Below are 134351 nucleotides of genomic sequence, written 5' to 3'. Positions count from 1 at the left end.
AGATAGAGGAAATTATGACTTACTTTGGACTTGGCATAAAGAGCTTCCCTTAACCCCCTGCCCAAAGGGATACTGCAGTTATACTACATACCCATAGGCACCACAATGAAAATTGAAGCTTATACCTAATTAAGGTTTTATACACACCAGTTCCCCCAGTAAATGCAAATTTTAACAAAATTAGACATGTCATATGTTGAAAATGCTCATGGCAAACAATCATTTTGCATTCCTGCAAATAAAATTGTTTTATACTGTAAGCTGGAGGCGAGTGTAACTTATTTTTGTAATAAAGTTTTTATTTTTTTTATGTGTCATTAATATAAATGTGTGTTAGTACAGAGATCTTCTGGTTAAAAACTTAGAATCGCACACATTTCAGTATGTTTACTTGTATTTACATAATTTTTAGAATAGTGGTTGCCAATAGCCTGTATGTTTCACATTAATTGATTTTTTTTGTTATCTTAATAAACCATTTTAGTATGTTGTATGTCAATTACTGGGATAGCTGGGACATGAAGTGTAATTTAAAATTGTCAAGTATTCATTGGAATATGTAAATGTGCCTTGCCAGTTTTGAACTTTAAGACAAAGTAAGTGAATGATGGTGAAATGAGTAGTCAATGCGTAAGAGACATTTGCTACCATGGTTTCATATACTGCCCTTGCTAAAGAAAAGTAACTTTTTCCTCAAATTTGAGCATAAAAGTATACAGTTGCATTAGCTTCTGAATATTCAAATCTAGTGATAGAATATTAGGCTTATGGAAAGTGGGTTTGCTAATTGTAGCCTTAAGTATAATTTTGGATTTCAATGTAATCCTTGGTGCTGGCATTCCCAGTGCCAAGGAGTTTAAATGCTCCCTTCAAAGAGGTTGCCATGCCTACTGGCACTTTTACTGTCATATGGTTTTATAAGGAACACTGTCAAGATGTGGAAACCAATTTTGAACTTGCTATAAAATGAAAACTCTGGGGGCTGTAGGAGAGGGGAAGTCCTCAGATTTCTTAATCTTGAAATCTCTCCATTGCTGAAAATCTTCAAACACTTGTGGGATCACAAGTGCTAGTGACTAGTTCTTAGTCTGGAAATGTGTTGGGGCGGGGGGGGGGAGAATATGTTTATGGAATTGTAACAGTTGATGGAAGTGCATAAAAACATTGCTATTAAGGCACTACATGTGTTGAAATTGTGGACCATATCCTTAATTTCAGCTCTGATAAAAGCATGGGGGACTATTGTTTTAAAAAAAAAAGAAAAATTGACAGGAAAGTTTGTTTTTAATGGAATGCAAGCAATGGGGAGTGAGCAAACTCGAGATCTTGACAGTGTTCCCTCTAATTATGAACTCAAGCCATTATAACTTTTAAAATTAAATATGATTTGCACTGTTCTGATATTGGTGCAGTTTTTTAGCAAAATGATCAGAAAACTAAATTGCATGTGGTGATTAATATTGTGGAAAAAACTAAAATCAAAAAATGTTATTTTCAAAGCTTTAAATTTGATTGTGTAAAGAAAAACCATTATTAAGTGGAAATACTGGTGAGAATGGGCAAGTGCATATATACAACATCAGTTTGGTTGCACTTGGGTGTTGGTAAACTTGAAATGTTCTACAGCAATAATGCATCTCTTACGGGGTGCTTTGGCGACAAATGGACATAGAACACACGGTTCTTCTGGGCGTGTTGAAGGCAAGTGTTGACTTAATGTATTATGCTGCCTCTGTTTATTCTCATAGGAGGCTTTCTTTACTGAAACACCTGCAAAGGTTTGAATATAAGCTCGCATAGCTCCACATTGGTTTGTAATGTGTTCCTAAATTTGAACTCTAGTTGAATTTAATAAGAAATCAGAAGCTGCTGCTGCTGCTTAACACTTCTGGTTTATAAACACTCCAATACACAGCTTTTTAAATTATACTCTTGTTTTAATACTCATTTTTTGATTGAAGGGTTACATATAGAATTTCTTTATTTAGTTTTTGAAGAGGAGATATGACCCAGAACTTAAGTTTGTGGTTTTAGTGTTGGAGGAAGGCTGTTATTACAGATACTAAGACCAGTTTCTGAATTTCTGCGTTGTACAACTCTTACTTGAATACTGTCTTAAAATCTAAAATAAGGAATAATAACTCTGTTCTTGTTGGGAGTGAGGAGTATGACATAGTCTAAAATAAATTTGGCCTCCTTTGAAGGTAGGATTCCCAACTTAGTATTTTGGATAGAAATGTTATTTATGGCTGCAACTTTTTTCCCTTGTGCCTTTGATAGTTCTTCAGAGGCTTAACTTTTCTGTTCTGCCTAGCAGTTAGTTTGTTACTTCTGTACATCAGTGAGGGGAGACTTTTTTTTTAAAGAAATAAAACTAAAAGGCAACACAGACATAAACATATGTAACATTTTCTGAAAAGAGTGTGTTCCAATTAAGATACTCCCTCGATTTCATTAGTGAAAACTTTGTGAAAAATGTTAATTGTTTAAAATGGAATAGCAAGTTTTGGAAGTAGGCAATAAGGCAATAAACTCTACCACATAGCGTTCTGAGAACTGAAGTTGGTAAAGTTGGAGCTTGAGTTTGTGTTCATAGCCTGAAGCTTACAAATCCCAACTTTTATGACTGCCTCTGATGGATGTAAGTCTGTCTTTGCCGAGTGTGTTGCTGAATTAACTCCAGCACCAGCACGTGACACGTCTTGGCTGGAGCTAGCTAGTTGCATTAGTTGGGCAGAGGAAACACCAGATTGTACCTTGTCATTTGCTCTGTCAGGTAAAAATGGTGTGTGGCAACAGGAGAGGAAGTGTAGCTGACGGTTCCTTGATCCTTAATACAGGTAGTGGGGGGAGAAGGAATAAATTATTGTTACTTTACAGTCATCTAGTGCCAACAGACATAAATCTGCCTAGAAGCTCTCATGATAAACTTTTTTCTGGGAGACTGATTTTCACATAGTCATCTGGTCAACACTTTGCAAGTGTTTAATTAGACTTCCTTGAGTTATGAAATCCACAGGATGAGAGAGTGACTTTTCTTTGGTGCTCCTTCACCTTGACTGTTACAATAGATAGATCTGTTGAAAAGTGCCACTAGGACTAGCCTGTTAGTTTAGTTGGAATTTGGAGAGCGGGGCGATTGTCTCATGTAATGATACCTTTTTTTTTATTTGCCAATATATAATTGGTTACTAGTTTTTTCCACAAACATACATATTTATAAATGGCCAGCTCTCGAGTGGATGTTGCATGGCTGAGCTCATCTGGAAATGTTGGGTTACATTGATTATTAAAAGCTATCTTCATGAAAGCTGCTTTAGATGGTCAGACTTCCAGGTTACCTGGTAAAAGCTTTTTTAAAAACAGAAAAAAGAATCTGTGACAGTCATAGTATGTAGGTAAGAGGTCATTAAATACGGCTTGAATATTTAAAGTTTAAATCACAAGATACATTTCAGTTCCAAGAATTGTTTCATTCCTGAATGTTCACAAAATTTAGTGCCTACTCCAAAACCAACACTTATTTTCTGACAGTCATTTACGTAAAACTTGCAGTGTCAGAAATCTGGATTCCCTCTAGTCTGAGTGATACATTTGGCAGATTAATGGTGACAGGTCACTGTCTGTTTGCACAGTTAGTGTGACAATACAATTTTACTCGTTTTGGTCGCTAATGTAGAAAAAACATTGCATCTTGCCACTTAACTTTCTTTGCACTAAGGAAGTTACAAAAAGCATTCTTAGTTCTGCTACACAGCCAGTAGAATAGCCTATGCCATTTGACTGCACAGAAGATAATGGTAAGTAAAACCAGACATTCTAGTATTAAATGACTTGCAGTACCTAAAATCCAGCTTCAGTAGACTGACTCCTTAACTGCAGTTACTTAGGGAGGTTGTGGGTTTTAACTCTTCAATTTTAGTGTGTCCAATTCTAAGTGATTGTTGAGTGTAATCTGATAGTTTAACGTTAAATACTTTAAAAATCTCCAGAATGCTTCATAGATAATTCAGTATGTATTTTCAAACTGATGGGTCAGCAGTCATAGTAGTTCAAGGGATTTTCTATGAACAGTCAGTAATTGAAAGCAAGGAACTGAATATATCAGGTCCTGAGTTCCAGGTTCCAAGTGTAGCATTTCCAGTATTGTTCTGCCACCTAAAGTAACTTTTTTTCACATTATTCTGCCCCACCCCCTCCTTTAGTGGGATGAAGAATGCACCTAATTCTGTCACTAGTAGTGGTTATTTAAAAACTGTATTACTAAAGGTAGCTAATTTGGGATTAAAAAGCTTCCTCTGTGAGAATTCAACAAAGGTAATTCTATAGAAATTAGGGCTTTTCTTAAGGTGCAATTCCAGCACACTTAAGAAGGAAGCTCTGCATTACCAAAGACTGCTGAGAGCTAGCCTAAAATAAATTACAATTAATCTTTTCATAATGCAGATGTATCACAATTGGAAGGTGATCTTAATCTTTAATATTACAGCATTTGACATGACAGATAAAAATATCTAGTCCCTGCATCTGGAAAAGCTAAAGTGGCTATTAAAGGCTATTAAAGGGCTGTTCCTGTATTAGACTATGGTCAAAGGCTTCCTTTGAATAGTGCAGTGAAACCTTCTTTCTTCCAGTGCAAACAGTTGTTCTAACAAGCTAGCCTGTTTCCAATCCACAGTTTTCAACAGAATTTTTTAGTTTTGTAAGTATGCTTAAATTGATACTTGTAGCAGAAGACAAACCTCCGGTGACAATCACTGGTGTATATGTGAGTAGTAGTTTCACCAAGAAGTGACCAATGTGTAACTTTGGCATAAACTAGTGTAGTGAAAGTGTCCTTTATTAATATCACCTGCACTTTTACAGAAGTAGATTAGTTTACACTTGATTTTGAATTAGTGGGATGCTTAAAAGCTACTTTGAAGAAAACCATGGCATGTATGTTGTTAAAATCTGTCAGAATTTGCAAATGAAGAAATACGCTGCAGGTTTCATAGTAATAGGAGACAAGACTTGAATATAAAGGGGAAAGTTGAATATAATGTAACTTCTCTCACTGAAGTCCTGAAAGTCCCACAAGGTCTAGGTGGCTTTAAGCTTTAGCAGTGATTCATGTAGTTGAGTAATCTCTGCTGCGTTGCTCCACTATGTTGTCATAATGCTAACACAACCCCTCAGAACATTCTTTTTAAAAAATCCCCGTTCTGGGATTAATTCCAGTGATACTGATCTTCCAGTTAAAATTAAGGAGGATCTGGAAGGTTTTAAATCCATTGGATTTAAAGTAACTTCCTTGTGTATGTGTTGTTTGCAACAGTGGGAATGGTGTAATAAATGGCACTTTTTTTTTTAATGGTATACTAATCTGAAAAATACAGAGTTTGGTTTGAAGTTCTGAGCCATTCAGGTGGTCATGTTTCTATCCAAGAAAATGATCTTAATATTTGTATGGCATGAACTGATCAGTAAGTCTCACACCCAATAGTTGCATCTTTGAGGTTGTTGGTCTTTTCTTGGGTTAACTGTTGAAATTGGTACAGATTTCTAATAGGAAGTACAGAGTTTTGTTTTCTTAATAGCAGCACCTAAGCTTTCAGACTTTATCGCCCTCAGCGTAATGTTTCTAAAGAGCACTGCTTTCATTGAGTAATAAGTGGAGGAGTACACAAGATGAATGGTGAAAAAGCATTGCTGGTGAAGCTTTTGAAAAGTGAAGCCTCTCGGTTTGGGGTGCGTTACAGTGTACTCACCACATGGGTACAAATGGCATTGAGGTCAACCAGGTAGTACTGACATCTCAGCAAGGCTAGCTCAAACTACCATCAGTGATGGCCTATGCTAAAGCAGGTTATTTGGTACTGAAGTATGCTGAAATGCTTCTGTGGTTTTACTGTGGAGTTAGTAAAGGGCAGCTAGCATAGTAACTGCAGTACAGCAGTTGATGATCCAGTCCCATTTTGTAGTCTCTGGAAGAACAGGAGACAGTCATGTGTAATGTGTTTTAAGTGTGTCTTAAATTTCTAAGTAATTTTGAAGCAACCTTCTTCTACTTTAATGAATGAAGGTGAAAACACGTAAGGTTCCGATTCAGTTTAAAGATACAAGGACACGTTAACAGCAGTTCTGGTTTTAAGATCAGATGCCTGGGTATAGTTAGAGCCCGGTAATCGAGGCATGTATTTCAGAATCAGGGTAATGTTTTTTTACTTTGAAGAAATGCCCTGCTGTTAAACAGATATTCAGTCAATTCTAGAATCCCTGTATCTAGCAAAAATGCATATATTGGGGAAAAAACCCCAATACAAACACCCACCCCACCCCCCATCTCTGAAAGGAGAGAACTTGAATATGCAATGCTTTGTAACAGCATGCAGGTTAAATAGGTGATAGGTGTTGAATTCTTAGCTATGGGGCAAGTGAGATGAATGTGATAATCTTGGAACTTCTGCCTCTCAAGCACATGTTAAAAACGTAGAGAGATCTCAAGTTTCACAAGCTAAAATTGTGTTTAATATTCAGTTTAAAAAAGAACAGACGTGTCTTGACTCGGACGTCTTGAAGGGCAAAAACTGTCCCTGTGAAAAGAAAAACTTACAGGTCTTCTGTAAATACCTTTGTTTTTTCTTTCTAAAGCAGCGATGACAACCAGGGAAGTGCCTCAGAGGAATACAAAGGCGTATATTTGTCCTGTATTTAAAAGGTTGACTTAGTAGTGATAGAATCACAAACACTCCCCACTTGGGAAGGCTCTTAATAAAGCATGTTCTTGTTTGCTCCGTGAGAAAACATAAGGTGACAGAACAGTTGGGAAAAGAAATTGTCTACCTGTGGGCACAAGACAACCATTGAATGTGTCAGAACTACACTCCTGGCAAGTTTGTAGTCTGGGGTTAAAGGCAAAATAGCCAGGCAACAATCTGGCAAACCACAAGGTAGAACAACTTAATTTAGCTGTGTAGGATCTTCATGTAGCTTCGTAGGATCCTTCCTGCTATTAATCAGTCTGTCCTTTTCCTGTGAAAGGTAGGTACACTCTAAGCCAGGCACCATCTAGCAGCCACAATGCGATGTGAAGGGAATGTCAGGTGATGGATCTTGCCCAGATTCAAACATCAGGTCGAAAGGAGACACAAGGTCCATGGCTTACGTGTCAAAGGTAAGAAGAACCTGTCCTTGCTGCCGTAATTCTCAGGGATGTTTTATCTTGGTAGAAATCTCAGAACAAAATAGTCTGCCTGGAAGTATGCCTGTAAGGGAGGAGGTTTTGGACACAGCAAAACGTAAGAAGTGCTGAAAAACTCACCTCTGTTACAATGCCTAATGGTGCCATTTCAAATGTCCTGTTCTGAGAGGTGAGTGATATCCTAGAGCTGCTGCAGTTTGTAAAGCTGCTGATTTGAAGTGATGAACTAACCATCAGCCCCAGGGAACCAAGAGCCAGTCTTGAATATCTGACACACATGTTCCAAAGATGGACCTTTTTTTTTCTTTTTCAGTATAGGCAAAGTGTTCTTCCATCTCTTCTTATTGGTATAACGTGTTTGTCACTCACTCCCTTGATAATCCTTTAAAAAGTGGACAAAAGTAGAGTAATGAGAAAAACTTTTTAATAGGGCCTGGTGATGCCTCCTAACTGAGTGATGCTTGAGAGCAAAGCTTACATGCAGTCTTGATTTGAATGCAGGGGACGAAGTGAGAGTGGGCATTCCACTTGTAAAGTTGGGGTGAAACAATGCCAACTCAGCAGCCCCTTTGCAGATTTCAAATTCAGGATGGGCCCAAAGAGCTCCCAGGTTCACCAGCTTCTTGTACAGAATTGTGTTTTTTCTGGAAAAGCGTGCAATACAAGCTCAGCATCCTGAGAGAGAGAAGTTGCTGATTGTCTCTTGGGACCAGGCCGGGACTTTTTGTTAAAGACCTGGTGGTGCAGATAGCCCAAATAGGTGTCTTCTACACTGGAGGTGGTCTTCATGGGCTCAGAAATGAAGGTGCTTATGATGTGCTTTGAAACAGACCTCAAGCGAGAAGAAAGAGTTAAGAGCCAATATGAAGGCTGTTAAACTTTGTCTGAAGATGTTCAGTTTCCTCAAGTCTAGGCTAGAGCTGACGTGTCTTAATATAAGAAAATACACTTTCTTGATGAACAAAAGGAATTTTATTCTAAGGCTGTCAAATGCAAAAGCCTGTATCAGATCATGAGGTGGGAGAAGGCCGAAGGTGAAGTGTGGTAAGGTAGAATGCACTTGCCACATTTCAGTTTGCCAGGATGGTCTCTCCTTACTGAATTAAAAGAGGATCAAGTACGTAAGGCTTTGTATCTCATTCATCACCACTCAGGATATACAGCAGCATCTGTTTTCATAGGCAGCTTTCAGTAGGGAAAAGTTGTCGTTCTCTCTGCAGGTGAGCAGCATCTCTGAAGACTCAATGGGAGATGGGAATGTTCCCGACTGTAGAAGTAATGGGAAGTGAGCATCCAATGGAGATTGGTGCATGTTCTGAGTTCTTGGTGAAACTCAGGTGAGCAGCTTTGAACTAAGACGCCTTGGACTAAATGCGCTAACTCCATGTCTCCTCACTGTCAAAACTGCTCCTCCAGATAATCCACGATTTCAGTTTCTGTCCTTTGTTTTGCTGGCTTTTAACTATTGCCCTTGGGCTGCAGGGAAGAAGGGAGGGTCATTACTGTCGAGGTAGCTTGACTTCTCCTCCAGACCTAACGCACACCTGAAGGGGAAAATGGGAGCACAGCTCGTGGGTCCCCACCATTGTGGTCCAGGAGAACACCAGATATGTGGGCTTTTCAGAATTGAGACTGACTGGTATTCCAAGTTTGCTGACCGTACTATATCCTAGAAATACACCACAGTATGGTCATAGCTTAGTATTTGATCTACAGTTTTACCATATCCAAGCTGAATGGTGATTGGTGGAGAACTTACTACTTGTCCTAGATAAATAATGATTATGAGACCTCTACATGGGCTGCTAGGAACCTGGGTGATATTAGAGAATCCTTTCTCCATTTTGATATCTTCTGAAGCAAAATCTACTTTTCCAAGGAAAAAAAAAAAAAACTTCCCTCTTGCATCTGAACTGCACTGACCCCAACTTGAAGTCTATCTGAGGCTTCCTGTTTCTGTGTGTGGTGTTACGAGCTTACAAGCATCTGTTGAAATCCCAAAGACCTCAATCTTCACTTGTAACTCCTGAGGGAGGAGAAAAAATACTACAAACTGGACCTACAGAGAACACCCCAAATCCAAGATTAGACTGGAGGACTCACAGCTTCTTAAGGGGAAGAAAATGTTATTCCTTATAGTTTGATATGAAAGATAGCAAGCTGATTTTCATAGTAAACTGCCCTTTTATTAATATATACTTTATTTATCTGCTAAAGAGGAAAAACTTCATGCCTAGCATTTTAAACGGTTTCTTTTATACTTCTGTAGGACAACAAAGATAAGCCAGGTAGCTTACACAGTACCAAGTCATTCAGCCACAAATCAGAAATTGATTTAGGAAGTTTTAGAATATTGAGTGTTAATAATAGTCCCCCGTACAATCTCAAACCCTACTAGCTCCAATGCCTTTCCTAGCTAGAATATTAGTTACTTAAATAAAATAGAAAATAAAAAGCAAAGCAAAACTCTAGGTAATGGAGTTCCACAGAAATTAGCTACATCTTACAAATTGTCCTTGTTTCTTGATTTCACAATTTGTCCCTTTTCCAGACAGCTCAAAGCCCTCTTACCTGCCTAAACATGCACTCTCCCTCCCCAAAGGACACTTTAGGGAAAACCACCGTGCAACTGGCAAGTATGCACCATAACCAGGATCTGCATTTGCAGAACATCTGGAAGAATTGCAAGTAATTGTTGTTCACTGCTCCGGAAAAGACGTGGTGGCTTTTTGTCCTGCCAAGGTATGTCTGCTGGTAGGCCCTCGGAGGGATTGTCTGCTTCTACAGAAGCACCATTAATGCCAGTGCTAGAGGTGAAATAATAATACACCACTTTTCTATTAAAAATGCCAGCATTTGGGGGGGGGGGTTGGCATACCTTCAGGAACTTGGGCAGCTGTCTGATAAAGATAGCATTGATCAGCTATGAGCTGCAATGAAGCCTGGCCTTGTGGAGCTTGGTACTGAGCCCCACTTATTACATTCTCTCACTGAAATTATCATATTCCTCTTGTCATGGAGCTTTACTGTGGAGCTATAGGCTCAAGTTAACCACAAAATCAGTAATACAAGCAAGCTGCCAGTGTGCTTCAAAAAGTTGTTTTCAAAATGCCTCAAAATTCAACCTTGTATCTGAGGAGTCGTCGTCCTCTGTTCAGGTGCTCTCATACTATCATCTTGTGCATTCTGCCTGTTGGCATAAATCAGTTTTTTTTTTTTTTTTTGCTTTTGTCATATATTCCATATTCTTGCCAGGGAAACATAACATTTATGTCCTATTGCTTTTTATTTTCTCTTAACCATTCTGAAAATGCCTCAGTTTTTGCTGTACATCATTTAAATGGAGGAAATTGTTGAATTAATTGCATACATCCTCAGCCAACAAATGGTAAACAGAACAATATCCTGGTTATACAACTGGTTCTGCAACAATTCCTGTAAAGTGTTTAATGAAAGACTTAACTGAAGCACAAATAACTTTTTGAGGGTGATAACTACAGTTGTTTAACTCTCACCCTATACTGCTTTTACATACTTAATGTTGTCAGAGAAACTGGTTGCTCGAACTAAAAATATCTCTCTGGAATTCTGACCTGGCAGAAACACTCGAGGCATTTACTGCTCTATCCACAGAAGCTAAAGCAAAATGGGCTTCAGGATACCAGCTTGACAGTCACCAAAAAAAATCCCCCCAGATCTCATCACTACATTTGGGTTTATGTGATCATTATCGGCAGGTAGAGTGGACGTGTTAGTGTCAGTAGAAAGCTTTCTCTGATAGAAGCTGGCTTAAACAGCGACCTTTAGTTATAGCTAGGCTTTTTCCCCACTTTTAACAAGTTCATGTATTGATTAGAACTTCCTGAGTATGTGAAGACTTTAGGTCGGGAACTTTTTCACTGTCTTGCTCCTAAAATGGGGGGGGGGGGGAATCCATAAAAAAATAGTTATGTCTAAGTGAGGAAAAAAGATAAATCTTTATAGGCTAAAATAGTAAAAAAACACTAAAGTGAGGCAAAAAAATAGTTAAGGAACAATTTAAGAGGGCACAAGTTTGACTAATATTGAATGCTGTTTAGTTGAATGGTTTTGTTCCCCCACTGCAGCCTGTCCCTACTCCAGCACTACAAAACAGAGGAGAAAATAAAATTGAAAAAGGATAGGAAGGGCAACAAAGATGATAAAAGGTACAAAAGTGCTCTCATGAAGAATAATTCGCCAGAGCAGGAATCTTCATTTTAGAAAAGACAGTTTGCTCAGGTGGCCAAAGTGTTTTGATAAAATAAGCAGTAATTGTGCTGAGCAGGGAATGATTTGTTTCCACCATGTCTTTTTATAAAATACTAAATGAAGCACATGAATGTTTGGAGAGCTGTAGCTTGACTCACATGAGTGTGAATAAGTGGTGGATCTCCTTGCTGCATGATTTTTGTGGATGTTAAAGTTCATGGCTGTTCAAAAAGCAACTTGAAACTTAGGAAAAAAATTCTTTCTCGGGATACCCTCAAGATTGCAAATCGGAGTAAGAGAATGTTCCAGGAAAGAATTATTATCTTCTTGCTTTGCTTTTACAACTTTTTCCTGGGTATGTATTCCCTGACAGCCATTGTCACAAACAGGATGGTCACCTAGTTGAACCTTTGCTGTTCCAATACAGCTGTTCTACGAAGCCATCAAGTGTCTGTGATGAAAAACTTGAACTAGCTTTAAATTCTCCAGGTCTCATCATAGCCATGACGCATAGGTGCTGCAACACTTTGCAATGTTTTAACAGAAACACACATCATCTTAGAAGGATCTTTTTAATTCAGCTTAATCAAATAACATGGCTCAAATTCCTCCTCAAACTCCCTACTTGAACATTTTCCCCATTGACCTCAAAGTTGGTCAGTGGAAATTCCCTTCAGGACCTGACACAGCTATCTTCACAAAGTGTTTATCCAGGGCAGGGTTTTCTTTATCCCCATTGTAAGTAAACAGCTTAATTTTCATTTAGACTGAGCTCTTAAGTATATGCTATAGCATTGTTTTAACTATTTGCATCGGTACAGCTCATTTCTTTCACAAACTTTTTCTTACAAATTCTTAACATCCAGCTACCTCTTTTTTTTTTTTTCCCCTCTCCCCTATTCCTCCCTGATCAGCCTAGGTTTTTGGAAGGAATTATGTTTTCCAGATCTTCCCCCTGCGCATACCAATTCAGCTACTTCACTTAATACTAGATTAAGGTGCATATCCAGAGAGCTTATCTTTCAGGTGAACTAATATAAAATTTCCATAGACTGTACCTTTGTAAAACATTGCCACAAACCTAATACTCCTTTTGTTAAACAGTTTTCCAACATCTCCTGTATAGGTCTAGTGTCTCTCTTTATGCATATTCTTTAATGGTGTGGGGTTTGTTTTTGGTTTTTTAATTTAGCAGGCCTGTATTTCTTATTGTCTGTAGTCATCTTTGACACCCACCTTGCAACTTTCTGCTCTATATGCTTCTCCTTTAATGTCCCATAAACTGTAGTTTACTACAGGACAAATTATTGTCATCTCTAATATCTAAATTTTCTCCATTAGCTAGTCTGTAAAAGAATGTATACAGGAAAATCCTTTTCATGTAAACAAGTTGAAGACAAGCTCTGTATATATACTAGCGCTGCTCTGACCCTTTTAACTTTCTCCTTGAGAGTTACAAGTTCCTTCAAGACAGAACTGCCTTTAGCACATTGCTGCTTTTTTTTTTTTTTTCCCCATTTTCCCACATGGACCTTGCTTGTCCCAGTGAAATTCTAACATGTTCAGCACTCCTCAGCACCCCTCTGGTTTGCCCAGCATCATTGAGCATACTAAACAGACCCTCTGGAAACTGTCTCACTTGCCTTGGGCTCTTTTACTGGAATTTCCTTACCAGAACAGTCTCTATGTCTTTTTTTTTTTTTTCCCCTGCAAGTCTTTATTCTGCCTGGTGCCAGTCAGTGACTTCATGGTTTCAGTCCTAAACACAGCCTGGTAGGTATTTTCAGGTCTTCTAATTGAACTGTATTTTACAGTCTCTTAAAAACTAAAAGTAATGATGAATTTTGGGTGGCCTGTTATAATTGAAACCCCTTAGCCCCTCCCCTTCACCTTCAATCGCCTGCTGAATCTGTTTCTAAACAAAGTTTTTAAATCTGTGTAATGTCAGTTGGCACTTCGTTCCCCGCAATGGTGGAGAGCAGAGATCTTTTAGAATCATTTTGGTTGGAAAAGACCCTTAAGACCATCAAGTCCAACCGTTAACCTAACACTGCCAAGTCCACCACTAAACCATGTCCCTAAGCACCACATCTACACATCTTTTAAATACCTCCAGGGATGGTGACTCAACCACTTCCCTGGGCAGCCTGTTCCAATGATTGATAACCCTTTTGGTGAAGAAATTTTTCCTAATACCCAATCTAATCCAATCTTTTGAGAACTATATTACTCATCTTTTTAAAAAAAAAAAAAAACAAAAAAACAAAAAAACAAACAATTTCTCCCTTCCGCCTGCTGTTTTGCTCTTTACTCTTCTGGACCAGCTGAGCTTCCCCATTCTTCAAGAAGACAACTTGTGTTGGATTTTATCTAGGAATCCAAAGCCCCTGTGGCTGTACCCAGCAGGTACTTTTTGCCCCAGGTTATTGCTTCCTCATCCAGTTTGCTTTAATCTTACAATAGTGAGGGTCAACGTATGGTTCATAATGTGGCAGTCCAGGAAGCAGATTTTAAGAACCCGCACCAACCCTTGGCAGCTCCCATTCCCATACAGCTGACCAGCATGGGTCTGCGTGGGTGGTGCTGGGAACTGACTCCCAAATGCCATAAATCTGACCATTAGCAGTTTATTAACTCATTAACAGACAAATGTGACTGTATTTATAACAGTAAAGCTAATTTTGTTTACCAAGTGCTAATAATTATCATACTACCTAAATCAAACCAGAAATGTTTATCGAATGGTCAGCCCGTACTCTCCCCAAAAGTGAGCATTCCTTCAATACAGAAAGGCCAAGCAGCACTACTAAATGTCCACTTTCACCTTAGGGTTTTTGTATACAACCAAATTATCTGAACTCACAAATGAAACCAGTAACTGGTGATGGATGCCCTTTACATTTTGAACTTAGAGGTCAACTCTAAAGTGCCTACTAATGCTTAATCTTCTTGGGATCTTAGACACCAACTTCAGTTTCACTTTTTTATTTAAGCTTAGCTATTTGCTAAATATTTAAAATGAACTTTCTCTAAAGCTTTCTGCTAAAATAAGGTTAATATGCAGCCTTCAATTTAAACTTCTGGAAGGGGCCCACAAAAATGATCAGATAGTTGTGGGGAATAATTGATAAAGGAAAATTAATTCCTCGTTGGGTAAATATGAAGGATTACATTATGTAAGTTAGCCTGGACAACTGCATCCTTGAGAAAGATTAGTATGTAATGCTTTGAAAATATTATAGGCTGATTTTTTTTTAGATACTGGAGAGCAAAAACAGACTTGCAGAGAAAATTAAATGCAATCAGCTGGTGAGAATCTGTGTATTACAGTTTACTGCCTGGTTTATTAAAACAAGGGTTTTTTAAGCTAAAAAAGGCATTTTGGTAAATAGAATCTCAACAAATTAGTTTCATATTTTAAATTATGTTTAAAATCTACACTAATGTATTTTTTGAATACTAGAATATGCCATTTTCTGTAAGAAGATTTGTATGATCAGTGAAAGATCCTTTTACATTTTTAGTACTAAAATAAAATCTAGCTTTCCAGAATGAGCCAGTCTTGCCCGCGTTGTTTCAGAGCCCATCTCCAGATGCCCGTTTTCCCCTTCAGTTCTCCCGTAAACCAGACAATCTTCCTAAGAACTTATCTGAAGAAAGACTTGCTATTGCTGAGGAGTGAATAGTTCTTATTTCTCACATAAAATCAAGAGAATTTTGAAAAGCTTGGTATTGTCAGTATTTCACTTTTGCTCTTCCATACTTTATTTTGTTGGAAAACAAACCTCAGCTATGTCTTTCAGTGTAGCAGAACAATCTGAGTAGTCATAGGGGCCAGGGTTACAGAGGGTGATGGGCAATGCCAACGCTGCTGTCTCCGGCAGGGCAGGATGGGATAAAGCAGGTTGTTGTAGTGTCTGCCCAGCAGATGTAAAGTCTGCGAATTGAAGGAAATAGCACAGCCTCTCAGATGACAAGGTACAATGAGTGCCAAGCGTGAATGTGGCAATTTTACACTAAATAAACATAACCCTGAACAATGAAGAAACTTTACCCAGAGTAGACAACACAAAACCACTGCTGGTTTGCTGTGCAAGTCACTTCCTATGTTACAGGTTACATCTATGTTACATCTTCATGAAATATTTTAATAATTACAGATTTTTAAAAGTGATTCCTTATTAGAAACATTGTAAAATAAATTACTAAAAATCACAAGCAGTAAAGCTGAGGATAAAGTAAGCAGGTAGTGAAAAAAATGCATCTTCTGAGGAAAATTAATTTCCTCTGAATAGTCTGTATGGACATTTGCTGCGTGTACGCACCTTACTTGTTTGGGTTTTTTTCTAATAGAAAACGCGTGGACTGACATGAAATAATACTGTGCAGATGCTCTCAAAGAAATTCAAGCTGACCCTGGGCTTTTGCCAAGCTCTCTGAGAAAGGTCAACATTCTGAAGTCAAACTGCAGCATTTCACCTGCTCTAGAGGTCAAGGGAAGTGTTGCATAAAATGACAAAACATCTGAGCAAAGATTCTGAAAGCTATTTTCAGCTTTTGGTTTCTAGGTATTGACTCACCTTCCAAATACTGACTTTTCCTTAACAGTGTTGTGGGGTTTTCACTAAAGTTTTGTAAACACGACTCTTCTGAACAGAAATATTTCATATCACGTATCCTTTGCCCAAATATGCCTGTGTGGGGCTAGTCCAAATGAATATAAAAGGCAACAGCACTGTCTCAAAACACCTCATAAAAGCAAGCATTTCTCGTTGAGGACATCTTTCTCATCTTTGCAACTTGGAAGCCCCTCTATCAGTAAGATCTCCCAGGATAAGTTGTTTAAGCACTTTTATTCTGTCCATTGAACTAATCTTCCCATAACCAGCTGTGTTGCATTAACAAAACTTTGAGCTTCCTAAGACTGAATAACTACAGAGTTGCTGAAAGCGTTCAACCAGTTTGAAAGCTTGTGACTTACACCGTACCTGAAGGCAGTTATTCATGTGAAGTTGGCTTTAAATTGCTCTCACCAGCAATAAACTACATTCCAGAATCAGTGTATTTTCAATATCTTAACCTCGTATACTTACTGATGTTTAGGAAAGGTCTGTTACATGTCCTACCCTGGTCTTTTTTACAAGCAATTATGAAGTTTTGAGAGGTGTTTATACGGTTTTAGTGTCCCAGGCACTAAATGATTTACCTCAGTCATCATCTAAATATAGAGCATTTAATCAGATGCAGCAGGTTCTGGCTGCTCGGCGCCGGGAGCCCCTGTTGTCCATAACCTAAGTATTTATAACTAGGTAAGCTTTCTGTCATCAGAGATCTTCTATTTACAGGGCTTAGCACAGTATGTTACAGACCAGAGCTCGAAATGCCACCCGAGCGCGTCACCGGCGAGTTGCTGGGAAGATCTCTCCGGGAGCTTCCCCCAGATCCGACCAAGTTCGACCCGGCCAGGCAGCTCGCTCCACCTCCGCTCCCCCTCTCCCCTCGGAGAAGCGCAGGCCGCGGCCGGCCTTGCCGCCGCTTCTCTCCGCCAGCGATCGCCAATGCCCCGGGGCCAGCAGCCGCCGGGTCCGCCCCCTCCCCGCAGCAAGGCTGAGGCTCCCGCGGGCCTCGGGGCGCTCCGCCTTCAGCGAGGCTGAGGTTCGCCGCGGCCCAGGGCCGCCTGCCCCACTTCGCTCCGGCCCGGCCGCCTCAGCGCGGGCGGAGCGCGATGTCCGCCTCCCCTGAGCTGCAGCGCCGGGGTGGGAGCGGAAAGGAGGTGCGGGAGCGCCCGGCCCGGCAGCCGCACCGCGCTCTTAGCCCGCGGGGCCGGGGCGCCTCACCCACCTCCCACCGCCGCCGCCACGTCGGGCTGCCCCCCTCCAACAACATGGCGGCGGCCGACGGCCCGCCTGACGCCGGGGCCGCCGTCACGTGGCCGCCGTCACGTGCCGCCGGGACCGGAAGCGGCTCATCCCGGTGTGGCCCGGCTGCCGTGCCGGCCCCGCGCGGGGCAGCGGCGTCCATGGGCTGGCTGCGGGCGGCCGGGCAGCGGCTGCGGCAGCGGGCCCGGGGCGCCGAGGTGCTGCGGGAGACCTGCCGGCAGTACCCACTCTTCTGCTGCCTGCTCCTGGGGCTGGGCGCCGCCACCCTCCTCCTCAATCGGTAACCGGGCCCGGCAGGGAGGGCTGGGGCGGGGCGGGGGAGCCGGGCCGGGCCCGGTGCGGCGCTGGTAGCTTGTCAGGCAGTAATATTTCCTTCCTGTTTATTTCTAAGGTATCTTCACGTTTTAATGATCTTCTGGTCATTTGTGGCGGGTGTCGTCACCTTCTACTGTTCGTTGGGACCGGACTCCCTCTTGCCCAATATTCTTTTTACAATAAAATATAAACCCAAGGTAAATGTGTCTGTTAACGTTATTGTGCTTTCTTTAAATTTGGTAAGAATTTATATTGGGTAACAATCCTTGTGTAATTCCAGATGCTTTCAGGAGTACTACGCATCCTACACCTCATATTGCCCAGCTGAGAGGTGTTTGGTAGCAAATATACAGCGGTTAATACTTAGGGTTCTTCACGCATTTCTGCATAGTCCCTGTTGGGAGTGTTCGTGGATGTTGTTTTGGCTTCACTCATTTTTCACTTTTGGCATTTGAGTAGCAACTAGTTGAGAAATAATGTAGTTGTATTCTCTTTTGTTGAGGCTTTCTCTTTTCTAAAGATGTTCTTCCTTTGGCAAGCCGGTGCTAAGTCGTCTTTGCTGATTGTACTTAAATTCCTTTAAGTGGTACTGCATTTCAAAGAAAAAAAAATTGGTAAAGGAAATTTCTGTTTTCTAACTTAAAATGGTATATTGTAGAATTTCATAGGACTAAAAATGTTATAATAATTCATGGCTATGAATACAGCAAGTTTTGCAAAGAAACCAGCTGGTCTGTTATTAGACCAACTGATGTACGGGGAGATGACTGGAGATGTGAAAGGATATCTGTCTCCTCAAATTTTGTTTTAGTGGAAGTGATTTTTCTGTTTGGTTCAGTTGTTTTTCAGACCATGCCTTGTTATCTTGTTTTCCTGCTGGGTGTACATCTTTGTCTTTATGCTGTTTAGTCCTCTGTAACTTTATACTCTAAAAGGGAATTCACAAATATGTCAGTATATGAAGAAAGTCATCATTTTGAAGAATGTAAACTTGTCCAAATATCTTCTCTTAGCAATTAGAATTGCCGGAGCTATTTCCCCACGGTCACAGTTGTGCTGTATGTGGCAAGGTCAAATGCAAGCGGCACAGGTAAATTAAATACGTGGCACTGGTAAGCTTAGTATTTCTTACATTTTGCACATAACAGCAGGAAACTTGCAATTAAATATTGTTACATCAACTTTTCTGTGCTCTCCTACAGACCTACTTTGCTTCTGGAAAACTATCAGCCATGGCTGGATCTGAAAGTGCCTTCCAAGGTTGATGCATCACTCTCGGAGGTAATTGCTGCTTCATTTCTTTAGTACCTTGAAATTCAGTGAGTTTTTATTACATATCTCTTAGACCTATTACTTCTGGTTCAGTAGATAGTTCAGATGTACTTCTCATGTATATTAACTTGTTCCTGTAAAAGTCAAATCAAAATAACGTATGCCGGGAGCAGAGAGGTGAGATCACCTGCTTGTTACCACAATGTGACTGTTCCCATAGTAGCATGCCTAGAACATAGATATTTCTTCTATGTAAATTGGGAAGTATCTTGGAAGGAGCAGTTATAACTGAACATGTCCGTTTTTCAAAAAGTAAAGGATTTCAGTCTGCTTAGTTTGTTGGAGTGGAGGTTAAGAGATTATTTGTGCGCGCCCTCAGCAAGTTTGCTGACAACACCAAGCTGTGTGGTGTGGTCGACACGCTGGAAGGAAGGGATGCCATCCAGAGGGACCTTGACAGGCTGGAGAGGTGGGCCCGTGCGAACTGCATGAAGTTCAACAAGGCCACGTGCAAGGTCCTGCACGTGGGTTGGGGCAATCCCAAACGCAACTACAGGCTGGGAGGGGAATGGATTGACAACAGCCCTGAGGAGAAGGACTTGAGGGTGTTGGTGGATGAAAAGCTCAATGTGAGCCGGCAATGGGTGCTTGCAGCCTAGAAGACCAACCGTATCCTGCATTGAAAGAAGCATGACCAGCAGGTTGAGGGAGGTGATTCTGCCCCTCTGCTCCGCTCTTGAGACCCCACCTGGAGTACTGCATCCAGCCCTGGGGTCCCCAGTACAGGAGAGACATGGACTTGTTGGAACGAGTCCAGAGGAGGGCCATGAAGCTGGTCAGAGGGCTGGAGCACCTCTCCTATGAGGACAGGCTGAGAGAGTTGGGATTGTTCAGCCTGGAGAAAAGGCGGCTCCGGGGAGATCTAATTGCGGCTTACCAGTACCTGAAGGGGCCTACAGGAAAGCTGGTGAGGGACTGTTTATGAGGGAGTGTAGTGACAGGACAAGGGGTAATGGGTTTAAGCTGAAGGAGGGTCGATTTCGATTGGATGTTAGAAAGAAATTCTTTCCCGTGAGGGTGATGAGGCACTGGAACAGGTTGCCCAGAGAGGTTGTGGATGCCCCATCCCTGGAAGTGTTCAAGGCCAGGTTGGATGGGGCTTTGGGCAACGTGGTCTAGTGGAGGGTGTCCTTGCCTGTGGCAGGGGGGTTGGAACCAGATGGTCTTTAAGGTCCCTTCCAACCCAAACTATTCTATGATTCTCTGTCCAGCTACAAAATTTCTGTAACGAAGATGATAATGTGATGGTAGCTATTTAAAATCATCAGGTAAAGCTGTAACAAAATCTGTCTAAAAAAGAAATTAGTGAGTTTACTCGAAGAAGAATAGCATAAGTACCTGGTTATTTAATAAGACTGTAAATCAGTAATTTTGTTTTGTTCTTTTCTCTTTAAAAAGAGCTATCCAAAGAGCATTTTTCTTTGAGTTTGTTTTGGGCTTTGGTTTTTGGTTGGTTTTTTTTCTCTTTTTTTCTTTTTTTTTTCTCCCTTGATTGGCAATTGATGAAATATATTGACAGGTAAATAGATGATCTTTTGTCCTTTTTTAAAACTATGAGAATACGCAGAATAGTTTAATCTCCATTTATTTAGAATTCCAACTTTGGAGTTTTATGCTAGGAGGATGAACAATTGGCATGTCAGAAGTGAGAAGATTCTTGCATGTCAGCCTCACAATTAACAACATAGTGTACGAAGTCAAAGCTGTGTGCTTTTGCGGTATGAGCTAACACTTGCATTCAGCTGTGTGTGATGGTGTCCTGGGCACAGCCCACAGCAAGAGTACCAAAAGAATGAAAACCTTAAGGGAAGGGAGGGATGGACAGTTGAGGAATGTTTTTCAAAAGACACAGATAACAGCTTGTTGACTTCCTTTGGTTTAATGTAGTGACTTCCTCTGTAATTTCAGAAGCAAACATTTCTTGTTTTAGAATTACTTTATTTTTTTAAATAAGTTTGGGCTCAAGTGTATTAAAATAACAATATTGCTGAATATCATTTCAATAGGCTTATTTTTTTAAACCTCTGTTTTAATAATAGAATGTAAAATAAATGTTTTATGAATATTATATTTTTAGAATTTGGGGTAGCAAATAGCTGTGGCAGTTTATGAAAAGATGTGGTAAATGCTGAAGAACTCTAAGTTTTCCTGTTTAGCTTAAATAGGAATTTAATGCTAAAAAAGTTCTTTGTAGTATGTTATTCATAAAAGATACGAGTAGATATCATAATTATCTTCTAAGACTGATCTTTAAAATGTGTTGCTACACATTGGCATTTTGTGCTTAATTCCTGTTACTGTAGTTCTGTTTTTACCAAAGTGGTGTGGGCTGCTTTTTTTTTGATGACTTTTTTTTTTTTTTTTTTTTTTTTACTTCAGTGGCATGTCCTTGGCTCTGCTTTATTTAGCAGTGTAGACATGACTTTTGTATATGCCATGTTTCTCATTCCTTTTTTTTTGCTTCGGGTGGTTAACTAGAGGGAAGTGCCAGACCCAAGTTGGGTGCCTTCCTGGGACAGTGAGCCAGCGTAATCATCCCTGATGGACGCAAACAAGCCATCTGTTTGAGCTACCGTTTTCACCTGTGTGGGATACTATTTGGAATGAGAAATCTCGTTGCATTGTTCCCCATTGCAACTCTTCCATACTGGTTAAAAGGATAGCAGGGATTCTGCCCGCACCGTATTCCTCTTGATCATCTGCTCTGCGGATGCAGCATGTAATGCATGCCTGGAATTGGATAGCCTGCTTCGGGGTGGAAGGAGAGACTGGTCTTACTTTCTTTTGTGGGTTAGTCATATGTTAGAGGGAAGCTGATACAGTGAGAGCTGAATTAAGATTAATGAGATTTTAAAGGAGTGCAGAGTAAAGCCTGCTTCTGAAAAGCAGATTCTTCAAATACTTGGAGTAATTCTGGGATTATTTTTTTTTATTTTGGATTAGTTTTTTCTAGTTCTTCCTTTGCAGGTTGAAGAATTTCAGCGATGTTTTCGTTTCCAAATGTTTCTAATTTGAATCAATTGTATAGTCTTTAAGCCTGTGCTTTCAAGTCCTTACAGAATAATTTAATACCCACTTGAATCAGAAGAAATCCAAGTTTTTCTCACAAGTATGGATTTTTTTGTCTTTTTTTCAGCCTTATTTTGGTTATCTAGCTGCTGTACTTGGCTTAGAAAAGTAAGAAAAACCTGTGGTTGGATTTTCCTTCCCCCCTTCGTTTATGTTTATTATTATAGTTGAACTTTAAACTGCCTCAGCCATGCATCTATCAATATTTGGTAGTTTGGACTGTATCCTGTGCAAAAATAGTGCAGTGACCTAAGTATAATTTTGTTTCTAGTTTCTAATCCATTGTGCTTTATGTTAGTTTCCCCAATGTTTTCTTTCTTTTTGAATTAGGATATGATATCTGTTGGTCAGTTTTATGCTGTATATAATTTCAGGTGCTACAAATTGTATAAAGGAGAATTTAATTCTGTTATTTGGTTAATGAACTCAGTTCTTTCCCTACAATCTAATTTTTGCTATGTGAGGGATGCTTGCAAGTCAAATCTGCGAAAAGCTGCTCAGCTACTCTTGACGGGCATCGTGAAAGAAATGCCCTAGTGGATCAAGGTGCTGTCTGTTGATATCTCAAATTTTTCTTTAATTCTTAAATTCTCAGGTTCTTGACTTGATTATGGGACTAGAATTTTATATCTTTTTTTTTCTTTTCTAAAAGTAAGAAATGGATGAATGCATGACAAGAACTCAGTTATTGTCTGAACGTGCTCTTTGCCAGTCCTGAACTCTTGTAGCAGCACAGTGGCCTGCATGCTTTCTTATTGGGAATTGCTTGTTCTACCCTCAGGAAGTGGTCTCAGCTATCTCAATGTACCATCTTTTAAGCCTTTTAAAATTCTCTTTGTGGTTTACTCATCAAGTCCTTGATCCTTTCCAATCTAATTCAGCCTGGTAGTTCTGACCTGCTACTGAATCATTTCTCAGTCAGCTCTACTGTTCCTCCTCCTGACAACTTGGGTCTGTTCTGTGGCAGTCCACAGAAACCTTGTCTCAGCAGCAAAGACTGACTAGCTTGCAGTGTTCTAGTGCATACTGGAAAATAATTTATCTTTGTATTTTTCTTTAGCTGCTGCTTATGTTACTACCTGCTACATTTGACTTTACCCTAGTAATCTCTTTCCAATTCAAAACTGCTCACGCATAGGAGAACCAGTCATTTTGTAAAATGCTTGGAAAATAGGTAGGCTTTAAATGATGTGACTCATCATTTGTGTTTAAAACTGGAGAATAATACTTTACAGACAAGGAAATTGCTTAACATTAGCTGTCATTCTTTGAGATGTCCTATCTGCTCTGTTTCCTTGTGTGCATGGTGTGAGCAATTGAGCTTGAATAATATTGTTGATGTAGCTAGAATGGAAGTGGGTACACGTGTTCCGCTTCCCTAGCGCTTTATGAAAATGCAGTGGATGATGTGACAGATTTTTCTGTGACTTACAGAATCACACTGATACAGTCTGGAAGGCTCATAGGATCCATGGGAAAACTGTATGGACTGTATGCCTTGAACGATGAGGCTTTGGGCAACCTGGTCTAGTGGAGGGTGTCCCTGCCCATGGCAGGGGGGTTGGAACTAGATGATCTTTAAGGTCCCTTCCAACCCAAACCAGTCTATGATTCCATGATTCTAACTCCAGTTACTGGCAGTCAATTGCCTATTATTCCTTGAGTGCTTGTATTTTGCAGTATGGATTTCACACTGTAGCTCTCTTCTAGCTTCAGTACAGCACCTTGGTGTGATGGAGCATCATACATAACTGCCTCTGCCATGCCATGTGTTTAGTAAACGTGCAAATAGGGACTGCTTTCTGTGTGTCCAGGATCAAGGCGTTTTTTATTAAAGCCATATAGATAACTTGAGTTCTAGCAGAACATGTCTTTGCCTCTGATGTCAGGACCAGGGATATGTGGACTTCAAGTGCATTTTGAGTTAGTTGTCTGTATCTGTGCATGCTGCCTCTGGGTCTTTGGCTAGTGGGATTATCTGCGTGGCGTTGTCCTGTGGAAGCATTACCATAAAGCTCTTCATTGCAGTGTGGCTGTGGAAGCGGGAGGTAACAAGGGAAACAGGCAAATCTGTGAAACGGTTCAACTGGAAGCCAGTTACTACAAACATGGCATGAATCTCAAGATCTTATCCAGAGTGGGATGGGTCATTGGGTCTTGCATCTTTCCTCCTTTCCTTGCTGATTTTGTAACCACAGGAAGATGATTCTCAGAACCATATGTGTTTGGCTTAGCTAGCAGTAAGAACGAGATCTGTCACTGTTGGAAACCATTCTTCTAGTGGCTTTAGAAGCCTGTGGACTGTAGGCTAAGAGAGTGCCAACAAGTTATGTTAGCATCTGATGAACTGAAATTGCAGTGACACATGCACTGAAAGCCTGATGGACAGGCTTTCTGTTCCAAAGTAGCAGTCATGGATAAAGAAAGCTCTCTCAAGAGGAGTGCACTGTACTCCCTTTGAGTATGCTGCCTTGTGCTTGAAGGCTGCTCAGGTGTGCTTTCCACTCAAGTGGAAGATGGTTTGCTGTCGTTCTTGATGGGGAGGTGCGTAGCAAAAGTGGAGGAAGAAATAAAAGGGATCCTTTAATAGACAGATGCACAGTATGGGTTTTTCTGCAGGCTTTTGCTTTTGAAAGGCACTTTTTTGAAAGACTGTTGTGGTTCGAGCCCTGAAAGAGGTTTATTTTGTTAGAAACTCTGCATGAACAAAATTATGTTGCAATACCTGCAAGACTGAGGTTTCTATGGAGTAAATTGGTGGTTTATATACTGGCAGTGCTATGGAAGGCATCAGGAAAATTGTCTTGAGTTGTCTGATCTATTGCTCTTAAGGCCAGTGGTCTGTGTTTGCTGACTGGTGCTGGATGTGATCTCCCTCCTGCTGTCTGAAGGTTAACTTCCAAAGAAGATTCCATGGGATTTATTGATCTCTTCTGGACTGGAAAGTAAAGCATCTGTTGTCATCCTCCCCCCTCACCTCCCCACCCCCTCCACCCTGCTTTTAATGGAAATATGAGATTTTGTGGGGGCGGGGGGGAAACCAGGGATGGACATGACATGACATTTAGCTTACCCATCGATCATCAACACATGATCATATTTACAATTTCAAGATGTATTACTGCTATAACACATAGGGGTAGGAGAAAAGACATTAATGACTTTTTATGGTCCACTATACAGACATCTAAAGTTATCCCAAAGTGGAGAACATCCCTTCAGAGAGAGGGTGAAGGAACAAAATTTCTCCTTCACCCTTAAAAACAAAGGGAGGAAAATCACTGAAATGGAACAATTGCAAAAGATAGAGTATCGTACCAAATTTGTGTAGGCGATATTCTTAGTAGTGAAGACAGAAAAAGAGTATTCATCAGCTACTCAACTCTGAAGAATTGAGAAGAATTAAAAAGGCCTTGATGTGCATTTTACTGAATGTGCTTTTATAATCACGAGTAGAGCAGAGGCATGTAGTGCCCTAAAGTTAGTATAAATTTAGTAACTCTTGAATTCTTGCAGTGCATACAGTGTGAATGAGTGCAGCAGCTAATCTTGTAAGAAGAGTAATACTTACTCTCATAAATGACACTTGTATATCAGCTGTTACATTCAGCTTTCCCTTCAAACAGATTTTATGTTTTTCTTTGAACATGGTGGCTTCTTTTGCAAAACCTTTCCTTCCATAGAGTGTATGGCATAGCAGCCTCGCATAGCAACACACGTATTCTGTCTTACTACCCTGGCCATCTAAAGCAATGATTCAAATTAAAGGATAGGTTGCAACAGGAGAAGGTAGTACAGAGTGTATCTTGGGCTTATAGTGAAGGAGGAGAAATCTCAAGAAACTTTCACCCTTCCTTCTCCTTACTCATGTTGTTTTGTTTTGTTTTTTTTCTTGACACTGTCTGACGTTTCCCCTTCAAAAGTTTTCTTTTTGCTAATCATGGTTTAAGGACTCTAACAGTTACTTGAAACTTTTGTGTAGGTGTAAGGAGAGATGTCAAAGCTGTCTGGCTAGCAGTCTGACTGGCAGTACACCTTGTGTATATGATGGTGGCAGCCCGTTGATTGAACAGGGACAGTCGCCTCCTCCACCTCCCTTCCTTCTCTGACAATGAAAGCCAAGCTGAACCGGGGTGTGCCTGTGACGTGGCTGCAACAGCACTGTTTTTTCCCAATTAACCCGGGTTTTCTGGCATGGAAAAGACAACCACAGGCTTGACCTGTGAGGAACAGGTTTGATGGAAAGGGTGGAAAAGATTCTCCTACAGAGATTCGTGTAGGTTGGATATACAGGGGCTAGGAAGAGGAGGGGGAAGGCCACGAGGAGACATGTAGGACAAGGACTTTTGGGAAGTGCTCTGGGACTTCAGGACATGGCTGGACCTTAAGGCAGGCTTTGCTGAAAGCTGTGGTGCAGGATGTGGAAAAAGGAGAATGACTTTCCTAGGAATTGCTTTTCAGGATTCTTCTTTTGCTTTCTTTGTGAGTGGTGAGCATACAGGATTGACTGTCCCACTTTGAGGGTGGGGGAGAGCTAGAGAAGGTGGAGGTTTGGATAAAAAAGGATGGAGATGTGTGTAAGTGTAGGATGGGTAGTTGTGCCTGTGGGACACTCCACACTACATCAAAAAGGAACGGGGACTGATCTGAAAATGAAGGAAGGGCCGTTTGAGGTAAGATTACATTTTTCATGGCATTTGCTGAACAGAGTGGCCACGGCACTGTGCTTTGTGTGCTCGATGGTACTAGTGGCAGCCGTTTCATGTTGATATCTTATGAAACCATCATTTTGTTGCTATTTACCCAAAGAACTGATTATTATGCAAAATGATTGATCTCACAATAGGATCACAATGTGCACATTTGTATGTTAAAGTTTCATCATGTATGAATTATGTTCTATGAGTTTTGGAAGGTGCTTGTGTTTTTAACTCTTCTAACAAGGATTTATGGTAAACTGGGTATTTTGTAATTTGGTTGTCTTTGTTCTGCACAGGTGCTTGAGTTGGTGCTGGAAAACTTTATTTATCCATGGTACAGGTATGAGCTTTACCTAAAAGTTACTACTTTTGAATATCATAAGTGTTTATCAAACTGTTTAAGAAAGTCACCTGAACAAAAAAATATTTCTGTTTCTTTAGTAAAATATAAAGCATGCTTTTAACTGCTGCAGTTTCATTGTTTTATTGTCTCTTAGCAGAGTAGTGGTTCTGAAATTTGTATTTCATCCTAAAAACACTTTTAAATTATTCTTTTTTATGTGTTAATTTTCTAATAACTCTTACTTGGAAGTACATGTGGCTTGATTAAAACCTGTGTAAAAACTCAAAAAACCCCAGAAATTTCATTCCAGATTAGAAACATACTGATCTTTTGTATTGCTTAAAAATAAAAATCACTTTACAGTTTTTTAAAAACAAAAATTCCACTTTTAGTTAATATAGAAAAGGTATTTTGAATACATGTTGTGGCCACCTTATTGCAGAATATCTGTTGATTTGCGGAGTTTTAAGGCTCCAAGTGGTTATGCTGAGCTGAAAAGAGTAGTACTGTGTAAATAACTTTAATGTATAAAGAAAAGACTGGCTAATTCTTTTTTTTCTGTTTTTTGCCGTATACCTTTATGTATTAGTTAGTGCTTCAGAGTACTTTGTAAGAAGATGTTAAAAATATTTTTAATTGATCATGCTGACATTAATGTGTTAAAACAACACCTTACCTTAATTCTGAATTTGACTTTTTCATCAGATGGAAATGTTCCATTTTGAGCTAAAAGAAATTTATACTTTTTTCGTTTATGCTGTTTCTTGTGTGTGTCTCTGGGATCTAAAATTGTCTGGGAAGACTTCTTTGCTTGATTGGTTTTTAATTGTGGCCAATACCTGCATGTCTCACATCTATCTCTGTGTGATGAATACACTGAAGTATAAAACTTAACTGCTTGTGCAAACAGCAGAGGGAGCTTTAGCATCATGTATTGTGAATGATCAAGTTGGAAAACTCAAGGGTTTTAACTTTCAAACTGAGAAAACTAGCGCATGTCCATTGAGTTGTTTGATAAAGTAACAAATGTAAGGGAACCATCTTCTGTATTTTGTAATTTGAAATTAGATAGGCTTTTTTGGCTGGTGGAAGGTGTCATCAATGTCTTTTTTTTTTTTTTTTTTTTTTTTGGACTGACAAGGAAACTTGGATTCCACATATTACTTACATCTCTGACGCCCAAGATGGTGGAAGTCTGGCATGCATCATATGGTGGGGATAGTAATATGCATAGTTAGAAGAGCAGTGTGAAATATACTTGATATGGAGCCAGCCAGCTTAGATTCTTCTGCATCTTGCCCTCTTGTGAGCTGTATAGATGTTCCTGCACCACTGTCTTTAGTTTTAGATGGCTGCACCTCTGGGTATTGAACTAGCTCCATTAGTTCACACCATGCTGATCAGACCTAATAAGCTTTCCATGAAACTGAAGTACTTACTGGGAGTTCAGTGGGCTATAGTGCAGTGATATCTGAGTAATTCTGCAGGAAACAACTTGGTCCTGAAAGGCTTACTGGTTTCAGCTTAACAGTAGTAATGTCAGATCTGGTCTCATTCCCTCTAGACATTCAGGTGTTTCTGTGCTTTTCTGTATTTCCAGCATTGGTCGTGCAGGGAGGCCTGAACTGTGTGTGCAGCTCTTTGAGGTCTGTCTCGTAGAGCATGTTAGTTCTGACTTTTCCTACTTCGGTGTACCTACGTTGTTTGTATAGCTCAGCTCGGCCTGGAAAAAGGACTCTTGCATTCATGAAATGTTTTTTCTGAGCTAACAAACCTCACTGACTATGGATAATTCTTCACAGACCCAAATCAAAAGCCTTTGCATCCAGACTATCCTTATTTAGCAGCGTGGGTAACCACCAGCAGGCAATTCAGACTTTCCAGGCGAGGTTGGTGAAACAGTTTGCTGCTTTCCCTTCCAGAAAAGTCTGGGCATAATTCCTTACACTAGCTATCCCCCTTTCAAGTGAATGGAATTTGTGCAGAAACTACCTCTGAAGAGTAATAATAATAATATTAATAATTATTTCTTCCTTTTTAGTTTATTTTTTGTGCCTTGCCAGCTGATGCTGCCTTGCAGCACCTTGCATGCTGTGGACATTAGAGAGGTAAAATGACATATCTCACTCAGAAGTCCAGGCAGACACTTACCATGAATTATCTTACAAGATAAAATCATAAATTTATTGCTCAGGAAATAAAGTGCTAGAAGCAGGGGAAAAGCTGTGGTTTATGTTTGTTTCATTAATAAACTGTATAAGAATTTGTAATATTTTATTAGCAGGTTAAAATTTAGAGGCAAAAAATTTGGATCGGTTTAGGGGAATGAAGATTAGTACTTAAAATCCAGTGAACTTGACTGAAATAGGTAGCTATACCTATATGCATTTTTTTTTGCATTTTTCAAATTATTTATACTGGTTATATTTAAATATTTGTGGTTTAAGATTTTTTTCAACTCTGTGAGAAAAATAGAGCATAGTTGTAAGTAATCCAAGTTTGCAGAGCTACAAAACACGGGTCTGAGTGTGTTGCTTATGTTGTACAATAAAACTATATAATATCTTGCTTATACCAACCTCATTTTAAACAGGAGCATTTAAAGTTTGAATGAGTCACTCTATGCTTACTGATTTTTTTTTTTGTCATTAATGCTACTTCAGCTCCAATTCTCTCAGATTAGATGAGAATCCAGTAATTACCATGTTTTTGTAATACATTAGTATGAAAACATTTTTTAGTGACCAAAACCAGTGTTTTCACATACGGACCTGCTTCTATTTTAAATGCAAGTAATGCAAGAAAAATTCAGGATTTTTGTTGAGTCACAAACAATGGCTTTACAGTTTCATCAGCTTGCAACTTTTTTCTTCATCCTTTTGATAAGCATTGTCCAATTTTTGTAACAATAATTGACACACAGAGGGGGAAAAAAATAACTTCAGAATTTGTGTATGGTTTTCATTTATCAGTAGATCCCATAAGATACTGCAATAGCAGTTAGGTGTATCTCTTTTGAGACATTGGACTCAGTAACTGTTTACAGTTAACAGACTGAGCCATTTTCATTTAGCAAATCTTTCTGTTATACTGATAGTTGTGCGTTTAAGTTTTTCCTCAAATTCTGGTAAAATGCAGCCAATTTTTAAATTGCTTCCAAGCAAGTTATTTGGACTTTCCACTGTGTCACTAGAGATTTGAGATTTTACAGGTTCTTGATGTTTTTTTTCACCAGTCTTCAGTCTGCTGGTGATTAAAAGAATGTGTCTGCAAACCTGTGGTGCACTGTGAAAGCACGTGGTATAAAGTCATGTCCAAGTAGAATTAGCCAAGATGCTGGTTATCCAAGTGTCAATAAAATAACAACTTCTTGGTCCAAATTACTTCATGTGTCTTGTTGTCTGTCAGATACTGGTAATACAGTCATACAATTTGTTTGCAATCCCTTGGCTTCCTTTGACAGTGTGGGTATTTGCTAACCATATTGCCTCCAAAATGTCAACTGCTGATCTTAAAACAAACCAAACCTTCCCCTGCAGTATTCTTATCTGCATACGATTAGCTGTTGGAGGGTGGTTGTATTCCTTATGCCAGGCTACTTTCTTTGAGGTGCTTTTCTGTGCAATTAGTTGCATGCTTTGACCGTCAAGTCAGCAGTATCTGTACCTAGTGGTTCATCTTCAACATGCGTATATAACCCAGGCTAACATTGCTTTAAAAAATGAGATGCTGAATAATGTAAAATGATCTTATAGGCATAAAATTTTTATCTTTCAAAGGTACTGTTGTTGCTTGCACTGATTTTTTTAATGCAAATAATATTTGCATTTACTACATATGCAAACTCATTTGTTACCAAAAACTGTGATGGCTTTTACATGTGGTCATTAGCTAAAGCAGGATATAACTTACTTTGTTGCATCACTAGTCAGCTATTATAATGCAGTTTTACCAATATCTTCAGTCATACTCCAATGTCCGTATATGCTTAAATGCTGGTAGATTTTTATTCTTTCTGTTGCATTTTGCAGAATGCTGTTATCATGGTCTCTTTCCACTCAGTTAAGTTGCAGTTTTTGCGTCTAAGACTTAGTGTATTTCCCATTTTCATTCAATTTCCCAAAAAAGACATGGAGTTAGGTATTTGTCTTCCTGAATCAATTGTATGTATTTTTGCCATGATTTTTCACTGAACATACTTTATTGCAGCAGGTGGAAACTGACAAACCAGATAAAAAGTTTAGATGGTATTTTGACATAGTGATTTGGGAATCTGTTTAAATTCTTCTTTATTTCTTTGTTTCCAAGCAGACCCAGGTTAGATAATTTCAGTTCTGTTCCAAGTAGCTATAGATAGAAGTTCTTGTTTTGTTTTCTTTGTAATTGATGGTTTCACATTTCATGCTACATCAAAAGTAGATCGACTTTTAAAAAACCAATTTCTGTCATTTTCAGTTTCCTGTGCTATGCTTTCTTTTCTCTTCTAGGAAATGGCAATCTCTGTTTAGACCAGAAATAGGCCTAATTTTATATTTAAAAGAGAAAATATTATTGTATTGAATGGCATCTAAGTATGAGAACTTTTTGAAAAAATACCAATGAAAGTTTTCTATTGGAAGAGGCTGAGCTGAAATACAAGGGATGTACCTATTTCATTAAAAGCTACATGAGAAACTACCAATTTTTATTATAAAACTTAAGCAAAAGAGGTTAACAAAGCCAGATTTGTACTAAAGCAGAAGAAAATTATTTGAAATCTTGTAGTATAGAAGGTCTTGTAGTATCCAATATGGAGAAGTCAATTTTGACTAGCTTGACTGGGGTATGTGCTTGCGATACTCTTATTCCAAAGGCTTTACCGGTATTAATTCAGTTTCACTTCATGCCACTGGACTAGGAAACATTCACATATGTGGAAACTAAGTTAGATTTTACTCTGTCAAAATCAGGCAGATGGTATATTAGAGCAGGAATTGGTATATAATGGCAATTTACTGACATATTCCTTAAGCCATTGTTGTATGTGCAAACATAGTGGGAATGCTGCGTGTTTTATTCAAATAGAAGACTGCTTACTCTCTGCCCACACTTGGTAGCCTTCATTTCAGTTAATACCAGTTGAATTGTCACCGTTGAATGTTCTTATTCCAGCTTTTAGTAGTGCCAAATGTGTTGTGGTTGGTTTAACATAAATGTGTTTTATTCTGTTTTCTTACATGACGTGCTTTACAACATTGCAGAAATATTACTGATGATGAATCCTCAGTGGATGAACTGAGAGGCACGCTGCGGTTTTTTGCGTCTGTATTAGTTCGGAGAATTCACAAGGTAAGGTAACTTACTGTGGCTTAAAGTTAATTTTCCATCAGAAATAACTGCTATCCACCTGGAGTGAGTTCTTTAGTTTTTTAAAAAATGGTGATACCAAAGTCAACCTTACAGAGAGTACCTTACAGGCAGTTTCCATCTAAGTTTCTTCATTGCGTTATCTGTTCCCTGTTTCTGGAGCTTATCCCATTCCTGGTTATAAACTGTCTTTGCGGATTCATCACTGGAAGTGTTCAACATCAGGTTGGACGTGGCTTTGAGCCACCAAGTTAACTTGCTTTTGTTGGTGGTCACATCTTCATGTAGAACTAGGCTGCATATACTGTGACTTGGAAATCAAGTTGCATTACTATAATTATTGCAATGGAAGAATCATAATGGGAATAAATGTATTAATGGGACAATAAATGTATTAACAGTATTGTTTATGGCATTTAGTTCTGCATGATGATATGTGCTTTGCCCAGAAGAATGAGCATACTGTCAGTTCATCTAGAAAATTCATGGGTTGTTTGTTAAGTGTTCGTTTTATGGTTAGAATGGGGACGTATAAGCAAATTAATATCTTTGATAGTTGTCTCTAATAAATTTTGGGAAAAAAATGCAACAATTCTGTTTTTATTTTAAAACTACTTGTTAGGTGGATATTCCAACTGTTGTAACAAAGAAAATGCTCAAGGCAGCAATGAAACACATCGAAGTGATAGCCAAGGCCAGACAGAAAGGTAATGTAAAGACTTACTATGTTGTCACTTTCAAAGGGCAAGTATAAATGTTTCCTTATGCATGTTTGTTTGTTATATTTGCTAAATCATTTCATCCTCATTGCCCTTTCTTTAAAAAAAAAAAAAATCCTTTTGCATTTTTCTTCTGGAGATTGCAAAGACAAATAGGAAACAATTACAGTACAAATAATCTCTGTTTTGATTTTCATTTCCCCACATTGAAAATACTGAATTTCTTTCTCTGTATAGTAAACAGGAATGTGGGGGTTTTTGTCTGTTCAGAGCAATCAAGATAATTTAGCAATGCTTCTTCAAGTTTTTCTTCTGTGTTCCAGGCGAGCAATTATAGATGAAAGGATTTGCATGTCCATGCACTGTACTGTAACTCTTATGGCTAGAATGATTTCACATCTGTACACTAACATGAGCAGTTAGTGGAGTTGTTCAATATGTTGAAAAATTAGCTTTTTGTTTATAAGCCACGGTGCAACTTTGAGCAGTAGCATATTTAATTATTATCCAAATAAAAATATCCTCACAAGCCTAATGTAAAAATTATATTAAAACTGCACATTGAAGAAATATTTGGAAAATAGAACACTTGCTGTTGGTAAATATTTATCTTTATTTTTATCACTGGATGTGTTCCACAATGCTGTATCTACTAAATGTGGTTTCACTCAACTTTTAAGCATAGATGTTTACTTTCACTGGAGTCATGAACTTTCCTCCATTCCCTCAAAACATCTGCTTGATATCCATAAATATATGCCGTTGGTCCTGTGAGTAGTGGGTAATGAATAATAGAAATAATAAGACATAGTGTGATCATGTTAGATGTCTTTCATGGCACAACAACAATTTCAAGATACTAGATTATTTTGCAGTGCTGTTTATGCAAATTTCATATTTCCTTTTTTCTTTAGCAGCAAAGAACTGTATTTTAAATGTAAGGCATTGAAAATACAGCAATTTTCTTCAGTGTTTTGAAAGAAAAGATTCATTCTCTGAGGGCAGATATGTGAAGCAGCAGCTGAAAATGGCTTTTAGTTGCGCTTTCTAGTAAACGTTGCTAAACCAGCCACCATAATACGTGGTTCAGAGGCAGCTTTCAGACCTTGCTTTGGTTGCTAGTTGAGCCTAACCTTTTCTGTTTTGTTTATTTTCTAAATCCTTTTTAAAATTATTGCCTTAGGGGGCATTCCTTTTCTCCCCTACTCTTCTTACTCTTACATATCTTAGTAATTCCTCACTATTTGCACAGTCACCTCCATCATTCATTACCTATCCTTGCCAGAGAGCGCATTCCTCCTCTCTGCTTTTAGTGACACCAGATAGGCAGATTTATCAGGCAATATACATTCCTGTATCCCCCATATCAGCTGATATGGTTCTTGGTTGTGAAGCACAAGCTAGCAGGCTTCTGTACTAAATTCAGTATGCTGGAAACAAGCTTTAAGCCTCTAGATAACAGGTAATTATTAGGTACCTGACCTGTGCCTGATGGGGTTCTTGGCATGAGGCTGTGCCAGATTGCTAGGTGTGATTTATTACAACTCAGTTCTTGCCTTGGAAGTGATTTGAAGGGATATAGCATTGTTGCTTCTAATTAATGTGTATAGTTTTTAATCCGATACAGCAGGTATTCTTTCAACTCCGTACAGAGACTTCTAAGAGGCAGCACTCTTGCAGATCCCCATGCTGGTTTTGGTTTGATTTATGCTGTGATTAGCATGTATGTTCCTTCATGTTTGTTTGTAAATGTTCTAAGCAGGAAACTGATACAGCAGGATTGAATAAAAGTTTAAGTTTACATTGATTTCAAATTGTGTTGTAGGCAAGTCAATAGGTAGTAGCCCAATAAACAGGAGACTGTGAAGGAGGTCAGGAAAAAAGCAAGTAGAGGCAGACTTTGGGCAATGTAGTTTTTTAGAAGAATCAAGATGTTGAGTTCTTTAAAAATTATAAATGAGAAAACATTCTGGAAACCATGCAAACTGCAATTGTTTGGTGAAGGAATTCTTATTTCAATGTGAGGTTTTATTTTCACATAGCCAGGCTTCAAAGTCTAAGCCAAGGTTCATTTGTAAAGTTTCAATGTTTTATCCCTTTGGCAGTTGTATATGTACTAAAAGTATTAACTTTTTAGCTCAAATGAAAAGCAATCGCCTCTTATTTCACAATAATAAAAAGCTGAAACAACTCATAATACTGTTTTTTACTTGCAGTAAAAAACGCAGAATTTTTACAGCAAGCTGCTTTAGAAGAATATGGACCAGAACTCCATGTTGCTTTGAGAAGCCGAAGAGATGAACTTCACTACTTAAGAAAACTTACCGAACTTCTTTTTCCTTATATTTTGCCCCCAAAGTCAACAGAGTGCAGGTATAGACATTATTTAGAATTGTATTCTTTGAAGTATCTGCATACTATGTAGTACAGTAGTTTTGGAGAGTGGAAGAATAAACTCCAGTCATTTTCCTCATCCCTTCTTCATATCCCTTTGCCTATGAGTGTTTTTTTATTGGTCTTAAAGCATGCTTAAGGTATTATTAAATACTAAAATACTTCCCAGTAAAATATAATGGCACGGGAAACTTTACTTGGAAAAAATATGTAATGTAGTATTGGTTCTGATTTTTCTCTTTTCTTTTTTTCCTTTTTTCTTTTCAGATCCCTGGCTCTTCTGATAAGAGAAATTCTGCCTGGTTCTGTTTTCCTTCCCTCAATGGATTTCTTAGCTGATCCTGTAAGACTTTGGAGCACAGGAATAATCTTAATTTTTTCAGTATTACTGTTTTCCTACTAAGTATGTTGTGGTAAAGCAAATGATGCACAATGACTTACTTGCTGTGCATTCTGACTGGGTAAAAGAGAAAGAAATCTTGTGGCTAAAGTTTTTGTTTGTTCATTGAAACTGGTTTGAGTGCTTGACTGACTGAACTGACTAAAATTCAGTATGATCTCTTAAGAATGTATTTTTAATGAAGGACTGCAATTCCTGTCACATGGGAGAATGCTGTGCTGGTATAAGCACCTTCAAATTGCTATAACTGCATTTACATTATTTGAGCTTGAACTCTAGCTGTATGTATTTTATAGCAGTGTAAGTAAATCAGCTCTTTTTGCAACTGTATTGAAATCAATTTGTTTGTCCTCAATTCTGCAAATAAGAGGGCGTTTATTTCTAAAGATGGAATGCTGCCATCTTTGATTTTATTTCTACATGTAATTTAATAGGAAACTCGCAATACTTTTATGAAGGTATCACCTAGCTGCATGCAGAAAGTACTGTAGCTGTGGAAGTATTAGTAGTTCATTAGATCTGCACTAACCGTAAAATTACTTTGTAGTGCTTTCCTCCACTGGTTAAAGAATGTTCCTGTGCAGGTCTCTTCAGAAGTTCCTTGACTTGTAAATATTTGAGAAGACTGTTGAAGGTTAATTCTCAAACATGTGTTGCGAGGCTCTGTTTTTTTTTAAAGTATTAATATAGTCACAGATTTAAACTTGGGCATGACATAGTAGTGAAACGATTTTCATCTAATTGGTTGGGTTTCTTTAATAGTAATTTTTTGTTGTGTTTTCCTGCAGGACACTGTCAACCATTTGCTGCTGATCTTCATTGATGATAGTCCAGTGAGTACTGACAAAATTAGAACAGTAGTAATTTGTTCACCCATTAAGGAAACTTTCTTACCCAATTGTCCCTTGTCATTTTTTTCTACAGCCTGAGAAAGCAACTGAACCTACTTCTTCATTGGTTCCATTCCTTCAGAAATTTGCAGAGCCAAGAAATAAAAAACCATCTGTAAGTAAAGGCAACATTTATTTCCTTTCCTGTTTTGAATAAGTGTTTTACTTTACCTGCTGTTTTTGTTCTACAACTCCTTGCATTATTTACGTACTCACTGAAAGTTTGAAAATTGACTGACTGCATTTTTAACCTACTAAGGTCCTGAAACTGGAGCTAAAGGAGATCAGAGATCAGCAAGACCTTTTATTTCGGTTTATGAACTTCCTGAAACAGGAAGGGGCAGTCCATGTGCTGCAGTTCTGCCTGACTGTAGGTAAGATTGCAGACGTGTGCTGAGGTATATTTGATGATCTTTAAAAAGCTTTAGGCATTTGCACGTTGAAGTGAATATTCAGTCTCAGAACTAGGCAGTGTTGTTAAGCAAGAGATTACCTTTCGGGATCTGTGTTCACTTACTTTATTATGTCCTGATTCTTGAATGCTAATCTTGGCAACGTTAATGTTGACATGGACTGTAGGTCTTAATTGTACTTCTGTTTATTGATAAAGGTTGGACATTTTAAAATAGGATATTCTTGTAAGAAAAAAATTCTGGCCACTGATACAAAGTACAGCTGCCTTATTTTAGTATGTGGTTACTAAAGTATTACTAAAATGAGCTGTTCATCACGAAAAGCCTCTCATGTTCTTCTAGCTTTAAAATTCTGATTTCTGTAAAGAACAGAAACAACAGGAACATTAAAGGTGTTGAAACCTTGGTTATGAAGCATGTGTGTGGTTTTACTGTTACACAAGTGTTATCGTTGGAAAGCAGAAGGCTTTTCAAACAAGGTTTTCTGTGAAGTTTCTGTAAGTTAGACTGGTTTATTTCAAGTTTTTGGTCAACTAGTAGTTAATTACTGGCTTACTGAAATAACATTGGGGATTTTTTAGTTAACAAGTATTTCCATATTGCATAGGAAATAACGTGTGTGTCTTCATATCCCAAGCCCATGCATACATCAGGAAGATGCGAAATTAAATTAGACAGGCTTTATCTCAAAATACTGCAAAAATCATTAATCATTATATAAAAGAAATATAAATAATCTCTGCATGCAGCTGCTTCTGTGCATGCAGCTCATAATCCTTCCAAACATGGTGGCTTTTTGTCAGAAAAACTTGTCTCCTCACCAGAAACCAACAAAGCAATTGCCTTTTTGGTGCTGGTGGTACCTGCAGGGGTTTATCAGCTGACCCTTCTAGAGCTGCTTCCTCTAGCAGGAAGGTTACTCAAATTGTGGCTATTGTCCATGATCAATCTTTTTTCTGGGTAAACCTCAGCATTTTCTTCCTTCTAAACTTTTCTTGCATTCTCATAGGTGGCAAATCTGTATATTAGCTTATAACACAAAGAATGAAATTTAGGTGTCTCAAGTTACTCTGTTCCAAACTGTCTACTGTAGGTGGTTCTTCACTTGATATAAATATTTTTGAAAACAAGCACTTACTGAGGAAAGTAAACTGCAAAAAAACTCAGAAGGGTCTTGGCAGGCTTTCTCTGAAGAAGTTTGGTTTTGTCTATTAATTGAAAAATTAATCAAACGCTACCTTATTTTCCCTTCTTTCTGGCCAGACTCATGCTATTAATGGGATCGACCGATAAATCAAGTAGGATTGCACAATAATTGTGCTGAATAGAATTTTTGTTTTGTCAGAGGAAGTTCATTCTCAAGTTAGTCTGATATTAAAGATATTGAAAATATTTTGATGGCTTGTGTCTTAGGAATGAAATAGCAGCAGAATAGGCAGATGACTGGTATAAAGGGCGCTTGGGGCTCTGTGTGTGTCTAGCATGAACTGGAAATCATGCTGAAAGAAAACTACAATTTACAATTTGGTAATTTAGGAAGAAGAAATTAATTATTCTGATTCATTTTTCTGCCAGGAACAACTTCGTGGATTTATCCTTACTGTGATAAGGAATAGTTTTAATTGCAATATATTTTTAGTAATAATTTTATGAACAAATCTGAATTTTATAGTTAATAAGAAGGCAACTACTTTGTTACTTGAGATTTTGAGATGTCTTCTGTTTCTATTCATTTTAAACTTTTACAAATTACTATGTCTGCTGGAAAATGAGTTGATGTTATAGGTTGCTTCAAGATGCTATGTGTTAGCTGAGTTGATCAACAAATGCATTTTCTTTCCTTTACTTCTCAGAGGAATTCAATGACCGAATTTTGCGACCAGAACTGTCAGATACTGAAAAGATGTCTCTTCATGAGGAAGTACAGAAAATTTATCAAACATATTGTTTGGATGAAAGCATTGACAAAATTAGATTTGACCCTTTTATTGTGGAAGAGATTCAAAGAAGTAAGTTTGAATTTGAAAGGAATGATTTACACTGGAATTTAAACAGCATTCTGTAATAAAGTGAAGACTAATTCATCTGAATATGATCAATCTTTACTTTTGTCATAATTTTAAAAATTGTTACTTGCTATATTGTACTTAAGCCATGTTTTCTCAGTTTATTTCTACTTTTATGTCAGACTTATAGTAGCTTGCAAAGCATTCACAAAACTCAGACCAGAAAAACCCCAAACTTTATATGCCTATATATATATATCTATTTACATTTACAACTTTTTTGTAGTTGCTGAAGGTCCATATATGGATGTTGTGAAACTTCAAACTATGAGGTGTCTTTTTGAAGCTTATGAGCATGTACTTTCTCTACTTGAGAACGTTTTTACTCCTATGTTCTGTCACAGTGATGAGGTAAGTGTGAAAGATTTGAAAAGTGGTCTTGAAGCAAGATGGTATTTTTTTCTTTTAGGATACCCTATTTACAACAGTCATGTGCGTGTAGAACTGAAAAATATGTCTTCATTTTCCACTTTAGTTAGCATACCAGAGCTGGGACCATTGTCAACAAGAAAAAAGAATTTATTCTAGTTCAACACATCATCAACAGAATTAAAAAACAACATTAAAAAACCCTCTTCATTTTTTAATGTAACAATTTATGTATATTACTGCTATTACAAAATCATCTCGACCCCTTCTTCTATGATTGCAAATTTGGTGCAAAACTAATCTGCATGATAGACATAGAACACTTTTAAGAATCTCCTTATTTACTTTTTAAAATACAATGGTACTTAATGAAAGATACAAAGTTTGTATTTAAATTCCTTCAGCATGATACATTCCAGCACCTAAAAGTTAGGTGTGTGTTTTCAGGAAGGTCACTGAAAGCAATTTACTAGGCATTTGAAATTGTTCTATGATTGGGTTCTGAATGCAAGTTTAAAAAAAAATTAATAATAATCCTTATACTGGGCCAACAGCTGCCTAAAGCCTTCTAATAGGAAACACTTTAAATGCAGGGCTGAGTCTGAATTCTTGTCCCTTTTAGCGTTTGTGTGTGTAAATCAGGTTGCACGTTAACCTTCTCACATTTATTTGAGGCAGAATTTATTGACTTGTCCTGGGAATGGGTACTTGCCTTACTTGGCATTATTCATAATAAAGTGTATTTCTCAAAAATGGTACTGGTAGTCATCTTTCCCATAATAGCTATAATGCTTCAAATGCTTGATTTTTTTAATTTTTTTTTTTTAAACAAGGAGGAAACATGGATTTTCATGTTTAATTTTAGTTTTATTTCTGTTTTGGTTTTTTAATCCCAAGACTAGTAAAGTAAAATAAGTGGTCCTGGGAGCATGTATTGCAAATTTGGTCTGTCCTTTTCCTGATGAATATTCTAACTCTTACATTATGGTCAGCTTGCCTTTTACTTCTGTTTTTGTTTTCTGAATTCTGCAATGTCGTTGCATAGTAGCTCTTACCTCAGTTACCGAAGTGTTTTCTTTGATACCTTATTTGTCTGTTGTAGTACTTCAGACACCTTTTAAAAGGAGCAGAGTCACCAACACGCAATTCAAAGTTTAACAGGTAGGTATGGTAGAATCTGTAAGTGTTTTTTCTTTGTTTTTTAGTTAAAAGCATCAAACCATTAAACCATAGGCATTTTGCTACTGCCTGATACTAATTTGACTAAATTTTTAGCTCTACCTTTTTTTTTTAAATGGCCAAATTACATACTGAAGGAGCAAGCAATATTATATGAGATCTCTTTGCTTTGAAGTGTTTTACATTAAATAATTTGAAATGTGATTTAGACCTCAACGTTTGAGAAGGGGGAAGAGAAAAATAAATGTACAGTGAGAATAAGATAACGTGGAAATAAAGTGGTGATTTAATTGACTGTATATATGAATACCATTTTGTTGGTGCAAAGCTGGGTCTTCCTGGATTTTGGGTCTTACAAGGATAGGTACAGTGTACCCTGCATCTAACCAACCTGGGCATGCAATGGGAATCTCCTCTTGTTTTGACAAGGAGGATTTGCCATTTCTCCTAGGTCAAATGTGTTTTCTGTCCCCCAACTCTCCCCATTCATCGCAGAAATGCAGCATCAGAAGCCTCTCTTGTGGGTTTGCGCTACTTACAGACCACGTTCAGGCTCCTTAGGGCCTGTGGAGAAGAGCATCTCCGTGGTATGGATGGGCAACCTTCCACTGTGGGGTTGCGTTGATTAAGCTTGAGGTCTCATCAATTCTTGTCTTTCATTTTATGCTGGATGGCTCAGTCACAGACTAGCCCAACTGAGTTGCTCTTATGGTCTAGCCAACAGAAGGAAAAGTTCAGTGACACAGTCTTTAATTTGGATAGGCTTTCTTTCTTGATTTGAAATAAGATCCACAGTACTGGAGAAAATGCTGGTGTTTATCATCTTAGATTACAGCAATTTATCGAACTTTTTCTGCTTTCATTACGCCTAGCAGCAGCCCTCTTGACTTGCAGCCTACTGTGAGGTGTATTATTGTGAGATCCCTTTCTCCCCTGCTAATGTCTTAAAAGACCTACAAAGTGGTTCTCTTCAATATATCTCCATCTATAACATCTATGATGTAGTCCTTATAGTTCTTGTAGATCCAAGACTCAAGCTTTGGTGTAGTGCTTTTTCAGATTGGTGCTGACAAGCTTCTGTTTCTTAGCAAAGAGACATGGAAGGCAGTTGGATGAAACTGCATTTCTCCCCTGCATGATACTCCACCAGGAATGGTGACCTTAAAACACATTCCAGCTTCTGTTGAAGATGGCTACAGGGTTTCATCCAGACCTTTAAATTTATCTTCTGGCATCTTTTCCAAAATTATTCATATCAAGGATGGAAAGTAGCCTGTCATACATTTCTGAAATCTAGTTAAAGTATGAAAACATTTAGGTCACCTCCTTGGTGCTTTGCTTTCCAAAACAGAAAGGGTGAAATTAAAGGCAGTCTCTACTTGGACTTTTTGAAATAAATCTCTGGCTACAAAATAACCAAATTTTGTTTGGGGACTGTTACAGTGTATTCCCCTGGAGTTCAAACAGCATCCATAGCATTGTGGAAAATGTATGTGGTTTATATTTGAGACCAATTTGAATGCCCTGAGTATGTATGATGGTTTATGATACGAGATACTGTATGTTCCTGAAGCGGTGCCTCAGTGATTATTTCCATGAAACAGAGGTCCTATCTGAAAGTGGTTTGCCTGTTGCTTTGCAGTTTCCCTCTGCAGAATCTGGTACAGACAGTCACTGCCAAGGCAAAAAAAAAAAAAATTAAAAAAAGGTTACTTATAGAATTATTCCAGATGTTATCCATGTGCACATACCTTATCCTGTCTTTTCTTCCCAATTCTAGCATTAGTTCCAGCTGAGAGAAATTGTATGCAAAGAGATGAGTTTTGTTTTCCATATCTTTGATGCTTTGCTAGGGGTACTGTGTGTGTATTGCATAGATATTACTGCTAAAAAGTCAGATCAAGTAGTAGATACGAAATCTCAGTGGAATGTACATGTGGGTAATGTGTTGAAAGATTTCACTTATTGTAAAACAAGAAAATTAGAGAGCAGTTTCTAGAAAATACAAGTGGGAAAGTAGGAATAAGTGACTATCAGTGTGTAATTTCTGGTTTGAATCACTTCTTTGAACTATGCAAAATAATCATAGCTTTTAGTGTACAGATAGGACAAGTAACATGCTATGAAAACTGCTAAGGTAATAGATAAGAAGTCCCAAGTATTTCTGGAGTGCAAAGAAGTCACATTGAGGATATCCTGATAACTTGATAACTAACAGTGGCTGTCAACAGTTTAACTCCGACTCGTATTTTCCACTTAATGTTTAATGTGTGTGGCCAATGAAAACTGGTGGTTTAATTTCCAGTTCTGATGACTTAATTTTGGGTGTGTGGAAGAGAAGACAAGAATTCCCTCTCCCTCTCTCATATTTATGTATTTATAATACATTACTACATTACTTAAAGGTGTTCTGTGTTGGAAGTCTAACAAAAAAAGAAAAGCCATTATGTGATAGCAGCTCCCAGATTTCTGGATAGGTCTGTATCTGCCTTGATTTTCTACCCATTGTGACCACATATAGAAACAGACATATCCTGATTTCTCATCATTGGGATAACAATAAAATTAAAACATTTTTCAAGTAAAGGACCAAGTAGAAAAGATATTAACAATTTTGGGGAGTGCTTAGGAGTAAAACCCACAGAATTAAGTCTGTAAACAGTTGTGTGCAATGTAATTGTTTGTCACCATCAGTTCCAACTTGGTAGGTTATGTTTCCAGTTTCACCGTTAACATGACTAAAGACAATGTAAGATACCTTATAATCGATTCCTCTTGTAAAACAAAATCTAAAATTTGTATATTTTAATCCGATATCAGTTTGTCCTGAATTCAGTAGCTCCAGTGAATTAAAATAATGTGTGTGGTGACTGTGTTTATGGTTAATCCATTTAAACATCTCGGTTAGAATTACTGAGTTGATGACTAAGGCATTGGTTCCATGTACCAGGTTATGTAGAAGGTCAAAAATACACGACAGTTCTTAAAATCTCTGATTTTTTTTTTTTCTTTAAAGATCTATAAATCCATAGGTCTTTCTTTGTATTGGCCAAATGAACTAGATTCCTACATGACTTCTGAACATAGGTTGTAAAACAAACAAACAAACAAAAAAAGTGTTAGCTGCCTGTTTGGCACTACAGGTAACTTTAAAAATGAAAGTCGTCCTTTATATGTTGGTAGCCGCTTGTTCTGAATGTCAGTGAAGACCTGAAAGTTTCAGTAACTGAGGTTTTAAATTCAAAGGCCAAGGTTGTGGTGATGAAATGTGTAGGTACTGTTCGCATTTCACTTTCTTAGGTTTTTAGGTCAGGAACTCCTAATTTTACCACATTTTTTATTAATCTGTTGTGATGGTCGAAGCCTATTCAGTTGTGTTGGGATAGATCTGTGAAATTTGGGGGTGTGGGGTTTTTTTTCTTTTTTCTTTTAACATTATTTTTTCCTGGGCTCTGAGGTACTTTATGTGCATGTTGTTGCAGAAGTAGCCTGAGTTTGGATGACTTCCGGTAAGTCTGTCTAACACTCGATAAATGTTGTGTGTTAGTTACGCTGCATCTATCATGACTGCATCACACAGCCTTTATAACAGCAGTTAACTCTCCATTTTATTTGTAAAAATGTGAATGTCTTCTCTGGACTAAACTGCGTTTCTCCCCACAATAAGCTTTACTCCTCATGTCCTCTTCACCAGTGTTCAGAAATTGCTTATTAATTTCACAAGTTTGCAATATATTAATATTGTTTGCTGTTAACGATTTGTCTGCTGTCATTAGTTTTGAAATACATTTGCATAACTTGAAGCTTTTTTTATTTGACCTGTGACTGCTAGCTGCTCCAAAATTTCCTTTACTCCATGTCACATTTCCAGATGTTGTTTGAGGTTTTATCCACTTAACTGCTTGTTTTATCTTGCACAGCCGTGTCCAGAATGATCATTGCCTAACATTGCATGCAAATATAACCATTTTATGAATATTATCAAGCACTCAAAACCAGCAGTTCCCCAAACAAGTTCTCTCTGCAGCTTTTCTTGTGACTGTTATAGGTTTGTTTACAACATATGCTATTTTTTATAATTTCCTCTAGGTAGTCTGTGGTCACTCATTAATGCCTTAATAGCTGTTCGATTGTTCGTTTACTCATTATTTATGCCTCTTTAAATAGATGCTATCCAAACTCAGAAAACAATTTTTTTGTTACGGGCTTTTCCTTAGAATTTGTCAGAGCATCAGTATTTCATATGTTACTCACACCATTCTTGAGTCTTGAGGGAACATTATCAACTTCATTTTACAGGTTAGGAATCAAGGTATATAGACACTTTCTGTCTTTTATATGCCAATTCAGTGTATTGAGTTATAACTTGCTAGAGCGTTGAGCAATGAGAAGTACTTGAGATACAAGTGCAGTTCATTGATTTTTAAGTGCAAGTCTATGCGCTCAGCATTTCTCCTAATTGAGTGTAGGGGTTTTAGTCAGCCAAAAGAAAATGCTATTCTGACTTCACATGCATGTAAATATCTAGCTTGTCTAATACATACGACTTGTCTGGTACTTCTTGACCTGCAGAGGTTTGCAATAGCATTCTTCAGTGCATAGCCCTGACTGATCACCTGCAAAGATCTGTTCAGTGTGCGGAATGAGGCAGGCATCCTGTGGGAAAATTATTTTGCAACCATCCATGATTAAAGAATGCCATAGTGCACAGTGGCACTAATGCAATCTTTGGTCTGCAATTCCCACCTATAGAGTGAATAACAATTGTAATTTTTTTAATGTTACGCATGTGTGACTTCTGGACCTCTAAAAAAAAATAAATGTATTCCAACTTTTTGTTGTCACATCATTCATCAGAAGTGTTGGAACCTGTCAACTCACCGCTTAGGGCTCTCCCAAAAAGCAACTATAGAATGACAGTCTAATAATGCTGTTATGTGGATCAGCACTAGAGGGAGTGGGATACTTTTCCCAATTAGTTTTGTATATGTATATGTTGACAATAGCAGAGTTGACAGGTCTGGAAAGACTTGGTCTCTATTCTAAACAGGCCACCTCTTCACTTCTTTCTTCCCCCATGCCTTGAACCTGACCATATCCTAGTCCTGTCTCTTCGCTTCCACCTAGCTCAAGCTCTTTCTCCTATTTCTACTCAACCAGTGAATCTACTAGGCTTTCATCCTGATACTTGTTTTTGGTTGGTATTTTTTTAATATTTTTTGTCTTTCTCAGTGCCCTCAAAAGATTGATCATCCTGTTGTCTGTATGTCTCTGCTAACATCCCCAGATTTTTCCCTTGCTCATCTAGCCTCGTTTGTGCTCTGCGTGCTTGCTCAAGAACTTTTGCCAAACTAGTCCTTTGTTCTCTCCATGTGTTGTCCACCGTGTGTCTGTATACCCTGTTATTCACCAGTGTTTGTTGTGAATTTGTGTTTCTTCCTGCGAGGTGATCCCATCCTAGTTTGTCACTTTATACCTGTTCCAGTTTCGTGATTGCTCTGTACTTATTAGGGGTGGTCTTTGGGCTCAGCATTGGGGCAGGAAGGGATGGTTCCTAGCTATCCGGTTGAGTCCTGGCTCCGTACAACTCAGTACTGGAGTTACAGGCAAAGCAGTACTCTGCCTTCTGCTGGAGTATGATCAGTGTGGGAAAGAATTGATCTGAGCCTGGAGTACTCTTATCAAATCTCTGAGCTTGTGCAAATTAAACTTTTTGTTCAGAATCTTGAGAACTGCACAAGTTTTCACAGGAATGATGAAAGCTTCTTCAAGAGTCAAGCCAGAGATCTGAAGGATTACTCTTCTAGAAAATCTGTCTAGTTTTGTCTGATTAAGGTTTGTATTTTGCTAGCTCAGTGATTAAGCTCTTGTTCAAGATTTAGGTTGGGCCTCAATGTGAAAATGCTCAGTTCAGCACAATAACATGTAGAATAAGTTGCTTAAAAATTAGGTAAAATTGTAGTCTAAATCTGTGTTTGTTCAAACAACCAAGCAACCTTGTCTTTGGTTAGCAGAGATAAGTAAGATAGATGGTGCCTGTCTGCTTTGGAGCTGATAATAAAATGAGATAGAAAAAGCAAAAGATTTGGAAAAGCAGTGGATAATTTACGCAATTTTAGTCATGTACACAGTCTGGGTAAAACTGTAAACAGGAAGATCGTTAGTAACGCATGCATGTTTGAGTCAGCAGCTGATGTCAGTATGGTTTTATGGGCAATGAAGATGCTTTACCTGCTGGTCTCTGCTGTTCTGTTGATACTACTGTTCAGTAGTTAATAATTTTTTGTTTTAAAGGAAAAAGAAACACTTAGGATATTTTTTTGGCCCTCTAAAATACTAATTGTGCTTTTAATCTCGGTAATCTATAAAGTTCTTTTGAATCTTTGATTCTGCAGTTTGCTATTGGTTTTTAACTCGCCTATCAGCTGTGTTTACTGAATCAACATAAGTAACCTCAGGCTGATTCCGTATTCGACAGAAACATTTGTCTTTTCCAAATTACTAGCATTTCTATGCAAGAAATAATCTTCGGTGTCAAGTCTTGTGTAAGCATAAGAATGCTATAAAATCTGTTCTTCCAGTAAGGAGTGTGCTGCCTGCCCAATTATTTTTCTTTTTCCATACCTTGTTGCTTTTTGGATGCTTTGTCATAAGTGGCAAGACTTTAAAAAGTCTTCATCTATCAGTCAGACTGGCTCTTCAAGCCAAGATTCTTCAGTTACATCTGTTTTCTCTCATGCACAGTCTTGCTCCTTGCACATTCCTTTTCTGTGTCCCTAATGCTTAAAAGTCAAGATCTATATTGAATCATACAAGCTTGTAAAATTCTGGGATGTTTATGTAAAAAAATGCATCTAACTACACCATTTACAGTACTTGGCAAGAGTGTATAAATATTTAAATATAAGTGCTTGGAAAAAGAACAGAGTTAGTGACCTTCTTGGTGTGCATGCCTGTGGCAATGCAACAGTTTCTACTGTCAAAACAAAATTGTTTAGCACAGTTAATTGTTTATTCTATGTCCTGTATTACTGGGATACTGTTATAAGAGTGTTAATGTTTGCTCATGTTTAAGCATATTGGAATCCCCTCTCTCTTAAAAGGGTAATCAAGAAATTTTGCTGATCGATCAGAGAACAAATTTGCCATAAATGGATTTCAATTGAAGTAGAATGGTAAATGTATTTGCTACTTGTTTATAGAATTGTTTCCCTTATCTGCAAATGATGTGCAACAGCCTACTAAGATGCTGTGTAATAATATGCCTTGTGTTGTGAACTCTGACTTCTGTAATTCTAGGACCACGCAGAAGAGAGGAGAATCATTTGGAATCAGCAGAATAGGCAACAAAATAAAAGGTGTATTCAAGAGTTCTGCGATGGAAGGAGCTATGTTGCCGAACTATAACTTAAATGAAGGAGAAGATGACTTTGTGAGTAAAAGTTTTAAAGTTGTGTATAAGTCTTTGTTGATGTGGTTTTTCTCCTTATTTGAAAATGTTAAGTTTCTGCCTTTTCTGCTGTCTTACTTCACTGCAGGGCTTCAATGGAGTGGCTTCTGATTAAGTTGCCTTGTTTTCCCTGTATTCATTCACAAGCTAAGACCACATCCCCAGTTACTGTGTCTCTCAGCTTATTGCTTTAGTACACAGAAGTACTACAAGTAGCGGTGTCAGATATTTTTGTAAGAAATTAATTTTTCTCTAAAAACTTACCGTACCATTTTATAATTCTGGATAATAAGGTATGCATAGGAATGCACACATGGCTTTTCATGTGAAGCTTGCCACAAGATCTGAAAACCATGGATAAAGTAGTGGAGAAATTGCTGTCAAGTTGGTCTGTGATGCAGCATTTTCTCTAAAGGTCATGAGCCAGTAGTCCTTTCTCATTTCTCTTGGGTGCCTCCCTCACCTAATGTTTTTCTTTCATGCTAAACAGCAATTAATAGAGCCAACGCTGGACTTACTGCATGGGACACTGATATCTGAAGCGCAGTTGGGGGACAAATGGAAAATTTTAAAAAGGGAAGAAGAGGGAGTTGGTCAGAAGCTATTGGTAGTCATGTATTTTTTTAGTGTGTCTGCCAGTTCAAGCTTTTGTAACTGTTCCTAACAAACTGTGGGTTGTTCAGCCTGGAGAAAAGAAGGCTCCGGGGAGATCTAATTGTGGCTTACCAGTACCTGAAGGGGCCTACAGGAAAGATGGTGAGGGACTGTTTATCAGGGAGCGTAGTGACAGGACAAGGGGTAACGGGTTTAAGCTGAAGGAGGGTCGATTTCGATTGGATGTTAGAAAGAAATTCTTCACTATGAGAGTGGTGAGGCACTGGAACAGGTTGCCCAGAGAGGTTGTGGAGGCCCCCTCCCTGGAAGTGTTCAAGGCCAGGTTGGATGAGGCTTTGGGCAACGTGGTCTAGTGGAGGGTGTCCCTGCCCATGGCAGGGGGGTTGGAACTAGATGATCTTTAAGGTCCCTTTCAACCCAAACCAGTCTATGATTCTATGAAACAAAACTTTTAATAATTTCTTACCTTGATAAACTGCTAGCTCATTTTTCACAGCCTAAAGATAAAAGTGTACATATGAGCTTATATTATTCACGTTGTTCAGAATTGCTTTCAGAAGAGGGTGGGAAGGACTCAGCAACTCTAGATGGGTTTGGGTTTTTTCTTTAAGAGGAGAAAAAAAAGGCAATATTCTCTACAGGCAAAATCTTCATGTAAGTCATGCCTTTAAGAGGGCAGAACTGTTGCAATTAGTTTCTTGGACAGTTAAGTTGTTGTTGTTGTAGCTTCTCTCTTTTTGAGGCGAGATTCTAATGAAAATGGGTTAATTTTGCAGCATTGCTGTTGTAGATTTTGCTAGCCAAAGGGTGTGGAAGTATAATTCCACAATAGTAGAGGAATTAGTACAAGTATAATTGAAGTAGTGGAGCTCAGAGAAGGAACGTGGTTTTGTGCCAGAGCACAAGAAGTTACTTGTGAGAAGTTGCTGAATTCAGAGAGTGCCAGACAATATAGTGTCTAATCCTTACTAAGGAAGGTTTTCAAATGGACAGAATGATTTTAGCTTAGGCAAGAATTGAAAGTTTGAAGTGCAGCATTGTGTCAAATCCCTTCATTAAATAAAGGTGGGATACTACATTTTTACTAAAACCACCTTAGACAAAGTTTGGGAAGTACCCTAGTCCCTTCACTTGCTAAGTGTGGATGGGAAGAAGAAATGGGAAAAGAAAACACTAAACTGTTGTAAGGTTACTGTGCATCTGAAGAGCTGAACAAAGCTGTGACTTCACTTCATGAACAAATATTGAATATACAGAATTCAACACTAATAATGTCACAGTAAGTGTTGAGGTGTAGTTTCCTAGCAGGCCTCACAGGGTCAGAGGAAGAGCTGTCAGGGACAAGAAGAACATCATCTGGGAAGTGGCCCTATAATTACAAGGGGGTGGCAGTGCAGTATACAGACTTAACAACTTTTTGATTAGCTTATGTACAGAGGATACAGGAGTTATTTCCTTGCTACACAGATCCTCATTAGTTATTTAAGTAATCAATGTTAATGTAGGCTTGGTGGATTCAAGGTAAATATAAAGAATGGCAGTAAAATGGAGTTCTGTGCATTGTGACAAACTGAGTAATGTCTGGAGGCTTTTTTTGATTTGTGGGGGTTTTTTGTTTTTGGGTTTTTTTTTTTTTTGACAAAGTCATGTTGGTTGCAGTTAAAGCCGATAGGAAACATCCGTTTAGTCTAAGGAAGTCATGTAGGGATAGAAATATGTGTTAGCAGCTTTCTGTGGCTCTGGGCAGCAGCTTTATAAACTGCTAACGTGATAATAGTAATTCCATGAAACCACACTTTGTCAGCTAAATTTTAAATATAGCGAAAGATACTCGGCATATTAAAGAACCGGTATTGTTCCCAAGGCAGCCAGAAGACCTTGTGGACTTGAACTTGTGGCTTTGTTGGATGAAACAAATGGAAATAGACTGAGGCAACCCGTAACTATTACGAGTTGGTGATCTGTTTGGAAAGAGGATTAAAACCCCCAGAAATTCATGCTTCCTGGCTTGCAGTTATTGTAGGTGCTGTGGTTGTCATAGTGGGGGGAAAAAAAAAAGTGGATTATTACCAAAACCAGGCTAGAAGTCAGGTGAGGGGTCTGATGAAGAGAGGTTATGAGTGTGTGAGACTTTGCTGATGATTGATTACAACCTTGGAAGGGCTGGGTGAAGGCGGCAGACGGGGAGGTTATGGCCCCTTTATAAGCAGTTTAAAAATGACTGACCCCTACCTCCTCTAAGCCTTATACTGCCTCTGCACTGCTGGGACTGTAATCACTGTATCAACTGATAGCGTAGTCTGTATGTGAAACTAAATAAATGAGAGGAGATGAGAACTGCAAGCAGTGGTAAATTAAAGGAAGAAAGAATCAGAAAACATAGGCAAGAGTTGAGTTTCAATCAAGTCCATGCTTAAGCATTTAGTTTAGTCAAAAACTACAGAATCAGGTAAGTCTGAGTGTTTCTAGAATGGCCTTGCATTTTTGCAAGGAGGTCCTAGTGGATATAGTCAGGATAGATTATAAAGTGATAATTTTGGTAGCCGATAGCTCAGCTCTCACAGGATGGGGGAGTGAGCGCAAATTGCACCCAGTTTGTGGTGCCCCATCTGCAGAAACTCAGCTGTTGTTGACTTGGAGTTGCTATCCTGAAACGTTGTTTTGCTGTTTCTATCCAGTGGTAACAACCACATAAAGCCTGGGGAATGGGGAAAGCGAGGGTAAGACCTCATACAGAAGACTTAGTAGATGTAAAGCTACCTGACAACCCCGTTGTTGCGATTCAGAGAGCATCTGTCCTATTTATTCCATTCTTCAATGTAAGTTCGTCCTGCAGTTTGTGAGCCCTAATTGTTCATGCCAGGCTGGGGTTATTTTCGTTTGCTTTGTGAAGGAGCACAGCCTGTGATTTAACTCTCAAATTGCGAACCACCTTAGCTGAGCATGGTCTCTGCACAGCGGCAACTGAGACTGCTCTTCGCCTGTCACAGTTTCTCTTTTTATCAAATAAATCAGGTAAGTAGGGGCAAAAATGTGTTTTGAAAAGAAGAGATTCAGTTAGTGGATCTAGAGGGATCTGTTTTGGAAGACAACATTCCACACTGTAACCAGTTTAAGGATTGTTTCAGCGTTCTGCAAAGGCAAAACAAAACTAAATAAAACTGAACAAAGACTGCTCATGTGTGTTGAACCATTTATGCTTCAGCTGCAGTTGAGTCATGATCATGTGAATATTGTAGTGCAGACAGAGCCAAAATTATTTCAGGGATGCTATATTGCCTTAAAGCATTAATTAAATTATCCCAATACAGGCAAAACTTTTTGAGCCACCTAGGCTTGGCCTTTGAGAGAAATTTGACTTTAAATTATGAAGCTAAGGAAAAAGGACATGAAAGTGGGATTTATGCTTTGCAGTTTGCTGTAGTTTCACCTGTTGTAAATTTGTATGTTAAAATCTCCTAACTTTAACAAGTAGCAGTACTCTGAAGTGTCTCTATGAGACTTACTAAAATAATGTATTATTTTTGAATTGTGTCTTAACGCTAACCTATCTCAACATAGTTAATAGCTCTGTAAATTGTGATGGGAAGAGCGAGGTGCTGACTGCCGCTGCAGCAGGCACAGGCTGGAGGCAGGACGATGGGCTTGGGTGTTGCTCCTTGTCAGGCGGTGCCTGCCTCCTTTAAGGACTGCGATGTTTTAGAAGACCTTGCAGCCTGGCAGCAGGCTAAATTAGATTCAGACGATTTCAATTTTATAAGGAAATAGGACTACTCTTTTTTTCACCTGCTTGCCTACACTCATGAAAATACAAAGAGCTCTGGGCTGCAGGAATAGTTCAATCCCAATTGTGGTTGTGTTGCACCTTGCAGAGCAAGTCAGATTCGTGTGTCCACAACATCCTCTGTTGTACTCGGCTGTGCAGGTGGGAGACCTGCTAGTTTGGTGTGCTGTTGGCTTCTGTCTCTTGTTGTGTTTAGGTAACTTCTTGGCCTGACCTAGTAAGCTCAAGTCTTCAATTTGAGTCCTAGTATGATGGAAAATGCAATGCAGCTAAATCCGCTGGACCCAAACTGGCCTGAGGCATTCTTCCAGCTGTCTCCTCTAGTACTTCTATTCTCTCTCACTCCCCCTTCTCTCCCTCTCTCCCCCTCTCCCCCTCTCCCTGAAGTGTCAGATGTGGAACTTGATAGTGTTATAAAAACTTTCAGTTCTCACTAAAAGTTGCTAACTTCAAATTAATTTGCAGTGGATCTAAAACCAGAAATGAATCTACATGAAAACTCCGTTAATTAATTTTTTTTTGTTCTTTTATTTCTTAGTGACAAATACTTCAAGACTCGATTTATGTTTCGTTATTCTATGTTTTGCAAAGGTAGACCGAACCAATTAAAATAGATCTTGATGTTTGAATCTTTACAGATTGAAGAAGGTGTTATGGTGATGGAAGATGATTCTCCTGAGGAGGCTGTTAGTACCCCAAATACACCCCGTAACCTTGCCGCATGGAAAATTAGCATCCCATACGTAGATTTTTTTGACGATCCCTCCTTGGAAAGAAAAGACAGAAAGGAGAGAATTCCTGTGTTCTGCATCGATGTAGAGAGAAATGATAGAAGGGCAGGTACATAGCATTGTGCATAAATAAAATGTAATTTAAAAATGAACTAAAATATTCTAGTGTGCTGTACTGTGATGGCTGTTGCAGTGTATTTTGCATACCTGTTGTTCTGATTTTGAAATAATGACCTGAAAATTCTGAGGAAATGTGTTTGAGCGCTAAATGATCACATTTAGTATTTGTAAGTTGAGAACTGACTCCTCAGCTTGAATCAATTCTATTTAGATTTCATGCCAAAGTTTGAGATTTTCTCTTTCCAAAAATATTCGTCCTATGATTTGTATTAATAAACACTTGGGATACTTTTCTTTCACCCACTCTGAACTTTGGAATAATGAACGATAAAGAACTTTATATAACCTTAAAATGTAGTTCTTAGGAAATGGAAATGTTTTGCTTGTAAGGAACCATCTTGGCTTGCAGATAGTTTATCAGTATCTAGATAGCAATACATTCATATTGAGTGGGGAAAATAGCTAGGATCATCCTGGGGCTGCAGAGATTTATGTTAGCGAAACTAATACTTCCACAGTAAGCAGGAAGTGTTTAAGAGTTGTTTAGTGATATCTTCCAGGAGGAAGAATGATCAGGATTAAAGCTGATGGTGCAGAGGACTTTATTCAACAATCATTTGGTTAAAAGTTTGAAAATAGATCTAACATAGTCAGCCTTGATAAATTTTGAACTTCTGCAGCGTTCCATTGTTTAGATTTTAGGGATCCCCTAAATGAGATGATAATTTCCATGCTAGTACCTTGTCTGTTTAACAGGTATGCATTTTAATTTAACACTTAAATTATCTGGCTGGGATTTTTTTATGTTACGTCAATATGGGGGACTAATATCATTGAGGTTTATCCTATAATAATCAAACATATGTTTGCTATTGCCTAATTCATCTCTCAAGTGGCATAAAACCTGGTTAATTTTTAGTGTTGGTTTGTGGTTTATTTTCCCCCTAGTTGGGCATGAACCTGAACACTGGTCTGTCTACAGGAGGTATCTTGAATTTTATGTGCTTGAGTCGAAGCTGACAGAATTTCACGGTATGTTTTCCATCATCTGGAAAGCCACTTTATCACTGCTGTGATTATCATTCAGTACTGAGCTGAAATTTAAAATAATGAATCTAATGTTTGCTGTGTTATAAGAATAATTTAATCTCCTCGATATCTTTATTAGGTACATTTCCTGATGCTCAGCTTCCTTCAAAGAGAATCATTGGCCCCAAGAACTACGAGTTCTTAAAATCCAAGAGAGAGGAGTTTCAGGAATATCTGCAGGTATCAAATAAACTTTTGGAAGAAAGAATATTCTAAAACTAATATTATAAAATCAATAAAAGAATTTCCTGCTATTTCTTTTTATTTGTTTCCCAGTAAGCTGGGTTATAGAAAGGATTGAAGTAAGTTTCGTGTGACTGAAAAGAGAAATGTTTTGTAAATGACAATTATCTGTGGTAATATAATGCTCTTTGAATATCTCTCTTTGCTATAGAGAAACTGATTTTTAAAGATTAGTTTCAAAGTACTTACACTTCTTTCTTTCCTTCTGTCTCAAAGAAACTTCTGCAACATCCAGAACTAAGTAACAGCCAGCTTTTAGCTGACTTCCTGTCCCCTAATGGAGGAGAGACTCAGTTTCTTGATAAAATGTTGCCTGATGTGAATCTTGGTATGTAATATGCTAGTTGTTTATGCTGTACAAATAGTAATCCTGTAGATACTGTGATTGAATGATAGTAGTAATGAATAGATAACTCTTGTGTAAGGATATGGAGGTGGGAAATAAGAACTCTGATCCTTCACAGGCCTTAAAATTATAGCTCAGCAAGCAAGATCTGCCGATACTTTTTCCTTGAAGAAAAAGGACATTTTGAGATTACGAGAAAAAGGGGTTTAAGTGGTTGCTTTTGAATCTTTGTCAGCAAGCAAGTTGATAAGATTTCTCTAACAAATTTCATTGTGCCTATGCTGGTGTCATATAGTACTGGTGTTGTGGTGCTATACCTATTTATGTTTGAGCCTCTAGAAAATTTACAAAGGCAGACCTAGGGTACTTTGCTTTTTAAAAAAAATAATCAGATAATCATCTGTATATTTTTCATATGTTAAGTATCTTTTCTTGAAAAGTACTAAGCGTTAAGTTGTATGTTAGATATGTGGAACTTAACTTTTTGTGCCAAATTAAAAAAAAAATACAGATTTAAAAAACTATTTTATTTTTAACTTAAATACTAGCCAATGAGTACATAAAATGTAGCAGAGCAAAATGTCTTTAAGATTAGGCAGTAGTAACAGAAAGTTTTTGTTTGTTTCTGATTATAGGTAAAATTATAAAATCTGTTCCAGGAAAGCTGATGAAAGAGGTAAGTCTTCCAGGTTGCCAACATTTTAACCTCAATGGCTAATTTTATGTGCTACTAACTTACAGGCTAGTCAGAATTTTGTTTGGAAACTCAGGTTTTTGTTTGGGTTTTATTTTTCCTATAATTATGCAAGTGACAGGTCACTCATATCTTATTGCAGAAAGGTCAGCATTTGGAGCCATTCATCATGAATTTTATCAACTCCTGTGAATCTCCCAAGCCTAAACCAAGTAGGCCTGAACTTACCATTTTGAGTCCCACTTCTGAAAACAACAAGAAGGTACAGTAAGTCATCTTCCTTCTCCACTTTACAGGAGTGGGGAAAAATGACCATACTCTGAAAATGCAAAGAATAAACAGGAAAAAACCATAAATATAACAGCAAGAGAATGATAGCACAGAGACATTTGTCCTCTTCTGTCTTGTAAATTTCTTAGTCTGAATGACTTTTGAGGGTTGCTCGTTGGTTGGTTTTGGTTTGTTTGTGTGTTGTTTTCTTTTTAAATTCTTAATGGATTTGGAGATGAGGATACAGAGTAGAGTGCCTGGGAAGTACAGAGAGAAGAAGAGGGGAAGCAGAGATGTAAAATGGGGAATGTTTTCATACCATAAGGCAGCGTCCTTTTAGAAGTGAGACAAGCTTGAATGTTTGACAAATGTGTGGCTTGCCAAAGTGCTACAAGCCAGAATTGTAAAGGTGCTGATACCTGTTTATCTGCCTTTAAAACATTAGTATACAGTTCATTGATGTTGGCATATATAATAGGTTAACTATATAACAACTGTAGTTTCTGTCTCCAACATTGCCACAGCTAAAGCCCAATACTTCCAATTTTAACCTTTTATTTGACAATAGGAAAAGGTAGTCCCTTTCTTAATAATCATAGAATCCTAGAATGGTTTGGGTTGGAAGGGACCTTAAAGATCCTCTAGTTCCAACCCCCCTGCCATGGGCGGGGACACCCTCCACTAGACCACGTTGCCCAAAGCCCCATCCAACCTGGCCTTGAACACTTCCAGGGATGGGGCCTCCACAACCTCTCTGGGCAATCTGTTCCAGTGCCTCACCACCCTCACAGGAAAGTATTTCTTCCTTATACCTTATAATCGAAATCGACCCTCCTTCAGCTTAAACCCATTACCCCTTGTCCTGTCACTACACTCCCTGATAAACAGTCCCTCACCAGCTTTCCTGTAGGCCCCTTCAGGTACTGGTAAGGCGCAATTAGATCTCCCTGGAGCCTTCTTTTCTCCAGGCTGAACAGTCCCAACTCTCTCAGCCTAATCTTGTATTTGTGGCTAGAGACTGGTAAAACTTACTTGAAAGACTTCCGTTAGCTTCAGGGACTTTAAAAAGACACTGGTCTTTATATTATATTGCTTTAGAGTGTTAATGTATTTGTCAAATTTAGAGGCATATTGTTTCTGGACTAGGATTTCAGAGACCCCCAACTCAGTGTTACAGAGTCGATGTGATTTGGGACAAAATATTTCATGTACATTGACTTTGCTGTGTGAGAGGTTCTAAAAGAAAATTCAGTATTACATGCTTTTCTTCTATCTCATTAACTTTGGGAAGAGGAGTTGAAACTGGACTATATAAGCCAGGACACTTCACTTTGCAAAGTGATAAATTGGAGATGTATGATAGCCTAAAGAATAATGCATAGACTGAGAGGGTAGGGGATACATTGGGTTTTTTTCCCCTCTATCTCCTAGTGCAAAAAATAAGAGGCATTAAATGAAGGTGGTAGGAGCCAGGTTCAAAACAAAAAGTGGTAACTCTTGCAGTGGTTAGTAGACTTGTGGAACTCCTTGCCAAAAGATGTTGTGAATACCACGTAAGTTTAAATAACTATAAAGTGAGACTGGAGATATTCACAAAAAAAGGAAATATATTCAGGGTGAATACCTGTAAGAGAAACAGTATCCAGCTCTTGAACTTTTTTTCAGTTGAAAACAATTGGAGACTGGAAGAGTATTGGTGAAAAGCACTGTCTATGCCCATTCTCTTCTTGCAAGAGCTAGAAGCCCAGGACCCATTTATGGTTCTTGTTGGTGATGGGCTGTTAAAAAAGTGGACCTTTTGATTTCCCGCACTATAGACAATTTTTATAGTGTTATGACACTTACAGAACTTGCAGCTACAAAACTTTTGTACTGATTAAGTACAATGGCAGTTAAATCTATTAATTTGTTTAGATTTCATCTTCTAAACCTGAAGTCTGAATTACTACAGCCAATATTGTAGTGTTAGCTTACATGTGTACACACACAAAATTAGTATCCGTCATTTCAAGTCCTTACCTTGGGCACTATTTCCAAGGTTAAGATATTTTGCTATTGCTATCTATTCAGAGGGGTATAAATATATCAGTAGTTTTAAATATTAGATCTAGAGGTTTTGACGTGCTAGAAACAGTATATACATAAATACTTCAAATGTGTTTTATAAACCAGCTGACAGCGTCCTACAGCATAGTATGAACAATCAGTTAATTTTTTTAATTATCAGCTGTCAAGAACTACTGAAGTTAGTAGTTTTAATACATTTAACATATTTAACTAAAATGTTTGAGCAACAAGTTTTGCACTCTGAAGCATTCCTGTGAAGATAGGGTTCTTTCTGTAGTTTGCTTGAAAAACTTTATTAAACTTTATCAAAATGAATTCTTTAAAGTGGTGTTCAAAACCATTTGGATTGTAAAATATTTAAAAACTGTAGTTAGCATTGCTTAGTTAAAATGCAAACTCTGAAGAGTCAGTATGTTATTCTTGTAAAGGAACATGTATACAGAAATTCAGGCTCTGAAATGAGGTTTTCCCAATTCTTTTCAACTGTGATGATCTCGGGAAAGCAAAGAGCTGGCTGCATTTTGGTTTTCATTTTGGAATACTGAAGTAACCTTAAACAAAATGTAGATCTTTACTGCCTTCTGTTTTCTAATGCCATTTTCAGAAATAGTGTTGTGGGGCAAACCTCCATATCACACTGACTAACTGTCCATGTGTGCGCTCCATTGGAGACACAAGTTTGTGCAGTCCAGGTAGGAGTCATTGCTCGTATTGCTGATTACCCTGTAGGAGGTGCTTTTGTCATGAGTTTCTGTGCAGAGAGCAAAACAGATGAGGCTAGTCCCACCTCTCCATTCCTTCTCACTGTCTGTTTTGAGAGAGAGTTCACTGTTTTTCTAAGCAACGTTATTCTAGTTAGCCGTTTTATGTATAAGTGATTGGTTCTGCATATATTTTAGATTTTTTTTTTCTTTCCCAAAAGAAATCTGTTTTGTTTTGGGGAGCCATTTGCTGTAAATGGATGGAAAGTTTCAGACTTCAGTATATCTCCTGCAGAGCTCTGATTTTTATTTAATGATGGGTACTCAAGACACTTCGTCTCAAGGGATGCTGCAAGACAGTTCTATGATCAGATACTCAGTCTCTGTGCTCAAATTATAATTTTGACCAGCCGAGGCATGTATGCCTAAGCCTAAGCAATTAATGTGCTTGTGCATTCTTTGCTAGACATTTTTTTCAAGTCAGCCCACGTTTGGGAAAAAGCTTTGTACCAGGTGCCAGGACACTGGGCCATTTACATCTTGTCACTTCTTGGATTTGATTTGTAAGCCACGCCGGTTTCGTCTCTTCAGACCATTTTAGTTCAGATCAGTCATGCTTTTTGGAAGCAAATCACTTGATCATCTCTGCTTATCGTGTTTTCTCTCGTACTAGTGAGCTGTCTTAGAACTCATTAACTGAATTTATTTCAGATGAAACTAAGCTGGAAAACACTGTCTAGGAATGCAGGCACCAAGGGTGTTCAGTCCAAAGGCCACACCGAGGTAACAGTCCTCTCTATGCCCCCGCAAATACACATGGCATAGACTATAAGTGCCACATGACATCTTCATGAAGGTGTAAGCACTGCGCAGTAGTGTGGCACCCTTACGTCCTGGTGATGGAGATGAATACTAAATGCCTGTACCAGGATTCTGTGAGCCACCTGTATGGAGTCAGTGAGGAGAGCTGGCAGGCAGCTAAAGAGACAGAAGGTCGGTGCTTTCTGAGTGCCCATCTGTGAGAAGAACATGTTATCTCATAGCAAGAATGTTCTTCAACACAGAATTTTTTGGTAAATGCTAGAGTTGATTTCCAGCTGATGCTTGTATTGCCACAGTGTTCCCATATATCTTGTCTGACACAGATGTGTTTATTCTAGTATCAACACGTTGGAATCCGCTGAGAGAACAATACGCATTCCCCAGTGCTTGTGCTGCCAACTCTTTTGCCATGAATAGGGTACACCCAGGCTACCTTTTCATCAACAGGCTGAATGAGAAATGCCTGAAAGTCTGTCAGGCAGGTGGAAACTTTAGTTCAAACAGAAATGTGCCTGCTTCTCTTAAAGATTTTCTGTATGCTGTTTCCTTTTGAATATTCCTGGTATGTGTGTATGGCTGTATGTTTTAAATATTGGTGGAAAGACTTCTAGTTACGAATGCATAATGAACATGGGTAGTGAACCTTAGTACAGCCAGTAGCAATTGGGTTCTATCTTGTATCAGATCCACCAGATTGAAAGAGTTACCAACCTCCCTGGTTAAAACAGACAAGTGAACAAAAAACCCTGCTCCCCCCTCTGAGGGGTGCCAACAGGATTTCTCGCTTTCCCAGCTGTGTGTTTGGAAGGTCTGTAAGCAACTCAGTTGTCTTCCGAACATACTTTCGTCAGACTTGCTAGAATAGATCGGGACTTCTCAGCAGATGCAGACTTAGCAGAATATGCCCACAAAGACATTGTTCTGCTGGCAAGAGCAATAAAACCTGCTTTTGGGACACCAACAGTATAACGTATGTTTATGCATAGTTACTTGGGGGAAGACATGGTTGCTTTTCAATACGTTAACTGATGTGGTTCAGACACTACATACATTCTTTCTTCTTACCATTTTGGTAGAGTTATCTGTACTTTGCAAATGAGCAGGTAAAAAGGTGGAGAGGTTCATGCCTCTGGCTGTGGATATTGTTCATAATCGTAGTATTGCTTCTATAAACTTCACACCTAGGCTGGAATGTATAGGCATATATTTGCATATGCACTCACTGACCATTGAGTGACTTTCATTTTTCTATTAGACACTTTATGAAAGCATTCATACTTATTTTGCTTGCTTTTTCCATTGAGGTAGAATAGATAGCCTATTGTACCAGGGATTACTCTGGTCTTTTTCGTAATACAGGCCTTTTATCTTTCACTTGCTTCAAGAGCTTGGCTTCCATTATTATCCAGTACCAATCTGTGCAATTTCCTCATTGAAAGCTTTTTAAGAATATTTCGTGCTTATAATCACAGTTGTGAGCATTATATCACATCTTGAATTTTAACATGCACAGAAACATTTAAAAGCAAAATCCCATGCTTATCTGAATTGTGAGTATAATCTCAACTTTTGTATTAGATATCCAATTCCATGTTTTTCAGTTGGCTTTCCTCTGAGCCCACATCCTGGAAAGTGCAAAGCACCTTCTAAGTAGAACTGTAATGCCGCTTCGTGTCACGACCGCTGCATACTTCAGATGTGAATTGCTAATGACTGTAAAATACACACTTGCACTGGAATAGTGCAAAGTGTATACTTTATAAAAACTGCTCATTGGCTCAGTAATTTTGGCATACATTGATCTGCTGTTGCTTTCTGAAATGTCATGTGCAAGAGTCTAAGCTTTCAAAGGTTGACAGTGATCAAAGAACCATTATATTTAAGATGCCAGACAGATTATCCATGTGCAGAGGTACGTACAATGTTCAAAATACACTGCTTCTGGTTTGAGGCGACAGTTGAAGTAACTTTTGGAAGTCAAAAAGCTTTGCCTTAAGATGGCCTTCATGTTTCTTTTTTTTTTTTTTTTTTTCTTTTTTAAATAGATCACCTACCAGACTGCTGTTAATGATTTAGTTTGTCCTGTATATGCACAATAGGCTGCTTTGAGTTGGCTCAGTTTCTGTTGCCTCTGTCAGGACATGAGACGTATCTAAAAAATGAATGAGGCCCTTGTTTAAGTTGCAATAATTCAACTAAGATTTTCCCAGTGTCCTCATTCGGTATTGAGGAGGATATAGACTTCAGTTTATACAAGGTTTTTTAAATAACATACCATGGACGCTTGCATACAGTAGGCGTGAATAATTATGTGTTGTTTTTAGGTTTGTTACTCTTCTGGATACCAGTCATCCACCAGTGCATCAACCATATATGCTCTTTCATGTAATTTATGTAATAATTTGGCATTGTTTAATTTGAGTGAACTTTGTGAAGATGCCAGCAGTTCAGCACTTAACAAGAGAGGACCTAGAGAAGTGCAAGTCAGAACCTGAGTCTTACCCGATTTCCTTATGTAATTTTTCTTAAGTGTTTTGTTTAGAGACTTGCATGATTCAGAACCTGTTGTGATTTGACCTTATTTACTTCAGGAATAATTGCTCTACAGAAAGTGAACCACATAGAAGCAAATTACTTCCCATTCCTTGGAACTATTTTTAATTTGGGAGTGATACAGAAAAATCTATGTCAGTAGCAATCATCTCAACTTAGGCAACACTATAATTACATTGCATTTGCTTCTAGTTCTGCGATATTTTTTTTTAGGAGCTTGGTATAAACTTTTGAACTTTCTTTTCATAATACAGAGTATTTCGTATAAATTCTTTTTTATCTTTTGATCAACAGTTTTGGGGATAAGATAATCTAAAATAAACTGTTAATGATGATTGCTAGATATTGTCAAATGTGAAGAGCATCAGGATTCAGAGAACTCCTCCTTTCCAGCTCCTGGAGCCCATGGACTTGGTGGGGGGAGGAGAGTCCTGCCGTGGTGGTGTGGGACTCCTGACGGAAGGCAGGGAAGAGCCTCTTGGGATTTTACAAATAATATAATGATATCCTTTGGGGAAGAACCAAAGGCAAGGAAATGGAGGGATCATGGGGGTGGTGGTGGGGAACGGGAGAAAATAGAAGGATAAAGGAATAAAATGAGAAATGGGATAAATGGAAAAGGTAATTTACAAAGATTCCTGAAATTTTTGCTATAAATAATCAAGCTGGCAGGGGGAAAAGGGATTTCTCTGTGTAAAAAGCTGGATATTTTGTCCAGAAACCATTGTATTTATTTCAAAATAGAAGCCAAAAGGAAATTTTAGAAACACTTGGATGTTGTAGGGTTCCCCTGTGACTTAAGGCTGACAAACTCTTTATCCTTTATGCTCCTCATTGACAGAATGAGATGCATCAAAAGGAATCAAAGCCTGTGATAAAAGTCTAGATACATGAAGGTATTGGGAGCAAAAGGGCTCACGAATTATTGTCTTGATCACCCTGCTGATTTGTTCTGAATCCAGGTATTTTGGTTGTTGACATCTTGGCAACATGTGACATGGTCTTTATTTTTTTTCCTCCCTTTGGAAAGTAAAGAGTTTTAATTTTATCTTTTTTTTTTTTTAGTAATGCAAAACTGATTAATTCTTTGAAAGCTCTGAAAAAAGCTACTTTTAATAAAAAAACCCCAAAACCACAAAAAACCCAACCCAAAGAACTTTTGCCTTTGAATGCAGTGTTTTCAGTCTTATGTTTCTATTTTTAGCTTTTCAATGATTTATTCAAGAATAATGCAAACCGGTCTGAGAATACAGAAAGACGACAAAATCAGAACTACTTCATGGAAATGATGACTGTAGAAGGAGTCTATGACTACTTAATGTATGTTGGTAAGAAGTGATTTCTCTTAATTATTCTTATACTTCATGCCAAATATGAAGTTTTGGTCCTTTGGTAAGAAATAGAATTCTGGTGTAGTAATCATATATAATTCAGCACTTTGCAAGCTTAACAATATACAACTTTAAAAGTCTTTAAAAAGCTTTATTGCTGTGCTAAAATACCATAATTTATCATTCGTTATTGCTCAGGTGTTTTGTTATATCTCTTTCTTTCTGCATCTCAGAGTATGAGTTTATGGGAGTAGGACCTTTCCCTTTTCTCAGGTGTGCCTCGGCTGCTTGTACACTCTGGGTGGGAGCTAATTAATAAAAATAGTTAAAGGAAGTATTTGATAAGCAGCCTGGAGAATAGTGATTTTTCAGCATTGCACTAAGAAAACTAATATTTGCTTGTTTGCAATCCTTTTGTTCTTTTTTTTTTTTTCTTTTGAATAAGTGACTCCTTTATCATCACTATTAGGAGAACATTATAAATGGGTGTTACTGTAACTTTGCAGGTCGGGTAGTTTTCCGCATTCCTGACTGGCTGCATCACCTCTTGATGGGAGGAAGAATTCTCTTCAAAAATACATTGGAACTATACACTGACTATTACTTGCATTATAAGTTAGAACAGCTATTTCAGGAGCACCGGTTGGTTTCTCTGATAACACTGCTGAGAGGTTAGTAAAAGATACATCTTTGATGTGAAAATACTACTTTAGTTTGATATTTGAAATCCTTTCTTTTAAAATTCCAAGTACTAAACTTTGCAATGCTTGATTAAAGCTAAAGGAGTTTTAAAAAAAATCAAGTTGGCCTATTAAAAAGATTCCAAAAGCTTATTGCAGAAAGATGCTGAGTCAGCCATGTTGTCTGTCAGTGATGATTACAGAAAAAAAGTATGAATAGTAATTTGCTAAGGTGTGCAAAGAACAAGAAAAACAGGATAAAGGCAGTTTAGTATATCACAGCTTGAATATTTCCTTCAATCTTTAAATTACTTTTCACTTGTGTGCTACATCACAATCCTTTATTGTTAATTTTTTTGTTCCCTTTGTTGTGGTGGGCTTTTGAGAGGGCTTGAGTGTTCTTGACCTTCAAATAAGGGAAGGGGAGAGAGGTTAAAAAAAAAATTGACGTCACAACTGTAGAGAAGTATTATCTGACTACAGTCTGATCTAAACAACCCATCTGGCCAAAGCTCTGGAATCAAGACAGCTCTGTCCTTATCAAACCAAAAAGAAAGCTTGTGAAAGACAAAAAAAGAAAGGAGTAAATCTTTCAGAGCCTAAAACCAAAACTGAGTGCCTAATGTTTCTGATGAACAACAATTCTTGTTTTTTTCATGCACAGGTAAATCTGAAATTTTTGACAGTTCCAGTGTTTCAGCACAAGGTATAAATACTGCTTGTAGTTCTGAAAGTGTAAGGGAAATTGTAAGTAAGGAGATCATAACTAACCTAAAGTAGAATTGATCCAAACCCAGAAAATAATGCTTTAAAAATTTGAAAAGAATGGAAACAAATTGGCAAAAGATTGTCCTCCACACAGGTGGGGGTGTTCTGGATTCAGTCAGGCTATTGTAGGCAAAAGTCTATTTGGCAAGGCTAGAATTCCCTTCCAGTCAAGATCGTACAGAAAAGCAACTCAACTTCGAAGCCATAATCCAAACCACATTTTATACATCAGTGATGCATAGATGCCTAAAGACTTTTTTTTTCTTTTTTCCATGTGTCTTTGCTGCAGATGCTGTGTTCTGTGAGAATACCGAACCTCGCTCTCTCCAGGATAAACAGAAGCGAGCAAAGCAGACTTTTGAAGAAATGATGAGATACATTCCAGGTTCTGTATTTCATGACTCTCTATATGAGTATGGTTAATTGTTCGAGCAGATCTATAACCCGAATACAGTCACATTAGCTTTCCAAATCAAATAATGCTTATGCTACTGAGATTTGACTAGAATACTAGGTGTAAAAACCCAGGAGTTCAGTTTCGTCACTTAAGTGTTGCTGACGAAGGTTGTAGCACAGTGATTAGTGAAGACACGGTGGAATTAAAGAGCTTTACAAATGTAAATTTCTTCATCTTTAGAACGTTTCTATAGCTTGTATTTTATCCAGATGAAAACTGGGTTAAAAAAGGCACACCATGAAGCCAGAAGATAAATCTGAGCTCTCCTTACACTGTATAAACTAGGAAAGAGGGCCCCGTTTGCTAGGTTGTTCAGAAAGTAGTTTAAAAACTTCAGCTTGTGGTTTATTAAACAATTCATTAGGACAATACATTGATATTATGAAAACTAATAATTACTGGGGTGTGCAGCCCTGAAAGAAAGGGAGGAAAAAAGGAGGAACCAAAGGAGTGTTATTTTTTCCATCTACTGCTTTAGATAGATAAAATTTGAACTCTTTCTTTAAACTTTTTTTTTAAATTACTGGAGTTCTATAACTGTATTGTATAGCTGTTTTGCAGTGCTTCCTAATGACTTGTGTATTTGTTGTTGGTGTCTGGTTTAGATTTAATAGGCAAGTGCATTGGGGAAGAGGCTAAATACGAAGGCATCAGGCTTCTGTTTGATGGAATGCAGCAACCAGTGCTCAACAAACAGGTAACCTGCAGTACATGAGAAACTTGCCTTTTGGTACAGGATTTCCTGAAGTGAATGTATGGCTATAGCAAGGGAGTGAGCTCTAATTCAGAGTTAAAAATAAAAACCAATAGTGCTGCCTTGGAGTGTTCTTAGTTTTCTTTGTTTTCTTTTAGTTAACTTATGTTCTGCTGGACATTGGGATCCAAGAACTCTTTCCAGAGCTGAGTAAGGTATGTGCTAACTACATTCAAGAGCTGCAGAATTTTTCAAGCTGCTAATGAGTCTGGTTGTTGGTGCGTTTTTGCCATTGTTCCCTTGTAATACTAATTACAAGGGAGAAAACTGTATTTTACTAATGTGTTGAAATAATGAAAATCTGGATTATTCATATTTTTGTTAATTAGCTCTTTCCAAATCATTTTAGGCTCATTTGCCTAGCATACAGCAAGTCTGAGCTGCCTTTCAGTAGAGTTGGACAGAGCAATCAGCGGTCAGGATCTCTGTGCCTTTCTTTTTGCTTGTCTCCACTCTCTTTTATGCATCTCTTGATTTAGGAAGTGAATTCTGCATGCAGAGCTCAGGTTGAGCTTCAGCATTTTTTCTTGAGAATATTTGGCAGGAGGGTTTCTTGCCTCTAGTTTGGTCACTGCAATGTTAACTCCAACTATCCAGATAAAGAATTCACACGACACAAAAGGCTATATAAATGGATAACATTAGGTTTGTGATCCATCTGATATTTGTATTTAGGTATATAAAACCTTCACAGAGTTTTACATAGTAATTTTACAGTTTGGGCTTCATGGTAAGTGGGAGATATTAGCTACTTAACTATATATAAAAAAAAACAAACCACAAACCCAAAAAACCCCTCACTTATAATAGATGTTTGTTGCATGAGCCCCTTGTCCGAAAACTGTGGAGTGCCAGCAGTTACTTTTTTTGCATGATAAACAGAAACAAATGATAGACGTCAGAACAAGCTAGGGCACCTTCCATTGTTTTCACTGAAATAAGGCCAGCTTAGCAAGTCTGAACTACTCTGTGCATCAGCTCTGTAGCTGGCTGCCTCACGCCAGTGTTCAAACAGTTAAACAAAAGAAGACTCAGCCAACTAAGGGAATAAGGAGGCAGCCTGGAGACTTGCGTGCTCCAAAAAAGACCTGACTTAGCCCTGCTGTTTAACTCCACTGAACTGGTTTTGTATCTCAGCAGCTATATCCTACATATATAGGACCATTGGTCTTTCTTCACTTGATGCTAAAAAAAACTAAAGGCTTTGAGTGTTAAGTGTTTAGATAGTCTCTAAGCCACTTGTCAGGCCCAGAGGGTGGTGATCAGTAGAATGAAGACTAGTTGGAGGCCAGTAACAAGGGAAGTATCCCAGGGGTCAGTTGTGGATCCAGTCCTGTTTAACATCTTCAATAATGATCTGGATGATGGGGCAGAGTGAAGGGCTGCTGCTGACACAAACTTGGGAGGAGTGGCTGATACACCAGAGGGTTGTGCTGTCATCCAGAGGGACCTCAACAGGCTGGAGAAATGGGCTGACAGGGACCTCATGAACTTCAACACAGGAAAGTGTGAAGTCCTGCTCCTAGGAGGAACAACCCCAGGCACCAGGACAGGCTGGGGGCCACCCAGCGGGAAAGGAGCTTGGCACAAAAGGACCTGGGGGTTCTGGTGGGCACCAAGTTGACCATGAGCCAGCAATGTGCCCTTGTTGCAACGAAGGCGAATGGTATCCTGGGCTGTGTTAGGAAGCATGTTGTCAGCAGTTTGAGAGGTGAACCTGCCCTTCTACTCAGCACTGGTGAAGCTACACCTGGAGTGCTGTGTCCAGTTCTGGGCTCCCCAGTACAAGAGAGACATGGACATACTGGAGAGAGTCCAGTGAAGAGCCACAAAGATGCTGAAGGGACTGCAGCGTCTCTCCTATGAGAAGAGGCTGAGAGAGCTGGGAGTGTTCAGCCTGGAGAAGAGACAGCCCAGAGGATCTCATTGATGTAAGATTGTCCCACGCTACACTGCGCTGGTGCGGCCTCACCTCGAGTACTGTGTGTAGTTTCGGGTGCCACAGTACAAAAAGGACATAAAACTATTGGAGAGTGTCCAAAGGAGGGCAGCAAAGATGGTGAAGGGTCTAGAGGGGAAGACATATGAGGAGAGGCTGAAGTCCCTTGGTTTGTTCAGCCTAGAGAAGAGGAGACTGAGGGGAGACCTCATCACGGCCTACAGCTTCCTCATGAGGGGGAGCAAAGGGGCAGGCGCTGATCTCCTCCCTCTGGTGACCAGTGATAGAACCCGAGGGAACGGAATGAAGCTGCGACGGGAGAGGTTTAGGTTGGACATTAGGAAAAGGTTCTTCACCGAGAAGGTGGTCAGGGACTGGAACAGGCTCCTCAGGGAAGTGTTCGCAGCACCGAGCTTGGCTGAGTTCAAGAAGCATCTGGACAATGCTCTCAGTCATATGCTCTGATTCGGCTGGTCCTGTGTGGAGCCAGGAGTTGGACTTGATGATCCTTATGGGTCCCTTCCAACTCAGGAGATACTATGATCCTATATAAATACCTGAAGCGAGTGTGCAAAGAGGACAGAGCCAGGCTCTTTTCAGTGGTGCCCAGTGCCAGGACCAGAGGCAGCAGGCACAGACTGAAACACAGGAGGTTCCCTCTGAACATCAGGAAGCACTTTTTCACGGCGAGGGTGACCAAGCACTGGCACAGGTTGCTCAGGGAGACTGTCGAGTTTCCGTCCTTGAAGATAATGAGAAGCCATCTGGGCACGGTCCTGGACAACCAGCTCTTGGTGGCCCCGCTTGAGGTTTGGACCAGATGATGTCCAGAGGCACCTTCCAACCCCAACCATGCTGTAATTCCATAACAGTGTACATGTTTAATGGGGTGAAATATTTTTTCTTTGAAAGCAAATCAAAAGAAGATTATTTAATTAAAATCAAGATTATGGTTTGTACAACTTCGTAATCCATCCTTTTTTTCTGTGTAACTGTGACACTGCCTGAGTGCTCTGCACTGGGAATCACTCTAGTGACTGTTCTCTGTGTTCAACAGAGCTTGGTCCTTTCTGAGTTACTTGATACCAAAATGTGTTTGTAGTTACAGTGAAGAACAGAACAATATTGCCGGTCGGTCAGCATTTAAAGGAAAAACTGAGGATTCTGGAAGTTTTGCTTTGAGCACTGCTCCTTCAGCAGGGGAAACAGCAATGGGAGAAATGGGAACGTTTTTGTAAGCAGGGATGTCAATCTGCTGCCCAATCTTGAGATCTGGTATCTTGAAGGTACATCCTGCTACGCACACCAATGTGGATATATACTGGATCACTTCAGATACGCCGTGTTTAATGGCAGCATGCGTAAGCGAGCAAGTCCTAAGGATAAGAGCTGAAACTCACCTAATATTTAAGTTTTGCCTTTGATACAATGTACATCCAGTCCCTTCGAAGTCAGTCAGGATGCAAGGAAAAGGGACAGCTGAGAGAGGAGCAGCATTCCTAGCAGAGGAAGGAAAGAAATCCAGTTAAAAAAATATCATGCCAGTGCCATTTCCAGAGCAGAAAATTGCTGTGTTAAGAAAACTGTATTTAGCAGTTAAGAATGGGAGAGGTGAGAACTTCTAGAGAAAGAAGAAAATACCTATTTTGAGATATAGTACTAAAAACCTGAAAGCAGTAGCCTTCCTTTCTCTTAACTCTGGTTTCAAGTGGATGTTTTCAAATACCATTAGTCATTGCAGCTCAGTTGAGTGATTTATATGTAAATATGCATTTTCATACTTAATGATTTTTTTTTCCTCCATTACTGTTTTACAGGGTTCGAAGGAAGCTAGTTCTGTGTCATGTTGGATGTGAATGCAGGGACCTTGCTGGACACCCAGTAGAAACACCCGCTGTGCACTGTTGGAATGGACATGTGACATTTTAACCTTGCATTGTATATTTTCTTGTAAATAGCATAAAATCTAAGTTCTAAAAAAAAAAAATCTCTTTATGCAATAAAGACATTAAAATTTAATACCAATTATAAGTAAATAATGTATCTCTACTTGTAATTTAAAATTTGCTTTAGCTGTTACCAGTAAAAGTCAAATTAATTTCTCCAAAATATCTGTGTAGGAAATTACAGGATGACATAAAATAAGATGGCTGGGAGACCAGCCAACGTGTGCTTTGCTAAAAGAGCAATTACTGTTGTCTTCCTTAAAGGATATGTAGAAAAATTGTTTGGAAGAAGTTGTAGAATGCTCCCATGAAGTTATTTTTAACTATCTTAACAAATCTTACTAAATTTTTTAAAACAAAATTACATGATTGAATCTGTTGCATACAGATCATCTCAGAAATATCTTTGGCCTTCATGCTTCTGGTGAGCATGTAAAAAACCAGAATTTATTTAATATCTGACCTTCAAATAGAAAGCACTCTTAAAATAATAATGGGTATGAAAAGTGGTTTTGACTTTTACCATAGCCTTTATTTTTCTGCGATTTCTTATCTGGATTTGTTGGTTTTTTTCCTGACATCATCTTTACAGGCTTAGAAAGGAGGACGTGAGTCTGTTCAGAGCATTTTCTAAAAATTTATTAGTATAAATGTGGAAGATTTTTCCTGTAAGTCTTAATTTGTTGGCCCAGCCTTTATAAAAGACGGTTTGAAAAGGACTTCAATGTGTGCATTTTTTAACAAGTTTTACTCACAGAACAAAACAGATATTTGAATAGGAATTCCTCCATTTTTCTTTTCCGACAACACCCATTTTCTCCTTTTTTTTTTCAAACAAACCAATCTAATGCAGTATTCGTGTTCTTTGTCAGCACAATTTGCATTATCTATCTATGACTTTGACAAACAGAAGGAAAAGGTATACAAAAAGGTGTTATTTCTCTGGGTATGCCAAAGGAATTGTTGTAACTCTTTAAAAATTGGTGTGCGGGTACGTAAGTGCACTCTCTGTTACTGGTTTTATGTTGATTTGGGGAAGCTCATTCTGTAAATTAGTAACTTTAGGGACTGGTATTCACAAATCGTCAATGCCAGGTTATAACTACCAGTGTGTCAAGGTCAGTTGTTTGTCTCCCTGTTCTGACACAACTTACCTAATGCACCTGTGTGGTCCAGATCTTTTCATGCCCAACCCTTGAATTTATGCGGAAACAAATGAGGTCTTGAAATTTAAGCATACTGCATGTGTATCTTCATGCACCTTCTTCTTGAAATCTGCAGGTGCAGTGAATTTGAGAGGCAAGTAGCTTGAGTCTGAAAAAAGTGTAGTGCACTTTCCAGAGAAACAAAGCAGGTTTATTCAAAACACTGAGAATCAATTTAACACAGGAAGAAACAACATGGAAACATGTTGATGTCAAAATTCCAAATGTGAATTATCTTAGAGAAATAATCATCGTTTGCACTCGTTTATAAGCAATCACTTGTTGATAAAGTGTGAGAAATTTACACTTGGCATTTAATCCGATTTCTGGTTTTATACTCTAGCCTCTTACAACTGCCTATTTTTAAAATATTTTTAAATACAGCGTTCCCATAGAGGAGACAAGCTTTTGAGTTATGATCGCAGTTCAGCTAAGGCCAGGTTATGCTGCAAAAAGTCCCATTACCGGGCAACTTCTGAAGGTTGCCACAGTGCTGCAGGAGTCAATGCGAGCACCCAATGTTCTCCCTGAATGTTGCTGCTATGGAGTAACGGTCAAGAGTCCTGTGCTTTGGTCTTTGGAAAAAGGTGTAAAATTGAGCATATTTATATGAAACAAAATCATAGATTGTGTTCTCTAGATACAGTCCCCAAACCGGTCATATTAAGTAGTGAAATATATGTACTCATTTTGTTAAAATTGATCAAAAGGAAATCAAGCTTTCATTGCATCTTTTGTTAATGGAAAACTAAAAAATTGAGATGCTGCATCTTCTAAGGTAAAATGGAAAAAAAAAATTTAATTGCATGTAAATGGACCTCATGCTTTTAATGACACCGAGTTTAATCCAGCTCGTTCAGGCATTGGTGTAGGTATGATAAATAGGACTGGAAGCAAAGTTGAATTATTAGATTGAAAGCTTTAACCCTGAGTGGAGATCAAAGAAAGGTATATACACCTAAAATAACTCCATTTCTAGAAGCTTGTTTACATTACTGGAATCAGATTCTTAATCAACTTACTATCTAAAGCAGCTAAAAGAATTTGGCAAGTTAAAAATACCCCATTTCAGTCAGCAGTTGTTTTATGATGGAGCATTAGTATTCACTGATACTTTGCTTCTTGAAACATCAAATTGAATTGTGGGTTATGCGAGTTGGTTTGTATCTGCTGCTTCAAACTAAGTCACGAATTCTGCACCGCGTGCTTCAATGACTCTACCAGATTAAAGACAATTGCTTGTGCTTCTTACTGTTGACATGCAGAAACCCAAGTGCTCATTCATTTTAAGGTGTAAGAAAAGAGAACTGTTCTCTCTTCCCTTTGTCAGCACCATCTCCTGCCTTCCTCTAAACGAAAACATAGCAAAAATCAAGTATGCAAGAATGTTATAGTGAACAATACAGAAATCAAGGTAAGACTTCCTTCAGTAAGACTTCCAGAAGAAAACTTGATTCGACCTTCAACTGCTGGGTAAACTCTCTTCATTTTCTGGAGGTAACGGGAAACAACCTCAATATCAGGTTCACCTGAACAAACAAACAAACAAAGATAGTGTTCTCTGCAGCAGCCAGGCTCTCAACCAAAATTTAAGAACCTGCCTAAATCTGCAGTTTTAGCTCAAGTTTAAAAGTGAACTCTTTACTACGGTTTGTCATTCTGAGTTGTAGCCTGCCATCAAGGCAGCATTGGGGTGTGGAGAGTTGTTTCTTGTGCACAGGTATACCCTCTGTGGTGCTTTGTAGCCTGAATTTTTGGTAGCAATTCATATTTTACTGGGAAAACAAAAAAAAGTTTTCTGTGCATTGTTTGGCTTTTTTTTGGATTTTCTGTTACAATGGTAACTTCCAGTCAGATTTAAGTAGGTTGAGATAAGTCTCCCACCTGTCGGGGGTAGATCGCTATAGATCTGGCAAAGCATTGCTTAAACCTTTTCAAATTTACTTTTTTTAGGAAGAAATTCTAGTCTTTGTGCTGCTGTGCGCACACAAAATACAACGTAGATTTTCTACAGACCCTCTCGAGTCAGCGCGGCTGACCATGTCATATGAGCCCTTTCTCAGCTAAGCTCTTAAAATTCTGAAGTGCAACGCGTCCATCTTACAAGTAATTATAGGGTTTTTTTCCTCTGCTGTACTGGACTACTAGAACTTTTCAAGTTGTTCCCTTTCATTATTCCTGATGATTTTTCTCTATGCCCTCGATTTACAAGCTGGATGCTGAATTTGATTAAAACCATCAATCCTACTTGTGAGAATCAATTTTAAATTGAAACACCCTGTAGAACCATAAAAATAGTCTGTAACAAAGGTCCAAAAGGACAATTTTTCTGGTAAAAGTGTGCTTTTGCCATCCCAAAGCAGAACATACAAAATTAAAGTTCCGCAAGATGTAGATTTCCTCCTAGGGGATACTTTTTTTTTTTAATACAGCACTACATCCTTTTTGTGTTTTCAGAAATAATTTTAATCTCAAAAACTTTTTCAAAAGTTCCCCTTTGCCCTCAAAGACGTACATGTCAATGGTATGAATGCTGAATTTCTAACAGTTTGCATGCTGCTTTAGAGGACCTTAAGACAGAATGATAAAACGCTCCCTTTCTACCTCTGTAGCGTGGGGTCTGTTGGCACCCCGCGTGCCGCTGCCCGCAGAACTCGTGCGAGTCCCCGCTGCTTTCGGAGGGGTAGGCTGGCTCCCGCAGAGCAGGTCAGCATCTTTCTCCTCGCCTTGTGTTGCTCACCTGAGCTGCATGTCCTTTAGGAGTAGAGGTGACGGTTCTGTGTTTGCAAATACTTCTATACAGTGGACGTTTGAGGTCTAAAGAAAATAGCACCTTTCTCTTTGATGCATTGTTTAGTAAGTACAACTGCACGGCAGTACAGGTAATACGTACTCTATAGTGGCCTTTTTGCTTTTTTTTTCCTGGTTTCCCATGATCTCAGAACTGTTCTCTAAGCACTGCTGAATTGACGAGGTTGGTTGTCCTTGAAACTTTTATTGGCTACAACCAAAACTACTAATCCAGAGTAAAAGCAAGAAGTCTGAGACTTGGACTACAAAAAAATCTTTTAGGAATTGTTTGTCTGCCACCCTGTTGGAGCCCATCCTTACCTTTACTGTATCCCAGATTTTTGTCTTTCAGCATATGATAGCCATCTCCTCCAAATAACATATAGGACGGAAGAGTCACATTGTATATTTCATCCATCTGGAGCGGGACGTAGGCTGGGACTCGGCAGGCTGTGCAAAGCACTTCTAAGCTAACAACTCTGCTTCCTGGGGCTCTGGAGAGATCATAGACCACGTGGATGCCTACAAAAATACACGTTTGAAGGGCACTCTGCCATGCCTATTGAACATAGAAGGTTAGAAGCAGCATGTTCTGCCATCTTCAAAAGATTTATTTATGTTAGCTTATGTGACTAAGAGGTTATATTGTTCTGATCCCAGTTAATACCCTGTTTTCTTTGCACAATAATCAGCTTTTATCCGAAAAAATTCTTGAGATTAGAGAGTTGCTGAAGTACTGTCCCACCTCAGTTACGTATGTGGTATCTGTTCTCATCACTATTCCACAGAAGGAAATGACTAGTCATGGGCTTAGGATACTGTGAGATAAAAATACCTTCCCTTATTTCTGCAGTTATATGCTTTCTCATTCCACCGTCTTGTTGGCTGAAATGACTTCTTTTAGAACCAGCCAGCCACCCTAACTTAGCAGCAATTACGGATAATAAGTACTGTCTGGAAAAAACCAAAGCCAGGCCAGGGCTGAACGTTGTGGTTTCTACTCGCTGTAGAAGTAGTGTTTCTAGTTGTGAGCTTTCCTCAGTCAAAGCCTGGGGAGAGTTACGTCCCCAGAACGCCATTGCCAAGAATTTGCTGATCAGGAAGCTACTGAAGCTTGTCTAAAGCACAGAGGCTCTTCCAACCCTGGCACTCTTCCTGCTCTGGGTCTTCTGTCCTGAACCCTTTCCAGGGCTACTAGTTATCTTGTTTTTCTGTGAGAAGGCAGCAAGCAGAGGGGCTGCTGCTGCTTTACCTTAGTGGTACCCACGAACGCGGTAAGTTGTGAAAGCGCTTGCCTTGTGTGCGAGACGTGGGCCGTGTCCTTGGTGTGTGGGGCTTCTAGATCGCATGGCGGGGAAGTGCTCCCCATCACCAGGCCACGTGAGGGGAGAGGCATGGAGCAGGGGGGGGAATCCCTCAGCCCCTGCCCTTGAAGTTTAGCTTTTCTGCTAAATAAACAATAACATCCGCACTGCATCACAGAAAGACCAGGAATAAACGTGACTGTGGCCTAGTGCACATCTGGATAAATATATGGGGAGCTGCAATTCAAGAAATGTGTATGGTTTTAAGATTAACTGTTCATCCCTAAAATATTTAGAAATTCACTGGAGCAATTCCATAGCCCACCTGGGCTAACTTTAAAACTGCCAGCAATCATTAGACAATGGCACAACATGATTTTGATAAACTGAAATTTGGGAATAACTGGCAGAGACATCCAGTCTGGGGTTTCAGGTAGGCTGCCAATGAAGAACTGAAACCCAGAGATTGTTGTAGCTATTACTGCATTACAACTATACTCAGTTATATCTTCCTATAGTTAATCGAAGTGTTAACCTGCTGCCACTATGGGTTATTGAGCCAACTGGGAATCCCGTCTGTGCTGATGGGAACAGTGATGATCTGTGTGCTGCAGTGGCTCAGTTAAACATATGCAGGATAAACGGTGTTAGTTAGCTGGCATGAGTGATGCACAGGCACCTACCTCCAACCTGCAGCAGCTCTCCGCTTCCACTTCCGTATCTGTGCACACTGTGCTCAAAAGCTTCTTTCAGAGTGGAGCCTTTTACCCTTACCAAATCAAAACGACCACCAAATGGCAAAACAGACAGCAAATCTTCCACAGTGATGCTACCTGGGGGAATGAGACTTTGTTTACATTAATTTATTTTTTTATTTTTTTTTTAGTTTACAATATTATTTTAAGATTATTTAGCAGTACATTTTTGACAAGGAACATGGCAAATACAATTTGAGAAAATGAGGGCCAGTGGAGGTGAGGATCACATCCAAATCAAAGAACCTGGATCTTTATCATCCAGCATGTATCAAGACCAATGAAGTTTGACATAACTGCATGTATAGCTATTTGAATAACTCTACTAAAAGAGATTGCAAACCACCAACCTAAGATGAAGAAAACCAGATATTCTTACTAAGTCAGGCAATTTTTCCAATTGCTTAAGATTTACTCATGTCATCCTACAAAAAGATTTAGCTAAACTGAAAAAAATGTGTGTTTCCAGTTCAGAAAAACCCAGAATTCATTTATTCTACAGCAGACAACAGAAGACTCCCAGCGACTATACCGTATGACCCTCTACAGTAGGAGGTGAAGACTATCCACCCACTCTCTTTGTTCCATGGCAGCAAGGAGAGAGGGAAATGACAAAAAGCACTGTGTACAAACAATGCTAGTAACTTCCATTCATGTCTGCCTGCGTGCAGTTGGGCTCTAATGATGGATAACCATTTCAGAAAGTTTGAAATCGCTTCCAAACACTGTGCAAATCCCATCAAAACAAGCCCGTACCTAACACTGTGCTCAGGCATGCCTCATCGCTTGATTCTTCCTACTTGATAAAGCTGTCATTCAGTTTGTAATTTTACATACCATTAGCGCTCTGTTCATCAATGGCTGACCGTATCCCGCCTCCATTCAGGATGCACATTGAAACATGGTTCCATGACTTTTTATCCGGATGTCCGACATTCTCATAAAGCTACCAAAAGAAAATGTTTAACTAGATTTTTAATCTTCACTTAGCCTAGGCTCTGAAAATTTACACCCAATACAATCTGAGAATGAAAAGAGACAGAAAGGTTTTACATCTTCTTTGACTTTACCTTTAAGACTACTGTAAAATACTGAAGTATTAAAAAAAAACCCCAACAACCCACACAGCAAAACACATTAAATAAGTATTTTGCTTTTTTAAAATATTTGCCTTGCTTCATAATGAACTCAAACTCTCCCATAGTCTGTATGTATATGACATGACCAGGGCAGGCCAGCTGAACAAAGCAAGGATGATTCCAACCACTGTGATAAAGACAAATGATTTGAGCATATTTGGAGAATGGGGAAGGAAAGAGGACCTTTAATATAACTGTACATTTAAAACATGTAGGGGAATGTATAAATTAATCTAGCTCTTGTTGTACATTTTAGGGAATTAAGATTTTTCAGCTTCTCTGAAATTGATTTTTAATATTTGGAATGATCTTGGCAAACCAGAAGGATGTAGAAGAGCAGAGGAACAGGAAACAGGCATATTAGACAAGACCCAAAAGTCTACTCTGTTCAGCATCGTGTCTCCAACAGTAGCAAAACTCTGACAAAAACCAAGTTCCAAGGACAAGATAATATTTGCTTGAGACATCCTAAGTAGTAAAGAAAATGGAGACCAGGCATTTACTCAATTGCATGAGGATGATAAGCCTACAGTGTTAATCTTTAGAAATAACTGAGTAGAACAGGAAAAGGCTGAGAAAAGAAACAAGGATAATGGAAGGGACGGACTGGTTTCCGTACAGGAATGACTATGGTTGTGAGTCTTCAGTCTCACAAAGACAGAAATACAGGAAGGACATGACAGAAGCCTATAAAAACAAGATGGGCATGTGGAGGCTGGGTAGGAATCAGTCTGTTTTCTCATTTCAAGAACGATAAAAAAACTAAGAAAGATTCAGAGAGGCGTGACAAGGATGGTCAAAGACACAGAAAAGTTTCTGAACGTAGAACGATGATGCAAGCTAGGACTGTCTGACCTGGTAAAGAGACAACGGAAGGAAAATATTTGAGAAGCCTATCAAATCATGAGTGGTGTGAAGAGGGTGGATAGGGACCAAGTGTTCCAGGGCAAGGGCTACTCCTTGGCCTCCAGCAGGCATCCAGCCAGTGGGCAGCGGGCTGCTCACAGACAAAAGAGCAAGGTCTCTGTAGGATGTGCAGGTCAGCAGTGGAATGCCCTGCCACTGGCTGTTGTGAAGCTTGAAGGCAGTCAAGGGGAGATGGAGCAAGTTCAGGGAAGAGAAGTTCCAGCAGGAGCCAGTAAATACCAAGACACCACTTCTGACTTGGGAAGTCCCTGAGCTGCAAGTTGCTGGGAGATGGGGACAGGTCCGAGTACAGGCTTGTCCAGGTGTATGCTCTTCCCTCACCGCCCCCCACACTCACTCTTGGAGACAAGATGTTGGGATGAATAGGCCTGCTGTCTCTTCCAGTTTGGCCACTTCTCTGCTCCACCCCTACGCTAAGTGTCTGGGGACTCTGACTTGCAGGTGTGTAAAAATGATTTGTGGCTCCATCTTAGTGATCGTTAGTTATTCCCTATAGCCAGAGCCATGAGATATTCTTAAGTTCATAACTCATACTTCATCAGTGAATAGATTTTTTTTTTCTGTTTGCCGATTTCGGTCTGAACTACACTCCCTAATTTACTAATTTGCCTGGAACAGATATCAGGATTACAAATCTGTAATTCCTCAGTTCCCCACAGAAGTATTCATAAATTTTGGTGCTACACTTGCTGCTCTCCTGTCCTGAGCACAGAGGCAGTTTAAAATGAGCTCACACACTGATGTTAGCAATTTCACAGTCATTTCACATTTGAGTTCCTTTAAAGTCCTTTGTAAAATGCCCTCTGGGTCTGTCAACCTTTCTTTTCTGAGGTTTTGGGCTGCTGTTGGGAGCAGCAGCACTGAACTAAATGGACCTCTGTTTTAACCCAGTACAACCGTTCAATCAGTCTTTCACATTTCTCAATCTCTGGCTTTCCCAGGACAACGCTAAATATTAAAGCCCATGGCACAGAAAGGTCTGGTTTTTACCTTCATACCCTTGAATGCATGGTACCAGACAGGAAAGCAAGTGTAGAACAGATAATGCAAAGACCGTGAAGGGCAATCCATGTATCTACTGATGACTGCAGATGGTTGTCTAGTGACATCAATTTAACTGAAGTAGAATTTGACCTCCTGAGACAAAAGGTGTAGCAAGAAAATCTACAAACTTCTGAAAGATTACAAAAATTACTTTAAGCTTAAAAAGTGCCAAAGCATTTGATCACATTTTTCAAATAAAACTATATAAAAAGCTTAGCAGGAAGAAAAAAGCAAGGTGCTACAATTTTAGTAGCACTGTATGCAGAATTCCCAAATCTTAATCTAATTTGGAAATTAGCCCACGTACTAAGTATTATTTTAAGGATTACAATAAAAGCAATCATGTGGCCTGGATGAACACCTTTGGGGAAATATCTCAATGAAAACTCAAGATTATTAATTGGCTCCTGACTTTGTGGCAATGCTGCAGGACATTTATGGCAGTGCTCATTTTCTGGAGTCATGTTAGTGAACGTTTTTCCCTGGAGCACCCAAAGGAAATGGTGCTGCTGTGGGAGAGCAGACCGATCAAAACCAGCTAGTTTAAAAACTGGAAGTGACTTATAAAAAGACCTTCTGGTGTTACGTGACCATTAAAGCCCAGCGATACCTGTCAGGATGCAGCAGGGGCCGGTGGCTCCCTTTGGGCTGGGGTGCTGGGGGCTTTTACCTCTTCTGCGCCCGGCTCTGTGTATGGCCTTTCCCCCTCCTTTGCTTCCACTGGCACCTTTTGGACTCTTCGGGGGGGATAATTCGTATCAGTAACTCGGGAAAAAACTATGCAGAATTTTCTTTTTTTCTGGGCTAGTTAGTGCGTTAAAAAAGGGTGACAGCAGAGCCCAGTGAGTGATGATGGGGCAGAAGGTATGTGCTGTGAGGAGGGGGCCGGTAGCAGGGCGGGAGGGGGGCAGGGGAGGCATCCCTTGCTTGAGGAATAGGCTCTTGGATCAGACCACCGTGTCTTTTAAAACCGCAGCCTCAGAGGCAGCTGCGAACAAGCCGTTCTCTATATGAGGATATACACAAAGAATAAACCGCTCCTGACTCTGTACAGCAAGAGTCACGATGGCCTTGCTTCTGCCAGATCTTTCTAGGGATGCGCTAGGTGTTACGGTGTTGGAAAGCAGCACAGAGCCCGTGCGCTGGTAGCTCGGAGCCTGGGAGCGTTCCATCTGAGAGCTCTGGAGTAACATTTAGATGTGATTGCCACCTGCGGTAGCAACGTCTTACCACAGCATCACAAAGCAAATTTCCCATGTTACATTCTTGGAAACGGCACGCTTGGCTTGTACCGTTCAGGTAAACACTAGTTTTTCCAATCTCTTTAGAATAATTCCCCAGGTTTTTCCTCCATTTTTCCACTTCTTCTTTAATGTGCTCATCTATAAAGTAGTATAAAAGTGTAAAATAAGCATCGCACGTATCTCATATTAGTGACACTTCAGTGAATACAAAGCTTAGGAATAAAAACCTGCTCTTCATGGTTCTAAAATGTTACACTTTCACTAAAGGCTCTTCAAGCAACACGACATCTGCACTCACTTCAAACAAAGCCTGCAAAGGGAGCAGGCAGGACGGGGCAATCAAGTGAACAAGCTATTCCTGTGCCACAGCAAGGTTATCTCCTCTATAACACTTCAAAATATGTTTGCCCAGTCCTGTTCTAACCTCTGACCAATGGGGTTTCTAGCACCTACCTTGACAGGTGAGAGAATTTTTAATAAAGAAGTGAGCTTAGTCTTTATTTGACATCATATCTTTTAATTATTTTTTTTTCTAATTATAGCTTCCTCCCCTTTAACATAGCGCTAAAAGGAATACTAGCTCAAATATCAATGTCAAGGAATAAAGCCTTTATAGAAATTAATTCTCTGTGTCTGCCAGGTGCAAATCTAATTCTTTCAGAAAAAAAGCAGATACAAAGATACTTGTATATACAGACAGATGTCACAGCTGTTTTCTATCAGCTATTAGTTTTAAGCAATTTGCCACATAACTGTCAGCAACAGCAAAATTTATAAAACAAGAGCACTTATGTATCTGAATTTTTACTTTTACTGACATCAGAGAGAGAATGTAAAGTCTCTTTACACATCATCTCATTACACTAATAGATCACTGAGAATAACATAGTAAATAAGAGTATCTATGAGCAGGATAAAGAATTTATTTTATAAATACTCTGGTAGAACCTAGAAAGTCTGATAAATGCTCAGAGCTTTATACAGCAAACACTGGACAAGAAACAAAGACTAGAGAATCAGCCCTGGGTAATTACAGAGCCAACAAAAAGCAGGTAACAGCGCAGATGGAGTTAACGAACAGAAGGCAACAGAGAGACTCTCCTCCTCACAGTTCTTTAAATGTTTCAGAGCTGAAACACTGAGCACAGTCAGCGCTGAAAACAAGTCATGGGGTTTGTATATTATATTTGCACGTTGCCAGAGTATTCCAATTTTTTTCTGGAACGTTTCCACTTTCCTACATTGCATTAAACTCTGTTCTGAAGAACACAGCTGCTGGCAAAACGATGTGAATTAGTTCTCATAATCTTTTAAATCATAACTACGGGGCTAGCTAAAATGAGCTCTGCTAAATGGTAAGGTAGTGTGTCACCGGAGTTCCTACAAAAGGACTTGCAGTGATTTTAAATAGACAAAACCACTGAATTTGTGCATATTCAAAGGCCACTGCTCAGAAAGAGAAATAGAGACAAACGGGTACAACCGTACCTGTTCACAGCCTGAACCCTACACAGAAGAGAACTGCAAGCTCAGGAAGAAACCTGAATTCTTCTTCAACACTGTACTGTGTATTTAACGTAATAACACTTGAATTGTAGTAGAGTGCTGCAGGCAAATTCAAATGTCTGGTCCACATACCTTCAGGAACACTGCTGTCCAGCAGAATGGGGTTTCCAACTGCTGCGACTACATTTCCTTTCTTGTCAAAAGTAACATTCAAGTAACCAAGATATTTTCCGTAAGCGTAAGCCTGTACAACTGGCACCGTCCTCCCATCATCTGAGTCAACCATGAATGGATACGGGCCAGCTGGCTGTTCAGTCGAGGGTGGGGTGCCTGCACGAAACAAGCATGCAAAGGGGGTCTTCAGCTCATGTGACCTTCAAGGAATTATTAGAATGACATTTCAAATGTTTCTCAGCCTCAAAAAAAACAAATAGCAGATTAAGCAGAAACAACAATGAATGTATGTGGATGACAAGCACGCATTCGATTATTCAGTTATGTTATTTCATAAGAGACAATGTTGTTTTCAGGACATGAGCTCTAATAACTGCCACAGTGTTTTTTAAGTTGGGACAGCGCACTCCTCCATGACATCATGTCACAATAGCAACAAAGGAACTTTTCATTCCAATTATTTCAATCTAAACCTCTCAGTAATGCACATACACCAGCCTCTGGCTGAAAAATTTATTTTTAAGCCTTCACACTATATTATTCTGCATCAGATAGAAAATGAGAATGTTAGTAAAACACACATAGGACTTCATGATATGAAAAAGTCTGAATTATTTTTATTGATAATATGCAGTCAGGATACCCACAAGCAGTTCTCTGAATTTGTGCACACAATCAACTGATTTTTTTTTTTTACTATACCAAACTTAGCCTCCCAGAATTTCAGACAGGCTGCACACCCTCTGCAAAAGCAAGCTTTATTAGCATTTGACTTAAGTGGTTATGGATTTAAAACTCTTATCAACCTCCAAAATTTGAAGAGTGATTAGATGTAGGACTTGGAAACAGATAGATTAAAGCAAGGCACTTATAGAGAAAGGAGATCTCAGCTCAATTGTCATAGGCTACCACAGGATTTAGAAACCACCCAGGGGAGGAAAGCAGCAAAGAAAACTGCACAGCACAGCTCTTGTCTCAAGGGTGCCAGCCTTCTCCCTGTCTCCTCGACAACATTATCTGAGTAGTACCACTCCCCCCTCGTTATTCCTGTCAGTATTTCCACCCCACCTTCAGCAAAGACCAACGCCGGGCGGGGATGGATGGTCCTGTCATCTCTTCCAGTTTGGCCACTTCTCTGCTCCGCCCCTACGCTAAGTGTTTGGAGACTCTGACTTGCAGGTGTGGAAATGCTTTGTGGCTCCAGCTTAGTGATCATAAATTATTCCCCGAGGCCAAACTCAAGAGCTATTCTGAACTGTTTAATGTATAACTGTAGCATGCAATTGTTTCTCTTTAACAAGTGGGATAGTAAAAGGTAAGAGCCCGGATGAGACAAAAAAGGCATGAGAAAGTGAAAGGAGATGAGTAAGAAATGAAGAGTGTAAAACCCTTATGTGGTTAAGTTCCTAGGGTATGTGGTCCTACACCTGGGGCTGGGTCACAAAGGAAATTTTGCTGAAAATTACAGACAGTTCCTGTTATAATCTCAACCACTTAATGAAGTTTCTCATAAAATTAATGAGCTACCTTTGATGCTTTAAAAAAAAAAGAGAACCCAGCCTTTCTTTTACTTGTGTCCTTACACACTGGCACAGGGAAGGCAGCAGCACGGGGGAAGCTGCTGATGGCAGGTTTCGCCTAAAGCGGCATTGCTGCAGAAGAAATCAGATCAGCAATGTTTATCTCTGGAATGATGTTTATCTCTACGGGAAAGAAGAATAAAGTCAGAGATTAAAAGAGGGATTGAAAAAGAGGAAATGGGAAAAAGGAGACGAACAGGCTTTTCTTTAATGGCAGGCCTAATGGAAGCCTATGAATACAGAATCAGAATCTTCAGAAGATCAACATCAGTAGCACTGCTGAAGTCTTATATGACTGATTTTTTTGGTTAAGTCACATAAAAGTTTAAATGTAAACATCTTATTGGCTCCTTTATATGTGTGAGCTTGAAACAAGTACAATATGTTTGGCAGTAATTTACCGGTATTACTACCTTTGCTTCTCTGTTCTGCTTTACATAGGTCACCTGGAACATCCATAGCATTAAGGAACCTTTCAATGAGTTAGGGCACTTCTTGCTCACAGACTGGTTTAAATAGTTTCTTCCATGGCAGTTATGGACAGATACCAGCTATCAGTCTGGCCCAGTACAGCCTGCAGTAAACTATATTTGTGAAAGTTCACCAAATTTAAAGAGAAACAGTTTCAGTTTTGCTTTAGAAGCAACATTTTAGAAAGAAGTAAAATACCTGTATAGAGAAATGTGTTTGTATGTCCTCCAATTACAACATCTACTCCTTTCACTTTTTGGGCAATATTTTTGTCCACAGTAAAACCAGAATGTCCGAGTGCAATTATTTTGTTCACTCCCATGGCAGTAAGTTTATTCACTTGTACTTGTAATGATTCAATTTCATCTTCAAAGATTACATCATCCCCTTAAAAAAAAAAAAAAGGACAGACATGAATGTATTTACAAAGTACCTTTATTACTAGTTTAAAAAAAATAGTTGATATCAGATACTATTTTGTATAATTAATGGAACTTTGAATAGAATCATCACAGAATCCTAGAATGGTTTGGGTTGGAAGGGACCTCAAAGACCATCTAGTTCCAACCCCCCTTCTGTGGGCAGGGACATCCTCCACTAGACCAGGTTGCCCAAAGCCCCATCCAACCTGGCCTTGAACACTTCCAGGGAGGGGGCATCCACAGCCTCTCTGGGCAACCTGTTCCAGTGCCTCACCACCCTCACAGGGAAGAATTTCTTCCCAATATCTAATCTAAACCTACCCTCCTTCAGCTTAAACCCATTACCCCTTGTCCTGTCACTACATGCCCTTGTAAACAGTCCCTCTCCAGCTTTCATGTCATATTGGTGTCTTTCAAATGCCCTTAGTTGGTTCAAGTTCCTGATCTGATGTTCTCCAGTCTCTCAGGAGCACCTGTGTGCTTAGACTAATACAACATTCCTGCACTGAGCTGTGTGTACTTGCCTATACTAAACAAGTTGTAACTCCATAAAAAAATGCAGTGACACCAATTGTGGGAAACTAAATATGTCAGTAAGTGTTTGAGTATAAACACTCGCATTTTACTATAAAGCTTTTTGTCTTCCCAATTATATTTCTTTGAGATCTTCTACCTTCTCCCAAGTTAAATCTCTCTCTTTTTACTCCACACTCATCTTGTTCTTCCCCTCACCCTGCCGCTCTAAGGCTTTAAGCAGCAGCTTTGTCAAAGTCCTGCACTAAACTCTGAATTGCCTTTTTACATAAATAATCTCACCGAATGTGAACCACTCTCAGTAATACAAACACAGCACAGCTCACAATTGAGCTACCATCCTGAAATGAGAACATAAAGAACAGAAAGTCTGGAAAGGAGAAACCTTTTCCAGACCACAATGTTGGGAAACCCACAGTCTTTCTGCAAGGTTTCTGTGCCCACTGAAATTATACGAACATAACTGGCAGTTACAAGAGCACTAGACACAGTGTTTTGGGTTGTGCAAGAGGACTTCCTATGTAAGAGGCTAATTTCTTTGACAAAGTTTTAAGAATAGAGTTTAAGAACAGAGTCAACAAACTCTAATCCTAAACTTTCCGGTGAAGACAACTGAGTAACATTTCTACCAATTCTTCCTCTACCTAATTCCTCTCCTTCCTGCAGTTTTTTGATCAAACCATTTTGAAATATGCCTTTAAAGCCAAAAGATTTACATTATTTCATAACAAAGGGAGGAGTGAAACGAATTCACAATCCAGTGCAAAACATTTCAGGAAATGAAGAGGAAGCTGCTACAATGGAAGAGATAAAAGAGGGTTACATAAATGGGTTCACCACCACACCCACTGAATAGTTCTCTTACTGCCAGAGGGAATCTCTGTACCGCACATTGCTGAGTGAATTGTGCAGTGCATCCCCACATCTTCTTTCTGTGGACCTCTTCTTAGAATCAGAGAGTCATAAGTTAATTGAGGTTGGAAGGGACCTCCGGGGGCCATCTAGTCCAAAACCCGCTCAAAGCCAGATGAGCATGCTCAGGGTCTTGCCTGAGCAAGCTGAAATTCCACAGCCTCTCTGGGCAACCTGCTTAACCACTCTTACCGTGACAAATTTTTTCCTTATGTCCCACCATAATTTCCTGTGGTACTACTTGAGCCCATTGTTTCTTGTCCTTTCTCTGTGCCCCTCTGGGTAGAGTCTGTCCTCGTCTTCTCTATAAACCCCCTTAAGATAGTGGAAGACTGGACTTAGTTCCCCCTTAGCCTTCCTTCTCCAGGCAGAAAGAAGCCACCAGCTTCAGCCCCACTTTGTACATCCTTGTGCTTGACAGAAGCTGGACCTGATGCAGAGCTACTGGCAAAGGGGAAGTCAAAGAAATACTCCTTGAGCACAGGCCCTTCACCTTCTCATCTCACCACCCATGGACCACCTACAACGGCCATGCACACCATGGTGTGGGGACCAGTTCTGCAAAGAGAGCTGAGCTCTCTAAACGAAGAGCAAGAGCGAGCCACTGACTAGCTGCATGAGCACGCAGTTGCATGCAGGCTAACTTCTCCCATGGCATGCAGCCAGGTGGCCCATGATAACCACGCTCTCCCCATCTGCACCAGCTCTGTTGCCCCTCTACGCCACTGCAGCCTAAAACGCACCATACACCGAAGACATATTATTATTAATCTTCAACCCATATTAAAACAAGCAAACCTACTTTCATAACGAGGGGAAAAATGAGACCTATCCCACACCAGTAAGTCCAGCTCTCTCCTGGCACAGGCAGCCACCGCTGCCAACCCACCCGCCCAGCCACTGCCTGCTGCCCACCTCAGAAAGGGACTCCTGCCTGGGGGCTGCAGGGGCTTCGTGCACCCCCTCTCCGCAACCTGGCCGTGGCATTTCACACAGTTTCGCACCCTAGTCACCTCAGCACTTCATCTAATTGAGCTGAAATGGGCCAGCTGGTTCAAAAGTTATACAGCCGGCGACTGCAAGAGCAATTACACAGGGCTCATCCCTCTAAGAAACCAGGCAAAAAGCAATATACTGCTTAGCACTCAACTGTGCATTTTTCAAAACAATCTGATTTGAAATAAAGTGCTTATTTAAGAGCTAGTTATTGCTCGTGTCAGTATTTCACTTTTCTTTCAAGGCATTAAACTGATGTGACATCCTCTTCTCTTTCTAGATGGGGTAGAGTTTCAGATAAAACATCCAAACTGTGCTACAAATGAACAATGAAAAAGAATTGGCCGTATTTTAAAAATATTATGCAAGCTAGCGAGAATAAAGTGGAATAAATGGAATTTAAAATTCCATTTTAGAAAACTTTGCCAAGTTGATAATTTTAGTAAGTATTTTGCTGCCTGTAGGGTTACAGAGTAAGCAGTTTTGGGTTTCCACCTTCTACGAAAACACAGTGGACAAAATGAGATTCATTATTTCACAGCGCCAAATGTGTATGTAGCATCTCTCAGGACAGATAAAGACATTAGCTATTTTGTGGGGTTTACAACATGGTTGCAGAACTAAAGCAAGTTGAGCTGGTACCATCAAATACCTTGGTCTTGGGATTATCAGTGCAAAGCAAATACACAGACAACTCTGCCTATGTGCCAAGTTATGAATAACTCTTGCAGTAAGGAAAAACTTGCTGGGTATTCAGCTGAGAGCGCTGCATACAGCAATACTGAGAAGGTTAGAAAAACTGCCAATTTGCTGTAATCTATAAACTGTGCTAAGAGTTCCCCATCCCTATGGTTTCCAAACAGTAACATTAACAGTACCTTCAGCAGAGATTAATTGTTCCTTCACAATGGAAACACTGAGATTTAAGGACTTCATACTCTGTCCAAGTATGTTGACAGCTGTTTTAAGCAGACTATGAAAAGTACAAGTTGTAATTTGATAGTTGTGTGGAAGTTACTGAAATTTAACAATAGAAGAAATCACACTCACAAAAGATTTCCACGGAAAGCAGTCATGTAGGAATTCACATGTTTCAGCATTTTCAAGCTCCCTATTTGCCTTGAGAATGCCCTAAGAGTGTACAGCATGCCAAAGCAATTGCTGCAGAGTCTGAGAAAACTGAATCATCTGGAAGAAGTGTGTAGAGATAAGTAAGGTGTTGAATTTAAAATTCACAATGTATCTTATTCATTGAATTAAGGAATTAGGTTGATAATTATTTTGCCACCGACCCACCTCTGCCATGATGTTATCAGTCTGAAGGATTGCTAGGTCACGGGTGATATATAGTCACTGAGTTATACTAACATATCCTGAACTCACATTTTTCAAAGCTTCCAAATGTTCCTCCACACACTGAGAAGGCAAAGCGGAAAATTATGAAAACTCTGATCACTATAAATGTTGCTGTTAGGATTTGCCCTGCTTGTTTCTCAATTACACTGTGGGATATACTGAGCTTAGGGCTGCTTCAGCTCCACCTGTGGAGCTAACAAGCCTTCCCTTTAACACTGTTTTTTCCTAGTTGTGGTCTCTGTTATAATGTCTCAGCATACTGAGGCATTCAATACGTCTGGATGCTTCAGAGAATCATTCCAACACCATCTGGATTTTCCTCTAGAATAATTATTTGCAAGAAGGTTAATTCAATGACTTTACAGCAATAACACAGTTGTGTGGAAGAAAAGCTGAGATCTGTTCTATTAATTAATTAATGAAGAACAATATTGGCTGTCTGTCCATTTTTCAAACTTAGCGTGATGTCAGATGATATCTACCCTCATGCCCTCAAGCATGGGTGAAATCCTATTGCCTATGCAAAATACAGATCAATTTTCTTTTTCGTTGGGGGAAAAAATGAAAGGACTCCAAAAACACATCGCTGTAAAATAGGAGTGAGATACAGAAGTCTATTCCGACCTCAGATACCCACTTCCTGTGGATAGCTTAAACATACAGCATAAGAATTAAAAACCACAGAAGGAACAGTTTTATATTCTAAAACTTCCTCGAAGTATTGAATATTCCTTTTCTCAAGAAAGCTATGCATTACTTCTTTATTACTAAGCAATGGAAAGAGAAGTAATAATATGAAGTCCTTTTTCAACGTGGAAAATGTTTTAAACCAGTGCTTAGGGCATTCACACTGCAAAAAACAGGGCAGAAAGTCTGTTTTTGTCAGAGGGGGGATGAGCTTTGAGCAGGCAGTGACTCAGATCTCCTACAGCTGATTTAAATGTGTTTCTCATTCCAGTAGATTATTTTATTTTACTAAAAAACCCCAACAAACCCTCAACAAACCAAAACCCCTTAAAGGTTGGAAAAAATAGTCAGAAATTGCAAAGTCTTTTTCCTCATCAATTCTAATTTTACTCATGAATGAAGCAATTGTGGTAAAAGCTGAATGGGTGTTCCTTCTGTAGTCTAATTTCTGGAAATATTTGAGAGGCTAAAAACATCTTGGGCAACGTTTGCTTCAAAAACACACATGAAGCTCTCCTTGCTTTTACTAGGGCTTAAGCGTGGTGGCATCCAAGAGCAAAATTTCAACACACAGAGAAATGTCTTGGTTTGAACACATTTCACTCTAAAGACAAGCTGTATTCATATTTTAACATTTGTTTAAATGGATAAAGAAAAAACAACACAGAAAAGAATACAAATTTAAAAAAAAAAGACAATAAAAACCTCAAAGCCACCTCCCAACTCTCCTGCAAGCTCACTGACCTTATATTTTTAGATAATTCAGTGATGCTAAATAATTCAGGTCTATATGAAAATGGCTTTTAATATTAACAAACCTTCTCCAGTGTAAAAATCAGGCAAAGTTGAATAATACAAGTGATAAAATACTGATAAAACAACAATCTTCTCACTTCTCAGCTGAAAACATTCATCTTTGGATTCAAACAAGTGGGCAAGTAATAAAATAGTAACAAAGGATATAAACTTATATACTAAAGAAAACGTACCTGGCTGTGAAAGAAAAGAAGTTTCCTTTGTAGTGTAACCAACAATTCCTACTGATTCTGAGTCAAAACGTACTATTTTAAAAGGATGAACATATTTCATCATTTCATTCGCTAATGGGGTTTTACCCTTAATGTTCGCGCTCAGAACTGTAAAATTAGCATTTTTAAGAAAAGGATCCAATAACCCGCTCACACCTTCATCGAACTCATGGTTCCCCAAAGCCTGTGAAAAGCAAGAAGAAAATATAAGACCTTGCCTCCAATATTCAGTTTAAATACTCTCATAAATGATATACGAGGTATGTTTGAGAAAACAAAGTCTATGTTCCAGGGAAGAAAACCCTATCTTGTCCAAAACAGCACATTCCTGTTTCTCATGAACACAGAAATGTTTGGGGTTTTTTTAGATTTAGGTTTTTGCTTTTCAGACTCTCTTATATCAATACAGATGTGAAAGTTGAAATCTGAAACCTATCTAGACAAGTGTTTGTAATCACATACCAGATTAAAACCCACTGTTTTTTTTATCCTGCAACTGCAAGAAAGAGGATTAATAATAACCACAAAGGTCAACATGTATTTTGTGTATGGAAAATACGTTGTTTAAAAAATACTGAAGAAAATGTTAAATGTCAATGACAATATTTGTGATCTTTAAATAAAACATGCATTTTAAGAGCTTGTGCTTGGACCACAGTTTTTAAAGCATATTTAATTCACATTTAGTAAGAGTTCTCGTGTGCTTTAACATGTAACAAGAAAATATCATTTTCTAACCATCACCAATATCATTACCTAGTGGAAGCTCTAATGTCTACCAACTAGGGAGAAGCTCCATGGACAATCCATAGTAGGTGTGTGCATACACACGCATGTGTGCGCAGAACACTGTGAAGGGCTATGACTATCACACAAAACAAGCAGTCCAGTTTATTCATTAGCAAGGTAATACTAACAAGATGAGACTGTTTAGTTGTTCTAGGCTGGTTAAGCAGACAAAAACAGACTTACCTTAAAAGACCATGGAACTTTCTCCTACCCACCCCTTTTTCACGCTCAGCCTAAGTTGCCACATGCCTGTGCCTGCAAGTTTGGTGATAGCCAGCAAAACATCCACAGGCGGCAACTTTGCAGAAGCACAATACGTGCAAGAACCTTGTGGCATACATAGGTATTAGTGAAGGAAAAAATACATCTCTAGAAACGTGGTAATAGCTTAACTTGGTACATGCTAATGTGGTACAAGTTTTCAGATGGCAACAGGAGCAGAGCATGAAAGGGGTGCTAAAGCCCATGGGCAGATTCTTCCAGACAGAAGTGTGGTCATAATTTCATCCTGAAGATTAAGTGGGGAACGTCGCATTCATCATCTAAAAAGACTTAAAAACCTCTCTGCTCTACTTAGATAAACATCCCCTGTGTGTTTGTTCCGACTTTTATTCCCCAAACAGATTATATTAACCCCGATCACGTTCCAACTCAAGCAGGACCCTGAAGCCACTACAAGCATGGAAGCTCAGTATTTTGATCAACTGATTGGCACTGTCTTTCCTTCAGGGGAGACAAAGACTCCTGACTCCTCTGATCCCCACAGGCAGGTAGTCAAAGGTCCTGTGGAAAAAACCAGGGTATCAGCAGTAACTTGCATTGGCAACCAACTGCTCCCACTGACACTAGTGAAAACACTACTCACAGCCCAGGGAAGGAGCCAAATTGTTTGCCTGCTCCTGCAGCACTTTTCCAAAAGAACCGAGAACTATCTTTAAGACACAGTGCACTCCAACTATATTCCATTTCTAACCATATTCTGATTGCAATCTAATTTGCTGTAAAAATAATAATAATAATAAAAAAAGAATAAGACTCTAAGAAAACTCGTTTTGATGCTGACTGATGTTCTGAAAAGATGTCCATGGACTGGTAAAGTATCTCAGAATGGTGACAAACTATTTCCTTTTGGATGATGCACATGCCTTCTGTTCCTCCTAAACATGCAATTAACTCCCCCAAAAAAGGTTGCAAATGAAATAAGAATTTGAATTGGATGTAACTGCCATTAACTTGTTGTGAAAAAAAACAAAACAAAAAAACCCCACCCAACCAAGCATTTATGAAACCTTGTTTCTCTTGGCTTTGTATCTTGTATTTGGATTATTTTATGTCCATTAGGATATAAGCTTTGATCAAAACTTTTCCCATGGTGTGGGTGGTTATAAAGTCTCTTGTTCATGAGAAATGTTAATAATACAGTTTTATTTTTGATGCAGCTCCTCCTCTGGGGAGGAGGATGTAGACCGTTTTGGGTTCCTGCACTCTACCTAACTACCCTTACGCCCACAGTTTCTAGGACTCTGTACCTGTGCAATATCCCTTCACCAAATCTGAATCTGTTGGCCAACATAAGTGTAAGTCACAAGGGGGAATAAAGAGAAATATTCAGGCACACAGCATGTGATCATATAATCCTCCTTTTCACAACAAACCAGGCTAAAAATATTTCAAAATCATGATACAAATTAACAGAAGGATGCAACTCAAAAGTAAAACTACAAGACTTCTATTACCCCTCCAATTACTGCCTTTGCAGTACTTAATTCGGATTTTGGTGTTAATTACACCAAAAAGCAAGGCTAGTGGCAAGAAAATTTGGAAGGCAGTACCTAGCTAAACAGGAGAAAATAGGCTTGAGGTGATAACGGGCATAAATGAGAAAAGGGAAACTTAAAAAAGGAAATTTGTCCCAATCATGGAACAAACCTCTAAGGCTGCCAGGCTGCTGTAAATCTTCCTATGGCTCCCGCCCCCATCCTGTAACTTCTGTGACTCATTTTCCCTCCTTCATCCTGTTTGTAATCCTTCTCCTGTATCTCACTTCTAACCATTTCAGTAATCCCCACCCCTTCTTTTAGGGATGTGACTTCCCAAATTTTGCTTAAAGAAACACTAGCTCACCTGTCTGCAGTGTGGCTCTTACCTTGCTCCCTGTGTCCCCCCACCCCGGCCACCATCCACACTGCATGGTCCCCATGGTCCATGGATAGAAGAATCAAAAAGGATGCTGCAGCACTGCTCAACAATCAGCAACTCTGTTCTCAGGCTCTTTGGTAGCAGAGAAAGGTGCTGAAGTCTCTGTAGCTTCTCAGACTATCCCGTCCCCTTCTATCTGCTGACAGTATTCAAATTACAACACACAGCACCTCCACAGAGAGCAACTGGTTGACTACTTCACCTAAGGCATTAGCATCCAGTACAAGCCTCTGGATATCCAGTATGGTGTGGATTTTTTTTTAAATCTTATTCAAAAGAAAAAGTTCAGGGGATCTCCTAATCAGCCTGCAGATGCTTCCCACGTAATGCGTTTCTAAAACTGAGCACTAGTTCAACACCACTGATTTTGCCTGAAGGAATTTCTTCTTGTAATGTGATCAGGAACCGTACAAGCTTCCAGCCTGCTCATGAACCAGTCAAACCAGCAAACAGAAGGCTAAGAAATGACAGCCAGCAGCAAGCTTTGGGAACAATGATAGGAAAAAACACCTCGAGCCAATTCTGCACTGTAGAACCCTAAAGTGCTCCCCTGCTCTCAGTGAGGACAAGTTCTGAATGCGCCCACTCCTCCCTTTCACCACCAGGAAGGAAAATCCTGTTAATGTTAGTTTTATGATTAGGAAACCGTTAGGCCATGCAAACAGGGAGCAGCATCCTTCACAGACCTGTCTGTCTGGTATGATGTGTGTTTAGCCTAGGAGAGTGCACTGGGGCATCCCTTTCTCTTCCGTAGCTGTTCTGAGGCAGAGGGAAGAAACGAGTGAAGCCATTTTTACCTGGGAAAGGAAAGTGCAGTCCTTTCCAGAGAAAACAAAAAGAGATGAAGACAGAGGATGTGATATGCACAGATGATTTTTCCCTCAAGCTGTCAGTTGGGATGAAATAAATACACAGTCACTCTCAAACATAACTTTAATCTCTTTCCTCCTTTCCAGGGTTATACACAAGCAAAATAAGCCACGATAATTCTTTATATACTAATAGGCTATTGCCCTGAGACAAAAGATTTAATGACATGGAGTGACACCCCCAATCTCAGTCTCAAATTTTTCTACCTTCCTCTCAGCACTCAGACGACCAAAAGAGACAGAGTAAAGGTGTGGGACTGGCACCGTCTCAGAGAGCACCCTCAGAGATGTGCTGCTACGGTCCCTGGGCCACTCGCACACAGCCCCTTATATCCCATCATGACCACAGGGCCTGATGAAAACTAAAATCCTCACCCCTTGAAACAGCACTGCCAACATGTGCCATCTGTCCCTTCCTGAAGGACCAAAAACTGGCAGGGCAGGCTGCAAGCCTCAGCCAGGGCTAACCTCTCCATCACAGGCCAGGCTCCTCACATGGTTTTTGCTGGGCTTGCTTCCGCATCTCTGCTGTCCCCTCTCCAACAAGCCCGTCCAACCCCACGTCTGCCCCCAGCCCCTGCCTCTCCCAAGGGGAGCCCTCCCACTGCATCACTGTCTTTTCCTCTGTGTAGCCTTGGCATCAGCTCCCGGTTTCTGGCTGCCCGTGGGGTTGCCAGCTCACGACTTCATTCGGCCGGGTGCCCATCACCTAGCACATCGCTTCTTGTTTACTTCCCGGACGCCTTTGACCACGATTTTAGCGTGACCTAGACTTCTCTGAGGCAACGCTACATACTCAAGGAGGCGGCAATGCAAAAAAACGGCAGCGGGGGACGAAAGGGAGGAATAGACCCAGCATCTAAAGGTGGGGGAAGCCCCCCCACCGCGCGGCTCGCCGCCCCCCCGCCCCCGGCCCGCTTTACCATGGCATCGTAGCGCAGGAGGTTCATGAAGTGGACCGCCTCCTGGCCCTTGAAGCGGGAAAACCACACCGTGCCCTGGTACTGGTCCCCGGCGTCCAGCAGCAGCACGTTGCGGTGCGCAGCCCGCTCCGCTGCCACCCGCGCCGCCCGCCGCGCCACGCCGCCGAAGCAGCCCTCCGCGCCCGCGCAGCTCCGCGTCCCTGCGCCCTGCGCTTCCACTCGCCCGTGCACGTCGTTGGTGTGCAGCAGGGTCAGCCGCAGCTCCGCCGCCGCGCCCAGCACCGCCGCCGCGCACAGCCACAGCGCGCCCGCCCGCCCCGCCATGCTGCGGAGGCTCCGCGCCGCTCCGCGGGACGGCTCGGAAGCGGCGGCCAGGAGAAGAGGTGGCTGCGGGGAGGGAGGGAGGGACAGGGAGCGCCGCGGCGGGGCGGGGAGCGGACGCCCCGCAGGGGAACCCGCGCAGGCTGCGCGCCTCCCCGCGGAGTCTCTGGGCTGGGCTGCGCTCCCGCGCTGCTGCTGCGCGGCAGCAGCGGCTGTGACCTGTCCGCGGGAAAGGCAGTCGCTGCCCGCCGAGCGCCGAAGCCGCAGGTGCTCCGCGTCTGCTGGGCGTGTGCGAGGGCTTGGGGCGGCCGCCCGGGCTCTTCCCCCGCCGCGCGTCGGTTCGCCGGACGGCCGGCACCGCTGCCCGCAGGTCCTCAGGGCTCTCTAAGCCCCAGGCGCTGTCCTGCGCCCGCGTACAATCCGGCCCCCGCTGTCCCGTCCTCCCCACCGATGTTCTTCACCACAGCACAGCTGCTGCCGGGTTGGAGACGGGCTGTCAGCCGGCTGCTGGACGTCAAACGAGATGAAAATTCAGCCAGCAGCGAAAGGACAAACTCCAATGCTTACAGAAAGCCTTGGTGAATGTTTAGTATGCTGAAAGGAGTTTCCAAACCTTCACATGAAAATGTTTAAGGGTTCCACTCAACTTCTCTTTCTCCAACGATGCTTAAAATAAAGTGGTATTTCAGCCCTAAAAAGAGTTACACTTCTTTAAGTGTTGATTTAATTATAGCTCTACTGTTTTTAGTGTAGATTCATTAATTGCTTTCAAGATTTTCCTTCCGTGGTTGAATGCTAAGCTTTTAGTGGCGGTTTGGCATATGCACACTGAGGGGAAAATCCACCAATGCCTTAAATAAACAGTTCTTTAGGGGTACGGCATGGGGTGATTGCCACTTTGGTAAATCACACTGGTGGCCCCACCTGCTCCTTTAAGTTGTGCATCCCCAGTGTGGGTCCACATCTTCTACCACTATTAAATGATGAAATTATCTGGAGAAAGAAATTGTTTCAAAGTTAGCTTCTGAAGTGCTGTAACATCCGTGTACTTTCTTGCAACTGTTGGACAATTGCACATTGTAAGCCATGCCTGACTCATTGATTTTTTTCTTAAAAACAGAAGCTTCCCCACTGTGTACAGAAGTGACCCCACTGTGTACAGAAGTGATGGTTTCTTACAGCATTAGAGAGGCTGTATGAGTTGCTGTCTCCTTTCCACTGGATGAGGTCATGCCCCGGTTTCCTGGGTACCTGAAGTCCGTAGGATGGCATCTGAACTCATTTGGTCTGTTTGTTTCCTCAGATGGCTGGAAAGTGAATGAACCTGTATTTTCTTCCATGATGGCTATTCTCCACTGTCCCCATGCTCCCATACGTGACTTAAAACAGCTATGTGGTATCTTCTCACTCCCTTGGACGACTGCGCTGTGCACTGCCTGCCCCATCCCAGGGGAACCCCTAATGGCATGAACTCCGCTAGTAAAAACTGGAGTTGTGCTTCCTCTCCTGCTTTTCACATCCCCTTTGGCTATGCGCCCCCCCACCTCCCACCCCCCACCCCCCACCCCCCACCCCCCCACCCCCCCCCGGCCTGTGCTGACAGCCTGGCTGGGATTTGGTTCAAAGCCAAGACACATTTAGGTGTCCACAAGTAGGTGCCTACATGTGCTCTAGTTTGTGTAAGTTTCCATTGTGGCCAACGGAAATCTTGTCGGGACAGTCACTGGCACTTAGAGAGTGATCTGGTCACCCTAAAGTAAACAGACCAGCTGGGATTCATCACTTAAACAAAGGTGCTGGTGCTCTTTGGTGGTCTCCAGGTTTTCTTCCTGAAAGGAGGATCTTGTGGAGGTCCTGTGTCATATCTGGCAGCCTCGTGTGGCTGTCTTGGACGTCTGGATGTCTCTTTTTGGGAAACTGAGTGTCACGTGCCATGGCGAGTCTGCTGGATTGTTCTTTAGAGCACATTCCTGTACTGACTAGATCTCCACTGACTTTGAGTTTGAACAGCTTGTCACATGTAGAAAGTAAACACCAGTCCTGAGTTCAGTTACACCCACTTCATCCTGATCCAGTAGCCCTGCTCTGAACCTGCTAGACAAATAGGAACACCAGCATTACCAAGTGGCCCAAAATCTGCTAGGAAGTCAGCTGTGTCAGAAACAGACACAACTCTGGCTAGTCGCTTTGCTTCCGCATGGCCAAACTTGCATGCCTGTGTGCACCAAACACCACTTATCTCATTGGCATCTATTTGGCCGTGTCTTCTTTCCTCATCAATCACTGTCCCCAGCCATACCATTTCTAAACAGATGCTGGTTCTGCCCACCGCAGCTCTGTGCAAACACAGAGACACAGCAAAAACCCAAAGGAAGCAGGATGTACTTGCATACACAATATTGTCTTTGGCTTGTACAGCACAGCCCTACCCCAAACTCCACAGAGCAATTCATGCTTGGAACAGGCATGCTTTAGTCTGGTCTGGGAGAGTGTATCAGAGACAGCCTGGGCTGTCCTGAAAAGACACTGCACCTCATGTATCAGCGGTTGACAATGGAATACTTGGTGGGGCGACCACCCTGCCTCTTCTGCCTGCTGGCCTTCACTGCTCACAACATGCCCCTTATGAAGCTTCTCATTCTGATTCTGGGAAGATCTCATCTCATGCAACATTCGTTTACGAGGTGATCAGACACATAAATAGACATCCTCTTGCTGTGGGAAGGGCTCTTTGACAACAGTGCCTTTACCCTAGGAAGCAGCTTCCTGGATATTAATTAAGAATATGTGGGACCAGCCTTGTTCTAAAACGGCCTTCTCCAGAACCATGCTGGGATGCCCAGAGCAGGGATATCTGAGCCAAGGGATGTGCTACTAAAACAGGATGTCCACTAGATACCTTATCCATCTGCTGCTATCGCAGCCTCTCCAGCCTACCACTCAGGTTATAAGGAAAAGCATAACATTGTGAAAATGCACAGAAACACACCTCAGGCTGCTGGAACTGAAACTAAAGACGACAAGAGAGCACCAGAAAGTGTGTGTCTAACAAGTCTATGAGAGAGAGGACTAAAGATAGGAAAAAAGGGCTTCATGCGTAACTGTTAGCTGACTCCTTCCTTTCTCCCCTTCTGCTCCTCTGAAAGAAGCAATTAAAGCATGCTCCAGGATGTCAGTGGCACATCCCGTGACAGTGCAGATCAGTCTTTGTATTCAGCACTGGCTTATGTCTCAGGAAAGCTCTTCCAGAGCTTCTTTAATCAATTTCCAAAGTTCTCACACAGGACTGGTTCTGACATGGGCTAAAGTGTTGCAAACCTTGGGCAAAGGTGAATTCCACAGCCAGCCAGCAGAACCTTCAGAAGGCACGGGTATTACCTCTCCTTCATTGTGGTTTCCCTCTAGGAAGTGGGTTGCTCTGTATTGTTCCTCTAGGTCACTCAGCAGAGCTGTAAGGGCTCTTGGTCTTACTCTGGAAGCCAGCATGGAACCAAGGATAATGAATATGTCTTGACTTTTTTTTCTGGACCTTCTGCAGAGAGCTTCCAGTAAAAGGCTTCTTTTGTCACTGTATTTCTTCCTGCCATCTCTGTTGCAGGGCCCAGAAGCTCACATCAGGCACAGCAACATACTTGGTTTCAAAATATTCGGGAATGGGCCAAGAATGGGCTGCTCAGCTGCACTGGATGGCTTCTAGAGGAGCTCAGGACACTGAGGCCAAGGGAGCCCTCTCTTTAGGGGATGGCACTGAGATAACTAAGAGTTGTCAGAGACTCTGGCAGCCAGCTGTGTAAATGTCCCACATGGGTGGAATTTCTCATGCTCTACCACAAGCATTCCAAGGTGGTCTGGCTCAGCAATCAACTGAGGTGCTAGGAATGGTGGTTCCCAGCATTACTCTGCTTGGAGGTGTTATAGGAATAACCAGACTTCCCTCTTCGGCCTTTACATGGAAAGGGCCTTTCTCTGCTATCCTTCTAGCTGTATGATTGAGAGAGTCTAAACTGAGATCAGCCACTTCTTACCCAAGAGTGAGAACCCAGAAACAATGAATGTCTCAGTGGACTTCAAAAGACTGACAGTGTCGTAAACATCATTGGCTTCTCATACAGTTCATCACCTCCATGCATGGCTTCATTTTGCTCACATAATCTCTGAGAAATGCTTTTCCAGGGCTGAACAAGACAGACTTCCTCCTTGGGTACACTCCCACCATTGTGGCAGTGGGCTCTTAGGCATGCCTTAGAAGAACAATGCCCCATGCTGTTCCTTCCCTCAGTAAATCCTTTGGACATCATTATCATTTCCATCTCGGTGGACTGGGGAATCTCATCCCTTATCTTTCCCTTCTGTGTCTTACAAGTATGAATTTTCATTGTAATGCTTAGTCCAAACAGGCTCAGTCCCTTTTGAAGCAACTATATTTCTTTTCTTGCTATCACCAAATGTTAGACTGGTGACGTTAACTGAAGTAATATCTACTGCTTTATCTCTAGTATAGTGATTTTACTTTGATAACATCAAAAGATGAAGTACTTTGCTTTTATTGAGAATAGTTCACTAACTACTCTGTGCAAGTGATTGAGGGGATAGGGAAAAGGAGAGTGGCTCTCTATTGTCTGTAAATTTTTTTTGGGGGGCTCTATACACAGGTTTTTCAAGCAGTATGGCTAGTCAGAAAGGTGCAAAAACCCTCTCTAGAAAAAAGGCTCCTTCCTTCCCACAGTAGAGCTGGAGTGGGAAGGTCCCAGTGACTAATACCATCCCTTCCAGCTAGTAAGGAAGAGTCATTACTTCTTCCCTTAGAATGGAACAGCAACCACATGTGGCTGGTTGAACCCTGTGCTGCTTCTCAAAGCAGATTTAACTTCCTCAGTCTCTGTTCCCATTCCCATGGTGCTTGCACAACATGGTTTACTGTAGACAAAGTCCATTTCACCAGTATTGCTTAGACCTCCTGGATGCCTGGATTCAGCCATGTATCTTTGGCACATAGTGCTTCATTTCTACTTGACTGGAAACCGTTATGATACTGATATTATCATAGAATCATAGAATGGTTTGGGTTGGAAGGGACCTCAAAGACCATTTAGTTCCAACCCCCCTGCCATCGGCAGGGACACCCTCCACTAGACCACGTTGCCCAAAGCCTCATCCAACCTGGTCTTAAACACTTCCAGGGAGGGGGCATCCACAACCTCCCTGGGCAACCTGTTTATTTCCTGTTCTACAGAAGTGCTTAGATTCCAACCCAAGAAGTCTCTCAGATGTTAGGTGTTACTGAGACAGGACATAAAAAAGAGCCCTTAGGTCAGAGTTTACAGTCCAGATTAAGAATACATGGAACAGGCTGTTAAACAAATAATTGGGTAGGGAAAAGTATCAGATGGAAAAAAGGGTCTGGGAAAGATAATGTAGAAATCTAAAATAAAACAAGTTTTGAGATCAAAGTTGGATTTACTTACACATCTATTGTTTGGTCAGAAAATACAGTTTGGAAACCAAATCCACAGACTAGCTGGGTCTTTTCTTGCTTGACCTGTTAAATTGGGTAGTTGTATGTTTTCCACCTGCCATTAATAACGTATGTTGGTTGTCACTAACAATGTGAAACATCATAGTATTTTTTCATGATGCAAAAGATCTAGTTCTTAAATACATGTCCCATGAGAAAATGGCTAACAAGTAGTCAACACAGAGAGACAGGCATCCTACCTGTCATGGGCACCTACTTTAGAATAAGATCTCTATTGACTGGAGCAATTCTAGATGATTGAATTTAGGTCAGAGGAATCCCATGTGCATACAGGATGTAAGCGTACCTTTCAACATACATATGCAATCTTATACACACACAACATGCAACATAGTGGTATATAAAATTAAGATGAAGATGTAAGAGAATCTTAAAAGACAGGAAATCTCATAACCAACATTGGCCATATAATCTTAATTTGATTTCACTGTGCATATGAATTATGATCAGGTTTTAATTATAAGATCATAAAATATGCTTTTCAGTTGGACTTCTGATTCATGTACTGTGCAGGATGGACTATGGAACCCCTCACTGCTGTACCTCAGTGTTACCAGAATGTTACTTAACTTCTAGACCACCCCTCGGGGTAACATAGTGATCTCATCACCATTTTACAAATCAGGGATTTATGATGTAGAGAAATTAAGATTAGAAGTGTCACTTTTCCCAGCCTCAGTCTCCTAAGACATGGCTTTTCGGAGTACTCAGGTGGGTGGTGGTGTTTTCTCAAGCACAGTACAACTTCAGTTGTAGCCTTTGGTAGTCCTACACACTGCAGACCACTGATCCTCAAGTCAAGCACTAGATGACATGATCACCACTTACTTAGAAAACAACAGTGAGCAGTGACTAGCGAAAGTTTCACTAAGTGAATTCCCAAATATCATGGTGAGCCTACCAAGGTGAAAAAGTGCTGAAGTGCTGTTCTTCGGTTTGTCCAGTAACTCTAACCATGACACCATCCTTCTTCTATAAACCTGTATCATGTCTCATCTCCTTTGTACTTCTGCAACAAATGAGGTATGAATGGAGGGAAAGCACTCTCCTTCACTGTACAAACCTGATCACCCCAAACCAAACTTTTTCCATACAGAGAATAAACAGAATTCCAGTGGAGAAAGAGCAGGTGGCCATGTACTTCAAGAACCCCAGCATAATGCTTTTTCACAGGGGACTGGGTAAAAACAATTTTAATGCTGGCATTGCCTGATTTTTCTAGATTTGACTCTGCAACCTTAACAAGGTTTTTAAAAACATTTTTGTCTGCAATGTCGTAGGGTTTTTAAAAAAGCAAATGAGAACAAAACCAACCAGAAGTTCTATCATGTGGCAGCATATTATTATCTCCATGGTACCACAGTTGGTTTGGAACCTCTAAATCCACAGACCCCTTCCTGCTGACTCCTGCCAAAACAAGAGACAGAGGTAGCTCATTTTCATCCTCTGTGATGCAATATTACACTAGGTCAGACATGAAGTTTCACAGAGACTTGCAGGAAGCAGAATAGTGTCACAGACTCATCCCAAGGCCTCTGTAGAGAGATGGGCTTTACTGGTTAACAGAACACCCTTTCTGCTTGTTCCTCCCCTCTTTGATCTCTCCTGTCTCATCTCTTCCAGCACGGTTTTCTCCCCAGTCTCTGGCTCCAGCTACTAATCCCATTCTCTTTGCCTGTACTACTTCTCATTTCATTCTCTGCTCTGTCAGACCCGTGAGTTCAATTGATTTCCATGTCCTGCCCTACCACCAGGCTACCAGTCAACTCATTACTTCTTCGGCTAACCCTCCACTCCTCCCCACATGTCTGTCCTGGATCTTCCTGGCTCCCACTTCCAATTCCGATCCTAGATTCTTTCTCCTACTTTCCATTCCCAAAACATTTATGTTGAAAAATACAGTCAATCACTTAAGAGCATCTAAATATTGTTCAAAATGCATAAATGGAAACGTATCATTCTATTCCTGGGAGATTTGCTTATTTGCAACTGGCACCTATTTAATCAGAAGGCAAACGGTTCACAGCCGTAGTGTTCATGCGTGTCTAGGTGCTCATGTTCATCTAGAGTGATGCTGCACTCTGCTGGATGTGGCTAGTTACATCACTTGCATTTTTTAGTCTCCCCTCCTCTCTTTTCCTGCAATTAGTTTGTATTCAGCACTCTTCAGTACAAGTACACTTCTAGCACAAATCATTTCTATTTTGCAGCACTGTTTTTCATGAAAGCTAACTGACATGCCTCTTTCTGACTTGGCCTCCATTATACTAAAATCCTAAGATATAAGAAAATTAGAGGAAGAAAAAAAGATGAAGGAGTGGAAATACATCCGACCATCCAGGTGTTTCCTTTGTGTTTGCCAGATCTCAGTTCTGCAAGTGCCATCTCTTGTGAGAGAGGTCTCCACAGTCCATGCCCCTTTGACCAAACATCCCAACTATGACAGGCTCCAGGCATCTTTCTGTAGCTCCTCTTCCTTGGAAGCACGCTAAGGAAAACTCTGCATGAAATTTGCAAACAATCAAGGACTCAACTGGTCTAATTAAAACAGAATGTACTAAGAATGTATAGGAAAACCAGAGTGGACCGAAAGGACTTGTCTGAGTAACTAATTCAGTTTACTCAGCAAATGTCAGGCTAGGGAGGTACATCTTGGATTCATTACAAAGGAAGCAATATCTTACTTGTCCTCCGCTCCTATCCTCGGGCAGCTGTCAGCGAGACAATCTCTTCCTTCCTCTCCTTTCTGATCCTCTTGACTACAGCGTCTCAGAGACACAGCCTCTAGTGTCTGACGTTTCTTGTCCCTACTGCTCCCACAAACACCGTTCCTTTATAGCCTGTGACCACTTTTGATGTTCAAGTTGTGACAGATTTCATTACCTTATAACATGGGCTGGTCGCAGTTATATTTCAACAATGAAATGTCTGCACCATCTGGGATAAGAGTCTCTCTTCTCTCTACAGTGGTTAACACCTTCTAACATGACCTTCATCCCTGCCCCCTCCAGCTAACTCTGGAGTTATATTTCCCAATTTCCTTTCTCAGAACTTGGCATTTCAAAAGCCTCTTTGATCTTGCCATCACCTCGGCATGCCTGAAGGGTAAAGATGTGTAGACCATGGTTTGCATGTCAGTTTCCCCTCGTTCAAGGTGTGGGACTGGCTAGGTTGGTTTGCCCATAAAGCAACAAGACTGGTATTTTCATACTGTTTTATTATTGATACTTCTTCTCCATAACACTGATGGATTATTGACAAATTAAAGTCTATCCATCCCGATGGCTAGGGACGTTACCACCTTTTGGTCATGGAGTTCTGTTTCTGGATTGTGTTTAAATCTTTATGTCTCATATCTAATGCATTTGATTGCTGTTTGACCTGAATTGTCAGCAAAGCAAAAGAAGATTCCATCAGTGGAATGACAAGCAAACCAAAAGTACAATACTCCACTTCTGACTCCTTATTTGTGGCACTGATGGGGATGCAGGATCTGAAAAAACTCACCTATAAAAAGCAAGTCCCATCAAACTTTGGATTAAAAAATTAAACCATATGTTCACACGGGAACGGTGTCATACTACTTACCTGGTAATACTCTGATCCCTTAAAAGTGTAAATGGTATTAATTTTGCTCCTCCAGTGCTATGCAGTATCAAATATTTTATTCTACAGAAGCCCAGGACAATTTCAAGTGATAAAGATTTCACTATAGGACAACCTCAAAAATCTGTAACTCTCTTTCCCTGACTCCAGCTCTGGTACTTTCGTCCTGATGCTGTTCATAATATAAGCACTTCCCGCTCCCCAAAGGCTGTGCACACAGGACGGACCCAGCAGACCTCTTTTTTTGCCATTTTCTTTGGCACATTCATAAACCAGCTGCTGTTTCTGAGCTATTCCCATACAGCTTAGCATGACTGCCAGGAGGCTCCTCTTAGAAAATTACAAGTATTTCCCCTTAGCTCTGCCTTTTCACCATCCATCTCACATTTCAGAAACAGTTTTTATTAAGCAGCTATTGTGTTTATTCTGCCTGTTGAGATGCTACCGCCATAGCTAAACAGTAGGTATTGCACACTGATAAGATACCAGAGACACTGGGATTTCAGAAGAGAGCCGGGATCTCTTGGTACTTGTGATACCAAGTAGTGTTGGTAACATTATTATTATTATTACACTATACAATGCTGACTTTTGGAACAAAAATGCTAAAAGGATCAGTTCCCATTAATCTCGACTGAAAAGTATGTTGAAAAGACGCTAAGAGTTACCAGCATAACCTATTTCACATTTTAAATTGATTTTTTTTTTTAAATTTGCAAGTGCACATTCATTTGGCATTTTAGCTAATTTATGCTGAAATGGGTGAAAAAGTGTTAAAGTCAAAATAAAACATCCTTTCAATTTTTCAGTGGACCTGGTTTATTTTCTATTCAGATTATTGTTTCACAACGTTTAATGCATTGCCTTTTAAGAATCATAGAATCATTTTGGTTGGAAAAGGCCTGTAAGACCATCAAGTCCAACCGTTAACCTAACACTGCCAAGCCCAACCACTAAACCACGTCCCTAAGCACCATATCTACACCAGGGATGGTGACTCAACCACTTCCCCGGGCAGCCTGTTCCAATGCTCGACAACCCTTTCGGTGAAGAAATTTTTCCTGACATCCAATCTAAACCTCCCCTGGCACAACTTGAGGCCATTTCCTCTTGTCCTGTTGCTTGTTACTTGGGAGAAGAGACCAACACCCACCTGGCTACAACCTCCTTTCAGGTAAATGTAGAGAGCAAAATAAGGTCTCCCCTCAGCCTCCTTTTCTCCAGGCTGAACAACCCCAGTTTCCTCACCAGGCCTACAGATGACAGCAGGCCAGTGGGTGACAATAACCCTGCTTGAGACAAATGCAAGAGTACAAGATAGATGTGGAGAAGTGTTTAGGCCACGAGGCAGGATCTGGGCTCAGATGGACTTGAATCAAATCCCAGGAGGTGCCAAGGACACAGAAAAGCCCCGAGGCTTGGCACGGCACCTCGGCTTCTTCAAAATGGGGGTGCAGTTGGCAGTTTCCTCCCAGACCCTTTTCCTGCCTTTTCTAGGGGTTGTGAGGGCACAGAGCCCTCCAGGCAACGCGGGGCTCGCCGGCTCCAGCTCCTATTGCCCTGAGTGCTCTCGGTGTACGTAAGGTGCTGCCACGGCTCGCTGCAAGCCCCGACCCTGCCTCCGCTGCCCTCCGCTCCCGCGCAACTCACCGGCGCACCCCGCTCCGCCGCCCCCTGCACACCTCCGTCCAGCCCGCTGCCTCCCCGCCACTCCACAGCGGTATGGGCCCCCCGCGGGGTGGATCGCGGCAGGCGGCAACCGACTCACCCTCCCCGGCGCTGAGGCCCCGAGCCCCAGCTGGCAACGGTAAGGGTTGGGAATGGCGGTGCCTCTGCGGGACGCGGCGCGCCGCGGCCCCCGAGCCGCGACATAGCGCCCGGACGGGCGGCGGCGAACGGAGAGCCTGCCCCTCGGGGCGCCTTTCCCCCGACCTCCATGAGAGGGGGCTCCGGCTCTTCTCGTGGCTCGATCTTCCCACCGCTGCCTCCTTTCCGCAGCCCGGGGTGACTGGGCGTCCGCGGCGGAGGCTGAAGCCTTGGGACGGGATGACAGGCGGGAGCTTTAGCGTCAAAGTTCATTAGGTGGCATTTGGCTATCTGGGGGACGTGGGCAGCGGAGAGGAAACAGCAGTAGGTTTCCCCTTCCCCGTCGCTAGCGGGGAGATTGTTGCTGCCCCATCGCAGGGCTGGTGCCGGGGCAGCAGCGGCCGCTGGGCAGAACCGGACCCCCTCGTCCGCCTCGGCTCCCGCTCGGCCCGAGGAGCGCCTTTGCCTCCTCCCGTCCGCCGCTCCAGGGTGGAGAAAGCCCTCAGGGACAAGGTTTTGAGCAGTTTTTTTTCCTTCAGAAGGAGGCAGAACTAGCGGTAGGAAACTGCAAGGTAGCCGGTGTGAGGAGCGAGGGCCGCGACAGGACTGCGGGGCGGCTGGGCCTGCCTCGGGCGCGGGGTTGGGGCGGCAGAGCCCTCACGGGTCCGGGGAGCCCCGGCAGCATGCCCTCTCGTGTGAGGGCTGGCCGGGCTGCGGGGCTTCTCACAGGAGGGCCAGGGATCTCTCGAAATGGGTGTTGCTGAGGAGATGCCTCATACTGCGGGTCAGTGTTGGGGTAATCCAACAATCCAATTACAGCCTCAGCGGATTGTAATCCCAGGTGGAAAAGAGACGCTCCAGTCATAATTCCCAAGTATTGCTGTATTTCAAAATATGTAGGGTTCTGCAGTAGATGTAAAACCAGAGCAAAAGCTGGCACGGAAGAGGCTTGCTGCTGGTCTCTTTCATCCAAAGCTGTTATCTTCTCTTCTGCTTTCATCGTCAGAGAGAAAATCTAAAAATTACATTTGGTTTCAATTGCAAAAATAACAACAAGATAAATTAGCCGTGAGAGAGTAGAGCTTGTGTGTCTCTGCTAACAGAATGCAACAGACTTAGGAACAAAATGGCTGCTGCCTGCGCACATCAGCAGCGATGATGGAAAAGTAGGGAGAATGCACACAGCCCTCTGCTGCCCAGCTGCATCCCCCGATGCCATCCATCCTCCTTTGTGAGTCTAAGGAATTGGGTTTTGCACTGAAACTTGTGGGTGTTTGCATTTGTAACTTATTAAACAACGTGCAATTCTTAGTCCTTGCCTAAGGGTCTTCAGGCGGTCATAGTATTAACCCTAAGATGCAGTTTATGAACATTACGAGGGTTTGTATATTGCAAATTTGCATTTCTTCTTCCAGTGTATAATAGAGAAAGTGTGCAGTTGATACCAGTTTGGGGGGATTTTGTCTCACCAAAGGTGTTAGCTCCAGTCCTGCTACTCCTTCAGTTGAAGGGCGAGACGTGAATCTATTATGTAGTGAGCATAGTGGTTGTCTTCACAGAAAGCTCCAAGTCTGTGGCTCTCTTCCAGCTACCAAATTTGTTTTGAAAGGACAGTTGATATTATAGGTGGTAAAATTATAAGTAACCCTGAGATGCTGAATACCTGAAGGACAGGTAAAGTTACAGGTGGGGGGAAAAAAAAAATATTTTCTGTTTTCTTGCAGTTCTGTTGTAGATGTTGTAGATGTTCTACAGATGTAAGTGAGGCAAGGTTTCTAGACAGAGTTAACATGTTTTATTAGGTTAGCTTATTTAGTTGGAAAAACACATACAAGCTCTTGGGCACATAAGCACTTCTTCAGAGTGTTTGCCTGTTTTTTCCAGTTATATCCTGTTTTCTGACATTCAGATGAATATCTGAATTTCCAGGTGTCTGAATTTGTCAGAGCCTTTCAAGGCCTTTCTCAGAGCCTATTATAGAAATCCTTTAATTTATGTCTGAAATTTCTTTCAACTTACTTCTTTTAAGACTAGGTGTACGCATAAGCAATTCTCTGATTGCATCCCTAATATGAGTGTGTGTGTACCCTTAAATATCAATACAAATGACTGAAATTAAAAGACAAATGTGCAGAAAATTATTTCCAGCAAATCAAAGTTGGTTATCGAAATATTTAAGCATACAGAAGACCGTAAATGTGTAGTGCAAGAAGTGAGAATATTTTATATTGCATAGACAATTTAGGATGTGCCACTTTCCAGTCAACTCTTACTTCCCATAATAGATACTAACCATCAGAGGGCACTCCTGATCCTACAAAGAAATATTGTGGTTTGCTGGAACAATGGTGAACAGTCAGACTTTCCTAATCTGGAAACATGCTTTACATGATTTATATCCCATTGGCATCTGGATTATGAGTCAACAGATGATAAAGTCAGATATTTATGACACCTCCATTTACCACCCTTTACAGCACAGTGCTAAATACCGTATAACCAATGCACTTGATTTAAAAGTCACTTGCAGCATAGTAGTTCTAGTGATTTCTTCACAGTTTAATATAGTGCTTAGCTCAGGCTGTGAAGGAAGTTTGCTAAAAGAAATGATTAACAATAGGGTCTGTGTTTCTTTAGCAATGTCCTTAGCGTCCATATAAGAGTGTTAGTCCAGGTCAAGATGCTGTGTCTGGTATAGTATTATATGTTCTTACTAACATTCACCTAGGAGCAGCTTATTTGGCTGTATGTGAGAGGAGAGGCAGTCAGATACGTTAGGTGTGTGCTTAGCAGAGAAGTGTGGTAAGCTTTAATATTTCCTTTTGTATGGTCTTACACCCCTGCAAATTTTGCCTTTTATGTCCTTTTGTAGGAGTGTCTTTTTTTTTTTCCTGTGAGAAACATTCCTAAAGCATGCATTTATTTTTTTCAATGCACTTCTATCCTCTGTTTGAAAGGGAGCACTTCCTCCTCCTTGCAAAAGCAAAAACTTGAAAACAGCACAATTTCTGAGTTTATAACAGAATGCTCACAAAAACAACAAATCAACTACCAAAACATTTTGGTTTTTTTTTTTTCCCCTCCCTTGACAAGCTTTGCATGTTGTTTACTAATGTTTTACAAGCCCTGATGGCAACCCTTGACTCTATGACAGGCATGGAAAGTCGGGGGAACCTGTCATACCTTTCTCCCCCGCCCCCCAGCCTCAGTCCCGCAGCCTATTAGTATGTTTATTCCTTGAGAATAGGCAACTTCATGCAATTGGTTATACACAATCTCCTTGTAACGGAGTCAAGACTGCATAGAGGGATATGCAGGAAATAGGAATGTATCCAAGCAGAGGGAACAGCAGGCACTGCTTTCATGTATGATCCAAGACCTCAGGGGTAGGGTTCTCGTTTGGTCTCTGGTTTGGGCTCTATATTTGTCCCAGTGTTCCCATCTGTGTTTTATCTGACACTGATGCTGGTGCTTGAACCCAGCAAAAGATTTGCATCTTAATGGGTAGATCCTGGTGCATCTTTTTTGGGGGAGACAGTTTTGGGCTGTGTGTTCAGAGACCTATTGTGCCGGTTTAGCTCCACTACTCTGCTGTTTGACTTCCGTGCCTGTGTAGTTTCAACAGTGTTGAAATTGATCCATGCCGCTGTGATGGTGCAAACTGGATTGACATCTAACTTGACCCAAAATCCCAAATCCCAGCCCAAATCAATAGATCTCCAGAAGAGTTCTGGAGAGAATTTGCTGGCTTTTGCTACTGCCATTCTGTGTCAGCTGATGGCTGGAAAGCTAACATACACAGGCAGTTTCAGAGATAGTTTTTAAGTTGCCTGGAGTGCAAAAGGGAAAGTTGTCTCCTTTGTATTGTCATAACAGGCTTATTAAATTAGATTTTACTTTTCTAGAATTCATTTACATGCTGAAGTGATGGGCAAATAACACAAAAGAGGTCTGATTACTTATTACTGTGTCTCTTATAGATGGCAGAAATATCAAATATGAAAGCAGGGGGTTTTTTATGACTAAAACAGTCTTGTTTCCTCTATGTAACTTACTGTTGAGTACTTGGGGTTTTTAGAAGTACTGCTGTTGAGTCATCTCTCTGTTTACAGTGTAGTTTCAGAAATGCTTTTAACTAAGCAAATTCATCCAGAACTTTTCTGTGGCTTGTTAAAATGTCTTCACTGATAGCAAAGAATATGAAAACAAAGTGTGGGTTGGGAGGACATGCCAAAGGTTGATTTCTCTTCAGCAGGTCAAATGTTTCCAAGCTGGGAACAAGAAACATTTTTAATGGCCTGGCACACTCAGGGGAAGCTGCCTGAGGAGAGAGAGAGAGTGTGTGTGTGTGTGTGTGTACGCTGTGCTCCCAAAGGTTTACTGGAAGCTCGTAGGCACAGATAGCCCCTGGACTGGGTGAGTTTTTGGCTGGATCAAGGATGCATGATGACTAAGGTGAGCAGAGCCGAGCAATTGTCACCTGTTGGCAGGACTTGGACTCTTCGTTTCAGGTCACAGTCAGGTATCTAAATCCCATCTCAGCCCCGCTGCCTAGCCTATGGGGAGCTGGGCAGCTCTGACGGTTTCTGGAGAGCAACTCAGAGAGTCTAAACAAGACACTGAGCAGGGAGATACCTAAAGGATTAGGGAAGAGAAGTTGGTTTTGTTCAATGGGAAACATGGACTGAATGTCCCTATGCGTGGAGAACTGGGATTTGGGTGGAATCGAGGCTATTAGAATGTGGTTCTTCTGTTCAGTAGTTGTCTTTCCCACCTTAAGGAGGGAACTACACAGCTGAACTGTTGATGAAGATGCCAAATCAGTCATGCTGCTCACGAGAGGGTTAATACCCAACATGTCTCAAGATCCATGCAGTCAGGGGCCAAGAACTGATGTGGACCATTAAGCTTTGTGCGATTAGAAAAGCGCAGCCCTCCTGATTTGTCATCAGTTCTAACCTTCCCTTAGAAGGACAGTACAACAGGTTTTCTGTGGTTCAGACTTGCAGATTACTATGTATTTGGTTTTGACTTCTTTTTCCCCCATGGGAAATTATGACAGAGAACAATTGTAATTACTTGGCTAGAAAATGACTTTAAACTGTCTGGTGTTGACTGTCCATTTCTAAAGTATTTCTCTTATCAGTGTCTCCTGCTTTTTTTCATATTTTCCTCACACTTCCACAAGATTTATTAAATGCCCGCTTGCTGGAACGAGTTCTGCGGAGATTTCTGCTCCTCTTAAATCAAGGGCAGCAGTCATAGGACTTACACTGCCTCTGATCATAGGACTGTTTTTATATTTCCTTGAAATGATCCATTCATGGGGAAAAAATGATCCAGGAATACTGAGCTTCTTTGAAATTCAGAGATAAAGTCCATCTGAAAATGGACTTCAAGGGATTTAGGTGTGGTGATGGGCAGCCATTATAGCCCCCGTGGTCTACTACCCTCTGCTGCCCCCAGAGCAGAGGTAACTGAAGAGAGGTGTTGGGGCACATTGGTTTCTGCCACCTCAGCACTAGGGCTGGTCACCTTTGGGATTGGGGAAAGGCACATGGTGGAGCACCAGTGTCTTTGACTGCCTCAGCAAAGCTCATCCAGAGAGCCCAGGGAGAGTAAAGGGGTTGTTCAGTGGCAATCTTTCGAGCAACCCTGATAAAGCCAAGATCGTCCTGTACTACAGAAGTGATGCCTTAGGTTGGTTGAAATATTGAGAGTGTAGAGGTGCTGGAGAGGGCCTAGTCAAGGGCTACCAAGGTGGTCGGAGACCTGGAGGATGTGCCTTTTAGGGAAAGGTGAAGGGAGCTGTGCTTGGAGAGCCTGGGGAGGAGGCAGCTACATGGAGCAGTCTAATAGCCTGCAACTTGAAGGCAAGCTAGGAGATCAAGTAGCCAAACCCTTCTTGATACTTTCAAGTGGCAAAAAAGGGGCCACAGCATCAAATTGTGGCTTTGGAGGTTAGAATGGAAGCTAGGAATAATCCTTTCTCTTTGGAGGGTAGTGCAGGATTGAAGCAGGGTACCCAGAGAGGAGGTGGAATATCTATCCATGAAAGTTTTCAGGACTTGACTAAACAAAACCATGGCTGGTTTGGTCTGGTACTGGTGGTAGTCCTGCAGGCAGGCAGTTGGACTAGGTGACCTCCAGAAGACCTCTCAATGTCAACATTTCTGTGATTCTGTGAAAAATGTCAAGATTTTGCTCAAGTTTGATTTTAAAATAACATACAGTTTGCAAGCAACTTAGAAGAGGTGATTTCTTTATTAAAAACAATTGGCGAAAGTGTTCACAGAAAACTTACAACACTGCTTCTGAGTGTTAAACAATGCTAGTGCTGCTGTAGGCTTTACTTAAAAATTATTTTCTTTGCAAACAATCTATAAAAATGAAGTTTTGTCACTTAATTTACGCAAAATAAAGAACTCTTTTTCTTTTCTTACCACTGAGTAAGCACTGTAGTTGATTAGGTACATCTCCTTATCCAGTATGAATAGCTGCTGCACATGTATGTGTGTATATATATAGGATATCTCTAAAAAGGATAAACTCAAACATTTTTTCACTCAGCAGACTGCTAGCTCTCAGTTGTCACCTCATAACTATAAATAATAGCTTTGGAGCTAGGTATATTTCAGACAGAGGCACAGAAAGAGCGAGCAAATAGAGTTATTTTTTTCCATATCATTGGCACACCATTGTTCCGCTGTGGTCAGTGGTAGGATGTACAAACAGTATTTCAGATTCCATAGGAACCTGTTTTGTATTTATGCTAGGCCAGCATCATGTGTTACTCGACCGATCGGAGGGATGGGAATGATAACCAGCAGCTTGCTTGGGCAAGAAGGAAGAGGTGCTCTTCCATAGTTAATAAAGAGGCAGAAACTTGAAACAAAATCAGACTAAGATATATGTTTTTAGAACTTGAATTTGCCTACGTCAGCTAAGTTTTGTCATGGCAAAAGTGCAGAGAGGAATGTGGGAACACTTGCACCAGGTTGTCTTCATCTGAAAAAACAAAGCAAGAAAGTGAGCAAATTTTAACCAGAAATTGAACGTTAGCCACTTCTGTGAGTCTTTAAATGTTAACATCTATGGAAGAAATACTATATTGCTGTGGCTTTTCCTCAGTGCATTTGCAGGAAATGCCAAACAGTAATGCTCTCCAGTTTAAAACGTGAGAGTCATATGACAAAAGGAAAACACACGCGTAAAACCAATTACTGGCCTTTTACAATCTATTTTCTGCCTGCTTTAATAAATTTTAATGAAGAAGTTAGCTTTTCTGTTTGTTTGCTGAAGTCAGCTTTTTGCTGTAATTTATGCAGGGTGGTAACTGCTACTGTGGCATCACTGGAGAAGAGCAGCGTGCTGGTTGCACATGGCAGTACTCTGGCAATGTCCTGCTGCTCAGATGCACCCCAGTTTGCTCCTGTCACATTAAGGGTGTTTTACAATAACCCATCATTTACAGATTCCACCTAAAGGAGTTTTCAGCTGTCCCTGCAGCGCGTCTTTATGACCATTTCCTCCACCACGTATTTATCCTTGGAGAATTACAAAATGCAGAGACTAAGTGGTTGTTCAGGTTCACTGAAATGCACAGGAAGGATTTGTACTGATAATTTCAAACTGCATGGAAAAAATATTTAATATCATTAGTAATCTGACCATATAATTCCCCTTGCCACTTTATGGTATATTTTCATGCAGTTTTAAAGAAGGAGAAGCCATATGTGAATCTGACATTACCTTACCTAAAAATTTTGAAGATTTTTTTGGAATGTGGACCTGCCATCTCAGATTCAGAGAATAATTGTTGTGGATTTCTAAATTTATATCAATGCAGATTAATGCTTTGCAGTTTGCCTACATTAAGTTGTATTGGCAAAGAAAGTGGCTTTTCTGTTGTCACAGTGATGCCCAGTCAGCTATGCAGTTAAGTGGGCTCCTCAAGCACCGAAGGTCACAAGGAAATACAGATCCATTAGTTGCACAAAAATTAAGAGCACCGTGCGCTCTTTCAAAATGTTACTTTAGGTCAGGTTCCAGTTAAGATTCAGTTTTATCTTTAAATTCATTCTTGTGGAAGTTCTCTTACATCAGTAATGAAAATGCTAAATGACCTGCTCAAAAGCTGCATTTCTGCTTATTTTATGCTTTCATTGTTATCATTAAGATAATTATTTGGGCAAATTACAGTAGAAGTTACTGGCGTTTTATAAATGTATCTGTACTTTCCTATTTATCTCAGTACCAAAGGGCCAATGGCAGTTATGTACAGTAATGCAAGTTCTTACATGCTTAAGTCTGGTCCTGTGTGTATAATAAATGAGATCTACTCTGAAGAATTTGGAAAGCCAGGAGGTTGCAGGGTTAGCCTGCTATGAAATACCAGGGGACTGAGGCCCTGATCCCCAGTCCATTCTTATTTGTAAAAGCACTTCAGCACATATGTATCTCTAGGCATGTGTTTAAGACCCATTGACATCAATGAGACTTTAGCTGATGCTTAACCTCTGAGCATATGCTTAAGTTTCCTGCTGAATAAGGAGGTCCTTGAGCATACGCTTAAAAATACCCTGCTGAATTGCTGATGTCTCTCAGGCCTCTATCCTGCCCCAAAAACAAACCTTTACTTGCTTCTCTAGGTCACTTGTTTTGGCTTGGACTTCAGATTTTTTCTTCTTTAGCATTTCCTTTTCACTCAGCTGGCCAGATCTATTTTCTACAACCCCCATTATCACACACACATGGTGTTCATTATCACTCCACATTGCTCCACATTACAAAGTGGAGTACCCAATTGGCTAATTCAGTGTTTTCAGTGAAAGTGCTATCTATTTATAGTTTTCTGCAAATTTGAAATCATGTATGGAGGAAGCTGTTGTCAGTTAAACAAACATATTGTTTATATTCAGGTGCTGTTGGGATACAAACCTTTCACTATAATCCTTTCACTCTTTTCCTCTGTGCAACATTATTACTGTATTAGGTGGGATATTTAAAAGGTTCCAAAATCCATTGTAGCTTTCCCAGACTTTTGGACACATTGTAATTACTGTTGGCCACAGTATTTAGTTCAGAAAATTTTCTTACCAAAAATACTATTATGTTTAAGCTGAATTTTTATAATGTTACTTTATTTCCACTGGAAATTTTCAATTTCCCTACAGCAAATACATCCAAAAGTGTTTTTCATATTGAATCAATGTTTCAGTATGAAATATTTTTTAATTACATTAATTTAGCATGTTTGGGGTTTTGGTGGAAAAATAACAATATTTTAAGTCAAAGTGAAACTAAAACACTCCTTTAAAATTGTCAAAAAGTTCCCGTGATGAAAACCTACAATTTCAAAGGAAAAAGTTCGAATAAAGATTTTTTTTCCATAAAACATTTCCCACATGAGAAAGAAGTTTTCCATTTACTCCTAGTTAACAACATAGACTTTACCTGCTGTCTTTTATTACTGCCAAGAGTAGCCTGTGAAAGAATGCCCTCAATATTGGCTCAAATATTTGAGCCAATTTCAAATTTTGAATTTTTATGCAGTAGTCGTCGTGTTAGAAGACCTACTGCACTGATCCAAGTTGTGGATGTGAAACCCCCCCAGATTCATGGGTCTCAAGGTAAGTGTTTCTTAGGTGTAGTAAAGGCAAATGAGAGCTCCTGAAAGTGCCTGCGGCTCGTGGATTTCCGTAAGAACATAGCATAATCTTAGCAGATACCTAGGCACGTGTAAAAGGATAAACATCTCGCAATTCCAACAGTTGTCTTTGGATATTATAAAGAATTACTTAACTGTTGTTTTTATGATCTGATGTCCACTTTCAGATGTTTACTATTGAACATTCATGACTAAAAATGGTTTCCACTGCACATACTGTTTAAATACATTTCTTGGATGAATCCAGAAAACCACCAATCAGTGAACTGAAACTCAAGCTCATACTCTACTTGTCAAGAGATTCTAGATCCTCATGTTACACCAAAACATAACAAACTGTTAAGACCATTTCATGCTTCGTTGGCTTCAAATAAACCAGAAGTACCCAGAAAAAGGTTTCCTCCAACTTTCATTTGTCTGCATCTGAATTTGCCAGAATTCAGATGTTCTGCATGCTTTACTCTTGGCTTCAGTCACTGCATCTTACTAGCAGGGCAGTGGATTTTGTTTTCCTTGCAGGAGAGGAACAGAAGGAACATTTTTTCATGGAAGCATTACAGTTCAGGTGTAAGGGGGCATTTGTGTTTTACTGCCCACACAGGTCCACGTCCTTAGCTTGCAAGAAGTTGCCCCTGGTCAATGGAGTCCAAAGCCTCCTCGCAATGGGGCAGTTCGCAGTATCGCCACAGGCACATGGGTCCTGTACGAGTGCCGGTGGCTGGCACAATCAGAGTGGGGATCCTCCAGGACAGATGGAATCCAACACATATTATATAAGGTTTGAGAACAGAATGGATTCTTAATTCAATGAAAAATTCCTTTTGCCCCCTTTTTTGCTGACTCAGCATATTGTTTGCAGCTGGACCAGAGTGGGAATGCCTGCATAGAAGAGTTATATGACTTTCTGGCAAAACTGACTAGTATGGAACTAATTGCAGCCCACCCAAACCTAGCAGGAGGCAGGGTTTTCCTTTCAATTAAAAGCATTCTGCTACAAGGCAGCACACAAGATCGAATGTGTGTGTTCGGATGAACGCTTAATGACAGCTTTCATGGGCTTTGGGGAAAAAAAAAAAAAGGTCTTCAGGAATGAAGTCAAAGAGGCGATGGAATTTAAAGAAAAATATTAACTGTAGGGTCCAACTCCAAACTAGAAGCTGGGAATATCTTTCCTGACAAGTATTTCTCATCTACTGCAGGGATAGATCTGAAAGAGAAATTAGGAAGGCCAGTATTAATTGGACTGATCTTGTTTGTTAAAATGCCTATAGCAGGCTGGCACATCTTTTCTTCACAACCCCTCTTAGCAAATTTTGAACCCTTTGGTTCCTGCGGTCTTTTATCTATTCAGCAGGTGCAAGACACTGACTCCATCCTGGTTGTAAGGCAGGGTCAGGCTGGAGGAGGCAATTAGCTCCTAAAACACAAGGAGCTGTGATGGAGGACAGGAATTTTACTGAGGAAAGCTCAGGAACAGCTTGGCTCAGTTGTCAGTTATGTTTGTGCTCTTATTACTCAAATTACCCACAAAATCAACTCATCCCTGGAAGGCTAAAGGATTTGGATTCAATATGGTGGAGGGAAACTCTTCAAAGCATGCTGCCTTGTCTGCCAGGGGGTAAAAATGAGGTTTCAAGCTGCCAGCTGCACAAAAGAAATTGTGAGCAGGGAAGACGGGAATGGAAATGAAGCTGTGGACGGGCAGGGGGAGGTGATCTGATCTCTGCTAAAGGACAGGCTAGAAATGGTGCTGACTGAATGATTTACTGTCATCAAGTGGGACAAGGATCTTTCACAAAGGGCCAGAAGACAGGGAAGGGTAAGAAAGGCTGAGGGAGCCTGCGTAGAGCTGGCCTCCAGTGGGAAAGGGACTAAGGAAGGCCCATGGTGCTATGAGACACTAGCAGAAAAGAGCACAGGGTACGTGTGAAAGGTGCTGGCCAGACTGAAAACTAACGTTTGAGAAGTCCCCATGCCAGGGGGCTGAGAGAGGGAGGCAGGAGCCTGAATTCAGGGAAAGCAGAGCAGGAACCTGGTGATGGGTTAAAGGTGAGGACCGCAGCACTATTGCTGGTCAGGCATGGCCATGGGGAGGGGGAACTGGGGGAAGACAGGATCTACTGGAATTTTTGTGGTCCCACTGGAAGGAGCTGGGCTATTCTGCCATCATAAACAGCCATTCTCCCCCTCCTATGTTGGTCATTATTTGGGGCATTGTATGGAGAACCTCTCTTCCTCCTCTTTTAGAAACGTACATAGTTTGGGGTTTTTTCATGGTTTTGGGTGTTAAGTGAAAAGGCCCTGCTATCTGCTGTGGACCTCTGGCTGCTTGTCTTTGAAGATTGGTATTTGAATAAGGATTATTTTCCATCCAGTAATAACGGAGAAAGATGTGATCTTGGTATTGTGGTGCAAGTTGCAAAAATAATTTCTGCTTGCTTGGTAACTCCATCCTTTGAAGTATCCAGATTCTCTCAGGGGTGTATGTGACCTCACCTTCTAGTTACCAAACTTTTCCAAATGTCGGATTACACTCAACACCAGATTAGGAATGTGCTTGACATTTCTTTATAAGGTGCAGGAAAATATCTGGGTAGAGATGAAAGCAGATACAAGTGTAACTGGGATATTGGAATAAATTATATATTGCTACTATTACACTTCTCTTCCTGTGCTTCAGCCTACCTTTGTACTGGAGCTTTGGCTAACATTCAATTGTCTGCATACTTTCTGAGAGCTCATGAGAACTTTGTTCATTTCAAGTCCAAATCACCTCAGAAAGGGGACTGCAATAGTCTGCTCTGTAGCATTCACATTCAGAAACAAACCGAGAGACTACTTTTACACCCTTGATTATTTACGGTCACATCTTAAATTACAGGTGGCATTGCTGGTGCAGTAGAGTTGGCAGTTTGATGACTATGGACTACTGGAAATGTCAGTACAGTGTTTGATCCTGCTGCTATTTGTATCCAAAAATTATGTGTGGAAAACAGTAGACCAGCACCTGAAAATGCTCCAAAACAATTTTGTTATAAAAACATAAATATGATGAATATTTTACAGAAGAGTGAATGACTGATCATTTACCTCAGCAAGACTCATCTGTCCTTCATGGATAAACATTTTTAAAACACTGAGACAAAACCTTACGCTTTGGAATAGGAAAGAAACATAAGTTTGCTGGGAGGTACGCAGGGCTACTCTATAAGAGTGTTAAGCTCTGGTTGTGGCATGAATAATAGAGACATCATCAAGATAATAACTGAGTATTCAATATTTCTTATTCATTCTTACCCAATAACATTCTTATGGAGCATTCATATTCTATTGGCATGGTTTATGTTAATACATTGTTGGTTTTCTTAGGCAGAATGGGTCTTAATATTTATCATAATTTTAACTGGCTTAAATGAGTTCAACTCAATGAACAGAAAAATAAACTAGGTGTGTCTGTTGAATGACATACACTGGTCTGTTTACTTTTCTTAGTATGTTTTGTATGTATTTGGTGCTCTTGCTTTTTTTCGTAAACAGCCTCCCATTTCCAACTGGGGAGTTAAAATGACCATGTCATTAATCTCTTGTGTCTTGACCTCTCTTTCTTGTTTGACCCTTACTTCTGGCATTTATAAAATTGGCCATTGCCTGTACCTTCTCCTCACCAAATGCTGCTCCACTTTCCTCCCTTACCAAGTTCCTTCTCTCTGGCCACTGTCTCATTACTTTCAGCAAACCATCACTCCTGTCTTTCATTCTGTTCTATACACAGAACAATGCATGTGTTCTCTCTGCCATTTTCAGGCTTTTCCCCTTTCCTTATGGCATAGTAGGGTTGTCTGGTTGTGAGCAGGTATGCTGTTTTACCTTTGCATGGTATCTTACTCAGAATTAATTCTTATGAGGGTGAGTTTGTAGCTGCTTATTCACACTGGTCCCTTCACAGTTGTTGAATAGCTGAGTCCCTCTGCCAAGTCTCAAGTCTCTCCTGCCAACATCACTTCAGTCCAGTGGTCTGCCTTGGCTTGATACTGCTTAGTATCTCCCAAGGAGGAACTTGTGACCTGTGGACCTCTTTAATCATTCAAACATCTTTTTTACTTCCTTCCAAATCGTTACAGCCCCACTAGTACATTCAGAGCCCTTCTTATCCTCCAGCAGACTAGTGGGAATGTAATGGCAAATTAGCTGGAGCTATTCTGTCTGTGTTGATACGAGCCTGTGGCCTTGTCTTACCACTTCATCTGCTGCCACTCACCCAGGGACTCCCAGCATTTTATAAGACAGAAGAAAATGATAGAGAGGACCTTAAGCTGGAGTTAGCAGACTATGTATATTAAAGGCTGAGCAGTACTTTTGATTTAATTGTTAACTCTTCCAAGAATTTTGAAACCTTCATGTTTCTTTGGATCACCTTGTACTATGCTTTATCTCATGAGGCTTTAGATATAATCTTGATTTCTGAACTGGGGGTTGTTTGAGCAAGGGGTTCCCAAGAGCTTCTTAACAAGTAAAGGCAATTTATGAAATGACCAGGTGGCCACAGTGGGTTTTTTCCCTGTTTCTAGGAGAAGTGATGGAGGTGGCACACGTGCATCTGAGATTCATGCGATGCCTGTGGTCTCACCCCGAATCATCCCTGTCACTTGTCAGTTAGTCTTGTACATGCAATAGAGACTGAAGCATCTGCACATGATAGGACTACGCAAAACACTTTGCAGTCAGCCTACTCTTAGGAAAGTGGGTGGCTCAAGGGCATGTTCTGTGGTCGCTGATCCTGCAAGAGACCCGTACGGGGAAAGCTGAACCCTCTCACTGGCAGAAACCTGAGAGTGGCTGTGGGCCTGTTGTTATTGTTGACCTCTGTCTGTCAGGGATTATGCTTTTGTTTTGGTTTTACTATTGGGCAATGTGCCTTCCTAAGCTATAGTTAATTTAGAAGAGGCTCTGAGGTTTTTTTGGAAGGCAAATGTTTTCTTGTGCAAGTATCTAAGCATGACTGCTGACTTGTGGCTACTTTTCAAACCTGAGGGAATATTACAGAAAGCACCACTATCTGCCAATCAGTTAGTGTTGATTAAAAAGATTGGAGATGAAGGACACTTGTGATACCGTAATTGCATTTCCTGAATAATGGACCTGGTTGTAATTAAGACCATGGCATTCCTCATAGACACCCCTGGCAGTCTGAGATATACTTTGTAAAAACTCTTGATAAGTTGTGGTGGTTCAAAAGTAGGAAATAAGGGGCAGAGATAACAGTGAGAAGGAATGTGAATCTATATGGGATTCACAGGCTGAGGTCTGGCATTTGAAGAGATCAGGAAGGGGAGATCGTGAGTGAATTGGAAGGAGCACAAAGCTATTTGTGGCAGTAGTAGAGGGAGGGGACCAGGATGGGTGTACTCAGATTTCAGGAACTACTGGGGCTATTCGTGTTAGTTAGGCCAATGTGGCTAGTCTTTTTCTGAATGTGCATCTAAAGGAGCTGCTTTCTACTGACTATAGAGACAGCCAAGAGGAATTAGCATCTCTAGGCTAAAATTAGCCTTCCTGAGTCCTGGAGTAATAGTCTGCTATAGGAAATGACTGTGAGAGTTCATCTACTCCACCACTTACTCCAAGGCAATTATCTACATTTATTGCAGGCATTGATGAAAGCTTTTCTTAAAACTCTGTTAATAGATTGGGACTGTTGAATTTCCACTGCACCACTTCACTAGTCTTGCCAGAGAAAGAGGTCTCTAATGTCTAAACTAAACCTCTTTTGCTGTAAGTTCAGAGCATTCCTGGCCAATTCAAAAGCAGCCATGTTCATGCTAACTGGTCAATCCCATTCACTTTGCAATACCTTATGTTTAAAGTACTATCATCATTGTGCAAATCAGTCTATTTTTTTCTAGACTTAAATAGCTTGAGGTCCCTCAGTAATTCCTAATTTTCCTCATATTTCTAGACATCTTTTCCAGACTCATCACAGGATGCTCACATCTTTCATGAAGTGCTGTGCCACCATCTGACAATGAGACATGGACTGGAAGAATTAATGAATTACTACTTTTTGACAGTTCCCTCATCGTTACTTCTTCAAAGAACTGCCAGTTCTCCTGGACTCTTTTTTCCCTCCGAACATGCTAAAATGGCATTTCTTGATGGCAGTTTCCCTGAAGTCCAATGTCCTTTTTGCTCTTTGTCTCTTTCTCTTCTAAAGAATCCAGAGTCACACTTACACTCCCGCCTCCCTTAACCTGTCCCTCCCCACTCCTTGGAGTGGAGTCCAGACAAGTCCTCTCCTTTTTGCCCAAGAATGGACACATTCCAAGAACGTGCCCAGGAGGAGTCACCTCACATATCGTAGACATCTAGACATTAAGTACCCAGGTCAGATGTCCAGCCTGTCTCTCCAGTGGATACATAGGGGCACATCCTGGAGTGATTGACTCCATTCTATGATATCAGTCTAGGATTAACATATTTAATCTCATAACGTATTTATCTCTTCATTGACTATAAAAGTATTTGAGTATTTTGCCAACTTGAATGAGTGAGTACTTGCAATATTCCTTTTTCAACTAAAAGTTGGGAAATTAAAATCTTAATAGATTTTACCAAACACCAAATTATACAGTTGAGGTCATTTTGATTATGATCATCACAAGCTTTGCCATGTGGATTTCCAAGGTGATATTATGCTGTGCTCTAATCCAAGACAGCCTCAGTAGTCCTCTACCCCTTTTCACATTGTCCAAAGACCTTAAAGCAGTGGGTCTCTCTCTTTTTGGGCTTGGATAAAGTGTATATGTGCTTACTGTGTAAGACTTTTCCTGTCCTTCCTGCTTGAATGAACTGTAAACTCCTATAAATATGCCAATTCTATATATTGTCCAGTGAATTCAGCTGTGCCAATGAAGTCATAATTCTGATCTTAGGATAAGACTTCTGGATCAATGCTTTTTTCCCCCTCCCTTCATTCATGGAAAAGATATGGTTCATTGACCACTGTCCTCTTTTGGCCTTCTATAACCTTAGTGTAACTTTATCTTTTATGATTTTAAGCCCTTCCTGTAGGCTGCCCTCATTTAACCCTTCCTTGAGAATTTCAAATTCGAGTCTCCACCAGTTCTGATTTAAAACTCTGCTCATTATGTTAGGAAGCCAGCGTGCAAAGGTATTCTTCTTTGTTACTAGGAAGCTTAGGATGTGAAGGAGGAGATTGGGATGGTGGGCCACTGTGGAGAAAGCATACGGAAAAGGTCAAAACACAAGCCTAAACCTGTTTGACTTTGAAAGTATTTCTCACTGGAAATTTGAAGGACAAAATTAAAAATAGAGTTTCTGTCCAAAATTTTGCAGTCCTGGCAAACCTCTTCACTGAAGTAAAATAAAATGGTAGGCTTTAAAAATATTAGTCAGCTCACAGGAAAAAAAAAAAAAGTCAGCTTTATTTTAGCAAAACTGGTTTGTTGGGTTTTTTTTGGTGGTTTGTTCCCAGTCTCTTTCACAGTGTGCTGATGCTTAAAGAACTTGACAGTGTAGTAGTGAGGAACTTGAATGTGTATATGAAATATAAAAGAAGAGATTAGAAGTTTCTCACTGGAAGTTTTGTACTGCAGAGTAGTTTGAAGCAGGGTTTTTCTTCATTGTAAAATTAGTTCGAGTCTGAGAGATTTTATAAGAACAAACCCGCATGCTTGGCAGTGATCTGCATGATTTCCATCCTGCTTCAGTGTGAAATGTTGCGTTCTAGGCAGGCAATGAAACTCCCTAATGCTCTCATTTTTTCCACTGGCCTCAGAAAAATGGCAAACCTGGTTGTGATTGTACTTCATTAAATAAAATAGCTATTAAACAGTGTTTCAATATATTTCAGTTAATATCCAGTTACTAGAGAACTGGCCCCACCTAATGCATCCCATCAGGCTTAAACAGCTTAACAGGTTTAACGTTCTGCATCGATTTCAGAATTTCAGGCGATTGTTCAAGTAACAGATTTGCAAGTAAGATATGGGACTATATTGGCCCCTGCTTGCAAAGAAGCAAAGCTGTTTGCAATCGCAGCCTACATGTCACATCAAGCTCTTTGTAACTTCTTCTGTTGCTGAGTGCTTTTAGAGATGATCCATCATACCACCTAAATCAGGTCGAACCTCAACTGAGTCCTTCTGCTCAATACTCCCGGTGAATTCACTGCCAGTCTCATTTAACAGTAGAGCAGTCTGCTGTATCCTCTTTCTCTGTACCAGTGGTAGCCATGGGGATCTAGACCCTCTCTATGCTTGAAAAATTGCTGGACCTACTGAGAAATGCTGCCAGTGGTTTAGTAGACTGCCAAGAGTGAGGTGTGTTTATATGTGGCAATGAAGGAGAGGTTACCGATGGCAGTTATGCAAGTGATGGAGCTCTTTGTTTAACAAATGAGCTCATAAGAACTTGAATTCATGTGTGCAAAGTAATAGCACTTCAGCAACTAATGTAAAAGTTTGTACATTGATTTCCTTGCTTTTAGTGTTAATGTTGCTTCTCTGTAATTTCTGGATATCTGATTTGTAGGTATTCAAGCCTGAAGCCTAGCTGCATATCTGGGAAAGAATACTTTTATAGGCTGTCTCCTACAGAACTTGGTCCCTAATTTTGGGAAACAAGAAATTTTAGATATTTAAATATTTATAAATACAGATAGTCTGTAGGTCTATTTTCTAATCACAGACTAGACAAGAGCAGTCATTTTTGTGATTTGAGGAAGGCTGAACTTCTAAAGAACAAGCTTTTATTTATAAATAGGACTCAGAAAAAAGCTCTTTAAGCTACTTTACTGTAAGAGCAGGAAGACCAAATCCTCAGAAAATTTGAAAGGTAAATTAAGATGGCTTCACTGAAGTAAGAAAAGTTGCATCCATTTATACCAGTTGAGGATTACATATTTCCAGGGTCTGTATTAATGTGAGGCCTGGAAGTGGGTGGAGGCATGAAATTACTTCAGTATTATTACTTCAGCAAGGCCTTCTGCACATGTTCCTACCATGGGACCACCATGGAGCATTTGTCTGAGGAGCAGTTTTGTCACATCAAACTAAATGAGTTTCTGTTGCTGCTCTCAGCACTTGGTCCCATCAAGGGCCCCTCACATGGCTGCTCTAGCAGACAAGAATGCATTCAGGCAGGAGCTGTGATCAAAGCTTCCTGGCTCTACTGGAAATGGGAGTCTGGAGAGAGGACCAAGGCACTTCTGCAGAGCAGCACAGCCGGGGTGTGTGCTTGTGGGGGAAGGCGGAGGTGAGCTGAGTACAGCCGACGGGCATGGATTTCAGTTCTGCTCCAAATTACATGTCTTCACTTATGTTTCCTTCAATGCGAAATTATGTTTATATGTATTTAATTTACTTTAATGATTTACTCTAATTTGTCTTTCTTTATTAGACTTCATAGAAAAAAAAATCTAAACTGTGTATCAAAGAAAAAGCCAAGCCAACTGAACTAAGATGCCTGGTGTAACTGACTTGGTCTTATGTAGTGTTTCAGATTTTTCTGGGACTAGAGGTAGATCCTGGGTAGTTTCCTGCTTACAGGTTGCAGCAGATGTCTCAACTGAAGTGAGCTCCTCTCTCCCTAGAAATGGAGCTTTTGAACATGGATTGGCAATTGAGCAGCCAGTTTCATGAGACAAAAGCACTGCCAGAGAATTGGTCCCACTCCCCACTCCTCCATGCTCCAGCCACTTTTACTTTAAGCTGACTGTGGGACTGAGACCCTGCTGGGAGCTGATTCAACTCACTGAAGTGGCAGAAAACAAGCCCAGCAAAGAAGTGGATGATTTTCTGCTGTGTAGAGAGTTAAGTTGCCACAGCAAGGGTCCCGTAAGCATCACAGCTCACGCAAGAAAAGGGATGGCATTGCGTGGCTGGGAGTAAGAGAGGAGGGAAGGAGACTGAGACACCCTCTCTAACTCCTTTTGGGAGTGCGCAGAGTTGGCTCTGCTGAACATGTAACTGTAAATTAGTTGCCTGGGGAGTTTTCAGGCAGAGGAGGGAAGTGCCTGATGAATTCAGGTGCCTAAAAGGTTAGGTAGTTCTGGAAAGCAGGCAGAGTGGATCACTGTTGGTGTATGTGGGTTTTAGATGCTGAAGTTCCATCTTTGGCAGGATTTGAGCAAGCCAGATCCCACCCTGAAAGATCTGCTTATAAAACAAACAAACAAAAGAGTTGTTCTGTGTTTTTCACTGGAATGCCACTAACTGTGTTAATGACAATGGGGACCACCAATAGTGTGAACTCCCTGTTCTAATGCAATACTTCCAGGCTTCTTTAAACTGCATTTTATAAGAGGCATCAAAGGCGAAAAAAATCTGCATTAGCTCTATGGGAGCTTCGTGCATACATCAGAGGACAAATTTGGCCCCCAGTGTTCTCCCTGCAGTGAATTTCAGTCTCTGATAGCATCAGTGCAAGAAGAATAGAGCAGTAGCTTAGGAGGCATGTGGCATTTCCTGGCTGGGTGCAATGGATTCCCCAGCTGAAACCAATAAAAATCAGTTCAGGAAGAATTTTTCAGAAAATCAGTGGTGAAATTGACAGTCATGAAATGCTCACACAATTCTTGCAGCTGTGGAGTCCTTAAAGTCAATGAGTTCCAGGAAAAATGACAATAGTTCTGGAAACTTTCCCATAACTGCCTCTGGGCAAGCATTCAGAATAGCTCGTTTACTCAACGATGCTAATTCATTAATCATTAGAGATACTTTTGTTCAGTTTCCTTTGAAGTTAGCCACAACTTTTCTTTTCTCCTAAGATGAAATGTGGTCAATTATATCCATACATAGATTTAACGCGGGGCAGGTTCTTCTCTTTGACAAATTATTTACTAGCTTTGTCAACCCAGACTTCTCACTCTCTGATGTTTCTCAATTGTATATACTGACCAGAAAATGTTGCAAGTCGTCCAGTTTTACTGTATTAGATTGGCTTTCCTTTCAGCTCAGTCCTTAATGTCTTCAGTCGCTGTGGTAAACTTTGATCTGATTGGTCCTTAATTTTCTTATTATAGGACACATCATTTTTTTGTGCTCGCAGCCAACCGTAGCATTATCCTTTCAAAGGCACAACTAGTCCAGCAGTACCCCTTCTCCAGGAACTGATAGGTTTTGACAACCTCCCTTGCCTTTCCTCCCTTTCCTTCCATTTCTGAGCTGATGGGTGACCAAACTTGAAGCCAGATGGTGTCACAGCACTCCTCTGAGAAGACTTAGTCTTACCTAGCCCTGCTTTTCTAGTGGCTTGGGCTCTCCAGCACTGTGTCTGGATTGGAAAGAGCTCACTCTGTCTCTCCTAGTCCTCTTTAGTGTATCTGGCCTCTCCAACAGGCTTTCTCCTCTCCTGCGGGTGAGGTTTCATGAGGCAGCTGAGTCAGCCCACGAACTTGCTGCTGGTGAAAGGGGCAGGCCCGTTCCTGGGCACATACTCCATTTGTCTCCCTTCTGTCATCTCTGGGATGTGTTTGATCCATTAGCTCACTAAAGTGGTGAAAACTATTCACTTTTTCTTGATTTGTTTTGTTTTGTTTTGTTGGGTTAGATTTCTGCCAGTTTAGTGAGCTAAATTCACTTTCTAAGGGGTCAAATGAATGCCAGAGCTGGTGAAAGGGAAGGGTAGGTCGCCATAGCCGGCAGCAAAAGAGGGAGCAGAAACGATGGTAGTTAAACTGGGCTGTTTTGAAAGAGGATGGCAGCTGCTGCTGCATTTTGAGTGTTTCTGAGAGCACTTGCTGCATTGAGTGTCTCAGGATAGATTGACAGAGAATGTTTGGTTTGTGGATCTGAACAGGGCTCAGGCCTAAGGTAGGCATTGAGCTGCTCAGGCAGCTCATCCTGGGGTGTTTCCCAGTGGCTGTCCAGAAATGAAGTTTGAAGGGCAGAGGGAACTGTGGATTTTAGGCATGTGGCTTCAAGGGAGAAGTAAGCATGTTTGGGGCTGGCAAGAGGCACTACATGATGCAATTTTGGATGTTAGTGTCTAAATTCTACCAAAGGTGTCTTTTGGCTGTGGACATTTCTTCCTTCTGTCTAACCAAGCAAGTTGAGGTGGTGAAGATGGCTGTTACAGTAGGATGCTGTACTGGTACTCAGAGGCTGTATTTGGGCTTGCAGTTTCAGCATGTAGTGCTGAAAATTACCAACAAGATGCTCAACAAATTCTGCAGTAGGCAAGATGTTCTGAGATATGGCAGAGCAGAGAAGCAAGCTTCCACCTCACTATAATGTTAGAGACATCAGTGCTGGTCCTGCTACCCACTGTTTTGGGCACTGAAAAATAACAGTGTGGGCTCCAAGGAAGTCTGCCACTGGCTGGGATCCCAAGCCCTGAAGATGTCTACATCTTCTTTTTAGGTTGTTCTAGATGTCTGCATCTCAACTAGTCACTCAAGGTCAAGAGAAGTAGACAACTAAGGTCACATGAATAATTCCCTATTTTAGATGCTTATCTGGCAAGACAGATTTTACCCAAGAAATACTTATTTTTCTCCATTGTCTAGAAAATCTAGCTTGGACAACAAGTTTCCATATAGATGTCCACATCTAATCAGATGAACCAGGGTTTGGGTGACCACACTGAACTGTCCTCAGCAGCAGGGCAGTATTATCATCACTTTCTGTGTGATTAGTTCTGGAGCAGGAGGAAAAGGGAAGTTCACCAACACTGTTTTCTTATATATAGGACTGCTATATATGTTCCTGATGACTGTGTTCAGCTGATTTCTGGGTGACTTTGTGTTTGTGGGAAAGCTGTATCAGTCTTCACTTGAGTGGAAGGGATGACAGTCTGAACAGAGCTACAGGCAACTGAAGCCATGCCAGAATTCCAAGTTTGAATGGGGTGCTTTCCTGGGGAGGAAACACAGAGGTCTGAAATTCCCATTGTAGATTAAAAAAGAAAAAAAAAAAAAGCAACTGGTCCTGTTTTCAGTAATCTGCTCTAGAAGAAGTCAGAGAAATTCATTTACTTTAAATGTTTTAGCTGAGCAGTTGAAATGCTGAATCTTAGTCTCCTGAAACAACATCTAATTTGTACACGTGAAGTTTTGAGACCAAATAGTTTTTGCAAGGTGTTTACAGACACAGGAATTAGCTGTGCAAATAGAGAAGTCCAGTAAGCCTTTAAATCTGTTTGTTAATTGTGTTTTGCCAAACAAATTGAGTTCCTGACTTGCACCTGTGGAAGGTTTGACATTTCTTGATAGGTTCATCAGTTATACTTTTCAGTTTGCATCCTTTTTACTTTATGGGAAGAAGCGAGATTAATTCCTAATATAAACCGAGGTGAATTGTTTATATGTTAAGTGAACCTGAATTTCTTTGTCTTTCTGGAGTCCTGGGTTGTTCTTTTTCAGCCCATTGAAGTTTTTTTTTCACTCATCTTTTTTCTTAGTGTCTTAATACAGCAAGAACTGCTGAACAACTGAATTGGTAGCTGCTTTGTCTTTTGGACACACAACTGTTAGTTTTAATAATACACAAATCTGTCAGAATGACATATATATAAAAATAATGGTGGCAAATATGTTTCCCCTTCTTCATATAATGCAGATACCTAAGAACATCTCCCCTGTCCCAGTGTTAAAAGCTCCCTGTGAAGATGTTGGCTAAATACAGTGTAGGCAAGTGCAGATCTGCTAAATATCTTTCATGTCATTTGAGATGGCACATCAGATGGCGTGAGCTTGCCTTGGAAGGATAAGCAGCCCCGTTGGACATTTTGACATGAAAGGAAGTGACTTACATGTTTGGTAGAGGGTAGAGAGGGAGAGGAAGTAAGCAAGAAGTACCAGGCAGAGAGTGAAAGAGAAAGCAGGCCTCCCAGTTATTTAATTTGATGTCATGGGATACTTGGGCCTCTCTGGGACCATATTCATGCACCTGATGCAATCAGCCACTCCTACCAATGACTTCAAGTCTGAGAGTTACACCCATCTACCTCAGGGGATGGAAACATTCCTCAAAGAATACTTAGCTCTTTAGGGCTTTGACCTTTAAGCTACTCTGTCATTTATTTTCTGACCAATCCCATTTCTGTGATTTAATTCTAACTGCTGCAAAACTTGGCTTACAGTCTACAGAACCACGCAGACAAAGCAGAGGTAACTTTGTGAAATGAATTATTTAAGGAAGCAACTATTTTAGTTACAAAATAGGGCTGGTTTTGCTCCAAATCTTAATTCTGAGCCTTCTCTGTTATTGTTTTTTTATAACTGTTAAAACAACACAGACAAGCTTTCAGGGATACAAGCACTCTTTCAGATATGATGCAGAAACAGCAAATGTCAAGTTAAGGGTGTAATTCATTGCGTGTATCCATGCCCCGTTCCATGAACGTTCTTCGTGCCAGTCTCTGTCTGCTGACTCCTGTGTTATGCTGACAGAACCATTTGCAATAGCTCCTACTGAATTTGATCAGGAAACTGATACAGGTGAGGAACGGCTCTGTTTTGCTTCTTACTTTCCATCCAGGTGAACTCTTTGGTGCGTTACTGTCTGAATGCTTGTGTCAGCACAAGAGAGGACAGAACTGAGCCTAGAGAAAACAGGTTGACGCTGAACAAGGGCAGAGTCTGAGCAAGCCGTCTCTAGTAGTAGGCTGTGCTCAACACAGAGTTAGGATTTAGCAGTATGATGTAGAACTTGCACTTGGGAGTACTGATCTCAGTTTATGTTGCAAAGAAACATATCCTTTGAACTTATTATCTGGCTCCCATTGCTTCAGCACATAGAATCATAGAATAGTTTGGCTTGAAAGGGACCTCAAAGATCATCTAGTTCCAACCCCCCTGCCATGGGCAGGGACACCCTCCACTAGACCACGTTGCCCAAAGCCCCATCCAACCTGGCCTTAAACACTTCCAGGGATGGGGCATCCACAACCTCTCTGGGAACCTGTTCCAGTGCCTCACCACTCTAACAGGAAAGAATTTCTTCCTCATATCTGATCTAAATCTACCCTCTTTCAGCTTAAGGCCATTACTCCTTGTCCTATCCCTACATGCCCTTGTAAACAGTCCCTCCCCAGCTTTCCTGTAGGTCCCCTTCAGGTACTGGCAGGCTGCTAGAAGGTCTCCCCAGAGCCTTCTCTTCTCCAGGCTGAACAACCCCAACTCTCTCAGCCTGTCCTCATAGGAGAGGTGCTCCAGCCCTCTGATCATCTTCGTGGCCCTCCTCTGGACTCACTCAACCTACTTATCCCAGAAATTTCAGACATCTGCATTACGACCCATCTCAGGTATCCCTGCTGTCCTTTCCCTGCCTTTCCAGTCTGTCGTGCATGTTTCTATGTGATATCACCATACTGAGAACTAAGAAATGCAGGTATCTCACCATTCTTTCCTTTGTCTTGCTGTAGGACATTTCTTGTTGCCTTTGCACATTATCCTCTTTTCCATCCACACCTCTTAAAACTCTTTTCCATTCACTGCAGAAATTTCTCCTTGAGTTATTCTTCTGCAGATTCCTTTTGTGTTATCCTCCTGTGTCTCCCATCAATTCCAACAGCATCTAAAGTTATTTAGAACCTTTGAAAACTCTGGGGTGTTTTTAAGTAGGTACCTGAAAATGGATTTTGTGAAGTGAAGGTCAGAAAAACTTACTGAAACTCTTTTTATGGCTAACTCATCACAGCTGGTCCAGCAGGACATGGTGGTCACCATCTCCACCTTGGTGTCCTGTCACAAACTCAAAGGGCTATTGCATAAAGGGTGAGAGCTGTGCTGCAATGGATTTTACCTGTGTGCAGTAATTTTCAGTTTAATTGTGTCCCCATTTCTGAAACTAGGAACAGCACATTCTCGGGAATTATGTTTCCGAGAAACAACGGCAGCACAAAATGGCATGCTGCACTGCTGGGAGTGACCCTTTGAAATAAAATGAATGTTCTCTGACATTCTTTCTCTCTTCATTGTAGCTTAACTGGCATCAATACAAAGGTTTACATCTGTATTAAAGATGTTGGTGATTGCTGAATGCATGATACATGGATGGCCATTATCATCTGCAGAGAGTTAGTGTACTACGTATATAATCAATCAGATTCTGTTCATGTCAGGAGCTGGCCAGCTCATTACAGCCCGTATCACATTAACCCTTGCAGTAGAATGATAAAAGACAGAAATATGCTGGAACAGGCTAAGTAGTGATCCAGTCTACTTACTTTTTGCCTGACAACCCCATAGGCACGTAGATTTGTTAGACACCAACCCAGACAGACTGAACACTTACATTTAGCCATTCATATCTAGTCTTGAGTCTATTTCTTGCTCACTCAAGAGAGGAGTACATTTCCCGCTTAGCACTGTCCTGATACTCAAATTCTAGGCAATAGGGTACTGGATCTGGTCAGGAAAGCAACTGTCATCATCTGACATGCTGTCGTCCACCTTTTGCATGATGAATTAGTGGTATAAACACTCACCTGGGAAGTGGGAGGTGGAGAGCAGGAGGCAGGAGGGAGCCAGACTCTAGTCCTGCACTGTGGGCTGTGCCTGGACCAAGGGCAAAATTGGGATTCCAGACCACGCTCCCAGGGATCTGTTGTTTTATCCAATGGCAAATCGTTGAATTAAAGTAAAAACGGAATTGAGAACATGGCCTGGAAGACCAGCTTTGTAATGTGTGCACTCCAGTGATGAGCAAAGTGAGCCAGTAAAATAATAGAGAAAATAATGCATTTTCTGGAAGAGTTAAATAACACTGATTAAGCTACTTCAGCTGTGAGATATATAGATTTGAGGACTTCTATTGACTCTATTATAAAGGAAATCAGATAATCTATCATCTGGCCTGATAATCTATGAAAGTCCTTGATCCCTGGCTTTGCTGCTCTACTGATGCTTCACAGCCATGATGCTGGCTTAACTGGCCATATCAAGCATAGGAGGAGACAGGGCTTCAGCAACAGCTGGAGAAAGATTATCTATCTGTAAATCAGTCATTTTGCCATGACCTTTTCAAGGAATAGGAAAAAACAAAGAACCTCATGTTTCAGCTATCATGGCAGAGTTAGGTTAGCGTGACTGTGGCTTTCTATGCTCCAGTCATTTCTAATTTCTGTGATAACTCTCAGGCTCTACAGGATGCTTGAACGTGCACTGAGGGATAGTCCAGCGCATGCCTGAAAAGTCCAAAGATGTCCTCAGACATGTAGTCCCACCTCTTGAATTGACTGTGCTGAGATCTGAATCCTTATAAACAGCCAAGGAACCTCTTAAAATAGCCTTAATTTTTGCAGTGAGATGATGACATCTTTGAAACTATAGTCAGGCTTTGAAGCTGACAGTAGCAAAGCTGAAGCTTCTGGAACTGCAGCCCCAGACCCTGGCACAGATGCCTGCTCTTCACTCTGCATTTGGTTTATAATTGTTGGCATAATTTTTGAGTTATTGGAATTTCAAGAATAAGAAATTCTTCTAATCTAAACAAGTAAAATAGCACTATAAATAACATTTAATCTTCATTGTGACTAAATTAAGTGAAACAAGAAGTTATTAAACACATTTCAATACATTGCCATAGCTTCTCTTAAATTTTATGTGAAGCAGGAAGCTGCAGTTGAAAGCAGGGAAAGACAAAGGTTTCTGACTGAGCCAAGGATGTGGCACAGCTGGGAAAAAAATAAATATAAATCTCAGGCGAAGTATTGCTAGCAGAGGCATTAAATAAAAGAGGAATTTTTCTGTGTGGTACCAATATGACCTCAACTGAATTCTTACACATTTTTATCTGCCTGTGTTAAAAAAACACAAAATAAGATTCAAACTGGAACAGGTGCAGAGAATGATGGAAGAGGAAGCCTGCTTTAGGAGAGCAGACTCAAAAAAATTGATATTTAACCTGACTGATGAAGGTTGAGAAGGGATGTGAATAGTTTATAAATACATTTTGTGGGTTAGGAGAATAGTGAATAAACCCTACTGGGAACCACTCGGTCTTATCTAACTCTGGAAGGCACATAGCTGCAAACTGGTAGAGATACATGTGGGCTGAAAGAAGAACTTCTGTAACTATCAGAGCAACAAGATCATGGTTATTTTGTCCTTTTCCTTTTAGCACTAATGCCTAGCCCTAACCAGTGTCAAGTCTTCACCAACTGGGAAGGGGCCAAAGAAACAGGAAACATAAGGAGAAGAATTAAGTCAGGAGGAGAACCGATGAAAAATGACAGGTCATGGTGTGCGGGTTGAGAAAGAGATTGCTAAGGGATGGGCTGGAGGACACTGATTGCTCAGGGAGCTGGTGGGCACTGCCTGGTGTGCTGGGCTCTGCTCAGAAATAAGGGTGGAGGAGGGAGAGCACATGTCACCCCCACCCAAGTTGCTGGGATCCTTGCTGTCACCT

The 134351-nt window shown here is 40.5% G+C and overlaps 3 protein-coding genes across 9 annotated transcripts in view; 2 read left to right on the top strand and 1 right to left on the bottom strand.

Annotated features, from left to right (window-relative positions):
- SYNCRIP (synaptotagmin binding cytoplasmic RNA interacting protein) overlaps positions 1-1399 on the top strand; it is a 26472-nt gene extending 25073 nt beyond the window's left edge. For all 5 annotated transcript variants that reach the window (XM_054820600.1, XM_054820601.1, XM_054820599.1 and 2 more), the window contains one exon: positions 1-1399. This exon is cut by the window's left edge. The gene's annotated coding sequence lies outside the window, so the exon portion shown is untranslated.
- A 12286-nt stretch (positions 1400-13685) lies between these two features.
- On the top strand, positions 13686-70904 carry SNX14 (sorting nexin 14). 3 transcript variants are annotated; one of them, XM_054820587.1, is made up of 29 exons: positions 13686-17572; positions 17684-17804; positions 18621-18697; positions 18810-18888; positions 27005-27048; positions 32292-32379; positions 33020-33104; positions 35333-35489; positions 35778-35853; positions 36699-36743; positions 36835-36915; positions 37060-37174; positions 39067-39222; positions 39506-39630; positions 40751-40809; positions 44310-44336; positions 48127-48259; positions 53315-53516; positions 54476-54559; positions 54696-54796; positions 55076-55187; positions 55841-55881; positions 56042-56161; positions 63517-63640; positions 64150-64314; positions 65381-65476; positions 66154-66245; positions 66401-66457; positions 70059-70904. In XM_054820587.1, exons 1-29 carry the CDS (start codon positions 17139-17141, stop codon positions 70095-70097), a joined length of 3135 nt encoding a protein of 1044 aa, XP_054676562.1. In that variant the 5' UTR covers positions 13686-17138; the 3' UTR covers positions 70098-70904. The 3 variants fall into 3 exon arrangements, 2 of the variants coding, with proteins under 2 accessions (XP_054676562.1, XP_054676563.1); XM_054820588.1 differs by lacking the exon at positions 44310-44336; XR_008576407.1 differs by lacking the exons at positions 64150-64314; positions 65381-65476; positions 66154-66245; positions 66401-66457; positions 70059-70904 and adding an exon at positions 63154-63274 and having other exon boundaries at positions 63517-63626.
- NT5E (5'-nucleotidase ecto) lies at positions 70805-95790 on the bottom strand. The gene is made up of 9 exons (XM_054820609.1): positions 95042-95790; positions 90223-90445; positions 84525-84713; positions 82234-82431; positions 80582-80733; positions 77079-77187; positions 76170-76319; positions 74504-74704; positions 70805-72921 (listed from the first exon to the last, which is right to left on the bottom strand). The coding sequence occupies exons 1-9, from the start codon at positions 95363-95365 to the stop codon at positions 72764-72766; spliced, it is 1704 nt and encodes a 567-aa protein (XP_054676584.1). The 5' UTR covers positions 95366-95790; the 3' UTR covers positions 70805-72763.
- Between the last annotated feature and the right edge of the window lie 38561 nt (positions 95791-134351).

The sequence above is a fragment of the Grus americana genome, chromosome 3 (genome assembly GCF_028858705.1).
Source record: "Grus americana isolate bGruAme1 chromosome 3, bGruAme1.mat, whole genome shotgun sequence".
Classification (NCBI taxonomy): domain Eukaryota; kingdom Metazoa; phylum Chordata; class Aves; order Gruiformes; family Gruidae; genus Grus; species Grus americana.
The sequence above is the reverse complement of the archived record's forward strand: the minus strand, read 5'-3'. Positions and strand labels throughout refer to the sequence as shown.

Bases quoted from the DNA above. Each gene is read 5' to 3' on its own strand.
- SNX14 (XM_054820587.1), top strand. From the start codon at position 17,139: ATGTCCGCCTCCCCTGAGCTGCAGCGCCGGGGTGGGAGCGGAAAGGAG. The intron at 27,049-32,291 runs GTATGAGCTTTA...ACAACATTGCAG, and splicing joins TTTATTTATCCATGGTACAG to AAATATTACTGATGATGAAT. The intron at 66,246-66,400 runs GTAACCTGCAGT...GTTTTCTTTTAG, and splicing joins AACCAGTGCTCAACAAACAG to TTAACTTATGTTCTGCTGGA.
- NT5E (XM_054820609.1), bottom strand. From the start codon at position 95,365: ATGGCGGGGCGGGCGGGCGCGCTGTGGCTGTGCGCGGCGGCGGTGCTG. The intron at 84,714-90,222 runs GTACGTTTTCTT...TTTTTTTTTAAG, and splicing joins TTCTTTTCTTTCACAGCCAG to GGGATGATGTAATCTTTGAA. The intron at 72,922-74,503 runs GTAAGGATGGGC...TTGTTTGTTCAG, and splicing joins AAATCTGGGATACAGTAAAG to GTGAACCTGATATTGAGGTT.